Source organism: Phoca vitulina, unplaced genomic scaffold, assembly GCF_004348235.1.
Source record: "Phoca vitulina isolate PV1807 unplaced genomic scaffold, GSC_HSeal_1.0 scaffold72, whole genome shotgun sequence".
Lineage (NCBI taxonomy): Eukaryota > Metazoa > Chordata > Mammalia > Carnivora > Phocidae > Phoca > Phoca vitulina.
Window position 1 is genome coordinate 6,943,699 of NW_022589775.1, and position 143,402 is coordinate 7,087,100.

At 48.0% G+C, this 143,402-nt stretch overlaps 1 protein-coding gene across 1 annotated transcript; it reads left to right on the forward strand.

Moving 5' to 3' along the window:
* The first annotated feature begins 746 nt into the window (after nt 1-746).
* On the forward strand, nt 747-99,432 carry HUNK (hormonally up-regulated Neu-associated kinase). The gene is made up of 11 exons (XM_032393298.1): nt 747-1,007; nt 41,292-41,584; nt 53,373-53,428; nt 58,464-58,599; nt 71,041-71,168; nt 77,754-77,889; nt 82,607-82,769; nt 86,725-86,808; nt 91,819-91,866; nt 95,652-95,832; nt 98,503-99,432. Exons 1-11 carry the CDS (start codon nt 747-749, stop codon nt 99,159-99,161), a joined length of 2,145 nt encoding a protein of 714 aa, XP_032249189.1. The 3' UTR covers nt 99,162-99,432.
* Nucleotides 99,433-143,402: the final 43,970 nt, after the last annotated feature.

Here is a 143,402-nt window from a genome sequence, read left to right on the forward strand (position 1 = left end):
CGGGGTCCCCCTGTCTGGCGCTCAGGTGACTCCGCCGCCCACGCCGCCGCTCCCCTCCCCGGGCCCTCCCCTCTCCCGCGAGGGGCGAGTTCGGCTGTTGCGCGCGGCGAAGGAGGGGCTACGAGGGATTTGAAAGTGCACAGGCTGCGGAGTGGAGCTCGCATCTGTTCCCGCCGCCCGCGACCGGATTGAATTTCTGCGAATTCAAACTGAATGGGGCTTTCTTCTGCTGCCTTCCAGAGGGCGCCTGCAGCCCGCCGCGCGCCGCTCTCGGGCGGGAGCCGTCCCCCGGCGCGCAGCTAGGACGAGCGAGCCGGCCCCGAGCCCGTGCGGGCCAGCCGGCGGCGGCAGGGCGGAAGCTGCGGACGCGCCGGGGCTCCGGGACCCGGCGCCCGGCACCCGACCGCGCCCCCCCTCCCCCCCCGCCACCCCCTGGCTCCCCGCGCCCGCGAGCGGGGCGCGACTGTCATCAGCCGCCGGACGGGACCCGGCCGGGGTCCCCGGGGTGCTGGCAGGGGCCCGGGCGACCCTCTGAAGAAGAACTTCTTGGGGGCGGGTCCCCGGTCCCCGGTCGCCCGCTATTGTCTGCGCTCGGCGCTCGGCGGCGGCCCCGGGGCGCGGGAGACGCAGCCCGGGCGGGGCCGGGCCCAGGGCGGCGGCGGGAGGAGCCCGGACAGCCGGAGGCGGCGGCCGAGGAGCTGCGAGCGCGGGAGCCGAGCGGAGCCGGCGGGCCGCGGTCGAGCGCGATGCCTGCGGCGGCCGGGGACGGGCTGCTGGGCGAGCCGGCGGCGCCCGGGGGCGGCGGCGGCGCCGAGGACGCGGCCAGACCGGCGGCGGCCTGCGAGGGAAGTTTCCTGCCGGCCTGGGTGAGCGGCGTGCCCCGCGAGCGGCTCCGCGACTTCCAGCACCACAAGCGAGTGGGCAACTACCTCATCGGCAGCAGGAAGCTAGGCGAGGGCTCCTTCGCCAAGGTGCGCGAGGGGCTGCACGTGCTGACCGGAGAGAAGGTGAGCCGCCCGGGGCGCGGAGTCCCCGGCCCTCGGGGCGGGAGGAGCGGCGGGGGACCCTGCGGGGAGCACTGCACCGGGAGTCCGGCTGCGTCGTCCCGGCCCTGCACCTCCCCTCCGCCTGCCTTTCCTTGCGGGTTGAAAGAGGGCACGAGTCCAGCGCGCACGCACACCCCCGCGGCTGGCTTACCGGCCTGGCCCGCGGGGAGGTCTGGGGTCGGCTTCCCTAGGGGGGCGGCCGGTTTACCCACGAAGCTAGCCGCAGCCTTTTTGCTCCTCGAAGAGCGCCGCCTGGTGGACACCAGCGCGGGGGATGGTGGAGGTGCTCTGTTCTTGGGGCCCACAGGAGCCCCACATCAGTCGAGGGGCTGGAGCCAGGCCATTGTGTTGCGTGGGCCATTACGTTGAGGGTGGGGGAGCCGGTTAGCCAGCCCTTGGGGAAGCTTAGAATCTGATTCCTCTCCTGGGCTTAGGAGGTGGGGGAAGGCCGAAACCCCGGGGACATTTTCCACCTGTAGGCTGGGGCAGCTAGGGAAGTTTTTCGTGCTCAGATGAGGGTTTTCTGGCCCCTCCTCCACCCACCCATTCCCTCCTACCCCTGCTTTCCGATCTCACCCACCCCTCCATACCCCACCCATTCCCGTCTCCTTCCCTCCATCCCTCCTCCATTCTCTTCAGCCACTGGGTAGGAGCTGCAGTAAGGCCCCTGCTCAGGCCGGTACAGAACTACACGCTGATATCCCCAAGCTTCAGGGTTGGGAGGTGCCTTCATATCTTCCTGGAAGAAGGGAAAGCAAAGGAAGATCCCCAGAGACCGAAGGGGCATTCTCTCCAGACTTGTGAGAAGTTAGATGGTTGTGAACCCTTGCCAGGCATTGCCGAGGGAGATCTAAGTTGTAACTTGGATCTGTGAGAACAAGCTCAAGATAGGATGACTTATTTTGCAGGGGAGTGGCCCAGACACTGGGTCATCCCAAGTGGTGAGGCTGCCTGGCAGCTGCCCAAGTTCGGGGCAAGCTCCTGGTCATCTCAGACTCAAGGCTCCCCCTCCTCCCCTGCCTCCTCCCTCCTCCCCGCCCCCAAGGCTTGGAGTCTCTCAGCACTGGCCAGGGAGTAGCCCCTTTTGGTGGCTCATTCATCAGGGAGGCATCAGCACATCCGGGGAGAGGGGAGCTGTAGGCTTCCTGCCTACCCTTCTGCCCACTGACCTGGGATCCTCTACCCAGCCTGGGAGTTCCTGGGAATGCCATACTGTGGAGCTCTGATTCTAGGGCGAGCTGCCCTGCCGTCTTGTCCCCAGCCTCACCTAACTTTGGTTTCCCTCCTCCTTTCCCTACTGGGTCCTGAGGCCCCTTGCATTTGAGTGCAGGTCTCTATTACCCTTGCCATTTGTCCTCTATTCCTAAGCTGCTCATGCTCCGGTGGGGTATCTTTGTTTTGGGTAGGTGGGTTAAGAGTGAGTAGTTTAAAAAGTGCCTCTTGCTTGCATTTCCATGTAAAAAGGGAGTGTGCAGAATGAACTCACTGAATTGAGTAAGTCTTCAAAGAAGAAGGAAAAACACTCCTAACCTCATTCTAGTCCAAAGAGAGCAAGCACAGCGTACTTTCCTCCTTTGGTTTGCAGTGGGCTGGCCAACTTACACATCCGGCCGGGGTGCACGGCCGAGGCCCCCCTCGCTAACTACAGTGGGCTCACTTCCCCACGCCCGGGTAAATTCCTGTTGGTATGGGTAGTCGAACTTTGTTTTCCTTTGAAATGTATAGGATTCAGTCTGGTTGTGCATGTTCCCACTTGAAACTTAGCAAAAAGAGACGAGACTTTATACTGACGGCACATGGCCAACATTACGAGCGCATTCATCTCGCCTGCCCCGCCGCTCAGCCTCTCCCGGCTTCTCTCCACTTTCCCATGCCCTGTTGTATCTCTGGCTCCTCACCGGTGCAGTTTGGCTTCATAACACAAGGCTGTTGGCCTTGGCTGAACTGGGCGAGGATGCACTCAGAGCTCAGGCCCTCCTCGGGGCTTCTAGAGCTCTGTGCTGGGTCCACAGGACAACCTGGAGTGCAGGGAGTTCTTGCCCAAATGGGGTCCAAATGAGGAGCCTTTTGCACCCCTAGCTGTCCATGTTCTTTCTCTTCCGTCTTATCTTTCTTTCTTTTTTAAAGATTTTATTTATTTTAGAAAGCGAGAGAGAGTGCAAGTGAGCTGGGGGGAGGGGCAGAGGGAGAAGGAGAGAGAGAATCTCAAGCAGACTCCCTGCTCTGCAGAGCTTATGGGAGGCTTGAACCCACGACCCTGAGATCATGACCTGAGTCAGACACTCAACTGACTGAGCCACCCAGGCGCCCCTCCTCTTATCTTTCTTAAATGAATCTCACCTCGCCTCAGCAAGGGGAGGGGACCATTAATTGGCTGTCAGATTGTCATTCTCGACTACTCGATTGGCTCTAGCCATGAGAATCAGTGCTTCAGGGAGTACAAGCATCACGAGAAACCTGGATTTTAGTTCACTTAATTGCCAGCTTTAAGGAAACAATGGGTGTCATTCATAGCTTTTATCTCCCAAATCCGACACCTTTAATGCTTAACCTAGTAGATTAGGGTTCTGGCAGATCACAGAGATTAAAATGTGCGTGTGCGTGAGCGCGCGTGCACCGCATGCATGACTTTGGGAAGGATGACCGAGTTCATGAGCCCCCATCCACACTTGCGTTCTGGATATTGTCTTACTAAACCCAAACAGAGGTGAAGTCAATCTCCTGCTATATGCAGCCCTCTTTTTACAAGGGGAGCTGGTAAGAGGGTTTTCAGGCTGGCAAAGGGGTACTTATGTGAACCTAGCAAGAGGAGACCTTGAGGTGACAGTACCCTGGGGGAAGGGAAGTGAGCTGTCCCTCCCAGTGGGTGATGTGAATGGCCCTGGAGAGCCTCTCCCCCTAATAGTGCCCCCTTTTTTGGGGTGCATACTTTAGATAGAGCACTTCACTTTTATCCTTGTCTTCCTTTTTTAAAGGACATAGATCATAGCGGGAGGGAAATTAAGTCATGGACACTGTAGTAAGAAGTGAATGCATGGCCCTACGCCATCCCCCGAGTGGCAGGATCCGGGGCAGCTTGTGGTGGGGAATCAGTTCATGCAAAAGCTGAAAGGTGGGATGAAGAAAGGGAAGAAGAGGGGGTTTTGGCCTGCCTTACAGTTGCAATCTCAAACTATGCACTGTGTTTTGGGTGATTTGTGCCCAAATCTAGAGTACTGCTGGTTTAAGACACGGTGTGTGTTACATTTCGACTCAGTGCACATTTCCAAAAAGATCTGGACCACATCCTCCACGGCTTGCTGGGAATTGCAGTTGGAGATGACAGAAAACCACTTTTTCCTGACTTTCATCTCAGACTTCAATCCTATCTCATCAAGAAGCTTCCTTCGGTCACTGCTGTCTGCTGGACAGTATTTTCGCCTGCCTGCCCTCTGAAGTTGCTTGTTTGAAAGTCATTTGGATCTAGATGGTCCTGTTGCTGCTTGAAAAGAAAGAATGGATTTGGGTGACACCTACTTTTGTCCTCCTTTAGCTTTGAGTGGATGTCATCTCTGTTAATATGGCTTTAAAAACAAATAATTCCCTTGGTCATGTGAGACTCTTAACGGGTACGTTCTTAGGTCAGAGTGTCTGTGACTACAGGAAACTGATGCTTGGAGGAGGAAAAGGCACCACAGAATCAGATTTTGAAGAGTATTCACTGAGGCTTTGAGACAAAGAGCAAAGTTGCTGAATGGCGATATTGAGTGATGACTTTGAAAGACCCAGAGAGGTTGTGCTTGCTGCCCCTGAAATTGGTCCCTGATACCTATGAAATGCATCGTTTTGGCACATAATTGGTTATTATTACATTTTTTTTTAGAAGACGTGCTAAAAGAAAGTTGGAAAGACTGACAGAGAAAAGCAAGGTACATCTCAGGTAGAGAGCTAGTTTCAAAGGCAAAACTGCAAAAAAGGGGACACGGGTTGATGCCACAAAGGACCCCCTTTTGTGATTAAGTCTTTCTAAGATGCAAAGTTGGGTACATAAATGATTGGTTAAGATGTTTAAATATCTTGTTCTAACCCTTGGTTAAAAAAAAAAACAAACCTGTTTATCACTTTTGTTGGAGCTATTTTGGGGCTAAAAATAAGGGTTGCCTGCTTAGTAAGTTGCCAATAATTATGCTTGGAGCACGACAGCGCCAGATACCTGGAGTGAAGGAGTTACTAAAAATACAATTTACTATGTTTTGCAGAACAGGAAATATGACTAATTTTAGAGATGGCCTTTTGGCAGATCTGTTTTTAGCAAGTATTTCTGAAACAAACAGGTGCTAAATCCTGTATATATATATAAATTTTTTTTTTGAAGTGCTAGAAATTTAGGGGTAATAGCTCCGAGGAACAAGAAGTGACTAGAGAACTGGAAATTCCTATTAATCCGCAGCAGGAATTTCTGGGCAAGAAGGAGGCGTTTGGCAAAAGCACCTCCTCAGCATGGCGTGTGTGACAAGGCAGCGCCTATAATTTTTGCGATTGCATGCTGCAGTTTCGGGCACATTCTTTTTGAACTTCCTGCCCCGTCTCATCTTTTTGAAGTACGTGTGAATGGTGGAAATTGGCACGTAGGGCTCAGTTCTCAGTGTTCATTGATGCACAGGTCCCGTGGACTTCAAAGGGAGCTTAGGAATCGGCACAACAGGGCTGCGCAGGGCCCACGAAGAGCCGTACAACCCTAAATTTTCTCTGCAGGTGTTGAGTCACCATACGGGCTGGGTTCGACGACAGCGTTCTGCTCCAAGGGGGGCATGGCAGTCAGCCATCCTGGTGGGGATCTTCCAGAAGGTGGTGGTGGGGGGGGCGGCAGCTGCATCTGCGCGGAGAGATGGGCAGGCTGGGTGCCTTCGGTGACCAGGTGGTTTGGGCACGAAGTATCGTTTCCCTTGGGACATAACACCCCGTCTCGATTATTCGTGGTAACCCAGTGACCTGCTCTCTTGGCTAATGGAAATGCATAGACAAATGCGCAAGCCTTATTTTTAGCAAACTGGTGAGAGCTCTTTAAAGATGCTCTCAAAAAGATGACCAGTAGGAAGGAGGTGAGCCCTGGGGCCTGAATAGGACCAGAGGAGGCTGATAACCTGTACAGAGGGAGGGAGGGCTACTGCTTCTCCTTGATCACAAGGACCAGCTCGCAGGGGGGTGATGGAGTGTGTTTTGTGGTTTATCCGGGGTCCTCCCTGCATTTTCTTACTGCAGGCTTGCAGTGGCCCTGGGCAGGTGAGAACCCACTTGCTGGGGTTCTTACCTGTAGGGATGATGTAGAGGAACGCCTTAGTAGATTTTCCCCCTGACCTTCACTTCTCTCCTGTTAGAGCTGCGTCACAAATAACCATAAACTGGGTGGCTATTCCCTCCCAGTTCTGAAGGCCAGGAGTCCCAACTCCAGGTGTGAGCAGGGCCATGCTCCCTCTGGAGACTCTAGGGGAGGATCCTTCCTTGTCGCTTCTGGTTTCTGGTGCTTACTGCCAATCCTTGGCATTCCTTGGCTTGAGGCTGCACCGCTTCAGGTTCTGCCTGCATCTTCACGTGGCCTTCATCCTTCTGTGTTTCACCTCTGTCTCCAAATCTGCCTCTCCTCATAAGGACACCAGTCATTGGATTTAGGGTTGACCCTAATCCGGTAGGACCTCATCTTCACTTGATTACATATGCAAAGATGCCATTTCCAATAAGGTGCCACTCACAAGTACTGGGGGTAGGACTCGAACACGTGTTTTGTGGGACACAGTGCCGCTCGCAGCGCCTCCGAAGACTGTTAGGCTTGTGTTGCACGGGGTTTCCTGGGAAGCAGGCCTTGACCCGGAGAAGAACGTGGTCTCGAGGAGTATACTCACACCAGTACTTGGGAGGGGAGGAGTGGGGAGGGGCAAAGCAGCCCCTGCCGCTGAGATGGTCCTACACAGGGGTCCAAGTTGGAGTGAGGGGACCCATCATTGGATGGGGGCTGCCCTGGGAAGGGGGCATGACCTTGGGCACTTGCTGAGGGCCATGAGGGGGGGAGGCGGTGCTTGCAGCTGGAAGCTGGAAGCCAGGAGGCAGCCTCGTGTCCGCAGCTCACTGGCTTTACTGGGGGAGACAGGACCAGGGCCCAGCGGGGAGGGAGTCTTAATCTGAGTCCAGGCTGTTTCCATAAAGAAAGTGGGCAGCTTCCCCGCCCCACCTTGCTGACCCAGTTGTGATCCCTCTCACCCCGAAATGAGGGTGCATCAGCAGGGTCTACACTCCAAACCCTCTCCGTGTCCTGGGAAATATTCTGGCCTCATGTTTCTCTTCGGTTGGAATTCTTGGGGGCTCTGATGTGTGTAGGGGGTACTTTTAGGATACTTTTCTGTGTTGTTTTCTCTGGAGAACTTGGTGTCAGTGGAGTTTGACTAACTTGTTGATCAGTGCGCCTAGTTCAGAGACCGTAGGAGGGACCCTCCGTCCCCTGGGTCATGGGAAAAGTTCTTGAAGCAGTTGTGGGAAACTGGGCTATTGTTGATTAGAGTTAATGATTCGGGACATTCCGGTGGACAAAAGACTACTTGGGTCAGAGCTGTTTCTTAACATCTTTTTTTTTTTTTTAAGATTTTATTTATTTGACAGAGAGGGACACAGCGAGAGAGGGAACACAAGCGGGGGGAGTGGGAGAGGGAGAAGCAGGCTTCCCGCGGAGCAGGGAGCCCGATGCGGGGCTCGATCCCAGGACCCTGGGATCATGACCCGAGCCGAAGGCAGACGTTCAACGACTGAGCCACCCAGGCGCCCCTGTTTCTTAACATCTTACCACCTCACCCTGCTGGCTCTGCCCTCCTTAGCTATGCACTTCCTAATTACTGGCTTCTTTTTGGTTTTTAATCATTTTTGTGTGTTTTAGGGTTCGTTTGGTTAAGTTTTGGTGTAGTTCATACAGACCCAGGTTCTTAAATTCAAAGGTTTCGAGAGGGTATGTAGTAAGAGGTCATTCTGCCCCTCACCCGTGTGCCTCAGCAACTGGTTCCTTTCTCTCCCCAGAGGCACCCCTGTTTCTAGTTTCCTGTGTATCCTTCCGAAGATGCGCTCTGTGCATGCAGGTGTTCATACACATTGGTAAATGTGTAGGTATAGAGAGGTGTACTTTTACACCGTACATGCTGTTGAGTGTCTTGCTTTTTTTGACTTAGTAATAATATATGTTGTGCATCCTTCCTCCAAAACTATATAGGATTGCCTCATTATTTTTTTTTTAAAGATTTTATTTACTTATTTGAGAGAGAGAGAGATAGCAAGAGCGAGCACAAGTGGAGGAGAGGGGCAGGGAGAAGCAGGCTTTCCGCTGAGCAGGGAGCCTGACGTGGGGCTCATGGAGCTCCATCCGAAGACCCTGGGATCATGACCTGAGTGGAAGGCAGATGCTCAACCGACTGAGCCATCCAGGCATGCCTCATTATTTTTAATTACTGCATTTTATTCATCAGATGGAGCTAACATATTTGCTGTATCATTCCTTGTTGGTTAACTCAGAGGATGTTATTTAAAGAATTAAAGATATTTAAAGAAGGGACATTTAGGTTGTATGGAATTTTTTGTCATTCTCAAACTCTGCAGCAGTAAACATCTGTGCCCGTTGGTTATTTTGTAAATGTCTCAGGTATATCTGAGGGATCAATTCCTAGCCTTAGGTGAAAGGGTATGATTGTTTTAACTATCGATAAATATTTTCAAATTGCCTTCCATAGAGGTTATCCCAGTTTCTGCACACGTTAACCTGCTGTGGGGGTATCTTTCCATAGCTTTGCCAATACAAGGCCCTCTGTAAACTTTTTGATCTTTGCTGGTCTTGTAGGTTAAACATGGATATCCAGTTTTATTTATAGCTCCTCTTATTTACAAGTGAGTTGAGTATATTTTCATGTTTAGCAACAGTTTGCACATCAATCCTGTTCATTGCTCCTGTCTGTTCACCATTTTCCCCTGGGCTTCGTGTCTTTTTCTTATTGATTTCTAGGTACATTTTATATATTAAGGAGATCAGTCCTCTTTCAGTGATCTATTTTGCAGCCTTGTCCATCTTCTCCTGCTCCCTGTTTATTCTTTATCTTTGTTTTTTGGTGATTCTTGCCACTGCGGAAGTTATTTCCCTGGATCCCACTAACTAGAGGGGGACCATAGATGAACTTTGTAGGTCCATGAACCCTTACAAATTGTATGTGGATAATTATATTTCTGGGGAGAGAGTCCTTGGCTTTCATTGGATTCTAAAAAGGAGTTTTTTACCCCCAGAATGTTAAGAGCCACTGCTTTGTTGTCCAGCCCTGTCTGCTCTGCATTGTTGGGATGAGGATTTGGGCTGCCTTGGTTTGCTAGCATTTGTGCTGATTGGGCTAAAATTGCAGATTACACTCAGATCAGGCAGGCTGGTTCTACAACCATGACCTTCGACTGGGCATGGTATTCTGACATCTGGCTCCTACTATGCTTGGGTCACGGGCATCGGGCATGATAGAGTGTGGACGGATCTTTGGAAAACCTTGACTCTTGCCCGGACAACTCTGAATCCATGTCCCATAATCTCAGAGGCAATAGATAGAATTTATGGTGGGTGGTTGAGAAGAAAGGGAAAGGGGGAATATCGAGGGAAATGAAAACCTTTAAAGGAGCAATAGTCCGCCACTTGACTTGGACATAAAATGCACTAAGTGTAAGCACCTGTGTAAAAATATGACTTGGGACCCTCGGGATCTTTTGTCTTCCCTCAAAGTGCTTCTCATCACCTCAATTAGTTTGTGGGGCTGTTGTAACAAAGTACCAGCAACTGGGTGGCTTCAACAGAAATGTACTGAGCTGTCATACAGCTCTGGAGACTGGAAATCCAAGATCAAGGTGTCGGCAGGGTTGGTTCTTCCTGAGGGCTGTGAGGGGGAGTCTGCTCTGGGTCTCTGTCCTTGCCTTGCAGATGACTGTCTCCTCCCTGTGACTCTTCTGTCATCTTTCTTGTATGTGTGTCTGTCTCTGTGTCTGTACTTCCCCTTTTTAGAAGGACACTGGCCATATTAGATTAGGGCCCATCCTAACGACCTTACTTTAACTTGATTACTCCTGTAAAGACCGTATCGTATGTCCAAGTAAGGTCACATTCTGAGGTCCTGGGGCTCATAGCACTTGCTATGGTCGGAATGCTTGTATCCCCCTGGGATTCATATGTTGACACCTAAGCCCCAATGGGATCCTGTTTGGGGGGTGGGGCCTTTGAGAGGTGATTAGGCATGAGGGCAGAGCTCCCATGAATGAGACTCGTGGTCTTGTAAAAGAGACCCCAGAAAGCCCTTGACCCCCGCAAGAACACAGCAAGTAGGCACAGCACCAGACACAGCACCAGACCCCACATCTGCCAGCGCCTTGACCTTGGACTTCCAGCCTCCAGAACTGTGAGAAATAAATTTCTGTTGTTTAGAAGCCACCTAGTCGATGGTACTTTGTTAGAGCAGCTTGGATGGATTAGGACAAGACTTAAACATATGAATTTGGGAGGGGGGGATGAAATTCAACCCATAACATCACCTGATCCCATGGTATATATTTATGTGTTGATGTGTTGTCTGTCTCCCCACTGGACTGTAGGCCCCATGAGGCAGGCTCACTGCTCTCCCTGGGGTCTAGAATAGTACGTGGAACAGAGAAGGTGCATCAAAGAAAGCTTTGATGTTCCCAGGACAGGAGGGCAGCCTCAGAGCGACAGTGTCCAAGTTAGCAGGGACTGGTTCTGCGGGCACCGTGTCTCCACTCCTTGCAGCTCGTGGGCCTGTGTGAGTGACGCGTCGAGGGAACAGGTCGTCCAGGTGCCGTTCTTTGGGAAAAATCTCAGCCCCGGAACAGCTGTGCCTTCTGCAGGGATTTGCTAAGGAAGGCATCTGGGTATCAGAGTGAAAGGTGACCAGCCAGAAGCAGACAAATATTTTGCAGTGTCATGGGACTTTTAATGGACCCTCAGCTCTTTGCGGAGAAAATGTACCAACACTGCAACAGATGGGCGAAGTTGCTATTTGCAAACATACATTTTTTTGGATGTTTCCCATGGAGATATATGGAGGTTTGGATCTGTCTCTTTGACTATAATTTTTTAATAAGTTTATCAGTCTCCTAAGCCAAATGGCTGCCAAAACATTTGGCAATCCTGCTTGCTTCTCTCGCCTGTTCTCTGAGCCATTTGATTCTTTCTCGTCTCCCTGTTTGCATTACTTCTGCTGTTTTTATCCCGTAGTGAGTTCTTGTCTTACATCCCATCCCATGGCTTTTTGGTGAGGTGTCTGGCTTTCTTTCTGCCTCTCTTTAGCTACTCTTGTTCCATGACGCTCCTCTCTTGGCCACTTCCTGCCCTGTGCCGGAGCTCTGTGACTAGAACGTGGGAGAACGGACAGCGGTGATGGGCACCCCGGAGCACGGAGCGTGGTGCTGAGGGACAGAGGGCGCACCTGCCCTCAGGGAGTCTTGCTGTTTCTGTGGAGGGATGCTAGGATGAAATTACACTCCCAGCGAATCCTTTGTCTACCTAGAGCAACACGGGGATTTCATGAGCTCCCGAATCACCGAAGCCCAACAGGAAAGAAATGAGTGCCTGCCCTTTGCTTTCCCCACGCGGATGTAATGGGATGTAATACTGATAACAATAATAATCACGAACATTTACGGATCTCATACGGCCTGCTAGGCTGTGCCCTGGGTGCTTTGCTGCAAAATGGAATTTCTTCCTTACAGTGGCCTTTTGTGGTAGGTACTGTTGTGTTACCTTTGCAGAGCCACCAGCCATCCCGTTGTGCCCAGGACTCTCTCAGGCTTAGCAGTGAAAATCCCACGTTTTGGGAAACCCCTCAGATAGTGGCAAAACCAGATTCGCTCAAGAGAACATTTCATCAGAGTGTTTGGAATCCTACTGAGGGTTTTCAAATAAAAGTTTTGGTGAGCAGCTAATTGGGTCATGAATCAGCAAGGAATAAACCAAAGCCCAAAGTCCTGCGCACGGCTGGGGTGCTTGTTGTGATGACAATCTCCATGTGTGGTCCCGGGGAGTGAAGGGGCCTTTCCCACCTCCATCACCCTCCACCATGCCAGGTTCAGTGGTCTGCCGCCTTTTATGAGTTCACTAGAGATGAGGACCTTGAGCCTTGTGTGCACGCGCGTGTGCGTGTGTGTGTATACCATACACACATAAATGTATATATGTATATACATAAACATGTGTATCTATATTAAATAGAAATCATATCATACTATGCTAAACACAAATGCATAACTTTTTGGCAGCAGATTTTGTTTTTAAGATTTTATTTATTTCTGAGAGAGAGAGAGAGTGCGCACGTGTGCATGGGAGGGAGCAGAGGGAGAAACAGATCCCCACTGAGCAGGGAGCCTGATGCCCGACTCCATCCCAGGACCCTGGGATCATGACCTGAGTCGAAGGCAGATGCTTACCCGACTGAGCCACCCAGGCGCCCAGCAGTGAATTTTCTGAAGGAAATGGTGGGGACTGGTAGCTATGTTGAGTAGCTCTGGTTAGCATTAGTCTTAGTTTTTTTCTTTTTTTTTTAAGATTTTACTTATTTGTTAGAGCATGAGGGGGGGGGGTCAGAGGGAGAAGCAGACTCCCCACTGAGCAGGGAGCCTGATGTGGGACTCCATCCTGGGACTCCAGGACCATGACCTGAGCCGAAGGCAGTTGCTTAACCAACTGAGCCCCCCCGGTGCCCTAGTCTTAGTTTTGGTACCTTTCTTTTGTGTTGGAGGGAGAAAAATATGAGGGGAGAGAGAAGTTGGAATCAAAGGGTGGGGCTGCATGTAAGTCCATGTCTTCTGTAACCCACCAAACAATCCCGTAGAGTCTTCTTGTTAAACCGCCCTCCTGCAAGAATGAACACAGATTATTTATTAAAAACAAAGCAAAACACCGAGTGCTTTCACCTTACTTATTATGCAGACTAGCTGGAGCTTGACCAGTTTTTCCAAGCTCCGTTTGGGCTGAGAAGGGGCATGGGAGGCAAATGGAATGAGGAAGTGCCCAGGTGAAGAGAGGCGTCAGAGAAAGCTGGCTGTGGAGTTTGGGATCAGAATATTCTAGCATTTTCTCTGAGCCTTATGTTAGTGACACCAAATGGATAAAGATAAGTGTTATCACTGATGTAATCTGGTTTTCAGTTGGAATTACTGCTGCTCCGATTCAGAAGCCTTGCTTTCTAAGTCTAGTCTTTATTCTGGGGTAAAAATTTAATTAGAGAATGTAGTCTCTGACTCAGTTCTCAGTTGAACATTTATATTTAGTAATACTAATAAAAAAAAAAAACAACTTGTTTTGAAAACAATTCTCCAGGTTTGTAAAGTGTCATTCCCACAGGATGACATTTTATTCTATTAAAAACTAACATTTGTGAGCAGTAGTTGCAATTTCAAGCCCAATTTGGTGTAATGAAACTTGAATTTCCCTCTGGAGGGAATGCCTATATGACTGTTGTGCTCTCACCTAATTCATTACTCTGAGATGCTCTTTTCCTAGATCAAGGATGAGCTTTTCTTTTTTTCCTTCTTTTTTGTCATAGAAGGCCATTAAATTAAAGCACCTGAGAGTGTGTGGAGTAACAGTTTCTTTCCAATAATCAGACTTAGAATAATGTCTTCCAGATTCCAAAGGGGTGTATTTATTTAAAAATAAATACAAATCATATAATATAAACCAGTTTCTTCAGATGACCAACTATAAATATTTTTAAAATAATTTTTAAAAGCATTTTTAGGGGCGCCTCGGTGGCGCAGTTGGTTAAGCATCTGACTCTTGGTTTCGGCTCAGTTATGATCTCAGGGTTGTGAGATGGAGCCTGGAGCTGGGCTTCCATGCTCAGCGCAGAGTCGGCCTGAGATTCTTCCCCCCACCCACCTCTGCCCCTCCCTCAGCTCGCGCGCACGCACACACACACACACTCTCTCTTTCTCTCAGTAAACAAACAAACAAATAAAAACTTTAAAAATAAATAAAACCATTTTTGACCAGGTATTTAAGTGTTTTAAAATTCTTTAAACCAGGCCAGTTACAGGTGCGTTCCAGAATATTTGAGGTTATTAATCAATTAGGTTAAGTCCCAGGCTAGTATTTGTTCATTGCCATGCCTTTTTCCTTGCATAGCTGCTTACATACACTCTCTTCATCATTAACTCAGCCACTTGCCACCACACTTCACTAATCACATTCATTGTCTACTTCCATTTTGTTTTAGATACCTTAAAACAATTGTCCCTTTTTTTGAATAATTAAACATGAGTTTTTATCTGTGGTTCCTTGTGGAAAAAAACCAGAAACACAAAGAGGAAAATAAAAATCACCTGTAATCACACAACCCAGCAATAACCACTGTGAACATTTTTAGGTGTTTGGGCTGGGTTGGTCTGTGTACACATGATTCAGAGATATGTATACACATACATATACACATCGTTGATTTTTCCCCCTTTGAACCCATTTGCTAAAAAATTGAGATCCCAACGTTCTTAATACTTCCCCCCCACCTTAATATATAGAGAACATTTTCCCATGTTGTTAAGTATTCTTTTAAAATTTGATTTTTGGTGATAAATAGCATTCCATTATTTAGAGTTACTGTAATTTTACATATTCGTTCCCAATTGTTGGCCATTGAGATTATTTTTAATATTTCTCTACCTAAATGATATTGCTGTTACTATCCTTGTATGTACATCAGGAAGCCATTCCTTAAGATAAATACTTAGAAGGCTTTTGACATATTGCCAAATTACACTTTGGAAGGATTATGCCAAGTGATACAACGTATGGAAGTGACTTTTAAAAAGTGCATTTTGGTAATTACTAGGGGTAAACATAATTTGTGTACTTGATTGAAAATTTGTATTTCTTCTTCTACTAACTGTTGTTAATGATTTTTCCCCATTTTTTTCCTGTTTGTCTTATTGATTTGTACACACTTTTTACACGTTAAGGATATTAGTTGTTTATTTTTGATACATTGCAAATATTTTCTCCCAATTGGTCATTTGTCTTTTGATTCATTTTGTGTCTCCTTCTTTTTTGAGGGGGGCAGATAAAAATTTTAATTTTATCTAGTCCAACCAATTAGTCTTTTTCCCCCCTAGTTTTCTCTTATTTTTTGTGCTTAAGTAAACTAGAGGGTTTGTTACTAGTTTTGTTTTATAAATTTATTATTGCTAAATAAAGTATGAGTCTTGCCAGTGTTTCACTGTTGTCTGCAGAAAACTCTTTGTGTTGTTGGGTGGGAATTTTTGACTGTATTTTTTTACCCGGTTGCTGTTGAATCTGATGGTATCATGTGCTAAAGCACAGGCTTTAGGGGATGACAGTCTTGGGTTCCTATCACCTTTCTGCTACTTAGTAGCCGTGTGATCTTGGGCAAGGTATTCAAACCCTCCAAACTTCAGTTTCTGTGTCTATAAAATGATAATAACTCATGGGTATCCAATGGGGATTTGATATTTTATATATATATAAAATATATAAAATATTTTTAATACTTATATATTACATCATATATAATATTATATTTGTATTTATATTTTTATGTATAATATATAATATATATAATATATATAAATGCAAAAAATATATAAATTTGATATTTTATATATATAAAATTTATATATACATGCACCTGTGCATAAAAACATATATATACATATGTACATATAGATAATGTACATACATATACGTGTATGTGATATACGTGTATATAATGTACGTATATATAATATACATATATATAGTTTACACATATATATCTTATATATATATATGTGTAAAGCACATATTTATCCTGAAAATATATTCAATATTGTGTTAGTGAACAAGTAGCAGCTGGTTATTCTCTTCTGTTAGACTTTCAGGTTTATATTTAACTCTTAAGGTAGGTGCGAATGAGGCTTTTTCAGATGGTGAGAAATAGATACTCACTGAGTTTATCATGGGTGATGGAGTTTTATTTTAGGCATAAAGGGAAGTGAGGAAGATTAGGGCTGCACCTCTCAGCCCTGCAGTCAACACCTCCCTGAGTACCTCAAGGGGCACTTGGCACCCCAGGGGGCCTAGATGCCTGCATTCCTAGAATCCCACTCCCCTCCTCTCTCCTCTGCCTGGAGCTTCCAGCAGCTTCTGTGGCTCATCGGGAATATTCCTTTGTCCGCCCTCCCCTCTGTCTCACAGCTTCGTACTTTTGGTGGCTTCTCTGCTGACTGATTTTTACTTTCAGCTCTTTCTAAGTATTAATGGCTCCCTTACATTTCCTAGTTTGGTGACAGAGTGCTAGGAAGGTATGATCACTGAGTCCTTACTGGCCTCACCTTCTGGTCACCTTCTCGGCACGGAGCATCCTTTAACAGTAGGAAGTTGTTTTAATGGCGAAAGAAAGAGGAAATCTAGCGATAATTCCCCACCGAGTTACCAGATCGGTATGGTGTGGAAAAATTTATTGGACAACTTAATTCCCCATGTTTTGGTTTGGTAGCCAACTCTTTACTTAACACTCAACAAAACATTTTACTGTCTTTAGGGGTTATGATTTCTTCTACATTTGTGGTTTTGGAGATACGGTGCTACATTTGTTCACTGGCTCTCTGCTAGAAGTCCCTATTATTTCCACTGTGATCTAAGACCTCTTTAGATTCCAGGACTGGGTCGAGGATTTTGTCTTGGACTATTATCGCCAAAATTTCTGTGTTTCCGGCTCTTATAGTGTCCCCCAAACCTCCCCCCACCCAAAGGCTACTTTATTCATGAGTACCTTTTCAGCTACATTTGGCTGCTGATTTTGTCCCAGGATGTGAGAATAGACTACTGATTGTTTCCTGATGCCTTTGGGACAGCAATACTTCTTAAATTAGGGCTAATTTTGGAGTTTAAGTATTAAATGTCAAATTTTGAAGAAAGCATGTCTGAGATCTCTTTGTTGTGGAAGAGAAGGTCATGTAAGGCTTAGGGGAAGGGAGAGGAAAACAGAAACAAGCTGATGACTTCTTGCTTTTCGAAATCATTCCCTCTATACCCGTGGAAAACCCTTCCCATTTTCAAAATGTCCTGTTTTTAAGATTGATTTCCTAATCTAAAGCCATTTGCCAGGTGTACTGTGAAGTCAGAATGGTCACTGCTGGAGAAATTTTCCAGTTGTAACCAGTTTTTTTAAAAAAGTGTTATCTCAGGGCACTCCATGGCTCAGTCAGTTGAGCATGCCGCTGTTGGTTTCGGCTCATGATCTCAGGGTCGTAGGATCAAGCTCCACGTCAGGCTCCACACTTAGCGGGGAATCTGTTTGAAATTCTCTCTCTCCCCTCTGCCCCTCGCCCCACTTGCGTGCGTGCTCTCTCTCTCAAAGAAAGAAATACATCGTTAAAAAAATTAAAAAAGCATTATCTTGGGGCACCTGGGTGGCTCATTCGGTTAAGCAACCAACTCTTGATTTTGGCTCAGGTCATGATCTCAGAGTTGTGAGATGAAGCCCCATGTGGGGCTCTGTGCTGGGCGTGGAGCCTGCTTAAGATTCTCCCTCTCCCTCTGCACCCCCCCCCCCAAGCTCTCTTGCGTGCTCTCTCTCTCTCAGATAAATAAATAAATCTTTTTTTTAAAAAGCATGATCTTTACTTGGCTATTGGAGATGCTTATGGGTCTTCTCGTTCAAACATTTACTGCTCGCCTTCTTTATGCAGAGGGGCTGGTAACCTGTATGGGCTTTTGTATGAATTAGAAAAAGGTATGACTAGGCAGACCATTTGGAAAAAGGCATCCCCTCTGGGTAGACCAGTTGGAAGAAGGGGCTCCCTCTGAGTGGCTACAGCTCCATGATGCATGACTTGGTGAGCAGAGCATTTCAGGAAAAAAAAGTATATATATATATTAAAAAAAATATATATATATATGTATATATATATATATATATATATATACACATATATATACACACATACAACCTTTTCCTCCAGAGCTCACAGGATGGCAAGCCAAGTGAGGCCTGGGTTTCTGTCCCAAACGTCCCCCTCCAATGGATGTTTTTGTGTAAGGCACCAAATGCACTGTGAACAGGCACCAGAATCAGATCTGCCCTCAAAGAAAGCAAGGTCCCAGAGTCAGAATCGAGCTGTGAACCACAAACAGGACTTACGGCGTTACAGTGAGAATTTTTCCTTAAAGAGTGACAGATTAAGTGTCCTAGGGGGTTTTAGAGGATCTCAAGTAAAACTCTGCAGCCTCAGTCCTGGTTCCTGTCTAGAAAAGTCCACTTGGTTGCTTTGCTGGAGAAGAGAAAGATAAGCAATAAATTCAGGTCTGTTTGTGTCACTCACTGCCCAGGAGACACAAGACATACTCCAGCATATGTAACAATTAAGATCTTGGGGGAAATGCCCTTCACTGGAGCCTTAAGACCTGTGACCCCTCTGTCTCCTGAGTTATCATTCAGCCTGATGGAGGGGCCCAGGGCTGAGACTTCCTGTGTGTCAGGAGCTGCAGCAGCTGTTCGGCTAGAGTCTGAGAGCCCCCTCTCTGGGAGTTCAAAGAGAAAAATCCCCCGACAATGTGCTGATCGCTCATCAGTCCCCTCTGCACAATTCCTTCCTTGGAAGGGTAAATAGTGTGACAGTTTAATAAGGGGTCGGTGACCATTACTTGCAAATGGAGAGAATCAAAAGCAAGTGTCTTTGAAAAGAGGTGTTCCCCCCCACCCCACCCCGCCTGGGGAAAGGAATGTGATGGTTTTGGGTTTCTCTGTGTGTAATCTGAGAGGCTCATCCATCTCGGTGTGACAGAGGAAAATTTCAGCAACAGGAAAGTAACTTCTGATGTATCACAAACAGCTGGGTGGGCCATGCCTCAATGGTGCACAGGCAGAAGCAGCCTTTTAAATATTGCTGCTCAGCGTGGCTTCTGCCTCCGGAAGGGCTCGTGAGCTGGTGCGTGGTGTTTTGCAGCATTTGTCAAGCCACCGTTGTCCTGAGCATCCTCACGTGGAGGCTCACGGCTTGCATTCTGTGTAGGCGTTTGTTTAGGCTGAATTGGGTCCCCCCCAAATTCCTGTGTTGGAGTCCTAACCCAGTCGCTCAGAATGTGACTGTATTTGGGGCCTTTAAAGAGGTGATTATGGTAAAATGAGGTCAATCCGACGGGTGTCCGTCTAAGAAGAAGAGATCAGGACACAGACACACACACAGGGAAGACCGTGTGAGGACACAGGGGCAAGACAGCCATCCACAAGCCAAGGAGAGAGACCTCAGGAGAAACCAACCCTGCCGACACCTCGATCTTGGACTTCCAGCCTCCACAACCGTGAGGACATAAGTTCTGTTGTTTAAGCTCCCCAGTCTGTGGCATTTTGTCACGGCGTCCCCAGCAAACCAACACAGTGTTTATATATCCGGATATATGTGTCCTGAGAGCTAGGGCCAGCCTCAGGAATCACGCTGGGCAACTTCACTGTAGTGAATTGCGTTATATCCAGATAGTGTAATACGTGCAAACAACCCCCTCTCTCAGTAGGGAAATTAATATTGCTGATTGAACTCCAGATTTGTTTTTGTTGAGTGATGCTGCGTGCTGATTCCATGTAGGAATAGTTCAATCAGTCAGTCAGTCAATAAACCAACCAGCTAACCAACCCTCTGAAAATATTCAATGCCAATAGTATTTCTATTTTCCTAATATATTTACTTTCTATCGCCTTCAGAAGAATAAAGTGTTTTAAATTTCTCCTGGAATTTCTTTTTTTTTTTTTTGAGAGCGAGAAAGAGCACAGGGGGGAGGGGCAGAGGGAGAGAGACAGACAATGTGGAGGTAGAGCTCACAGGAGCCTCAAATGACCCAGAGGGGCTGAGGAAGACGGAGGACACAAGTCGGTGCTAAGACTGGATAGGAGCAGCAGGGAAGGACGGAGAGGGCAATTAGGAGGCACCGTGCTCAGTGGCTCCGAACGGAGCATGGAGCCTGCTCAGACGCTTGGGATTCTCTCTCTCTCTCTCTCTCTCTCTCTGTGTCTCAAACAAACCAAATTTATTTGGTTCTGGAGGCTGGAAGTCTAAATCAAGCTGTAAGAGGTTCGGTTCCGTCTGAAGGCTGTGAGGGAGAATCTGTTCTAGGTCTTTCTCCTAGCCTCTGGTAGTCTCAGGTATCCCTTGGCTTGTAGATGGCATTTTCCCTGCATCTTCCCTCTGTGTGTGTGACTGTCCCTGTGTCCAAATGTCCCCTTTTTATAAGGACACAGTCATATTGGGTTAGGGCTCTCTCTCCTGACCTCCTCTTAACTTCAGCATCTGCACAGGCCCTAGTTCCAAATAAGGTCACATATCCATAAGTGCTGGGGGTTAGGACTTCAGCATGTTTTGGGGAGACAATTCGACCCCTAACATCCTGCTAGGATTTTTCTCCTTATCCTGTCTTAGTCATTCACTAGCCCCGAATGGCCCTTGGACTCTCCAAGCAAAGAGCAAGAGACAGGCAAAGTCAGTGAAGGAGGCGGAGCGCTTGGGACCCAAACCCCCGGGCATTGGTGTTCCCTGGGCTTTGGGTGGAGACGGCTGCCTGCACCTTCCATGGGGCTTCATCGCCTCTGCTCCCCATCTTCCAGCTTTCTGGGACACTGAGCTTACTAGGGGTGCTTGGGGCTCATCCCAGAGCGACAGTTCACTTGGGGAGAGAAACGTGGGAGGCCGGGTGGAATAGAGAGGTGTTGTAGAAATGCAGATGGTTATGCTGATGTTCCGTCGAGGAAACACCGGACCCTGGACACAGACTTGAGCCCTGAGCCCTCCAGGGGGGCTGGCTTCCATGGGAAGGGAAAGAGGTGAGCAACACAGGACCTCACTGTTTACCCACCTGGCCGTGGTAACACCGGGCACCCTCATTTTATGTTTTGTGGTTATTGTCTTTCAGGGTGTTATTAGGGCAAAGGTAGGTGTGTTGAATATGCGTCTTGTGAGCTCTCTTTTCTTCAGGACTCTCAAGGCCTGTCTTGGTCGCCCCCACGGAGAAGTCCAGCATTGAACTTTGCTGGGCGGTAGGATAGAGGCTTCCGGAAAGTGTGAAGAGAGGCTGATTGTCAGAGTAGCTTGGTGTGCAGCAGTGAATTTGGGAAGGCTGAGAGCGAGGGGGGTGTCTGCCCGTCTTGAAAGAGGTGGGTTTGAAAGCGAACCCTCAGTATCCACGCGGTGTTCAATCAGTATGCCTTGTTAGTTTGTCAGGAGCCTTGTGAGGAATACCATTTGTGAGCGGACTCTCTTTTATGGCTTAATGTTACACACATTTAGAATGTATGTTATAGTGGAGACAGTTTTAATGATCGTAAATTGCTCTGAAGTTATCACCCCCCCGCCCCCCGCTGCTCTCTGTAGGTATGTGAGCCTAGGGGGAGAAGCTTTTTTCCCCCGCACTTGATGCTATGGGGAAGTGATTTGAAGGCTGACAGCAATTTCCTGGTGAACGAACCTTGCTTAGATCTTCTGTTCTTACACTCTGTGTTACTTTCCGGGGCTGTAACAAAGCGCCACAAACCAGATGGCTTAGAACAATGGAAATTCCTGGTCTCACAGCTCTGGAGGCTAGAGGTCTGAATGGGCTACACTCAGGCTCCTTCCATCTTCCCAAGGCCTTCTGGTGTCTCTTCTTATAAGGACACTGGCCATACTGGATTAGGGACCCTTCCTACTCCTTTCTGATCTCACCTTGCTGCAACTATGACACTGGCAATGAGCCTGTTTCCAAATCAGGTCCCGTCTGGAGGGACGGAGACTTAGGACGTTCACGTATCTTTTTGCAGGGACCTAATTCGACCCCTAGTACGTTGCAGACCTAATTCATTGTCTGCCACCACTGAGCACCCTCTCCATCCTGCCCTGCTGCGCCTGTCCAGCCTTAGCACCGACTTGTGTCCTCCGTCTTCCTCAGCCCCTCTCGGGTCCTCTGCGGCTGTGAGCTTTACCTCCACGTTGCTGTTTGATTTCACCTCCTGCCGACCCGTCCCTTGGCCATTTTCAGACTGAGTCCTTGTTAATCCCCCGCATCTCCAGTGGCTTGCGGCCATAATCCATCTTAACCACTTCGAAATGAACTCTAATCATGCTACAGCCCTGCTTAAAAAAAAGGAAAAAAGAAAAAAAAGCCCTAGACTGCTTGGTTCCCTTCTTACAACAAAGTGAATTCCCCCTTCCAGCGCCTGTGTTCAGGGCTGTCTGCTCAGTCCTCGGACGGTATTCTTGTTTCTGGCCCACCCCCCTTCGTGTTGGTCCAGGTAAGGCGGGTTCTCTGTCCTCTGAGTGTCCTCCTCGGGGTCCCGCCGGCCCCCTCCTGGCCGCCCGTCCTTCGAGCCCCGCCAAAATGCCCCCTTCTAACACGGGGCCGGCCCTGGCTCTGCCCAGCCTGAAGCATTTTCTCCCGCCTTCTGTCTCACCACACGTCACCTCTGACGTTTGCTGTGACGTTGGGGACATTAAGCAAGCGGGCGTTTGCTTCCTCGCCAGTTTGATTATTTAGGTAGAACCAGGTTCAAGGCATGAAAAAGCAAACGTTCTCATTGGAGCCTGTCCTGATGTTTCACACAGGGTGGCCCTTGGGCAGCTCAGTAGAACAGAGGTCTTCCTGTGGAAGTTCTGGCTCCATTTCTAAGGCTTTGTCACAGTCCAAAGGTTTCCTCTGGACAACATCCCTCTGCCGAGCCCTGTGTGACACCTAAGTTAATCAGTATTCTGGAAATACGCCTTTATCCAAAGTCAGCCACCAGTTTATTGTGGTTTATGTTGAACTTCCTGATGGATTAGATGCAGAGTGGCTGGAAAGAATTTCCCAGGTGTCAGAAGGTCGAGGTAACCTCAGAGTCCTGTGTTTGTTTTCCTGGGGCTGCCTAACAGAGGACCACAGCCCAGGTAGCTTAGAGCAACAGAAATGTCTTCTCGAACAGCCCTGGAGGCCAGAAGTCTGAGCACACCTTGAGCTGTGGACTATGGGGGCGCACTCTCTCCGAAGGCTCTAGGAAGGATCTGTTTTCCAGGCCTTTCTCCCAGCTTCCGGTAGTTCCTTGGCTTGTGACAGCATCACTGTAACCTTCATCTTCTCCTTGCCTGTGTGTCTCTACATCTCCATTTCCCCCTTTTAAGGACACCAGTCATATTGGATTGCCCCCCTCCCCCACCCAATGTCCTCCTCTTACCTGATTCCATCTGCAACAACTCTATTTCCAAAGAAGGTCACATTCTGAGGTACTGGGGGTTAGGACTTCATCATGGAATTTTGGGAGGGGGGATGGGACACAATTCAACCCATAAGTACTGAGTGTCAGCTCTCTTGTAGAGCCTGGCGCCTGTCTGACTTGGGTGAGGCGCTGAAGCTTGCCAGGTCAGGGGGGTTGTTTCTTCAGAGAAGATGGAGATGAGAAGGGGTCGACTGTTCTGTCCACACTGTTTCCCTCCTGTCCCCGGGAAAACCATCCTGGGTGTGCTGTTGATGGGGTCCCAGCTGTTCTGCCCCGTGGGGGCATCAGGCTGCTGGCAAGAGTGACCGGCCTGGCCTGGGGAGACAGGCAGGGGTCAGGCCTGCTCGCCTGGTCAGGAGGGATTGTTAGGACCTCCCGGGTAGAGCTTTTGAGATCTCAGAGATAAGGACCTACAATCAGTCACGTCTGTGTTTAACTAACGTTTAAATTTGTAACTCACTCTTCTCAGTTTACACTCTTCCACCTGGGCTGTTTCTTCCTCTGTTCACCAAGGTCTGATAATCGGTGTGATTGAACTACGTCCTTGATGCCAAGCAGGTCTCACGAGGCAGTGGAAGGATGTAGAGATTTGGGAATTATGCTTTTATAGTGCTCAATGTAGATAGTACGATCAGTTTTTGTTTTTCTTGGTGACGCAGAATTTCCTGATGGAGCTGTTTACATTAATCAGCCCGCTGGGTTAGCCCAGCTTGGGCCCCAACCCCGATCACCTGGTCCCCTTTACACAGCAAGAAGCAGCTTCGCTGTGGGTTGGGAGTCAAATCCAGGCTGTACCATGGCCCGGCTGGGCGACCTATGGGCAGATTTCTTAATCTGTGTAAACCAAGAGCTTTTCCTCCTGTAAAAAGGGAAAACAAGAGGATCTTCTTCATAAGATTGTGGGAATTTCAAGGGACAATGTATGTAATATGTCTTGCAGAGTCTTGCTTGTCAAGTGCTTACTAAATGGGAGTAGTCCCAAGTTGAGATTTATATGGCTTGGTGACTGTGGCCCATACTTGTGCCTTTTTATTTGTTTTCACACTATGCAGTTGACAGAGAAATGGCAATTGTCCAAATAGCTCATTAATTTTATGCTTATAGGTAACTAAACTATGTAATTTAGATCGCTAAATGGATCCCCAGTCGGCTTGATTATTTATGTAGCTTAAGTTATTCAGACAGTTGTCTACCTTGATTGTTTGATTGATCTGGATCATGGAGACCCGTGCCTAATTACAACATGAATTTTTAATACTATTCCTACTATTAGTTAATCTTTTCTTTATGTAATGAGAAAAATGTGTTCAGTATAATGAGATTATCACTATTGATCTACTTTAAAAAGCTATGGTAGCAATCAAAGTGTCTAGCTTTTTGTTTGCTTGTTTTGTTTTTTTGATGGAGGGGAAGAGGTGAGCTTTGCAACCAGTCTATCTTGTCTCCTATAAAAGACACTATTAAAATCTTTCCAGCCTGATTTTGACATAACAAAGCTCGATTAATTTTGACGGAAGAAGTAGATAACTGGCCCTTGACCCAAATTCGCAGCAGGGACCCAGTAGCATAGGAAATCACAAACTGATAATAATACCCCCAATCCCAGGAACCTGTCCGTGAAAAATTGAAAAAGGTACCTCAGAATTTAAAATGTATTTTCAGAGTTAGCAATCACATACTTTTAAGTGGGAAACATCCTTTTGAAGTCAGTGATTGTCTGCTCTCTTGAAATGATTTTTTTTTTTACTTGACTATATAAATATTCATGTTGCTATATGTGTATATTTAATATTGTTTCATTAGTTACTTTTTTTTTGCTATTGGAATAGGAGAAAAATGTTTGGGAGGTACTGGAAATAGTGTTAAATTGAAAATAATTTTAATTCTTGGCCGAACAGATGAACTTATTCTTGCCAAAAAAAACCCCAAAAACCTTTTATAGCAGGCAGTTGACTAAATGATGAATAAAATGTCTCTATTTTACAAGAATTCTGAACATCGATGTCCTGGATAGAATCAGAATGATTGTCCCAGTCCGGGAATTGCCATGCTGTGTCACCCCAGCAAGTCCCAAAGCCTCTATTAAATACAGTTAACCCCCTCTCGTTAATGGAAACAAAATGGAACTCCAATCCTTTCTTAAATGGTCACATTTTCAGAGGGATTGGCTAAGAAAAATGCACTTTCACAATGCATGGGGTTTTAGAGAAACTAAGAGAAAGGTTTTAAGTAAACTTTTTTTTTAAATTTAATTTTATTATGTTATGTTAATCACCATACATTACATCATTAGTTTTTGATGTAGTGTTCCATGATTCGTTGTTTGCGTATAACACCCAGTGCTCCATGCAGTACGTGCCCTCTTTAATACCCATCACCAGGCTAACCCATCCCCCCACCCTCCTCCCCTCTAGAACCCTCAGTTTGTTTCTCAGAGTCCATAGTCTCTCATGGTTCGTCTCCCCCTCCGATTCCCCCCACCCTTCATTTTTCCCTGCCAATACCTTCTTCTTCTTTTTTTTTTTACATATACTGTATTATTTGTTCCAGAGGTGCAGGTCTGTGATTCATCAGTCTTACACAATTCACAGCGCTCACCATAGCACATACCCTCCCCAATGTCCATCACCCAGCCACCCCATCCCTCCCAGCCCCACCACTTTCTAAAACACACTCGCATTTAAGGAAACTCAACAATAGCAACAGAAAGTACAGCCCCTTTGGGGATGGGTGTGACTTTCTCAGCAGATACTTGTAGTCACTACAAGAGGCTTGAAGACCTCTTTAAGGAGGATGGAGCCAAAAGCCAGTTCTGTTTCTTCCTAGAACCATCTCGAGTCCCCCCCATTCCCGAAAGCTAAGCACTTAATCACGGCTCTCTAGTCGAGTATTCAAGTTGTGACTATTCACTACAAAGGACTGTTTTGTTTTGTTTTTTATGGTCAAAGATTGAAATTCTGGCAGATTTTTTACAGGGATCTGCTTCAGGAAATCTTTTTGGCTTTACTTTTGTTGCCACTTTCTGTCTCTGCTTACTTTTTTTTTTTTTTTTTTGCTAAACCTTAAATGGACAAATGGTGAAGAGTATAAAGCATATTTATCTGACGTTTCCTAAACTTCATGTATCCCTAAAAGCAGCCAAAAAAGAAAAGAGAAGAAAAGGAAAAAAATCCACCCTGACAAATGCAAATAAAAAGATGGCGGCCTCCTTTTCCAAAGATGAACAGGAGGTAGATGTCCAAAGTTAAGACCTAAAGGATGTGCTTATTTGTAGAAAAGTTAATGACCCAGAGTAGTAAGTATTTTGAAACTCATAAGCAGGGAAAACAGGTGACAGAGATAAAAAGAAACTCAGAGCGCTATGATGATTCGAACTGAGTTTCCTTAGATCACATTGCCTCCCACTGGGAAGTGTTGGCAAGTCACCTTTGGATTCGTTGCTTCTTTTCTTAATACTACAGTTTGTGAGAAGTTTTGGTGGGGGTTACGGGCTGAGTTGTCCCGCCGCAGAATTCATATGTTGAAGTCCTAACCCCCAGTAGCGCAGAATGTGACTATATTTGGATTTGGATCTTTAAAGAGGTAATTACTTTTAAACGAGGTCATTAGGGTGGGCCCTAATCCAAGTCTGACTGGTGTCCTTCTAAGAGGAAATTAGGACACACACAGGCACAGAGGGAAGCCCATGGGAAGATGGAGGTAGAAGGCAGCCATCTATAAGCTGAGGAGCAAGGCCTCAGAGGAGACCAACCCTGCTGCCACTTTAATCTCAGACTTCTAGCCTCCAGGACTGTGAGAAAATAAATTTCTGTTGTTTAAGCAGTTATGCTGTGGCAGCCTTTGCAAACGAATACACTGGGAGAGATTTATTATAATGATGGAAAGAACAATCTGTATTTATTTATTTATTTATTTTTATTTTTATTTTTTATTTTTTTTATTTTTATTTTTTTTATTATTTTTTATTTTTTTATCCTTTTTTTTTAAACAATCTGTATTTAAAGAAAGAAAAAAGAATCAAGCGCTCGGGGGTTCGGGTTTCACCCAGGCCTTCTCCCTGCAGCCCCCACCCTGTGCACACATGCGTGCAAACACGCACACACCTCCCGCCGAGGTCCCTGTTATCTTCATGTGAATTCCTTGCCCTTCCTAAGAGCCATTATCTGGTGTCAGTGGAAGCAGAACATTCGATATTCCCAGTGAGCGGAAGGGAGGCCAGGAGGATTTATGGTGTCGTTGCAGGAACACAAATTCTGCTTTTATAGACTGACACCGTAAATGTCCATGTATAAATCAGAGCAGAGTGGAAAAAAGACCTGGCTTTCTCCTTCTGATGAACACAGGCACTGGGGCTGGCCCTGACGCTGAGCGTGTGATTGAAGTGGGGCGAAGGAAGCCATGTGCGCACGCGGCGTGGGGAAACCATCTGCAGACGTGTATCGAGGACCTCATGTGAGAGGGTCACCAGCAGTCCCGGGGGCAGGAGACGGGAGGGCTGATAAGGATTCCTGTGCTCAGTTAATGCACAACTGTTATTTCCATGAGATAGCCCCCTCTCTCCGAGCAGTCCTGACTTTTGTTTTCTCCCCCATTAGCGCTATCTGCAGGGATCAATCATATCCTGTCCCACTGTGTTGTCACTGTGTTTGCTCAGTTGTAACTACAGCTAATGAATGGTTACTGTGTACCAAGCACTTTGCGCGATGTACTTTGGCCGCCATTATTACCCCCTCAGATGAATAATCTGAGGCTTATTGGGGTTAGGTTTTTTTGTCCAGGATTTCTTAGTTCTGGGACTCCTCCCTTGGTTTTGTTCCAAAAGGTGTGCGGTAATAGAGAGGGAGACAAACCATGAGAGACTCTTTAACTGTAGGAAACAAGCTGAGGGTTGCTGGAGGGGAGGTGGGTGGGGGAACGGGGTAACTGGGTGATGGGCATTAAGGAGGGCACATGATGTGATGAGCACCGGGTCTTGTACGCAACTGATAAATTCTTGAACTCTACATCTGAAACTAATGATGCACTTACTGTATGTTGGCTAGTTGAATTTAAATTAAAAAAATGTGTGATTTCATCTTCACTACAAATTTGTGTGATGGGTTATCTGTGCAGCTTGTAGATGAGACAGGGGAGCATTTCTTTACACATTCATTCATTCAGACTTTTCTGTTGAGTGCTCAGTCTCAGGAAGGTAGTGCGCTGTGTCCGGGGCTCAGAGGGTAAGGGACTTGGCCAGAGCCATTGAGCCTGGACAGCGCTCTCCCCACACCCTGGCCACTCGCCGCATGTGGCCGTTGAACCCTGGAAATGTACCTGATCCAAATTGACACGTGCTCTAAGTGTAAAAAATACATGTCAGACGTCGCAAAGTATGAAAAAAAATGTAACATATCTCATTAACAGTCACTCACAATAATAGCCAAGATCAGTGTGTTCTCTGCATTGAAGAGTCTTTTGGTTTGTCTCTTTTTTTTCTTTGTTCATTTGTTTGTTTCTTAAATTCCACATATGAGTAAGATCATATTTGTCTTTTTGCTGACTTACTTCACTTAACATTATACCCTCTACATCCATCCATGTCTTTGCAAATGGCAAGATTTCATTCTTTTTTTATGGCTGAATAATATTCCATTGTGTATACACACACACACACACCCCACATCTTCTTTATCCATTCATCTGTCGAGGGACGCTTAGGTTGCCTCCATAATTTGGCTATTGTAAATAATACTATAACAAACATAGAGGTGCATATATCCTTTTGAATTAGGGTTTTTGCATTCTTTGGGTCAGCACTCAGTAGTGGAATTACTGGGTCATAGGGTAGTTCTATTTTTAACTTTTTGAGGAACCTCCATACTGTTTTCCAGAGTGGCTGTACCAGCTTGCATTCCTACCAGCAGTGCACAAAGGTTCCTTTTTCTCCACATCCTCACCAACACCTGTTGTTTCTTGCATTTTTGATTTTAGCCATTCTGACAGGCATGTCGTGATAGCTCACTGTGGTTTTGATTTGCAGTTCCCTGATGATCAGTGATGTTGAGCATCTTTTCATGTATCTGCTGGCCATCTCGATGTCTTCTTTGGAGAAATGTCTGTTCATGTCTTCTGCCCAAATTTTAATTGGATTATATTTGGGGTTTTTTTGGGCATTGAGTTGTATCAGTTCTTTATATATTTGGGATACTAACCCTTTATCGGGTATGTCATTTGCAAATATGTTCTCTCATGCAGTAGGTTGTCTTTTAGTTTTGTTAATTTTTTCCTTTGCTGTGCAGAAGATTGTATTTTATGCAGTCCTAAGAGTTTACTTTTGCTTTTGTTTCCCTTGCCTCAGGAGACCTATCTAGAAAAATGTTGCTATGGCCGATGTAAGAGAAATTACTGCTTCTGCTCTCTTCTGGGCTCTTATGGTTTTAGGTCTCACATTTAGGTCCTTAATCCATTTTGAGTTTATTTTTGTGTATGGTGTAGAAAAGTGGTCCTGTTTCATTCTTTGCATGTACCTGTCCAGTTCTCCCAGCACCATTTGTTGAAGAGACTGACAGAGCTTCAGTTTGGCAAGATGAAAAGTGTTCTGGAGATGGAGATGGTGATGGCCGCACAACAGATATGAACATACTTAATAATGGTTTATTTTATGGTAGGTGTCCTACCCAAAGAAATAATAAAAAAGAACAACCAAGACCCTAAGGACCACATGTCTCACTGTGACTATTATGTGAAAATATTTGAATAGAAACAGCTGGGTCAATGAAAGTTGATAGGATGGAAGCTAGTCAGAATAAAATGTTCCAAAAAAAAAAGCAGAGGGGGAGGTCAGGGGGCTGGTGCCAGATCAAGAAGGATTTTTAAATTTCTCATTAAGGAATCAAGTTTATTTTAAAGGATGATCATAACCATCCTTAGAAGGACAACTCTAATGTCTCAGTGTGGAGAAGGGCGGGGGGAGACCTGAAGGAGTGCAGGGAAGCCCTTAGAAGGCTGGCCAGAGCAATAGACATGGCAAGGAAGGAACCTTCTGGAGACTTGGTGACTGGTTGCCAGGAAGGGAGAGGGCAAAGAGTCAACTGCTCTGGCAACAGGTGGGGATGATGATGGCCTCCAGGACAGGAGCACAGAGAACAGGGACAATTATGATTTTTGGTGAGGCTGGCTAGGGAGGGTTGGGGTGCAGGCCGTCCACATGGGCAGTGGGGAAGCTCCTCTTCTCAGCAAGTTGATAGTGATGGATGGCCAGGGGTAGTCATGCCTAACCAACCCATTTTGTTTTGGATTCATCCATCTATTGGCTTTCAGATGATGTCATTTGAGGCTTGCTCTCCATTGTCACCAAGTGATATTCTGGGTAATTGAAAATGGGGCCAAACTGGAAGAAAAATGGAGCAGGAAGGGGTTGCTGGGGGATTGGAGTTGGAGACAACTGGGTATTCAGTTTTTTTAACCTAGGTATTTATGGATTCAATATATTTGGCACTTCGGGAGCCAAGCATGGTGGGGAGTACCAAGATTAATTCTATGCGGTGTAAAAAAACCTCATCATCTGTTGCCAAACTGGGCCTTCTGACTCTTTTCCAAAGCCAAAGAGAAATGATTTTAGCACTACCTGTTTTAATTCGAACTTCATCTCCCCTTAAGATTCCCGAGTTGTGGAGAACTCTGGGCCCCGGAATTTGGGGTTAGTTTTTATCCTGCGGATAATAAATACATTTTGACGACCAGGGGCGTGCATATTCTGTCTACGCAGACGGGCTCTGGATAAGAATTCCAGTTTGCATAGCTACTGCCCTTGGTATGCGGCCCCGCCGGTGCACCTTGCCTTCTGAAAATTCTCCAGTTTGCATTTTTCCTTGCTTGCAGGAAGCAGTTTCTGGTTTCCCACCAGCAGGATGTTTCTAGGGTGTCAGGACGTGATTTGCTTTCCGAGCTGGAGCTGGAGCCTGGGCACAGAGAATCCCCAGCCACCGAGGTTTCAGAACGCCACGGGGTGGGCTTACCTTGCGAGCCGGCTTTTTTCCCCCCCTTCCACCGGAGTTGAGCTCTTTGCCTTTACCCAGCGCTGGGTTCTGTTATCGTTGCCAAATCATGTCCTAATGAGCTCTGTTGTTTAAATTGGGGAAGGAGACTTTTCCCCCTCATTTACAAGAAGACAGATTTTAGTGCACAGCAGCGGGAGGGTGGCCGTGGGGAGCCAGGGGTCAGAAGCCGTCACGCTCCGCTGCACAAATAGCAGCAATTAATGGACCCCTATAAAAGACAGTGATGTGTGTTTGCTGTCTAGCATCGTCTCTCTGTGAATCGGAGCAACCTTGAAATTAATTATAAAGCCAGCAAAGGATATTTTCTGCTTTCTGTGAAATAAGTATCCTGCACACAGGCGCACGTTCCACTCAGGTGCATTTACACATAGCGTTTCTTGGGAAGGCGTGAAACCAGTTTATTTTCAGAATTCCCCACTGGGTCATGCTAATCGCCACAGTTTTCAGCCCTTGTACATCAGCTCAGGCTTGGGCTGGAGCCCGGAGCCTCAGAGCCCTCAGCCCCTTGTCATTTTCTTCCTGGCTTTAGGGACGGTCCCTCCAGCTCACCCCTTGCCCGATTCATTTCGTCCAGCATTGTTCTCCAGACTTTATTGTTAGAACGCGGTGTACAGAGTAAGCCATTCTAGTATTCCTGATAACTTTCCTAAAGGTTCTGCGTTAGGCTGCTGGAGCTGCCATCACACGGTGCCACAACCAGGTGGCTTAAACCACAGACATTTATCTTCTTAACAGCTCTGGAGGCTGGAAGTCCAAGATCAAGGTGTCGGCAGGTTTGGTTTCTCCCGAGGCCTCTCTCGTTGGCTTGCAGACGGCTGCCTTCTTTTCTCTGTGCTCATGAACCCCTGGTGTCTCTTCCTCTCCGTATAAGGAGACCTGTCCCATTGGATAAGGGAACCCCCCTGTTGTCTTGTTTACTTGTAATTACCTCTTTAAAGGCCCTGTCTCCATATAGTCACATGAGAGGTTAGGTCTTCAACATATGAATTGGACGGAGAGACGCGCAATTCAGTCTATAACAGATTCTGATGTAGTTAATAGAATCTTTTACTTCCAGCAACACTTGTACTCATTCATTCATTCCTTCAAGAAATACCGGAGTGTTGTCTGTGTGCCAGAGACTCTTCTGGATGCTGAGAGCATGGGAAGGTGCCTTGGCTTCTGGAGTATCCGAGCATCAGGCAGATTCCATACTCAATCAATGAGCTGTGTACGATTTAAGAAGTGACCAGTGCCAAGGTGGGGGAGAACAGGCTACAGTAATTATATTAAGTGCTGGGTGGTTATAGCTATAAGCAGGTGACTCAGAGAAGCCTCTCTGAGAGGCGATATCTCAGCAAAGTCTTGGAGGTGAGTGAGTAAGTGTTCGGCCCCAGCCCCCAGGTGGGATATACCTGTCTCATCCGAGGAACAGTAAGGAGGCAGTGGGTGAGCTGAGGGAACGGGAGGGGGACCAGAGGGCGATGGAGTCAGAGAGCGAGCTGGCTGCGTGTTGGGGAGCTGTGGGCATCATCAGCACTTTGGCTCTTCCTCTGGGAGAAATGGGGGTTGGTCCTTGCTTTTGGAGAGCTTTCCTGTCCCCCCTCCCTCCCCGATTAGTTGCTCTCGAGAAGGTGACAGATGGGTCAGACAAGTTTGGGAGGGAGAAGGGCTCTCTAGCAGATGCACAGTCCAGAGTTAGATGTGGCAGTGAGAGGGACTTAGGGTGGCACCAGGGGGTGGCCTTTGAAGAGTGACGGATCTTCTGTGCTGGAATGCCAGGGTGCCAGACACACGCTGGTCATGGCGCCTCTCTCCCTGGTGACTTCTCCCATACTCAGCCGGATGCTTAGGAAGCACGAAACGGCTTTATGTGGGAGGATGGCGGGACGGTTCCAGTACATGTGTGGTGAGCAGGGGACATCAGCCCACTGCCTTTAGCTTGGCAGTGACCCCCAATTTCTTTCTCTTACTCATCCAGAGAGGGCCACCAGGGATACCCTTTGTGCAGTGTCCTCTGATCTGCTTCCGCTAGCATTCAGTCTAAGTTGTGTGGCTTCTGTCCAGGCTGAAGTGGCATCCACAGGGCACACAGGTGGTGGCTGTAGGCATCCGTCCTCCCTCCTTTTCTCCCGCTTTCCTTAACTTGCATGTACCTTGGCTCTCGTACATGTTTATTGAGCTCCTCTGTTCCTGACACTGTGCCAGGCACTGGGCATGCAAGGGCAAGCCACCGTTTGGAGTGACAGTGGGGCTAATGCCAAGAAGGGGGTTTTAGAAGAGTGTTCTAGGAAAAGGATGAGGCTTGAAAAAAGCTGAGAGGGGTCCAGTGGGGCCGATCCCAGAGTCTGGAAGGGGGTGTGGAGGTGGGCGAATGTAGTGCCATGAAGGAGGGTCAGCCTGTTATAGCCCAGTAGAAACGCAGGATAGAGTGAGGGATGCCGAGTGCCACGGTGGGGGCACAGGGCATGGGCGCAACTGGAGTTGGCGGGTCTGGGAAGCCTCTCACGGAAGGTGACATTTCTCAAAGAGGGAGCGTCTGTGTCTCTGCATCGTAATCCCGCACAAGCTGAAACACGTCCGTAGGTGGCACCACATTTTATCATTTTAATGGTCGAAGGGAAGGATTTTGGTCTACCTGTCTTATAGCAGAGGATGGGGAGGGCTTGAGTGGTTAGACCTACCCAAGGCAGGAGTAGAGGTGACCAGGAAGCCAACTGGTGGGTCCATCCGTCCTCCCTTCTTTCCTTTCTTCTCGCCCTCCCTCCCTTTCTCTCCCCCAGTAGCTCCCCAAGAGCCAAGCACTGAGCTAGAAGCTGGGAACCCAAAAGAGAGGAGGCCAGACACCGGAGGTTTCAGTGAAGGTGTCCCAAACTGTTAAGCGTGTGTGGTGGGCGTGAGAGCTGGGGAAGCGTCGGTGACATGAGGTAGTCTGGGGTGGAGAAGTGAGCTGTCGTCGGAGGTCAGAAGGGAGTGGGGTCTGGCCAGGGAATTCCAGGCCCGGGTGGGGGGCAGGACTGGGGAGGCAGCCCCGAGGGGATGGTGGAGACAGAGCTCAGAAAAGAGGTATGAGCACTGCTCTGACCGCCTTACCAGGGGGTCTGAGGGCCCCAGACCTGCTTGTGAGGACGATGGGGAGCAGTGGAGATGGGAGCCTGGGGGCGGGGCTTCCTGGCTCTGTGTCCACTCCTCTTGCACAAAACCTGCAGCTCCCAGCAGTGAACACTTCTTGAGGGCTTCCATGAATGCTCCTGGTGCTGAGCACCCTTCCTGGGTGGCCTCGTTTATTTCTCCCCTATGAGGTATGCACTATTATCCTTCCCTGTATTTTTTTTTTTTTTTAAGCGAAGGCTTAGAAAGGTCCGGGCTACCAAGTGGCAGAGACAGGCTCGGGAGTCAAGGCTCTGGGGCCTTGGAGCCCGAAGGCCCAGCTGCCATGCTGTGCCACCCCATCACCTGCTGGAGTGTGGAAAGCAAGTGAGATCAGGAAAGAAACAGGTCCGGCCCCAGCCCTTGGTGAAGGCACACGAGCCCTTGGCTCTTACTCAGGTTTTCATTCTTCTGCAGGATAAGGGAATCCCATAGAATTGTATGATGCTTGGATGATCTTGTGGTCTGCTTGGGCGGCCATAACCACAGACTACAGACTGGGGGTGTAAGCAACAGATACTTATTTTCTTACAGCTCTGGAGGCTGGACATCCAAGATCAAGGTGTAGGGTTGGTTTCTGGTGAGGCCTCCTTCCTTGTTTGTAGATGGCTGTCCTCTTGCTGTGTCCTCATGTGGCCTTTCCTCTATGCTTGAGCAGAGAGAGAGAGAGAGAGAGATCTGTGGTATCTCTTCCTCCTCTTATATGGAGACCAAGTCTTATCAGATTAGGGCCTCACCCTTATCATCTCCTTTAATCTTAAATACCTTCTAAAGGCTCTTTTCTCCAAATACAGTCACCTTGGGGGTTCGGCTTCAACATACAAATTTTGCGGCAGGAGGACACACTTCAGTCCATAACAGATGGTAAACTTGAACCACAACAGAGGATCCGAGTTCTCCCCATGAGAGAGCCTGAAGATCCATGTCTCTTCCATAGTGTACACTTGGCGTGTGGAACAGTGTCAGGTGTATTTTAGGTGCTTAATAGATGTTTGCTGAAGAAGAAAAGAGTCATTTGAGTTTAACATACATTATTCATTAAGAAACCAAAGCATTCTGGGGGCTCCTGGGTGGCTCAGTCCGTTAAGCGCCCAACTCTTGATTTCAACTCAGGTCATGATCTCAGAGTCCTGGGATGGAGCCCCGAATCAGGCTCTGCGCTCAGCAGGGAGTCTGCTTGAGGATTCTTCCTCTCCCTCTGCCCCTCCCCTGCTCATGTGTGTGCGCGCGTGCACTCTCTCTCTCAAATAAATAAATCTTAAAAAAACAAAAAACCAAAGCATTCTGGAAGAAAGCTCCTTTTTTCACTAATTTCCATGTAGTAAGAAAATTCAGTTGGTCATGGCCTCTTACTCCCTGTGCCTTCTGATTATTTAAAACATGGTATGAAAGAGCTTAGATTAAAGAAAGACTCTAAACTTTCCAAAACCACAGCACACAATGTAGAAGGGGTAAAACATGCGTGTATGTTTTTGTGATATTAAGGAGTAGGTCTTTAGTCAGCATTCTTTTTCTTAGTCGTATGGAAGATCCATTTTGCATCTGTCTTTTCATTTTAGAGATTGGACACATCCACAATTCTTGATGTGTTTGAGAGTAATGAATTTTAAAGGCAGTGGAGGTGATCGAGGATGAAGGGATGAATTTTAAATCCTGTTAACTCTGATCCTATGTAGACAGTCTCAACTAAGTCAATATTTAAAGAAGATGAGAGACTAGGCTGATATTAAACCATTGCCTTGGGATTCAAAAGCAACTCAATTCCAGAGAGTTCGGGATGCCGAAATGCGGTCCAGGTTTCTTTTTTAATCTGCCGGGGGAAGGAAACGCACATTTTTTTTTTTTTCTTAGCTGAACTAAGCTGGAGTGCTTTTTCACCCTCTCTATAGGTTGCTTCAGTGAAAGTAACAGTGGTAATGATAGTAAGAGCATCAATTTAAGGAGCACTTACTATGGGCCTGACATCGTACTAAGTGCTTTATGCACATTATCTTAGGTATGAGTGTGTGCCATGACGGGGTCAGATGATTTTGTGCATCCCTCCTTCTGAAATACAATTCAGTGTTGGAATTTTTCCTCCTAATACAGGCCATCAAGCACGATTTCTTTTCTGCTACTCATCTTTCTCCTGTCAAATTGGGATCCAAGCACTTGAGCTCCTCCCCCTTTCCTGTGTTGCTCCTCCCCTTCCATGCGGAGCAGACTCGCCCACCTTTTCCTTTTCATCCTCAGGATCTTCTTACCTGCAGATACCCCTTCTCTCCTGCATCTTCCCCCCCCAACATTTATTTATTTATTTTAGAGAGAGAGAGAGTGCACAAGCGGGAGGGGTAGAGGGAGAGGGAGAGAGAATCTCAAGCAGACACCACGGTGATTAGAGCCTGAGTCGGGGTGGATCTCACAGCCCTGAGATCAGGACCTGAGCCAAAGCCAAGAGTGGGACATTTAACCCACCATGCCACCCAGGTGCCCATCTCCTGTATCTTTACGTAGCTACCATCCAGTTATCTTAGATACACTCATTATTTTGGTCTTGGGGGGATTTCCTTTCCTTTCTTAGGAGCTTAGCTATTTAAATTTGCTGATCTTACCCATCACTGGTAGGCATTTTTTTTTTTTGGTGGGAGCGGGGGGGAGGGGTGGTGGAGGACGGTAGGAGTTGCCAGGTTGTGAGTAATGCAATTTCTTACTTAATGAGAGAAGTTGGTGAATAATCCATTTCAACTGTGGTCCACTGGAGCCGTGTTATTCTCTCTGTGTTCATTTTCCACCACCCCCGCAAGACTTGGCAACTCCTCTTGGGAACATGGGGGCAGTCTTTGAAAACGGATCCCTTTGTAAGATTTCGGGAGACTTTGCAACTTGAGTCTGTTGAAGAGCTGCAGTCGTTGGATTCACCTTCCACAGCAAGATTGTTTCTCTTGATGTGCCGAGGATGACATCCAGGCTTCCGTACCCCCTTGACACCCCCCCACCACCCACCCCTCCCCAAACACACGCTTTCAGTTGGGTCCTTGGCCTTGGTCCTCAGCTTGAGTCTGCACCCATTTAATTTTTACTTGGTACAACTCTCCTGACCCAAGCAGTTTCTCTTTTCGGCAAGAGACCCATCAGCATGCCGAGATTCCACCTCGTAGAATCAGTGTTGGATCTACTCTGCCTGCAAATCTCTGATTACTGTCAAATTAAATTAGATGCCTCCCTTTGCTGATCATTGACTGCCTTTCCCTTAATTTCCCGCTCAGTGTTTCCCATTTCAGTTGTTAGAGATGACGCTGATGTAATCAAGAACGGCATTCCATTTTCAGTATTATCAAGGCAGAGGTGATAAGTGTCCGGGGTGAAGTAAAAAGCCTGGGGCTGGGGTCGTGCGTGGAAATGGAGGGGGGGGTTAATGGGGTGACTTGGGGGGCTCAGGGCCTTCACTTGGGGGGTTCTCAGAACCAGCAGAACGTGGGAACCCAGGTACCCAATGACAGGGGGGCACATCTGGTGTGCTAGTGTCCTGGGGCTACGTGACAGAGCCCCACACACTTGGTGGCTTAAAGCAACAGGAATGTATTCTCTCGCAGTTCTGGAGGCCAGAAGTCCAAAGTCAATGTCATTGGCCCAAACTCAAGGTGTTGCCAGGGCCGTGCTCCCTCCGATGGTTCTGGTAGCTGCGGGACGCCCTGGCTTGTGGGCTGCCGCCGCCGTCTCTCTCCTCCTTCCCACAGCCTGCTCCTCTGGGTATTTGTGCGAAATCTCCCCCCCGGCCTCTATTTCAAAAAGACACTTGAGCTGACATTTAGGGCCCACCGGAGGGTCCCGGTTAATCTCATCTCAAAATCCTTCGCTTTTTCCGAATAAGGCCCCATTCACACGTTCCAGGGAGTAGGACTGAAAGTCCTTGGGTGGCCGTTATATAACCTACGACAGACAATTGAAGAGCTAAATAAATTATCCTAATAATTATTGTGTGCTCTGTTGAAAAAGGCAGATCGTATTACTGCTGGGCTTTCAGACTATTGTTTGTTCATAGGACTTTTAAGAACTTCATTGCCAGAGGGTGTAATTTTTAAAACATTGCAACACAGACTCAAGCAGAGACAGAATCTAATTGTACTTTTCAGCATCGCTCTTTCTCTCCACCCTCATGAGACAATGGATATGTACATAGGGATATGCGCACGCACACATATGGGTATGCACATGCACACCCATATGTGTGTACATGTGGGTGTGGATGTCTGTGGATGTCTGTGCATGTGTATGTGTGTGTATATATTTGTGTATATATTTTTTTGGCGGGGGGAGGGTCACAAATGAGTACAGTTTTTAAAGCTTTTAGTCTAGCATTTCCTGACCTTGTTGGGGCCAAACTACAGCCAGAGTTGGGGACAGCCTCAGCCTCAGCCTGACTTGGGCTACAGCAGACCCCCAGCTTGCCTGTCCATTGGCCGATTGTCCCCTCTTAGTCATATTTTTGGATTAAGGACCTGAAAATCCCCCATTAAAATGGGTGAAGGGGTTCAAAAGGCACAAACTTCCAGTTATCAGATAAATAAGTCCTAGGGTTATAACATACAGCATGATGACTATAGTTAACAATACCGTCTTGTATATTTAAAAGTTGCTGAGGCAGAACATCTTAAAAGTTCCTATCACACACACACACACACGCAAGTTATAACTATGTGTAGTGATGGATGTTAACTAAATTTATTGTGGTAATCCATTTGGAGGATCTACACCATCTCAGATCAGTATGCCATCTACCTAAAACTACTGTACTGTTATATGTCAATTTAAAAATTTTAAAAAAATAAGTGAGACTCTGCTCTCCAGAAGAGATAATAAATTAAGCTATTCACAGCTATTTTTGCATCAATGGTTAAAAATAAAAAGGTTCAATGATTCGCTCGGGTGGTAACCTGTTGGTCCCTTACTGTTTATGCAGAGCTGCGCGTGATGAAGAGGAGAGTGGTCCCTGCTTCAAGGGCTGAGTGCTCAGTGGGACTGCAGCTGATGGCTGTGGTGGGCCCTAGGGAAAAGGAGAGAAAGCACCCTCTGGGAGGGAGGTGGGACTTGAGTTAGCGGCTTCAGGACTGGGGTGTTCGGATGGGTTGGGGGTGGTGGCATGAGCACAAGCTTGGAGGGTAACCCAGTGTGTATTCGGGAGAGAGAGGAGACTGGCTCCCAGGGCAGCTGGGGTTGGCCTGGTTGGAGGAGCTTGAGTGCTGGGCCAGGGAGTGTGGACCTTGCATTGTAGGCAGCGGTGAGGCCCAAAGAGCTTTAAGCGAGAAATCAGAGTTCCAGACCCAGTGATTTCGAGGCAGAGCATAGAGTGACTTCAAGGGCAGCCAAGACAAGCACCAGGGAAGAGGGGTAGGGCATCGATGTCATAGTCCAGGCTAGTGGTGGCCAGACTTAATTATTATTATTATTATTATTAAGGATTTTATTTATTTATTTGAAAGAGAGTGAGAGAGAGAGAGAGCATGAGCGGGGGTGGGGATAGAGGGAGAAGGAGACTCCTCCCTAAGCAGGGAGCCCGACGCGGGGCTCGATCCCAGGACCCTGAGATCATGACCTGAGCCAAAGGCAGACGCTTAACTGACTGAACCACCCAGGCGCCCCCAAGACTGAATTGATTTTTTAATCACAAACCTATGTCAGGAAAAAATGTGTGAACTCCTCACTGCAAATATTGTCTGTCAGTCATCTACCAATCATTTATTTTTTGATTTATATCATAACTCTGTACTAATATATTGAGTATATTATGAAAGTTATAAAATATAATCACACAAAAAGGAAATAAATAGAGGTGGAAGAACCACTCTTTGGGCCCCACACCCTGTGGCTCAGTAGCCTTCCACGGATACGTCCCTTGGGTTGTTCGAGTCCCAGGGATGGTGCATCTGGGTGCTGGAGGCATAGTCCTAAATAAACCAGATCGGTGGCATGGGAACAGAGAGGAAGGAAAGGTGAGGAGGCATCAGCAGAAGGAATCGACATGATGTCAGCGGCTGCTCCGATAGCAAGAGGAGCGAAGTCGTAAAGGGCAAAAACAGTGGTGTGTTTTAGGGCCTGGTGAGCAGGGAGGTGAATGCCACCAAAGGGAAGGGGTGCAGATCTGGCTGGAAAAGACAAAATCCCCCTCCTCCCTCTTTCCCTGCCTTTATGCAAAGCTGGAGGGTCTGTGCATGTGACATGTTGATTGTGAGGGCAGTGACCCAGGAGGGGTGTTCTGTGCGTAGCTGGGATATAGCCCTGGAGCAGCAACCACCAGGATCCTGATGTAGGGCCAAGAGCTAACTTGCACCATAACTCACCAAGGGGAAGAGGAGAACGCTGGAGGCCAGAGGGCCTGGTGCAGGGCAGAGAAAGGGCGGGAGAAAGGAGAGGGCATGGCATCCCCCAGGTCCCCAGCCACACCCTAGAACTGAAGATGGGGACAGATTTAGCTCTTTCAGAAATGGAGGCCCTGGGGATCCCAGCCCCTGGATGGATGATGGCTCAGCCTGAGAGGGAGCCAGGAGAGGCCCTTGGCTGGAGTAGAACTTGGCATTTCAGGCTGTGGAAAACCAAGTTCAACACTGACTCTTCACTGTGCCTTCCAGATGACCATTCAAGTTTGCCTAATTTTACTCTCTTCCTTAATAATTGGATCTGGTTCCTGATGTTACACTTTTCCTTTTTCCCCCTGATGCTTATTTTATAAGGGTTTTCTCCTGGTACAGAGAAGTAGCTGTGTACTTTCCTAGGGTTCTTGTGAATGATGAGGGAATAACCTTTGCTCGTGATGTCTGACAACAGCCACGTTCTCGGTGTTTCCTCAGGTGGCCATAAAAGTAATTGACAAGAAGAGAGCCAAAAAGGACACTTATGTCACCAAGAACCTTCGGCGAGAGGGGCAGATTCAGCAGATGATCCGCCACCCCAACATCACCCAGCTCCTTGATATCTTAGAGACGGAGAATAGCTATTACCTGGTCATGGAGCTATGTCCCGGGGGCAACCTGATGCACAAGATCTATGAGAAGAAGCGGCTGGAGGAGTCTGAAGCCCGCAGATACATCAGGCAGCTCATCTCTGCCGTGGAGCACCTGCACCGGGCTGGGGTGGTCCACAGGTAAGGGCCCTGCCCTGCTGCTGATCACTGACTCTGTGCTGAATGGCCGGACAGTGCTTCCGTGTGCTCCACGCAAGGCTGAATGGTTGCAGCGTGCTTTACAGTTCTGCATGTGTCATGGAATTATTTTGTGAGCTGGGTTAATGCCATCGTGGGGTTAAGAGAGTGACATCAGAAGCCAGAGTGCCTGGGTTTGCATCCTGGCTCTACCCTTTCATAGTTGTGTGACCCTGGGCAAATTACTTAGCCACTCTGAACCTCAATCTCTTCTTCTGTAAAATGAGAATAATAACGATCCTTGTCTTGTGGTTGGTGTAAGGGTTAATAGATAGAATGCTATGAGTGAATATATGAAAAGTGCTTGGAACTGGGCTTGGTACATAATAAGGGCCATGTTAAGTGTTGGCTGCTCTTCTTATTTGCAAAGTATAATGAGACCAGTTGCTCAGGAGCCTGAAAGAAGAATCAATGTTAAGATGGCATGAGATTGTTTTCCAGCTAGTGCTAGGGATGGTGTTTTCACTGTATTTGCCTTATATGTGGTGGTTGCTCAATAGCTGTTTTATTCACCTGAATTGAATCACCATTTAAATTGCGAACTTGCTCTTGCAAGGGAGGGGTGGTTCCCATAAGCCAGACCCACCTTGCGAATGCTTATGAAAATCAAACTTTTTCTTGACCAGTCTGTACCCTCCTGAGGAGGAGCTCCACAAGAAGGGAATGGGAATAGCATTTTTAGCAATGTTGTCATTTTTAGTTCTGTATTAAAAGAAAATGGAAAAAAAAGAGAAAAATATTTAAAAAGTGGCCCTCTTTTCCTCCCAAGGAAATGTGGACTTCACCAATAAATGCATAGTTCTTCCTTCTTGAAATTATGATTAATAATCACTCTAGGTTGTTGAGAAAAATTAGGGGTCATGTTTCATTGATTATCATTTTAAAAAGCAAGATCAAGTCATGAAATGTGTTATGTGCATGTGGGTGGGTATATATATGTGTATACACACACATGCACACGTATGTTTGCACATACAAATGTGACACATGCACACATATGTTTGACATTTTTTTGTATTGAGGTACAATTCACATACCATGAAATTCATTTTGAAGTGTACAATTCGGCCGTTTTAACATATTGACAGAGTTGTGCAACTCTTACCACTATCTAATTTTGGAATATTTTCATCACTCCAAAAAACAGCCCTGTACCCATCAGCAGTCATTCTCCATTCCCCCCTCCTCCCAGTGCCTGGTAGCTGCTAATCTGCTTTCTGTCTGCGGATTTGCCTGTTCTAGACATTTCGTATAAAAGGAAACAAACAGTATGCGGTCTTTAGGATTGACTTCTTTTTACGTAGCATCATGTTTTCAAGATTCATCCCTAGTGTGCCATCTATCAGCACGTCACTCCTTTTTATGGCTGAGTACTAGTCCGTTGCAGGGAGAGACCACATTTCGTTTACCCATTCATCAGTTTATGGACATTTGGGCTGTTTACAACCTTTTGGCTGCTGTGAACGACGCTGCTATGAACCTTCGTATACAGGTTTTAGCATGAACATGTGTTTTCACTTCTTTTGTAGAATTCTACCTTTAGGAGCGGAACTGCTAGGTCGTATGGCAACTCTGTGTTTGACCTTTGGACCAGACACGTATTTTTAAAAATTCAGCTTCTCATGGTGCGTGTTACGTGTTTGAAAGCCACTCAGGTTGTGATCAGTGAAGAAAGCAGCTCTAGGCCTTTCATTAACAGAACTTATACTCATGGGATTGGATGCTCTGCCCCCTTGTGCATAAGCCTAGGGCCACTGTCGAGGTGGGTCCCTGGCTCAGTCCCTGCAGGTGGATCGTTTCCTCACTGAGGTGAGAGAATCTCTTCGTGTAGTCATGAAATCTCGGTTCATTAGAACTCTTTGAGTTTATATCAGCAAGGAAGGGAACATTCAGAAATTTGAGGTGAATAGCACTATTTTTGGCTCTTTCCCACAATACCCTTGTGAAGCCTGTTGTGTCACGGCTCTGGCACGATTAGGAGAACGACAGTGGTGAGTGTGCCCGGTTCTATCTTTGTTTATGGCCATGACAAAGGTAGAAACCTCAGGAATGAATCAGCTGGGACAATGGACTCTGCTGGTCCCAGCGGACCCTGGACGAGCAGGGGAAAACCAGCGAGGGCTGTGCGTGGCTCCCCGGCCTCTCCCGCAGGAAACTCTCAACAAGCCTTTTAAAGTAATTTTAACAAATTCCAATCGCTCTCAGCGCAATTACTGTCAGAATGTCAAAAGAATGAATTTAATAATGTTTTGATAGCAAAGACGGTGTGCTTTTCTTCCTCTGATCTCTGGCGTTCTACTTCTTCCTCTCTCCTTGGAAAGAGATTCGTCAGCCCGAAATGGCAGAGGCTCAGAACTTTTAAAATTAGAGAAGATGGGAAACCTGGAGGAGTTCTTCGTGTTTCTGTCTAGCAATCATGTTAATGAGTGCCAGTGCGCGGGACGTCGGGGGTTAGGTGGGGGAGACGTCACATGAGGATGTTTGTTCGGAAGAGACTCATGGGTGACTTTAGCTGAATGACTTGTCTTTTTCCCAGATTTTATAGCGCCAATTTTTAGCATACTTGACCCAGCTTACCGCGGGAATACTCTTCAGTGTAGCCCCTCTCTATGGTGGAAATTTCTCTCCTATATGCTGCAGAGATGGAATGGACTTTCATAATTATTTTGAAGTTAGATTTTGCAAATGAGTAAGAGAGTATAGTATTTCAGGGGAGGCCCGGAGTCACTCGTTGGGAAGATTTCTGAGCAAATAGATTGGATCATCCAAAAGGATTTAGGGTGAGTTTTGGTGGCTGTGTATATACAGTGATTTAAAGGGCTTTCAGTTATGTGTGTCGGAGGATGCTCTAAATGCGAAGTTCCTGATTAGGCTCATACTATATCCTTGTGTCCTATCAGCTTAATGCCTGGCAAAGCCTTCATTTCCTGTGACACAAAATCTAAATATTTAATTATGTACTCAGAACTACTGAAATATCATTTAAAGGAAGCAAATCTTGAAAACTCATGTAAATATTGTAAGTGGAAAGAGAAAAAAGGAAACCAAAGCTCTGTCTAGCAGATTCCCTGAGCTGGCAGAGAAATTCGTCTTAAACTGGACCTGCCAGGACCTTTGTGTCTTTGGCTCTAATAGGGCCGTGGCTTTTACAAAAGTAGAGTATGGTCTCGTTTCTTCATTACCCTGTGTTAGGATTGCCTGAGGTACTCCACATTTAAGATACGAGGTTTTTGTTTTTTTTGTTTTTTTCTTTTTTCTCTCAAACGTGCTCACCCAGCGCGATGCCAAAACCTGATGATTTGCCTATTGTCGATGGAACGTTGACTCTTAACATCGATTGGTGAAAAGTGTGATTATACCGAGAGGCTAATTTGAGATTCATCTGTTCATTCAAAATAACAAAGTCCAATCAAACCGTACAGACAAAACATCACAGGATAACACAATACCGCCCTCCCTAAGCAGGAAGAGACAAGCCTTGGGGCCCTGCGGGACCAGGACGGAGAGACACATGATCAAAGGGAGTGCGAGCCTGTATTTGGACGAACGTCCACGCCACCGCTCCCAAGGCCATGACCTTACTCATTCATCAATATTGGGAAAGGGCCTTCTGTGCTCAAGAGGAATGCAGTGGACGAGAAGGAGCGCTTCTTTGTTCTCTTGGGCCTGACAAGAAGCACTGGTAGGGTCTTAAGTTCTTTTAACTCTTAGGTTTTCTTGGAGAGGGGAGGGAGGAGAAGGCGGATGAGAAGGGGTAACTTCTGCTCACATCCAGGAACTGTTTGGGATCCCAGGGCCTTCTGCTGAGAGAGAGCACCTATCTGGAGGCGCCCGTGATATATATCAAAGGTTTTGTGTTTCAGCTGGGTTTAGAAAATACGATTGGAAATATGAGATTTCACAAAGCTCTAACGCAGCAGCTTTGTGGAGTGGGGTATCCAGCGGTCAGCGGTGTTGATTCTGAAGCCAGACCGCCCGCATCCACGTGCTGGTTCTGCCACTTAAAAGCTGCATCAGGCAAATCACTCAGGCTTTCGTGCCTCCCCACACAATAGGGATAATGGATTATCCACTTCACGTGGTTGTTGTGAAGATTGAATGAGTCGATTTGTGTGAAGTGTCAAAACTGAGACAGTAAGTACTGAGCACGTGTTTACTCTCATTAGTTCTGAGCCCATCTCATTCATTCCGTGCCTGGGAAACCGAAGCTCGCGTTTTGTGTGCTCAAGGCCTCACGGATATCCTGGGCTTATACTCATCCCGCTCATCCTTCAGGTCCTCGCTCTAAGCTCACCTCCTCCAGGCGGCTCTCCAGGCTAGGCCCCCCTGGTCATAGACTCACACTGCATTTCTGCTTTGCTTTCCGAGCACTTTTCGAATGAGAACTGACTTTGTTTGATATCTGTTTTCTGCACAGGCCACGAGCGAGCTCAGCATCGAGCCCGGTAGGCACACAGCAAGACTTTGTTGAATGCATGAAGGGGAAGTTGAATGAGCACAGCTAGTGTTAGGGTTGGCCCTTGGATGGAAGCGTTCTGGTAGCCAGCTCCGTGTTCGTTCTGGAATATTCCATTCTGTCCCTGGAATTTCGGGGGAGTTTCTTCATTGACTTAGTACCAATTTGTTTATTTTTCAGGTCACAATCTGTAGAGTGGCATCTTTTTAGTGACTGAACAGTTCTTTCATTTTATAAACAGTTCATTTCTGGAGCACTGTAGGAGCTCAATAAAAGGTTTCATTTGGAATATATGAATCAGGTACATGCTTAACAAATTATTCTCCTGTTTTTTCAAAATGCCCATATTGTAAGTAAATCAGTGATTAAAAAATCATTTGCTTTTCATACAGTGCTTTTAGAGATAAACCTAACCCAAAAAAACCCTCTTGTTTCCTGCAAGATGCTGATGGCCTTGGGGAGTTATGTGCTTTTCTTGGATGCTTTATTCTTAGCTTATTGCTAAAATCCATCTCCACAGGCCCAAATTTCTCCTCCAGGCCTAATCCTGTCTGAGTTTGCTCTGGACACCCTCTGGGCTCCTGCTTCCTGATCTTTCATTTGAGGGCTGATGGCCCCCAGTGCTGTTTGCTTATCACCTGATTAATGACCCGTTCAAGCCTTTTCTGGGCTCTGCAATGCACTTGTCTTAGCACCTTTATTATCCTCGGCTCCAGCCTCTCACCTCGTCTCTGCTAGCGGTTAGTTAGCTTCGTGGTTAGCCTCCGAGCGGCCACCAAATGCTTGGGCACATTTTCCCACTTCCTCCTGCTCAGGGCCTGCCAGGCGGCTACTCTTGGGATGCCGTTTTTCGCACCAGAATCAGGCTCGACGTTTAAATGACTTGCCCAGGGCCACAGGCTGGTCAGTTAGAGAGCCTGTCTGTCCTTGTCCCCAGCTGCTGGGTCTTGCCCTGAGACTGTGCTCAGTGCCTCTGCCCCGGGTCTTCCTGGCTCCTCCGCGGCTCACACCGCCTGCTTTCCGCGGCCTTGAACCCCGGCTGCGCCTTGCGCTCAGTTCTTCACTCTAATCTTCCGTCTCCACCCGAGGGGCATGCACTCTGGGGTCCCTTCGTCTAGGCCTGAGGTTTGTTAGGGGCCCGACCTTTCCTTCGCTCCCATCCCAGTGTTCACATGCACACTCACACACACACACCCACATACACATGTGTGCACGCACACACACGTGCACATGTGCAGCCCACCCCACCCATATACACACATGCACGCACACGCATGCAAGCACACACTCTCGCATACATGCATGCACACACAGGCACGCACGCACGCACATGCACACTCGCGCTCTACGCTTCCCCAGTACTGCTCCCGGATGCAGTTGTTTTGAAGGCGCCCAGCAGCTGCTTCCCCTCCCCTCACCCCCTGAGCACCGGGCCCCGTATATTTGTTATGGCAGCGGGGTCCTCCCTGACACACACCCCTCTGTCTGGGAGGGCTGTGACTGGAGTTCTTGGTGGCTAGCCTCCAAACCTTAGAGATTCCATCATTCAAGAAACGCAAGGAGAGTGTGGGTGAATGAGTAGGTGCGGGGGGGCGGAGGGGTGTGCTTGGTAGCCTGTGGGTGAGCCTTTAATTGTTAGTCCTGTTGGAGCTTGTTCTTTTGAAATAAACTAGAACAAAGGGCTGGTGCTTAGGGCTTTCCCCCTTGGGTCCTCTCAGTCTCTGGAGAAACACCCACCAACCTCGCCCAGTCTCCCCCTTCCCGAAGCACAATACACCCAGGTACCCAAGGTCAGGTCTGCAGAGCGCTGTGAAGAGAGACCCTTGGGCATTTCTCCCAGAACTGCCCAGTTTCCAGAGAAGACTCTGCGCCTGAACCCTGGGAGGCCTTTTCTGGGCTGGCTCCCTCCTTTGTTCCCAAGACACATGGTAATTTCCTTTAGTAAATTCCCAAGACACATGCACCCCCCCCCACCCGCCCCAGCATTGGCCAGGTAACCCGATCCTCTGGTGCCCCCTTATATTAGGGCACGCCCTGTCCCCTTTCTTGCTTGTCCTGACTCCTCTTTGAAGCTCCTTTGGCCAAGGAAAAAGCTGTTTCCCCCCATCCAGGGGCCTTTTTCTTCCCTTCCCTTTTTTTCCTGTGTTACAAGTTTACTCTGAACTTCCAGTCTGCCTGCCACAAGGAGAAACTCCTCACACTGCAGGACCGTGGGAAGAGCCTCCTACTTCTCTCTCCCCTCTATAAAGTGATTAATCTGATCCAGGAGCATTACTGTGAAATTGAGTATTGCCTCCATCAAGTGCGAACCAGTCAGCTGTCCAGAACCTCCCTTCCCCTATGTCAAATCTGACACTTAACAGAGCCAAATATTTTGTTCTTGGTGGTGAAACTAGTGTAAGTACAGTGCTTTTCGCATGGACCACGGGGAGGTTTTCTGGATAACAGAGGCCTACCAGTATTTTCTTGATACGCTCACACTAAAACCTTGTGAATAGATTCATCCCTCTTTTATTATTCAAAGAGGTGTCTCTCAGTTCTGTGGTCTCTTGGGAATATTTTGTGGCCTCTTTGGTCATTGTCGATTAGCTGGGCAGAGGCTCTGAGTGGCCCACTGTGCTGAATGGGACTCATAATTAATTTCAGGGGTAAGGATGCTCCCTCGGCAGTGAACATCCTGGGTGAGGCCACTTGATTGTAGCCATAACATTCCTAGGACTGATCTCCTAGGAAGGGGAAAAAATCCCAAAAGCTACTTTTAAAGAATTAATAAACTTTATTTTTTACAGCCGTTTTAGGGGTTACAGAAAAATGTGCTGAAACTGTCCAGTTCCCACATGCCTTCCCATCCCCCCTTCCACATTGTTTTCCCTGTTAATATCTTGTTAATAGCGCAGGACATTTGTTAGGATTGATGAACCGATACTGATACATCATTAGTAACTAAGGTCCACAGTTTACATTAGGGCTCGCTCCAGTGGTGTATAGTTCTGTGGGTTTTGACAAATGCATGATGTCAGTATCATAAAGAATAATTTCACCACCTATATAAAAAAAATATGCTCCACCTATTCAACCTCCTCCTCCTCCCTCAGGCTGTCAGGGATCTTGTTACTGTCTCCAGAGTTTTGTCTTTTCCAGAGCATCTATGGTTGGAATTACACAGTGTGTAGCCTTTTCAGACCGGCTTCTTTCACTTAGAAACATGCATTTGGGGCACCTGGGTGGCTCAGTCGGTTAAGCGTCTGCTTTTGGCTCAGGTCATGATCCCAGGGTCCTGGGATCGAGTCCCGCATTGGGCTCCCTGCTCAGCGGGGAGCCTGCTTCTCCCTCTGCCCTTGCTCCTCCCTCCCTGCTCATGCTCTCTCTCTCTGTCAAATAAATAAATAAAATCTTTAAAAAAAAAAAGAAAAGAAACATGCATTTGGCTTCCTCCTTGGCTTTTCATGACTTGATAGCTCATTTCTTCTCATTGCTGAAGAACATTCCATTGTCTGGGTGGACCACCGTTTGTTTACCCATTCACCTACTGGACAGGTTGGTTGCTTCCAAGTTTTGGCAATTATGAATAAAGCTGCTAGGAACATTTATGTCCACACATTTTTGACTCTTTTGAGCAAATACCTAGGCAAAAAGGACTTCTAAAAATATGATTTTAAAGCCTTTCTTCCTAACGAGTCAGAAGGAAAATGTTGTCCCCCTCCTTCCAGATATCTTTCGAAAGACAAGGCAGGAGGTGGAACTAGATGAAGCCAAAAGCAGTCGAATGTTCCTTTAATTTGGGTGGATTAGGTTCACTCATCTCCTGGACAGAGACTAATGGAGCTCACCTTTAACTAGTCATGGAATCTTTAGGCAGTTAGATTGGTTATTGCTGAAATCTTTTAGACACATTGACAGAAGGGTCATACAGGGGCAAACAACCGGTGAACAGGTTTGTTCTGAGCATTTGCCTCGGGGGCTAGAGTAGGTTACTATGGGATGCGGTGGGTGAAAATGAAAACCGATTTCATTTTTTTCATTTTGCCTAATAATTACATTTTATACTTCCTCCCCTGGTTTTATGACATTTTCCCGATTTCCCAAAAGTGGGCATTTTTTTTTCTTTTGCATTTTTTCTTATTTTTAGTCTCCCATTTATATCATTCTTCTAATCATTGTGGTTGTTCTCTAGGCTTTTATGGTCCCAGAATTATCCAGCTTAGCTTTATAATTCTTGGCAATTGCTTTCTTATACCTCACTTCTTTAAATTGTTTTTCTCCATAGTGTATGTTCTGAACCAAATTTCTCCTTCAGTGCCTTAGTGTGGCTTCCATTCTTTCCAGGGAAGGAGGTTTAATTTCGCTAGAAACAAACTGTGGCCTTCCTTTAGATTTAAATAGCATTGCTGCTTTATAATCAGTTTTCACAGGGTAACAGTTTGGGCTATTGCTGGCCCACTGTTTTGTGTGCGCATGCAGGTTTTTTGGAATTACCGTATATGCTTGAATATAAGGTCAGATTAGAGCATGTCCTGGTTCTCCTCCGAAAAGAGGAAGTGTCTCACCTGGACTCACTTATGACTCAGGGAGCTCGAGAAACCTCCCAAGGAAATGGATAGAAGGGGAGGCCGGGACGTTTTACATGGCTTTAATAATAACTTCTAGCGATATGACCTCACCATTATGAGGGCTTGGGAGACAACTCTAAAAACAATTCACTGAGTGGTTAATTTATATAGAGATTTTAAATGGGCGCTTATTAGTTACATGGCTTGTGATAAGATTACCAGCAAGAGATTTAAAAAGTGTTTTGTGACAAACATCCAGTCAACTTTAAGATCATGCTATTCTGGTAATACGGCACGAAGACTGTCAGCCTCGTCCTGGCTGTGACAAATTTCAGTGACACTGTTTCATGAACTGTGAAGGTGTGGGAATAATATTTCTAAAGTTAATGTTATGGCATATGCTCTTAAACATGATAGTGCAGCTTTGTAGATAGTCGTTTGATCATTCCATTGCATTTTAAAAATTTATATACTTTTGTTTTCCAAAAAGCCTTTACTGAGGGACAGAGTCTTCCCATTGGAAAAATGAGGGGAAGATTATTGTATATTTGGGGTCATCCTGCATTTGGACATACATGATACCCTTTAAAGGCTGACGTAGTTTTTGTTTTGTTTTTTTAAAGATTTTTATTTATTTATTTGACAGAGAGAGACAGCGAGAGAGAGAACACAAGCAGGGGGAGTGGGAGAGGGAGAAGCAGGCTTCCCGCAGAGCGGGGAGCCCGATGCGGGGCTCGATCCCAGGACCCTGGGATCATGACCTGAGCCGAAGGCAGACGCTTAACGACTGAGCCACCCAGGCGCCCCAAGGCTGACATAGTTTATAATAATAGTCTGTGTATTGTTTCAGCTGGATCCAAGTGAAAGGATCCAGTTCTTCCTCCCACCTCCCAGTTGGTGGGTGCATGTGGATTGGGGGATATCCATATTCCCTAGCTGCAAGTTTCAACTCAGACCTCCTTGCTCATCCAAGTGTCCAGCCCTAACACTACCAGCCGCCTTCCAATTTTGAAAGATATTGGACGCTTTTTAAAAGAGCTCACCTTTTTCTGCACTTGACTTCTTCCTATCTTGAAATGCTTCCCAATGCTTCCCTTCCTTGTTCCTGGGACAGCAGTGTCCCCGACTTCCCTCCTCTCCCCCACATTCTCTCCCTGGGCAATCTCATGTCCTTTCCAGACTCAGCTTCCCCTCCCCGCCATACTGAAGTTGAAAATTGGTAGTTTGCAGGCCATGTCTTGCCAGCAAGGTTGGCCCATGCAGCGGTGGTTATTACTGTTTTGAAATGTGAATTTGTTGCCAGCGTTTAAAAATTGGGATAAAATCCAGATTTCTAGTTCCTCTTGGAGAAGAGGATGAGCTGGTACGGCTGGGACCGAGCTGTGAGCATCTGTCCCCGTGAAATGGGACACTGCTCTCCATTTACTAAAAGCCCTAGCAACTGCTCCCTTTTGTCTCACACTTTGATGTAGTGTTGTTTGCTTATCATGATTTCACTATTCTGTTCTCTTCAGTAGAGATATGAGGAAAAAGGATTTCTTTTGCCTGTGCCTCTGTTCAAAAGTGGGAAAAATAAAAAAAACTGGACCAAAAATGCTGTGTGTTTCAAAACCGTGGAAGGGAACATGGTGTGTGTGTGTGTTTGTAAGAGAAGAACGTTCTTATAGATCTAATACTCAAGGTGTGTCTGAGTTGACAGCTTAAAGATGCTTATTCTGTAATCATCAACTTAGATGGTTTTGATGACCAAATGTATACTTTTGCCCACGTTTTTTTCTTCTGAAATCCAGAACGATCTCTTTGGTAATGTAGATTCATTTGTATTTACTGAGTACCTGGGATGTGCAAAGGTCCTGGGGGTGCAGTGGTAAGCAGGGCCGCCATGTTCCCTGCTGCCATCTTTCCTGCCGGCTAGGAGCTTACAGTCGGCTCGCACAGATCCTACAGGCACCCCACATTCAGCATGAACCTGAGTGCAATTCTCCCTTCCACTCTTCAAGTCCCCTCAGTGTCAATGATCAGAGTCACCCACAGATTGATTAACAATCTTCATTCCATCTGCAAACTTAATTCCTTTTGAGTATGTAACATTAACATTCACTCGGTTGTAATACCAGGCATTAGGAGCCAACATCTTTGGAGTCCGTTTTTCTTCCCACCATGATATCTGCTTGCTTAAATGGATGATCACCTGCCAATTTGTGGATGACACTCGGGCTCCATGCATGGAGTTTGAAGGACTGATAAATTATGTTAGCTTTCATTTTTTTTTTTTTTTTTTTTTTTTTTTTTTTTTTTGGCTGCTTCCTCGAGTCTGTTCCTTCCCCCGGCTGGTGTTGCTCACCAGCTCACAAACACGTGGCCACATTTGTATTTCCCTACCTGTTTGGGCAGCGCCTGTCTTGAATGATTCTTCCATTCTCTCCCAACCCCGTTTATTTAAATTCCAAGTTTCAGCTTTGATCCCACTCCTTCCGGAAACTTCTCAGGATGTGTTCTGCCCTCAGTGCTCTCTGTTTTTCTGAAATCCTTTGGCTTTTTCAGTCTGCAGCAATTAATTGTATCATATTTATAAATATTTACTTATCGATTGTGGAGTTTTGGCAGGAAGCTTTTGGGCTGGTTCAAAGTAGCTCTCAAACAGTTCGTTTGCCTTCAGAAGCGAAATGTCATTCCACGATTTCAAATGCCTATCTGAAATGTTCTGTGGTTTTGTTTATTTCAGGGACTTGAAGATAGAAAATTTGCTACTAGATGAAGACAATAACATCAAGCTGATTGGTATGACTTTTTTTTTTTTTAAGCAAGATTATCCTTTAAGTGTTGTGTTGTCAATTCTCAGTTATTTATTGCTGGATTATTGACTTTGAAAATTATTCATGGTCTATTTCTAATCCCAGACAATACTCTAGGCCACCTCCTTTTACTTCCAATATTTAATAATGGTTTTGAAAATGAAAATTAATTTTAATAATAAACATAATTAGGAAGGTAGAAATACTGTAAAGTGACCATAAAATTAATTTCGCAGCTACAAATAAGTATTGGTTGGTTACGTGTTCTGTGGATTATTCAAACTTCAGCTTTGCATAAACTCAAGTGGATCCTAATTTTTATAGGGGTTATTTTTATTTTGGTTAACCATAAAACTTCTTAAAAATAGTGGAAAATAGTTTAGTTCAGAAGTCCTACTCTTAGCTTAGCCATGGCTTAATTCCCTTTCCGTGAATATCAGAGCGCTGAAGTCAAAGGGAACCCAGCTAACCTTCCGTTTTTATTATAATCTTTATCGAAGCCCCATTGTATAATTGTGCAGAGAGAAATCCCCACAGAGGGATAATTTAGAAGGAAGGTAATCAGAAGGAAGTTCCAGGATAGAGTGAGTCATAATTGGTTCATAATTCAGGGTCCATAAGCGAGTTCACTCCATGACTCATTTTCTAGAAGAATTCCTTTTTGTTTGCCTGTATGATTGCTCTTGGCAAAAGTCTCATGGCATCATTTTTACACCCAGATGTGAGCATCATCATTGGTTCCTCTCTTTTCTTTCTTTTTCCCACCTCAGGTGGAAGTAATTTTTTCCATCTCAATGGCTTGAAAAAGGCTTTATATTAGGAGAAAGGAGAAGGATCAATAGAACGTTGTGAATTTAACTCTCCTACCCGAGAAGGAAATTTTGTTTGGCAACTACTAAAAACCATCTCTAGACTCTCTGAAACATGTCATTCAAATAACCAGTTAGATTCTCTGGCTCCCAAAACCGGACTCCTTGGCTGGCTGATTAAGCACCGCCGACAGGTGTTAATGAACGAACGTACCGATCCTTAGAAAACTAACAAGAGGAAACCATTTTTTTTTTTTTAATTTCCCTCAAAAGATTTTAAAGATCAGATGCTTTAAAATGGACAATTCAAAGAATATTCTTTTTATCCTGTCATTTCACTGTCGTGTTTCGGTTGTCCCGAGGGCCAAATACAGAGGCATAAAACAAGACAGACGTTGAAATGCCTGTAGGATGTCTTACTGGTCCTGGTTTCCGGGATCTGTGTCATTAGACAAAGGCCCGTCCTGGTGGGGGGCGAGGAATGGAGGAAAGAAGATTGTTGAGATTCTCTGGCAGGCTGACCTGTAACTTGTCTTCAGAAAACGTGGAGGTGACAGAGACAGGGTTGCCCTAATGGCAACAGATTGTAAGAAAACAGGCCACATGAAGGCCGGTTGTCCATTATAGTAAAAGTTCAAATAATTCAATTATTTGACTTAATTCCCCTGTGCACCATCCAGACTGAGGCTGAAGCAGGTCACCAGGGCGTGGGTTCCGTCTCCTAACCTGGTGCTGCTCCTGTTGCCCCTTTCCTTCCCTCTTGCCTCCCTTCCTCTTGGGCCTTGCTCTCTCCTTCTTCCCAAGCTATAGCCCTAGACGATCATGTATGACACTAGAAATGTACTGTGGAATGAACAGTGTTGAAAAGCACAGCTCTTTGTATTGGTTAGAAGTGTGCTCAGAAGATTCTGGAAGAACCAATCTCTGTAAACAGTGGATTCGTTTCTAAGTAGCTCACAGATTGGCCACCTGACAATCCGTCTTAGAGAGGACCTGTGCCAATAAGAGGAAGACATGCTCTCCATACGTGAGAGCCCACAGTTCCCCTTGAGGAGAGCGGGATGGTGGCTCTTTGGATTCACATGCCTCAGAGTCTCCTCCGCTCAACATGGCGGCCACTGGATCGGCACCCAAACCCGGGACACCAAGTGGGTTCTGTCAGAAATGAGGTATCAGAGACCACAGTTTCCAAGACTGCTGGCAAGGAGGCTCTGATCATTGGATTTCCCGTTATTTGAACTTTTTATGTGGCTCCCAGTTCCCTCATGACCAGCATAAACCAAAAGGCCTACCTCACACCTGAAATCCAAAGAGACATTATAGTACCAGAGAGGACAACTGGGAATTGCCTTGTGTTTACCAATATCCGATTTTCCCCATTTTTTCCAGTGGGTCAATCACGAAGCTAGTGGTGGGCGCTGGACGGAGGGAAGACCCAGGGTCTTGTGCGTTTTCTTGCCCCTGGGTCGGGCCATTTGGATCCAATGTTTCTATGACTGTCTTTTTGCAACTTGAAAACTCTTTGAACCTTTTCTTCAAAGGAATTACCTAGTTATTTTTCAAAGATGGATTATAGCTATTTCCATTTCCTCCTATAATAGTTTTCCTTCTTTGGAATAATTTGATTTAAGTAAATTTACTTAAGCCTGGTCCGCCATGTTTCAAATAAACTAGAGCTAACTGGGAATAAGATCTGATTTAATCAAGATTTTTTTTCCCCCTTTCAGAAAAAGCGGTCTGATGTTTGATCGTTTAGAACAGTTTTGTACTTCAGTTTCCCACAGCAGCGTTCCCTGGGGCATTTTGTGAGATTCATTTTGCGGCTCTCTGAGGATAGTGGGCTTCTCTATTTACCAGATCTAATTGGGGCAGACCTGGGTAACACCCCGGGAAGCGGACTTCTCTCTAATTTCACCGTTCTAATTATAGGCACGTGTGTAACATTTTAATAATTACCCTTATGGGTGTGAAAAGGACCGGTTATTTCTCTACAATATATTTTAAATGAAACCCTTCTGGTGAGGTCAACATTAAGTCATTTAAAATGCAGATCTTCTCTCCTTCCTCACCAGATCAGCTGCTAATTTAACTTCTTGAAACTGTGCTTGAGACAAGGCAAGGCACTGTGTTCTCCAGCTTGCCTGGAAGCAGGGAGGGGCAGGGTGGGGGGGTGGTGGTGGCAGGATAGAGGGTGGGGGGGTGACCTGGTCTCTTATCTCGCCCTGCCCTCTTGGTGTCCAGCAGTTCTTAACAGACCCCAGTCCAGGAGTGGAGGGAGCGACCTGAAGGAGGCAGTCCTTTGCTGTGAATGGCACCCCGCTGAGATTAGACACAGAGTCTTTATTTAATGTCAGAAATCTAGAGAGAACTTTACGGGACTCCTAGGAGATCGGGCCTCTAAAGTGACTGCGAAACTTCCCTTTAAATGTTGCCCCCCAAACAATGTAATCTTTATTCCATGGTGCTCTTTATGCATTTGTTGTTTTATTAAAATTCCTTTAGGATGATTTGCAGACCCAACATACTTAAGCAACCATCCAATTTCAAGCACGCTATGATTTTTCCTCTTACAAAAATATTCGCCCTCCCCCTTTTTTCCTGTGTCAGCGATCTACAGGGGTCTGAGAGGTTGAGAACAGGGGCCCTCAGATCCTTTGGCACAGAGATCTGCTCTCTGTAGGGGCCTTCTTGGGCAGGTTATGTGGGACCCACTGGTGTGGACTGGGGGGGAGGGGCGTAGGGGGGAGGAAACAGGGGCTGGGTGGGGGGGAAGAGTAGGGAGCAAAAGGAAGTTACGAGAAAAAAAACATGGAATCATAAAAAAACAAAAGCAAAGGAAGAGTCACATGTGTGCACATGCAGCATCCCCTGGTGGTTTGCCAATCCCTCGGGTAGGTTCTGGTTCTCCATCTCCAAGCCCAGAGCCTTGAAGAGTTTTTGGAGCTCTGTCTTGGGGAGGGGGCTCTGTTTGGGAAAGCTCCTTCACGACACAGTCTCAGCCAGCGACTGTGGGGAGAATTTCTAGTGGTGCATCTTGACCCGTGGTGTGAGTCACTTGATGGACTTAGAGTCAACTTCACGCCCTGTCCTGTGTTTCTCTGTTCCCGAGCTTTCCTGAGCGCTTATAGCGGTCAGGCGCTTGCAAGTGGAGGCACATTAGTCCAGGAGAAAACACAGTAATGAAAGCAGGTCTAAATCCTACCGGTTGAGAAAGGACAAGGGTTTTGTTCAAGACATGGAGCCAGCCTCTGCCCACTGGGCCCTGTGGGCAGAGTCTCCTGTTTGGGGGACGAGAACCGTAATACTCACGTTGAAGTTCAAAGGAGAAGCGATGATCTGAATTCTGGGGATCAGCAAAGATTGAGGAAAGATATCAGATGGGGACAGAACGCTGACAACTCTGATTACCTGTCAGTTGCAGTATCCTGAGGATCAAAAAAGTAAACAGGAAAGAAAAGGTGTACTGGACCCAGCGAGCTTTGGATGCATCGGGCTCTTCTTTGCTTTTCCCATTTGCCTTCGTCATCCAAGAACAAGGCAACGCTAGGAGGTCGCTTAGTCCAGTTCTCATTGCTGTCTTCCTGACGTTAGAGTTCCAGCCAACATTCAGCATTGTCTAAATGGTCAGGGGTATAGTTTTCCCTCTTCCAATCCCCACACTTCGCTACATGCACCGGGAGCATTTTTAAAAGACTTGCATGAAATTAAAACACTGAGCCGGAAAATGTCAAGTCTACATGGGGGGATCGCATGTCACCTGGGGTGACGCTGACCCTAGCCAGAGGAAACGGATCTTCCATCAGTGTTTCCCCACGTGACCTCTTGGAAGCCAGATTGCTGACTCCGAGGCCTCTGCTCGTTCTCTCTTCCTGCCTTTAGTCCTAGAAAGCGAAGCCTCTCTTTTTCCTGGATGACTCATTTGTAAGGTTTGATGAAAATATGTTTTGGTTCAACATACTTTTAGCTCTAGCTGGATTTTACAGTGAGGCCTGATATAAAATGTTTCCAGGCTCGAGACCCCATATCCAGAGGTTATGGTCTGCAGCTGCTTGGTGCTCCTTTGGGATGCTAAATGATGTGTCAGCCCGAGAGAATGTTTCCTTTCCTGCTGCCCTCTGGTTGTTAGTTTTTTGGGGTTTTTTGTTTTTTTTTTCCTTCTTCTGTTTCACAGTTTTCTAATTTGGAGCTGGTTTTGTCTTCCCCTGTTTGCAGACTTTGGTTTGAGCAACTGCGCGGGGATCCTGGGCCACTCCGACCCGTTCAGCACACAGTGTGGCAGCCCAGCCTACGCCGCACCTGAACTTCTCGCCAGGAAGAAATATGGCCCCAAAATCGATGTCTGGTCCATGTGAGTGATGGAGCTTATAAAAGGGAACTGGCGTGTCCGCTCTCCCTTTCTTATGAAATAACCTTTGAGTATTCGATGACAAGGGTGTTGTATTACCGGCTCTGGGATAGATATCCGGCGATTCTTTGGAGCCTGGCTTTCCATTTCTGTTCCTTCTGGTCGGTTCTCCACAGACCACCAGAGAGGCTTTTGCCAAAATTCCTTCCGTTGCTGGGGAGACAAGAAAACAAAGTCCTGAGCTCACGGAACTCACATTCTGGTTTCACGAGTCACTCCTGTGGTTCCCCTGCTTAAAATTGTCCTGCAGCTTTCCTTTGGTTCCAGAAGAAAGCCGCATGTGTCTCCTACCCCACCCTCCGCTCTCGATTCCTCAGGCACGTTGGCCTCTGTTTCATCTTTCCCACCTCTGGGCTTTGCACCTGCTCTTTCCTGGGTCTGGAATGCCATTTCCTGGCTCTTCAGGTGGCCTGTCCACTCCCACATTCCAGTTTTAATCCAGTGCCCCCCCTGCAGAATGCATCGCTGAGTTCCCTGTCAGAAAGGCCCCCACGATTCTGTCTCCTCACCCTTGCAAATCCCTCGCTAGCACCCATGGCGGCCTGACATTTTATGGCTTGTGAATCCATTTAGTGTGTGTCTCCCTAGTCGGGAAGGATGCTGCGGGAGGATGGGGACCTTATGGGTCTGCTTCGCCAGTGTCCCGCACAGGGTGGGCCACCAGGGGCAAACCCAGTCACCACTGAAGGGATGAGTTGGGGGTCGCTGCAGTGTTCCTGAGTCCGGATCCCCACGGTCCCCACGCTGAGTGAGCCCCTCAGCATCAGGTGTGAATGGGACGGGGAGCCGTGCAGGGTCCTGGATTCTGGGGTAGGGACCGAGTTCCTCACTGAGGGGAAGTGGGCTGCAGACAGAGAGTGGGCTCCTGATTAAGATGGAATTTGGCGATGAGGACAGCTCATTTGAGCCCAGAATGTGTTGATTCGGTACATTTCTGGAATTGCCCTGCTTCTCTCCCTTCTTGCTACACATCCCTCGTCCAGACTGGAGAAAAGCTAACATTTGCCGCATGCTTGGTGTATGGCATGCACCATGGCACTTAATTTTCACGGTAACCCAGTGAAACTGTTACTCTCTGGTATCCCCATTTTATGGGAGAAGAAACCCATCACAAGAGACATTAAGAAAATTTCTTAAGGTCACGGGGCTACTAAGTGGTGGAGCTGGGGTTTGAACCAGGCAAACTCCAGGGTCTCAAGATAAAGGACTGAATCCTGAGCCTGGCCGCATTGCCTCGTGGGAAGCCATTCTCCACATCCGTTCTCTAGTGGGCTCCATGTTGTTTCCTATCCCTTGCATGTTCTGTTCCCTCACCCAGGGATTCTTGTCCCTGCTCCTGTACACCTTCTCTTTCCCTCTTCTTTTCTGGGATTCCACTTCCCCTGGGCAGCCCTCTCTGCCTCCTATAGGCTGACTGGGAGCCTCTGGTGTTCCTGCGCCCCGCTCCGCGGGCTCTCACCCCATAGTCACGGCTCCCCTGCCCGAAGCCCTGCTCTGCAGGCCGATGGGGCAGGACAGCGGGCGCAGAGCCGGGGCTAGAGAAAGGAGGGAGGGGAGGGAGGGACAGAAGCTACAGGGTCAGGGGCTACCGTTGGCAGAGGAAGCAAACAGAGCCAGGGAACCCCGAGGGAGGGTCTAGAAGGGAAGGGAGCTCAGGAGGTTCCAGTGGGAGGTGAGGGGAACTGGAGCCCAGCATGAGATGCTGAGGATAAGAGAATTCCTGGGACGTGGGCGCAGCTGGTCACAGGTTAGTGGGGAGTCAGCTTCCGTTCCTGGGGAGGGCTGAGTGCTCTGCGTTAATTATCCCCTTTGATCCACAGGACAGCCAGTGAGGCTCTCTCGTGCCCATTTTACAGAGTAAGTGGTGGAGATGCACTTTGCACTCACGGCTCTTCAGCCAGAAGCCTGAGCTCCCGGTGACTTTCCCGACCCCTCAAGAGGAGGTGTGGTTAGGGCTACAGCTGGAGTGCTTATGGCCCCTGGGGGAGGGTGCTGGGGGGCCCCCAGAGTGGGTGGGAGTGGTAGCAGGAAGCCCCGGCAGAGGAAGCCTTCTCCTCGAGGTTCCCTGGGTCGTTTGGCCAGCATTGTTGATTCACAGGCTCTTTATTCTGGGCCCAGAGGGCCTCAGAATCCTTCTTAACACAGCCATCAGAAAGCACTGCCAATGGATCAGAGTCGATACTTGAGGTGAAATCCATTCTTGGTCCCTTTCAATGCTTAAGAATTCTCACACATGTCTGGTGCATGTAAATACTTACTGAGGGATGAATATAAATGTTAGAGTCTATAATCACCTTCTCTCCTTAACAGTTAGGGAACTCACTTATGCTAAATGGAGAGCTATACAAGGGACCATTTGTGCACCAAAAAAAAAAATAATAATAATAAAAAATAAATAAATAAAAAGGCTATGGAGCATAGAGAGCCTGAAAAGCCAAGAGGTTCAGAAGCGTGATTTAGCTGGTGGGGTGGGAGGCGTAATGACCATGGGGAAGAGAAGCCGGCAGCTGGAGAGCAGGCCCTGCTCTCCCGGGGACCGAAGGATAAGTGTCATCACGAGTTGTCATGGTGACAAGGCTCAGCCTAGGAAGGGGGACCTTTCCACTCCATGGCTGGCAACGCAGGCAGCTCCTCACCGTCTAGAAGTGTTGGTAGAAGGGAGGAGCCTTGTGGATTGTCAGAGCCGCAGGGGAGGTCCTGGGCACGTTTCACCTGCGTGGAACCTCTCTCTCGACCCCTTGTGCTGACTGTAGGGTGGGAAGAAATCATTTCTCCTGTCTGGGGAAATCCAAGGGGAAATGGGAAGCACCAGCTGCAAAAGGCAGCACCGCCTGAGGGTCAGGTGTAAGCTCACACTTTGTCCCTGGCCCTCCTGTCAAGTCCCTGGACTTGGGAAAGAAATCCACAGTTAGGGACCCCAGGTGCTCTATTTCTCAGTTTTGGGGACCCCATGATTCTCTCGTCAGGCTCTCGTCAGGCCTCACTCTTAGTCCTGGTGCCAGAGAGTAATGTATGGGAAAGTCTTTGACAAACAGTAACACACCATACACACCTTGGTCTTTTCAGTTGATTGTGGCATCGCTCTGGAGGCTGATGGGGGATCTCTAGGTAGACCAGAAACTCCGTGTGCTAGTGCCCCGTGGTGGGGAGTTGTGGTAGAGATTCTCACCCTGTTTAGCCATGAAGCACCCTGTTTTATTCTAATAAATGAAGCTTCCCTGGAGCAAGATTGGTTAGCTGACCCTGGAACATTCTCTAGGGGATGAGGCCACAGGACCCATGCCTAATTCACAGGGATGGCATCAATTAGGCCCCTTTTAAAAGCTGCTATTGATAAAGCTTAAAAAGCAAAAAGAGGCCACGTGAGGAACAGATAGCTTACCAGCAATTTGTTCATTCGGCAGATATGTGCTGAGCCAGGCGCTGTGCCGAATTCTGAGTGCACAGCAGGGAGTAAAATAGCCAAGCAGCCTTGGTCGGTCCTTGCTCCCGCCAAGATCATTACTAATGCTCACGTACCTCGGACTGAGTGACAGGCAGTGTTCCAGGGGCTTTGCAAGTATTAACTCATCTTGTCTGCCTAACAACCCTTCAAGGGAGTGCTCTGTGATCCCACTTTACAGATAAGGAAACTGAGGCCCGAAGAATCTTGGGCCCTCACCCAAGTGGCACTGATAGGGGGTATAGAGCCAGGATGTGACCAAGCTGGCTTGATCTAGAGTTTGTCTTAAATCGTCACTCTTTACTGCTTCTACTTCTACTGTGTTGTGCTTCCTCTCCTGGGGTTTCCATTCTAGTGGGGCAGACGGTTTTTAAACAAGCTGTAAGCTGGGTGTGGGAACGGCTATGGAGGAAATGGGTGGGATGCAGTGAACGAGGATGGGGGTGGCCTCCAGAGGAGGAAATCTCAAAGCCAAATCCTTAGGATGAGTAGAACTGAACTCTGGGGAGAGGGAGGTGTCAGGAGGGAAGGCCTGAGACACAGGGAACAGGATGTGGCAAGGCCGGGGTGGGGGTGGGGTGGGGTGGGGAGGTGTGGGAAGGGGTTTGGGTTTCACCCTAAAGGTTATAAGAAGCCACTGGAAAATTATAAGCAGGTGGGTAACAACATGTTATGGATTGAATTGGGTTCTCCTCCCGAATGATATGCCGGAGTCCTAACCTCCAGTGTCTCAGGATGTGATGTTATTTGGAGAGAAGGTCTTTACAGGGGTAACCCAGTGCAAATGAGGCCATAAAATCCAGTATGACAGATGTCTTTATAAAGGGGGGAAATTGGGACACAGAGAGACACAGGGAGAACGCCGTGTGGGGCTGAAGGCAGAGCTCATGGTGCTGCATCTCCGAGGTAAGGAACACGAGATTGCCAGAAACCACCAGCAGCTCTGGGAGCAGCATGGAACAGGTCCTCCCTCCCAGCCCTCAGGAAGAACCAACCCTGCCGACTCTCTCGGCTTGGACTTCGAGCCTCCAGAACTGTGAGAAAATCAATTTCTGTTGTTTAAGCTCTGGAATCTCGGGAAAGGCCAGAAGTAAACTGATGAGTAAAAACTCTCCACTCCAGATCCCAAGAGCCATTCTCCTTCCCAGGAAGTATGAAGTGTGAAGTGATTCCTGTCTTGAATCAAGTTCACTAACAGACGAATAAAGTAGACTAACGGAATTCTTGGTCATCGCTTACCCAACGGAGCGTAAGCCTCCATCAGCCACCCAGTCACCATGGTTCGATGTAAATCCAAATTCTCAAGCATTGCTGCTCCCTGTAGGTAAGAAGTTACTGGCTGTATGAAAACCAGAAACAAAGAAAGCCACAAAATACGCAGAATTTCCTTCACGCAATGGTGGAAGAGTCCCCCGGGAGTAAGAGACGGCGAGCCCTCGTGCACAAACGCTTTTCGAGAAGCGTCTGCATCATGTTTACTAACCTTTCAGTGGGCAAAGCAGCCTGCATGGCCAACCTGGAATCAAGGGGAGAGAAAGAAATTTCCACCCTGTGATGGGGGGAGTGGTAAGGAATGTGTGGGCTTTGGGTTTTTGTTTTGTTTTGTCTTGCAATCGAACACACTTACCTACTGCTATGGACTGAATTGAAGCCCCGCAAAATCCATACGTTGAAGCCCTAATTCCCCAGCGTGACATAATTGGAAGTGGCGCCTTTGTGAGGTCATGAGGGTGGAGTGCCCATAATGGGATAAGGGTTCTTCTAAGGAGAGAGATTCCGGAGAGCTTGCTTGCTCTCCGACAGTGAGGACAAAGCCCGAAGGTGACTGCAAACCAGGAAGAGAGCTCACCACAGCCCGGCCATGTTGGCACCCTGCTCTCAGACTCGGGCTGCAGAACCGTGAGAAAACGTCTGTTGGCTGAGCCACCCCATCTGTGGTATTCTGTCATGGTGGCCTGAGCCGACTAAGACACCTACTTACCTACGCGTGTTACCTGTAAATAATTCCGACGTGTCGGGAGGCACAGCTGCAGAGCCGGGTCATTTCAAGAAGCCATCAGAGGAGAGCTTAATCTGCTTCTGAGGCATAAAGTGGAGTTTGCCAGGTGGAGGAGAGGAGAGGAAGATTTCCAGGCAGAGGGAACAGCATATGCAGAGTCTTGAACGTATGAAAACCTGATTACTATCATTTTCGATCCTGGAGAAAATGAAAAACTTCAGAACCTTCTTTAAGAGATTAATTTTCCAGCGCTTTGGGGTGTTGTGTCTGAGATACTGGTCAGGTTTCTGTTTGGTGCCCACGACTTTGCTGGCAGAATTGGAAATGGAAAACCCAAAGAGAATTTAATTTAAAAGGCCGTTTAAGGAAGAAAGCGAAAATGGAACCAATTTTCTTTCAGGGTCAGACATTGGTATTATAAAACATCCCTTTTTATCGTTCTGAAACCACAGAATGAAGAATTCACTTCTCAAATCAAAAGGAAACTTCTGCCTCCGGAGGTTTGGACCTTGAGGGATGGATGGGGCCTTTCTCCAAGACTTCTGGGACTGACTTGGGAAGAAAACCAGCTTGTCACTCGCGGAAACCTTTGGAAGGAGAGCTCTTTCCACGAATGGGGCCCCCAGGGCCCTCCTCCTCTAGTGAATCAGGCATTAACAATGTCAGTAGGAAATGGTGTATGCTGTCTTGGGGCTTTTCCACTATTTTCAGTGGTCTTCATTTTCATATACGAATATCTTTCAAATCATTCGCGTCTTACCTTTAATCGAGATGACTGGAATATGTCCATCTCCAGTGAACTTTGAGATATCAGACATGAAACCAAAAGTGTTCATTCCGTAGTAGTGAACCGTTTTTATGGTTAACTGACTTTTCCTCAGAGTGGAATATATGCTGATTAAAAAAAAACAAACAAACACTAATGCAGATGTACTTTTTACAGAATAAAAATTAACTTTATTTTCAGAATATTACTGTGCTCTTTTGAGAACTTTGGTGAATCTCTAAGAGTAAGGAAAACAGAAATTGAGAGTCCTATCCCCAAAACATTGGAAATGCTATATCGTTTCAACCAAAGCTGCTCTTTGCTCTCCTGGGAGTACCTGGGGTGGGTGAAGCATTTATGTGAAGACCTGGTGCCTGGTGGAGGGTCGTGTACAACACACCCAGACCACCATCCCAGTCTCACTGAATCTCTTTTCACTTAGTGGGAAAAAATCTCTCCCCAGTGCTGTCCCTTCGGGTAGACAGGTTGGCTGAGGCGAGCCATCTTGTTTGCAGCCCTGCTCAGGCATTTAGACCTTAGACTCTGTTTTGTAAAAATACTACCAGATACCACCAGCTACTGCAGTGGTCAAATGGGGAAGAATAGCATTTTCTCTCCATTTATACCCCCTCAAAATGGCAGGAGAAGGAGGTGGAAACAGGAGACCTATGATTTCTTTTGGGTAGCTTAGGGCTTTTGACTTTTAACAGAGAGATTTCCTTTAGCTTCTGAGGTTTTTCAGTTATAAAATCTCAGACTTTTTTTTTTTTTTTTTGTAGCTAGCCTGTGCATTTAAAAATAGAAGAGGGGAAGGAGGAAGGGAAAAGGAAGAAAAAGTCTTAAAATCCACAAGAAGGTAATTTCGTGTGGAACACAGTCCATTTTAAGGAGTGGTCATGAAGTTTGAGATTTTCCAAATGGACAGATCTGTTCCCACTCTACTTTCGAGACTTTATTTATTTTTTAAGATTTTATGTATTTATTTGATACAGAGATAGAGAGAGAGAAAGAGAGAGAGGGCGAGCACAAGCAGGGAGAACAGCAGGCAGAGGGAGAGGGAAAAGCAGACTCCCTGCTGAGCAAGGAGCCCGACTTGGGACTCGATCCCAGGACCCTGGGTTCATGACCTGAGCCGAAGGCAGATGCTCAATAACTGATTGGGCCACCCAGGCGCCCCTCCTTTCAAGACTTTAAATCAGAAGTTGTATTGAAAGTTGGTGCTGAAAGATGGAAAGATGTTGCTTTTAGGCAGAGAGTTATTTTTAATTTTTTGGAGGCAGTTCCTTTCTTGAAGAATCATACAGAAGCCAGGTGTGTCAGCTGGAGGTTCTCTCAGCTTCACTCTGTTATAAACTGGGCAGTTCCCGAGGATGCTGCTCACCGGCTCTTTGGGAACAGTAGCCAGACACCCCCAGGGACCAGCCCAGCTCTGTCCCTTACTTTGTCCCTGTGTCCTGCTAAAGGTGCTGCCTGACTTCTCCAGGACGGTCTGGCCCTCTGTTTTTCCTCTCTTGGATGATGGGTGACACTCCAGCTTTTCCTCCTGGGAGTATCTCATTATCTGACAAAACATGACGACCGTCATTGGGCTTCCTGACGTAATCCCAAAGATTCCAAATTTATATTTCATGGGGCCCCATCCCCTCATCTTCCTGCTTTTCTTCATTGTCACCTTATCTTTCCCTTTTGACGCCAGCATATTCCACGCTGGCCAGTACCTTTGGGTTTTCTATCATCCAGTAATTGACCGAGCCTTCTTTCTTTCTGTTTGGAAAAACCCCCATCGTGTTTGTTTGTTGTGTCCTTCATTCCAGTCTCTCATCCCTTTTTTTCTCGATTTGTAATTCGGGGCGCCTGGGTGGCTCAGTTGGTTAAGCGTCTGACTCTTGGTTTCGGTTCAGGTCATGATCTCAAGGTCATGGGATTGAGCCCCATGTCAGGCTCTGCACTCAGGGTGGAGTCTGCTTGAGATTCTCTCTCCCTCCCCCTCTGCCCCTCCCCGCTCGTGCTCTCTAATAAATAAATTTAAAAATCTTAAACAAAAAAACTATTTGTGATTCCTGGGGGCCCCATGTCTGCCATGGAGATGTTAGAAAGTCCCTGGACCATATTTCAAAAGACACATCAGGAAATTCTGAACATATCTTGAGACTCCTACTAATTCTATGGGATTACAGAGGTTTATAAACTGCATTCCACATTTTTCCCTTGGTATTCTCACATACTTCTGAAATGTCAGAGGGATGAGATTTCTCTTTATCCTGATATTAAACATGTATGAAAAGCCTGGGGAGAGGAATGAAGACACTCGATCTGGTTTCTTCATAAAATCTCCTGGAACGGGATGACTCTTCACATAGATTTCCATTATTATTTGATAACAGGATACAGTTGTTGTATAATAATTGTAGCTTTGTATCTGTGGTTTTTTAAAGTTTAGTGATGAAGCAGCTGACATTTCTCAGGCACTGAGTCTGTACCGACCCAGGATCTAGTACTTTCTGCGGCTTAGTTCATTTGACCCTCATATAACGAGAGGTAGGTACTGTTGTTACCCATGTTTTGTAGAGAGATCCTGGATGAGACAGCAGGGTCCTCTTTAACGACTTGCGACTGTTTTTGCTGACGATAAACCTCTCCAAGCGAAATGAAATTCTGGAGTCAGTTTGGTAAAATAATCGGTTTTTATAAAAACCACTTGCTCCATCCTGGTTGGAGTACTCTGCACAGGATCACCAGCACTGTCTTTAAAACAAGCATCGGTTACGTTGATCTGTGGTCCCAGACAGATAACGGAGAAAGGCAGTGATCAGAATGTCATCTTTTGAGGCCAGCTGGTGGCGAGGAGATGTCTCAAAGACGCCTTGAAGAAAGAAACTTCCATAAAGGTTTCAGAGTTGGTCCTCCGGCCTCATATTACAGATTACATCCTTCAGTTGGATTTCCTGCCATGACTGTAATGTCCTACCCCTACAGCATGTGGCACGATTTTATGCATCCCACCAGTGACAGGAAGCTCTGTGTCCCCTGAAGACAAAGGCAAATAGAAAAGGTCATAGGACACTATTCTTCAAACTGAAGTATTATATACTCTTCTTGAAAAGGAAGAACATTCTTGGTAACCCCTGGTGTTGACTTTAGTTATTTTTATTTAAATTTTGCTTAATGTACATGAATGTAAAATTAAACTCCTTTTATGTATGGCCCTGTACAAATTAAAACCCAAAACTAATTTATAAGTTAAATATAACCAAGACTGAAAGAATCCCCAAATATTCAGATTAGCAGCATTAGTTGGGTGCCATGGCTTCTGCTTCATGAGAATGGAATTGCTCTAAGGGGTCTGGGCATACTTCTCCTTCCTAGGCACAGGTGCTCTGAGCTGGTCGGCCCATTGCCATGTGATCACTCAATTCTCCCCCCCATTTTCACCCTTCCAGTGGCTTTCAAACCTGACCTTGCATCTGAAGCACCTGGAGGGCTTGTGAAAACCCAGATTGTGGAGCCCTACCCCCAAAGATTCTGATTCCGTGATTTTGGGGCGGGGCCCAAGAATTTGCAGATCCAGCATTTCCAGGTGATGCTGCACACTTTGGGAACCACCCCAAAGTCCATTTCTGTTCCTTTCTTATTAGCCTGTGACAATAAGAGTGCTATATTTTGGCAAAGGTTGTGTGTTGGTAAACACAAATGCAAAAGCAAGCACCGAAATCCAGTGTGTACTTGGTTATATGGTGGCTGTCCAATGGCCCTGGTTGCGGCTTGTAGGATGTTTTAGTATATCGGCAAAAGAAACTCAAAAATAGAACTGCTGAACCCCTGAAGACGTGTCCTATGTACTTCAGTTTGAGAAACAGTGTATGGTTGGGTATTATAAAACATTTACCTGTGGGAGGAGGGAAATGATACTGTGTAAGAACGAGGCTCTTCAGCTGTAGGTGTGAATGTTACGACCAAGACAAAGGTGCCCAGAAGCGAGCAGGGACAGAGAAGACTGGTCTTGTTCCACAACCAAAGGGGAGAAGAGAGAGACCATGGCCTAGTATGGGGATGCCTTCCTCGTGCCTAGAGTTGCCCTAAATGGAATGAGCTGCATTGGGGAGGTTGGTAACCATTGTCTTGAAGGTGGTTCAGGAGCCCCTAAGAACTTTGTGGATGTTCTGGGAGGGTTTCCTATTACAAACACCATGTGTCCAAGACCCCTTTGAATGCAGAAATTCTACAACTGGGAGGGTGGGGGGTTGCTTCTTAGTTTTCTCTCTTGTTGGTCTCCAAGAACCCTCCCAGCCAGGATGTTTAGCTTTGGCTCAAACATATCCACAATGCAGCATCGCATGGTAGGTTCCCAAACGCGTTACCAGCCCTAGTGCTCCATCTCTCCGCCCCTCCCAGCTTCTTCAGTTCTGTCACTGTTCCCACCATTCGTCCTGCTTTCCAGGTTTGTGGACAACTTGGCACAGCTCCTTCCGATGTCTATTACTTACTAGCCTGTCTCTCTCTGGCCTGCCATCCCTCTCACTCAGCCTCCAATAGCAGCGTGCTGATTTACTGCCCCAAGCTCCTGCTCCCTGTTCTGAGTCCCTTAAAGCCACTTAATACCAGATGACCGCTCCCCAAATATTTTGGCCGCAGAACTTGTATTCACCCAACATCTGTTCTTGTCCTGGGGAATGCGTTCTACCAAACACACAGGGAAATGCTCCTGTAAATGGCTCTGCATATGCCTGGTTCATTCTCCTCTCCGTATCTCGTCTGCCCAGCTTATCATCCCCATCCCAAAGACGTAGTAGAACCTTGCACTTAGATACTCGCCCCTCCCCCCCAGAGGCCACCTGTCTTCAAGTACTTACTACAGACTTTTTTCTCCCTTAATTGAACGCCTCTGTGGTTGGAAGCAGCCAAGTTCATTTCTTAAACCCCCTGCATTTGCCGCTACTTGAAAAGATTGTGCTTAGTCGTCTGTTGACTCGTTGACTGTCTGTCCCCACAGTCCAAGATGGCAGGGCTTTGTCTGGTTCACCCCTGCCCAGCACCTATACCACTGCCCGGGGTGGGGAGCCAGCCAGCAAGTGTCTGTGGCCTGAATGTTTAGGTATCTGTCTCCATAACTCCGCTGTGAGTTACAGAGGAGGCACCGGATCTTAGAGTTATGTCTGCAATTTGAGAATGATTTCTGGCTGGAGTCCGTGGGCTCTGTACCTGTCGTGATCCGGGACACTGTAATTCACAGGCGCCTCAGTGGAACTGGGCCCCAAGGGTCTTAATTTCAATCAGTCTCACTGGATTTGTTTTGACTGGAAATCCTATTGCCTGTTTTTAAAACATATTCCCTCGGGCACATTTGAACACTTGAGACCTCTTGGCAGACAGGCGTTTCATCCCCATCAGGAAATCTCATCAAGATGATATTAGGTTTGCGCATCAGGAAAATAAAAGTCCTCCAAGAAGATGTTGCAGTTCGCTAGGTTGGCTTTGGGTATAAGCAGTTAAGCCCATTCAGAAGGTATTCCGACCACATCTGAGCTACGGGGCCAGGGCTGGGGGTGCAGAATCTCACAATGAACAATAATATAAAAAATAAGGGTGGGAAGGAGACACCTCCCCCAACCGCCCCCTGGGGAATTCTCTAGTTATAGGCACAAACAGAATTCAAGGGAAAAGCAACAGGCCAGTTTTGGGGATGTGACTTCGAAGGACTGACAGGTAATCAGACCTGCCAGCCAGGCTGTGGCTTGCCTCCCTGTGCAGGGTCTTGCCCTTTATTTTTTTGTCTAGCTTCCTCCAGGTTCCACCTTATAAGCCATCCTTGGAAGACCACATAATGGCAAGACTACTTTTACTCAAGGCTCCTAGCATGCTCCTGGTATTTTTCACAGAATTTGGTCTGGACTTCCTTCCAGAAGGAAGGACATGGTTTCCCTTCTTTAGGGGGTAGCTCTTGAAGTTCCTTAGACTCCTTTGATCTCCACAGTCCATTGTCCAAGTCTTCACAGGCAAGCTTTTACCCATGCCTTTCACTTTTGCTCCTTCACTATGGTGCTGAGTTTTCTAGAAAGAAGGCCTCTTGAGGTCAGCATGAAAGTGCCAGGGCTGAAGCTTCGCCAAGCCCATGCCCTATTTGTCTTCCTCTCCCGGGGGCCCCATTCTGGGCTCATGCTTTGGTGTGTCTCTTTTCAGAGGTGTGAACATGTATGCCATGTTGACTGGGACCCTGCCTTTCACGGTGGAGCCTTTTAGCCTGAGGGCTTTGTACCAGAAGATGGTGGACAAGGAAATGAACCCCCTCCCCACCCAGCTCTCCACAGGTAAGGTGCCCGCTGCTCTGGATTCTGGGTTCCAGGACTTGTATGCCTACCAGGTTTGGTCCATCCATGAAGCAGTATTCGCTTTGCAGAAATGGTATTAGGCCTTGTCCTAGGATTAAACTATGACTCAGGTGTGGTTGAGTTTCCCATGGCTAAGCAACCATTCATCTCACCTTGGTCCTTTTCTTTTTCATTATAACTCTGAACCCCTAACTTCCTCCTTCTGCACAAAACACACGCATTGAAAGGATCTTGGAAAAATAATTGCAGTCTTGATTGTTTTAAAGCTCACCATATTATAATGTTGACTTTGAAAAAAAGCATTTATAATCACATTTCTATTGTGCTTTCCTCAGTCAATTCACTGTAAAGGAATATTACTTTTATTCAAGTTTGGTCTGTGATTTGTTTTGCTATTTGAGGTTTGAGCCTGTCAAAAGCTTTTAAATATATGTAGTTTCAGTTACTTGATTAGACTGAATCATCAGGTGTGTTTGGCAAGTATTCTCAAACTTCAGGTGGTTCACGTTTCAGTAAACAGGTCACACTAAGATTTGGTTTCAGACCCAGTAAATTAGCACAATTTGTTCTTTTGTTTGGGTCACAATTCACTTCAAGTTCCTGGCTTCGGGTTGGCCCTGGCAATTATTTAATTGGCTCCTTAGAATAAACTCAGCTTCAGCTCCACTGAGATAAGGCATGCAACCAAAAAAAAAAAAAGGTAATTATTTAATTTCAACTTACAATACATGGTTTAAAATACAGCATTTTTATTTTACTACTGTTATGTATTTTTTCTCTTGAGTTTATAAAGCATCCATGAAGCTTGCCAAATGGAATTCAAGCTGAAATGCATTCTTGTATGTCATGATCTAATTTGGTCTGTACTTTGCTAGGGAGGGTAGAATCTCTCGTACCCTCATGCCTAAAAAAGGCAGACAGGGCTCCCTTTGAGTACCACTGAGACACTGAGGAGCGGGAGAAATGCTTCTCATTATTTTAGTCATGGCAGGCCAGGCTATGCTACGGTAACAAATAGCCCCCAAATCTCAGTGGCTTAAGACAACAAAGACTTATTTCTCATTCATGCCACAGATCTGTGGAGAACTGGATCAAGGGTTGGAGGATTCTGCCCCTTCTAGTCAGTCAGAGTCCCAGACTGATGGAGCAGCTACCATTTCAAACATACCTGGTCCATGTGGAGGGAAAGAAAAGTCTAGAACATCTCTCACTTAGCAATTAAGTCTCCCACCAATGTTCTATTCATAACTCCTAACTTTCTAAAGCGTGTCACATGGCTTCACCCAACTAAAGGGGAATGGGGAAATACAACCCTGCTGTGTGTCTAAAAGGCAGAAAACCAGTAACATCTATTGAACGGCATGAGTGTGAGCCACAGGTTGTGGGAGGAAGAACAGGTGGTTCAGCCCGTGGTAGTCCCCAGGGTGGGTTGCACATCAGGGTAAGGGCAGGGAGATTAGCAGCCCAAGAAGTCAGTCTCATTACTTCAGAACTGACATTGTTTTGAGGCACCTGGGTGGTGCGGTCGGGTAAGCTTCCAGCTCTTAGTTTTGGCTCAGGTCATGATCTCAGGGTCCTGGGATCGAGCTTCGCATCGGGCTCTGTGTGTGCTCAGTGTGGAGTCTGTTTGGGATTCTCTGTCCCTCTCCCTCTGTCCCTCCCACTTGTGCTCTCTCTCTCTCTCTCAAATAAATAAATAAATCTTTAAAAAGAAAAGAACCAACATTGTTTTAACCCCAGTAATATTACCCAGACTTAGCAGGCTGGGCTCTACGTGTTTTCTGATTGTGAAAATTAAATATACCTTAAAGAAGTAAAAGCTCCACTCCGAAGATGTTTAAAAAAATAGTCCAGAAGAAATTCCAAAGAAGATATATAAGAAATGTTCTGAGCGATTTTAGCGTCACTGGGGTTGGCTCCTGCTTTGAGCAGACAGCTTTGACTTTGGCCTTAAGCTGTGTGTGTGCTTTTTAAAGATCTTCACATTCCTAAGGGACTTTGTTGTCTTGACTTGTCAAGCATGAACAAGCAAGAATTGCATTTCTTTCTTCTTCTTTTTTAAGGTTTTATTTATTTAAGGGCGCCTGGGTGACTCAGTCGGTTAAGTGTCCGCCTTCGGCTCAGGTCATGATCCCAGGGTTCTGGGATCGAGCCCTGCATTGGGCTCCCTGCTCGGTGGGGATTCTGCTTCTCTGCCTCTCTCTCTCCTTCTCTTTCTGCCCCTCCGCACCACTTGTGCTCTCAAGAGAGAGGAGAAGGACAAGCAGACTCCCTGCTGGGTGTGGAGCCCCACACGGTGCTCAATTTCATGACCCCAAGGTCATAACCCAAACCTAAACCAAAAGTCAGTTGCTCAACTGACTGAGCCACCCAGGCACCCCAAGAATTGCATTTCTATATTTGATTTTCCAATTCAGGAATCTGGACTCCTCCCCTAACCTTTTTTTTTTTTTTTTAAACTATTGGGATATATAAGTATTTCTCCTATTTCTCCTCAACGAGGGCTTCCTGCCAGGTATCAAGCGTGGTGTTTGTACAGAATAGATTCTCGGGGAATCTAGGTTGCTGACTTGGGTTGTCCAAGTGTGTGGCTCTGGAAGGCAGCCCACAGACTGTCCCACCTGCTCAGGGACAGGATTTGACCCGATGCACTGGGGCCCTGAGCTGCCATCTGGCTACTAGAGGGGTACAGGTCATCTTATCTTGTTTACACAGTGAATGACCTCGGTTTCAGAGGTGAGCCCCTGGCCTTCTGATGGCCTGTTTCATTAAGCCTCTCACCAACACATCTTCATTTTTTTACAAGATTTTATTTATTTATTTATCTGAGAGAAAGAGAGAGAGAGTGCGCACACAAGCAGGGAGAGGGGCAGAAGGAGAGGGAGAAGCAGACTGCCCGCTGAGCAGGGAGCCCGATGTGGGGCTCGATCCCATGACCTGAGCCAAAGGCAGACGCTTCACTGGCTGAGCCACCCAGGCGCCCCTCACCAACACATCTTTAATTTCATGATTCTATCACTCATATTTGCAATGATCTCTATACATCTATAGTATAATAGTACTCTTTTTTTAGATTAAGTTGGGAGAATTTTTGCTGAGTTGAAAAAAAAGGACAGTGTTACTGCCCTTGTGAGGCCTTTGTGCATGCTTTTGAAGAATTGCCCCTCATCTCTACCACGTGGTTTGAAAACTTAAGCTTCTGGGCCCTTTCCAATTCTCGCTTCTAGACAGTCTCTTTTTGCTTGTTGGCACTTGCGAATCGCAGAGTTGGGAATGCCTTTCATGGCTTACACATTTTTCAGACAGCTTATCTTTACATCTCTACTTCTCAGCGATGTGCTTTCATATTCCAAACAGTCACTTCCGAGCCAGGAGGGTTTTGTACCATGAAGTCATGGAAGTGAAGCTGAAGGCGCAAGGGGAGAGCCAGTGCCAACGGGGATCTGTGAGAAGGTTCAACTGTCAAATAATTGTCATTGCTGCTTTTGCCTCAGAGGTGATAAGGAAGGAGACTGGGGTGCGGATAGGACTCCCATTTGCATCTGCTGGGCTACACGTCCGATTGGCTTTGTCTGTGTCCCGTAGCCTTTTCCCTAGGCACGGTGTCAGGGTGCTCACACAAACCAGTCCAGACCATGGAAAGCAGACTCCGCATGGAGGGAAGTGGGTTTCGCACCGGAGAAGTGCATGCCACTTGTGATGTGGAGCGAGGAGGGGGAGCTCTCTGTGCGGGTCATCCCTACCCTGGGGCCTGAACGGAGACCTCAGTTACTAGCTTAGAAGGGTAGAGAACAATGAGAGGCTGGGCCCACCATGGCTTTCCAGGACAATGGAGAATTTTAATCCCTTTTGCTCATGAAACCTAGGGATTTTCAGGATCCTAAGACAAACTTCAAAGAACTCTCCCGATATTTTCAAAGTCCTTTGTGGATAGGAATGCCATGTTGGTGATGTCCAAAGAAATAAAATTCATCAGTAGAGATTAGAACTAAAATTGCTTGTGCTCATCAGCAACTTGTGAAGATGCCGAGTGCGTGGTTCTGAAAATAGAACAGAAATGCACATCCAGTCTGTTCTTAGCTCTTTGGGTTAATCATACTCTGAAAAAGCCTGGCAGTAGCCTGGGTTGTACAGGTCCTTTGAGGGTAAGCGACAGAGATGTCTCAGAAACATCATGAACTCACAGCCTCCACATTTCAACGGAGGAAGCCCACATCTTTTTTATTTGACCAATAGATGGCCCTGATTAGGCATCCAGATGACTCTTGCAATGTAGGGGAGTCGAGAGAAGGGAGATAGGGGTTCCAGAAAGAGGAACTTCTTCTTCGTCTTTTTTTTTTTTTTTTTGAGATCTCTTTGCTTTTCAGACCATTGAAGAATATTTTAGGAAAGTTTTATTTGGAGACCCAGCTGTAAAACTTAGAGTATTAAATGTACCTCATGAGTAAGCTGGCGTCTGCACGTATATTTTTACCCACTCCATTCTTAATGAGAAATGACTTTCTGGTGACCACAGCAACTGGATGGGAACCCACTGGGGGAGTTACCCGGTGGCATGAGCAAGTAAAAATTGTTTCTTTTGGGTGGATTCTGCCATCACCATCAGCCCCTCTTTTGATGGCTTGATTTCTACCCTGCAGAAAATGGATTGACAGAAAACACCTACCATTCTGTAAGAACAGTATTAGAATGACAACTAAAAGCTTGTGAGAAAGTGACTTTTCTTCAAGAGGTTAGATTATGTTAGAAAATTGAAAGATAACTTTGGAGAGAAGGATAGAAAAGTTTGGGAACTGGGGCTCCTGGGTGGCTCAGTCGGTTGAGTGTCCAACTCTTGGTTTTGGCTCAGGTCTTGACCTCATGGGTCGTGGGATCAAGCCCCACATCGGGCTCCATGCTCAGCAGGAGTCTGCTTGGATATTCTCTCTCCCTCTGCCCCTTCTCCAGCACACGCTCTCTCTCTCTCTCAAATAAATAAATAAAATCTTAAAAAAAAAAAAGAAAAGTTTGGGAACCAAGCAAATTAGGACTCTGTTCTGGAGTCTATTACTTGGTCTACTGGAAATTGGATATCATGGACAAAGCTACATAAAAGGATATTTTTTATAGTGCCAAGATGATATGACCATGCTCTGTAAGAGAAGGAGCATAGAATAAAAAGAAAGTCATAATCCCACAACTCAAGCAAGACAGACCATCTTCATTTCGAAGTAATCCCTGGCATTCTTTGTCCACATGTGTTCATGCGTATTCTCCTGCTAGCAATTTTGGAGCCTGTGACCTTCCTGTGCATTATACACATGTTTCCCCATGTCATGCAGTTGTCTTACATTGTTATAATCTTCAAGGATGCAAATATCTACTTAGAGATGAACCAGCTTCCTATCCTTAGTGCCTGGATGGACAGCAGGTGCTTTGTTAAATATTCGTGTAACGAAAGGAGACCCAGGGCATTTGAAAATCATTTTTGCCTGGGATGGAAAGGAAAGGGGGCTGGAGGGATTTTATAGTTTGTCAGTTGCTTCTCATATTCTTTCCTTACATACCATGCTCAGCATAACTGATGTGACCACAGCAAACTTCAGTCAGCTGCAAAATAAGGACAAACTTGATTGGCGTACATTCTGCCCAAGCAGCCCCTTCATTTTGAGGGAAAGCACAAAAGGAAAGGGCCTATCAAGTAGACATGGGTTTATAGTGTGGTGCTTACTGGAACTTTGTATACAAAGTAGGCATTTAAAACTTGGGTGGCTGTTACAGAGTTGACTTACACTTTCACTGAAGCTGGCTCTCTGATTGGCTTGGCTGCATGGGCGTGGGCTCTGGCTGGTCTGGGTACTGTGCTGTCCGTTCAGGGTCTGGGGACTAAGTGGACGGCCATGCAAAATGGCTTTAAAAGGAAGAACAAGGGGTGCCTGGATGGTTCAGTCAGTTAAATGTCTGACTCTTGATTTCAGCTCAGGTCGTGATCTCAGGGTTGTGAGATGGAGGCCCATGTTGGGCTCCGTGCTGGGCATGGAGCCTATTTAGGATTCTCTCTCTCCCTGTCCCTCTGCCCCTCCCCTCCCCCTCCCCAATTCTTTAAAAAAAAAAAAAAAGACCAGAAAGAAAGCAGGACCTCCCTTGGTCTCTTGAGACTCTGTGTGTCACATGGTGAGAGGCAAGTTAGAGGGTATAATTCAGAGTGCCTTTACCCTCTGGTTCCTTTCTGAGTACTTCCTCAAAAAACCACCTTGAGAACAAGCATTTTCTCTTTAGTTTCTTTTATCCCTTCAAGCATGGAAAGAGAACAGCTCTTGGGCTCACCTTTAGAGATGGGCCGCAAGATCAGACCACAGGTTGTCCTGGGAAGTGCAGGGCATGGGGAGACCCGAATTGGGTCTTGCTTAACCGTGTACCCTTGGACAGATATCTTAAACTCTTTGGACTTGAGGCACCCGGAGATCCAGGGAATAGACCAGTGCTGGCCATGACTCAGGAGCAGGGGTGGACCACCTGCCTTGAGTCTCGGTGGCATCTGCGTTCAGCCTGTAACATGGGTATGTTTGCCTAATGTCTTCCCAGGTGCCATCAACTTCCTGCGCTCTCTCCTGGAACCAGATCCTGTGAAGAGGCCCAATATTCAGCAAGCACTGGCGAATCGCTGGCTTAATGAGAATTACACGGGCAAAGTGCCATGTAATGTCACCTATCCCAACAGGTAAGTACACACAGAGGGACCCCTTCTCAGGCCAGATGGGGCTGCCTCCTGAGCCCTGAATACTTCTGGACAGGAAGCAGTACATGATTCAAGGAAAAGCTGCGTTTTCTCTTGGCTGCCCATCCCCCACTCTGTGCCCACACATCCAGGGACAGGCCCACCTCAGTGCACAAGAGGAAGGGTAGAGGGGGACATCCCATGTGGTTGTGCAGACTGTGCCCTGCACGGGGTACCCAGCAGAGGGTGGGTGGAGGCTGGAATCCACACCACATTCCCCTTGTCATTCTTGCTCCGGGGGCTTACATCTTCACAGAGTGGCACCTCTTTCTAATTCACACAAAGGGACCGTTCAGACTAGCTGTGGCCTGAGTGTGTGTGTGTGTGTGTGTGTGTGTGTGTTTGAGTGTGTCTGTGACGGTATCTGGTTGTATTTGAGTGTGTGTGAGATCCATTCCTGGGCTCTCCCGCCAGCCTCAGGCAGAATCAGTGGGATTGGCCCTCTCCCCATTCAAACCACCCCTCGGGCCCCTCTTCTGCTGCTTCTTTGCTCCGATGTTTAGTTTAGCCCCGAGTCCCCTGCTCAGAATGGTGGGGGCAAGAAGAAAAGGCGGTAGAAGGAGACAGTTGCTTCAGGCCGTGTTTCCCGGTGGACTTCCTGTGAAGGCTTCACCTTAGTAGCTTCCAAGAGGAGAATGCTTCATGCAAGGCTCGCAGGCGGGGATCCACAGCGTGGAAACCCTGAGGGGCACCTCGTGTTGGCCCACACGTCGCCACTGCTGCTGCACTGACTACAGATTTGAAAACAAGTACAAGAAAACATTTCCTTGTACTTTCTTCCTACTCATTTGACATATTGTTAACTGCCCTGAGTGAAGGCATGAGGCCCCTCACCTTGGTTCCTTTACAGCAAACATGAAGACCACATGGGTCAAATACCTTCCAGTTCTGGGACCCACACTCTAGGGCCTGGGCCTGCTCACTGTAGTCTGAAGCCCAGATGAGAACAAGGACCACTGATGAGGGGGACAGATATTTTTCAGAATGTCCAGGAGGGTCTGGAAACATCCACCAAGCTGTAGGAAAGCTGTCACACTGAGTTCTCCAAATAGGATGGGAAGGCAGGGCTCTGTCTTGGGGAGAAAGTTCTAGAAGAACTTTAAGAGGCCATGGGTGGAGTTTGCATCCATGCTACTGAGCCAAATTTACACTCACTCTGAGTATGGATGAGGTAGTTTCACTCCGTTGCCATCTAGAATTCTAGCATTTGACTCTTGAGAGGTAATTTAAACCAAGTCTAGGTTACTTAGGTTACCAGGGGAACCTGGAAATAGACTGCTGGTTTCCACCACTGGCTCCACTTGGCCCGTGTCTGAAACAGACACCAGAAATATTACCTCAACGTGAGATGGAAAGCAAAGCCGGGGAGCCATGGCTCACTACCAATGCTCACGAAGGACGGCAGCGCACAGGTATGCTTTCCGCTAGAGGAGGGCGTGCTGGTGGCAGCCACGTGAGTCATTAAGCTAATGTAATCACTGCCTAAATGAGCATAATCAATCCACCGAACGTGGCAGCTGTTGGAAGGAAGTGGAGCTGGCATTAGAAATACAGTCTCCCCCTCCTTGTTGGCCGCATCCTCATTCACAAAGAATCCTACCGTGGCGCCTCATTCTATAGCTTTTCCACAGGTGGTAGTCAGGCATTTGTAGATTAAACCAAATTCAAGGATCCTGTACTGGATTTTGCCAGATTAGCAATTTTTTTTTGTCTTTGGACTTGGTCAGAAGCATAAAGGCTGCACATGAACTAGCCGGGTTGTAAAAATGGTTAAGATCATGTCTGTTGAAGAAAACAGCCACTTACTATCTTCTGTTTATACAAGGCCCACTGCTCATTTTGTACCAGAGGCAAATCAATGTTCGTTTTAAAGCACCAAAACCAGAAATCTGAACTCTTGCGGGAGGTAGGTTTTTTACAGTCTTGATTTTGAAAAATGTGTAAGGCAAAAAAAAAAAGAAAAATAAATAATCAGTGCTTTTGATAGTTATTTTTCTGGTTTGACCAGAGCACAGATAAATGGAGTCAGAGCATGTGATCAGGAAAAGGAATATGGACTGTATTATAAAGTATATTTTATAGCTTCCCAACAAACCTAGCCTCAGATTTCATTATTTTAGATGTTGTTAAAAATGTTTTACTTTGGGGAAAGAGCGAAAATACAGGGCTTATGTTTTGTATCACTCTTCTGTAAAGCCTTCTGGTAAGTCATTTGGGCTTCCAAGTTGATCTCCAAAAGGCAAGAGGAAAATAACTTTAAAAGTCAACTTTTTATAATAAATATTCGTGCCAGTCAGTCAACAGTTTGCTGTGCACGGGCCAGCCTCCCTGTGTGCTAGAAGCAGATATTTTTAGGGAGGTAACCTTGGCTGCCTTCCTCCATCGCCCTGCTCGAGCCTGGACAGTCTCCCACCATCCAGTTAGCTCTGGAGGTGGGCGGGAGGGAAAGGAGGTCATTGGCAACAGGGTGAAATAAGGCCAAAGTGGTATAATAGGTTATTTAATGCAGATTTACTCAGAATTATACCTGGGGTTCTGGAACGTTTTACTAGTGTCCAAACATGGGGAGATAGTCAAAATTAAGTAACCGATATTGCAGACTTCCAAATATACACGTTGCTTACTGAAAATGTTTAGTACTCTCAGTCACCAGAGTCGACAGTGTCTTTTGGCAGAGCTCTTGTGTTTCTGAGGACAATGGCTATAGAAGGGCCGAGATGGGGTGCCTGCCCCTGCTTACTGCCCCCTTCTCACCTCCACCCCCCAGCCCCACCCTGGTGGCACCCCTCTTCCGCAGCTCTCTCTCTTGGGGCCCTGCTGCGGGTAGCAGGGGGGCGGGCTGCCGAGGGTGGCGGCCGGTTGATTGGCCAGGGGCGGCTCACGCAGCCGTGATCTGATTGGCCAGGGGTGAGGCCATGAGGCCGTGGTCTGATTGGCTAAGGACAAGGCACAGGGCCATGGTCTGATTGGCCAGGGGCAGGGCCACGCCCACACAGTCATTACTGGGTAGTTTCCAAAATTGAGCCTTCTGCTTTAGTAAGTGCTTTGGCAAACTTCAAGTAATTGTATTCTTTTTTAACAAACATTATTTTTACCGCTAGTCATTCCAAACCGCCCCCCATCCGTTATCTAGAATTTGATTTTGTGGCCAACAAGGAGGGGGAGGCGGATTTTGAGGTTCCTTGGGTGCATTTTCTTTGGATGGCACTTCCCCGTATCTAACGAGGGAGGGCTGCTATAGGTTATACCGATGGGTGGTGGAAGATGGTCCGCAAACCTAGGTCTGCCCTTGCTGCCCTTTTCAGCTGGCCTGTAAATTTGGCAAGTCAGTTTCCTCTTCTGTATCATTACGGATTTGTCCTGTGTGGTTTCTCAGGGTATTATGGTCCGAGGTCCCATAAAAAATGTCCTCGGACCCTTGGTGGAGGGTTGGTGGGCTACAGAGCTCTCTGGCCGGGTGTGCTTGCCTTCTGCTCAGAGTGCCCTATTTATATCTCTCTTAAGGGATTTAGAATGTTCTATTTGATGATGTACCCCCGCTATCATCACACACACACTCTATGCTCCTCAGCCTACTTTGTTGTTCTCCTTAGCCCTTCCTCATGTCTGTTTATTTGAGAGCTGCTGAGTGTAGAGGTTTAGCATCTAGACTCTGAGCCAGGCTGCCAGGGTTTGAATTCTGGGGCTCCTCCTTCCTGCCTATGGGATCCCAAGGCAAGTCATTTCCCAGGTGTGGGCCTCAGTTTCTTCCATCTGTAACATGGGGATACTAATAGTACCTACTCATAAGATTTTCATGAAGGCTAAATGAATTTATTTCGTTTGTTCCCCACTGCAATGTCGACTCCACAAAACAGGGACTTGTTGAAGGAATGAATAAACGAATGAGTGGATGAGTGGATAAATGAATAGCAGGCATTCATTCCTAACCAAGGAGTTTATCTTCATAAGAAGCTTTAATCTGCCCTCTGAGAGCACCCTACTTTATGGCCGAGCCCCCAGTTCCCTCTTTGTGAATGCGGGATCTCACACTGTTCCTTCAACACAGTCTGGGTTGGCTCCTGAATGTGCTCCTTTCCCAGCCCAACTTACATCCAACTCAAGTGTGGGCTCTACCCATGTCCAATAAACACATTTTTAGAAAAGAGTGCCAGATTGTAAAGCAATTCAGGGATAATTGGGGGAAATTTGAATATAGTCTAGATATTAGAGAATACTAAGAAATTATTACAAATTATTAAATCATTGAGTATGTGAATGGTATTGTGATTCTGTAGGAGATGTCCTTGGATCTTAAAGGTGCACACTGGGGTGTGTAAGAATGAAAGGTCAGGATGCCTGTGATTTAAAATACTTGAGCACTAAATAAATAAATAAATGAAGAAAATAGAGCAAAGTGTTAACAGTGGTGTATTCTGGTGTTGGGTACACAAAGGGTATTTATACTCTTCTCACTAGTTTTCTGTCTGTGTGACATTGTTCATAATAAAAAAGTCAAGTGAATGAATGAATGGATGGATGGACACGATTGTTCATAGGGGCCCTGATTGGTGGGGGGTGGTGGATGCTTTGTGCCGCCATGTTTGTGAGCATCACTGAGGAGGCCCTGGAGCCCCTCAGTGGAGGTGGAGAGGTGACCGGTGCTCTCTCTGCTGGACAGGATTTCCCTGGAGGACCTGAGCCCAAGTGTGGTGCTTCACATGACGGAGAAGCTGGGCTACAAGAACAGTGACGTGATCAACACTGTGCTCTCCAACCGCGCCTGCCACATCCTCGCCATCTACTTCCTTTTAAACAAGAAACTCGAGCGCTATTTGTCAGGGGTGAGTGGGGCCCTAGTGGCAGTTTTCTCTGCTCCCCGTGGAAAAAGGAGCTCTTAAACCTAGAGTGTTTCTCAGTTGCTGACACTTGATCTGAGCTGTTAATTTAAACTAAATGGGAGGCTGAGTTTCTGAATGTGGGATAAAATAGTAGCAAAACCTGCTTCTCAGGTAGCTAGTGCTTTTTACCTGAGGTGTTTTTCAAATATCCTCCCACAGAGGTAAGCCCTGAATCTCTGTGAGAGATTCAAGCCACTTTCCCCTTCAGTTTCTCTCTTGCGTTTTCTGTCTGCCTCTGAGCTCCTTGGGTTCCCATGTTAAAGGCATCGGGGACTTCTGTGGTCATAAAAGTTGGGGAGCAGTGCCTCTCAGGCATTCATCTCTAAAGCATGATTTATGAGGAAGCCATTCTTTATATTTACTTCTCTGGAAAGTAAAATGAAATTGAGCTTTACTAGCTTGGCCCTGGTGCCTTCAGTCTGGGCGTCAGAGAGTAGGTAGGTGTCCTGTGCAACAGGTGAGGGACCCTCATGCCTTGGTCACCTTTGTCCTTCTGCCACAAGCAGTTCATCTATGCCTGGGGAAGGAATGTACATGCTTCGGTATCTAGTTTTGACTAAATCATCTCTCTCTGCTTAATAATTCTGCATGGAAAACTTGATCGAAGGCAGTATGGTTCTGCATACCACTCCTGTTTCTCCTACTCGGAACAGTGGAGGCTGACCGGTTCTGATAGGAAGTCAGCCTGTTAGAGAGATTCAGAATTGTCAGGAAGCCCATTGGAAATTTGATTGCAAATCCACTGTCATGAAGAGCGACCCTCACCCTGTGTACGTGGCACCTTGGGATCTGATGGTATGGGGCTGTCACGGTTAGGAAGACATTTAGAAAACAGAACATGAAGAGCTTCTAGAGCTTTTTCAGTGCGCTATTTTTTTTTTTTCAGGGCAATTTAAAGTCATGTGATAGCCAACCCAGTGTTTCGAAAAATTCCACTAGACAATAGGCTTAGAAACCTTTTGTGAAGTTTCTCTATTAGTGCTAAAAATGAAAATCTACCTACAGTTGGGGAAATGATATTCTCCCTGCCATGGCAGAAAGGACCACACAATAATGCCCAGAAGGCAAGATGGTCAGAGTGTGTCTCTTTAGCAAATAGATTTGGGAGATGTCTAGAAAATGTTGCTGAATAGACCAAGAAGCTCATTGGGAGGTTTGTTAAACAGTTGGACGAGAGTGCAGATGTTTCTAAGCTGACTCAGCTTAGGGAATTTGTTCGATTTTGCTCCAATGGGAAATTATCCACAGAAGTACTTTTTGGGTGAACCACCAAAGGAAAGATGTACACGAGGAGAAGCATTATCAACAGTAAAAGGCTTTTAAAAATAAGAACAGTGTTTTATGGGGGGGGGGGGAGCATGCCCTGTGTCCTCAGTGATGGGATGACGCTTCTGATGGGGAAAATACGCAGCTTTGAGACTGGACGTTAGAGATGGTGTCACAGTTGCAGGAAAGCTACCGTAGGAGAGAAGTTGAGGCCAGAAAGACAGGACCCTTGACAGAGTACTTTTTTTAAAGATTTATTTATTTATTTGGGAGCGAGAAAGCACGTGCGTGCGCGTGTACAAGTGCTGGGGGGGAGGGGCAAAGGGAGAGAGTCTTAAGCAGATTCCATGCTGAGCTCAGAGCCTGATGCAGGGCTTGACCTCATGACCCTGAGATCAGGACCTGAACCAAAACCAAGAATTGAAGGCTTAAGCGACTGCGTCACCTAGGTGCTGTGACACAGTGTATTTTTTATATCATTTTATTATGTGATAAGGGGTAAGAAAATCTCTTGTACCATGCCCAGGTTCTCTGTTCTCCCATGATGATGAGCTTAAAAGATACTGGACTTGAAGCTGCTTCCCATTTCCTTTTTGTGAGACCACATGCCCCATGTTTCTTTCTTATCTTATCCTTTTAAATTCTATTTGATACATATTTTATCATGTATGTGATCTGTTAGTATAGTGGTACATGCTTATAGTTGTAAATAAATATGCATACATTATAGGTGCCTTCCTATACCTTTTTCACTTATATGGGTTCAAGGTCACACCCTTTGGGGACCACTGTGGTAGAAGATAGTAGTTGAGAATTTAAATAGCTGTCAAGTAAGAGGAGGAAAAGAGGATCAACACACTGATTTTTTTTTCAAATGATGACTGTTGTTCAAAAATTAGTTTTTAGAAAGTGTCTCCATGAAGCTGACTATCAAATTCACAATTCCATATTTAAAGGGTGAAATTGCTACTTTCCTAAATAAGCTAGCCAATTCAAACATTCTTTTGGCAGAACTTCTTTGGATGCCAATCGATGAGATGGAGGGACTTTTGGGGTTTTTTTGTTTTGTTGTTTTTTTAAGATTTTATTTTTAAGTAATCTCTATACCCAACGTGGGGCTTGAACTCACAACCCAGAGATCAATAGTCACACACTCTACTGACTGAGCCAGCGAGGCACCCCAAGGGACTTCATTTATTTATTTATTTTTTTATGATTCATTTATTTATTTTTAGACAGAGCGAGTGAGTGAGCACGCACATGAGCAGGGGGAGGGGCAGAGGGAGAAGGAGAGAGAGAATCTCAAGCAGACTCCACACTGAGTGCATAGTCCGACGTGGGGCTTGATCTCACAACCCTGAGATCACCACCTGAGCCAAAACCAAGAGCCTGAAGCTCAACCGACTGAGCCACCCAGGCGCCCCGGGACTTTAGTTTGTAAAATATTTCCTTTCCTCTGTCTGCCCCCACATGTACAGATATAAACTTTGGTTACTCACACTCTTCCTAAACAATCACTAAAGCTCTTAGGCTGCGTCTTGATTTGTCTTTGTTTCTTGCCATCTGCTTGTTTCTGCTGCTGCACTCTGCTCGGCGTTGGGGTGGCACGCAAGCGTTGCAAAGCCGAGCCAGTCTTTGGGTACCGAGAATGTTCCCTGGAAACTCAGCTAATGTGGTTCTCGCTGCAGAAGGTTTTTATTGTATTGTGTCTGTTTTGCACTTAACCCTTCAATCATAGGCATACCTGGTCTGAGAACCAGCGTCTAGGCGAGGGGCTGCTTTTAACTAGAGTGAATTAATCCCCACAGACAGCTGGTCTGCTCCATAATTTTCACACACGGCTAATTTAATTGCATGGTATGCACTGTCCCAGCTATTAATCTCATCAACCAATTACCAACAGCCCAAGTATAATTTTAAAACCGAAACTAGTGAACTAAAAAGTAAAATACATACCTTAATTATTCCTTAATTATTTGTCATTTCTCCTTTTCTCTCTTGGTTGTCATTTCTTCTTCCTAAAACCAAGAAGCGTGGACTTTATGTCGGAGCCCTTATGTAAGGCCATTCCGTGAATATTTGTTGGTTGGCAAACTAATTAGTCATTTAATTCACCCGTCTCCAGACAAGATTGCACGTCAGTCATGCACCTAGATCATCTTAGATACAGTTTGCCATCATCTTTAAGCTGTATGATGAATTGCTGTGACTCACTGGGGGGTGGGGCAGATGAGGCTTCTTGTTTTTCAATAAGCCAATAAGCAAGGTCCATATCCTGTTTAATAGGTCAGTAAAATAAGTTATTCTTTCTAGCTCACGTATTTGGTTTCTGCTTTCACATCTTAGAGTAGCCTTCATTGCACCGATGAAAAATCTGAGACCAGCAAGGAGAGGTGATGTGCCCAGGGTCAACAATAGGAGGTTGCCTGACTCTGGGTCTGGGGCTCCCCCACTTACGGCATCCCACCTGCAGGCCATCCTCGGATGAGGCTTTGCATCGCAATTAACTGGCTTGCCAACCACTTTTGACACTTTCTCCGCCAAGTGCTGCTTTAAAAATGAATGACTACGTAATGGACATTTCTGTTTCCTGTGAGTTACGCCATGCTTCCCCCCCCTTCTCCTCTGATAGAAATCTGACATCCAGGACAGCATTTGCTACAAGACCCAGCTCTACCAGATAGAAAAGTGCAGGCCCACCAAGGAGCCCTACGAGGTGAGTGACCCCCAAAGCAAAACCCAGGATCGCTTAGGAAGAGTGGATTCCCATTTGGAGAGCAGAATGGACCAGAAACCAATGATGGTGGGACACAGAAGCAGCAAAAGACAAATACTTACTGGCTTAACTGAGCCCCGAAAGATGGTTTCCAGTCGAGCCACGATCACTCAGTCGTCGGACTGTGTGGTTCTCAGCTGTGGCCACACATTAGACTCACCCGGGAGCATTTAAATATCTGGGTGCACAGATGCACCTCAGACCAATTCCACTGAATCTCATGGGGCAGGAATTGGGGGCGGGGGGTGGTTGGGGGCGGCTCAGTATTTTTTAAAGCTCCCTGGCTGATGCCATTGAGTGGCCAAGGTTGGAAACCATCGTGAAGTCTTCAAAAGGCAAAAATGAGATGCTCAAAAATATACATGAGTGTAACGCTTGGCATCAGAAGGAGAAAGTAAAATGAGGGACAGGAAAAAGTGCTGGATGAAAGCAAGCTTTTCCGGGCACCTGTCCTTGCAACTTGATGCTGCCTAGTACATACGTAAGAGAAAATACCAAGATTCTTTGATTTCAGAGTAAAAACTAGTATCGTATGGCAAGTTGTACCAATTTCAGACCCCACATGCGTGCTTGGGAAGAGACTGCCTGGGAAGCCGGACCCGGGGCCCAGGGTGAGGCCCGCACCCCCCCCCCCACCCGCCCACCCACCCCGGACGCCTCACTCGGCACTTTGTCAGATGCGGCTTCTCTGCCTTCTCGCTGATTTTCCTGGGAATCTGCTTGATTTCCCCTCCCGAGCCTCCGGAATGTTTTCGTTTGAGGAGAGATCAAAAGGGGAGCCCTCCTTCCCCCATGCCCTGCTTGAGGCCGACGGGCCTGCCCGCTTCCCTCCTCCCTTTTCGGACTCCGTTTTCATCCTGATTATTGCACGAGCCGGGCCTGTCACCAGAGAAGGAAGTTCTCCCAGGTTTTTCTTGAGCGAAGGCTGCAGCGAGGGTGGGTGGTGACTGAGCATCATGCCAGGCTCCTTGGCAGCGACAGAGAGCACGTGGGGCACGGCCCAGGCCCGTCCAGTGACACAGGTGACACAGAGTTGTCACGTGTAAATGTGACAGGAGCGCAGGGAAGGCCACCCCGAGCGTCAAGGCAGGGCAGAATGGCACGGCTGTCCCGTCTAGGCCCAGCCTAGGGGACGGTGAGATTGAAGGAGGTGGGCATGAGGAGGCACGGTGGCAAGGATGACAGGGGTGGCCAGGGAGCGTGCAGGAGACGCTGCTGGGAATGGCACCAGGGAGACCGCGGGAGAGGCCGAGTGTAAAATGGTCAGTGGTGTCGGCTGCGTAGTTAGTTAGACCCTGGGGGCTCTTACAGAGACCAGCTCGTGGAAGTGGCGAAGGCAGAAAGATTGCATGGGTTTCAGAAGGGGAAGAAGGGAAGTGGAGACAGTGAGCGTAGACCTCTCTGTTGGTGGCATTGGCAGTGAAGGGAAGGGGGGGCCGGGTCCCCCCCCCCCCCCCCGCCCCGCCCCGCTTGAAGGATGCGGGATTGGGAGGAGTGAGGGCAGAGGAAGTTGGGAGGAACTCCAGGGATGGCTGGGGGTGGTGACCCCAGGCTGGAGCCCTCCTTCCTCTGAGACAGGCTGCAGCACCAGCATGATTAGGATGCACATCAGCTTTTGGCGGGGGGGCGGGTGTGCGCTGGGGCTGAGCAGCAAGCCCGCTTTCGGGCTGAGGGCAGGAGGGCGGAGGTGGTGTAGGAGCCAGACTCCCCTGAGCTCCAGACCCCTCCAGCCAATTGCTTACTAAACCTCCTCCTGCATGAGCGAAGGTGTCCCCAAACCAGCGTGCCTGGAACCGCCCCACCCCCAGTGTCTCTGCAGATGGCAGCCCCACCCTCAGTACAGGGCAGAAACCCAGCAGTTACTTTTCCTCAGCCTCAGATCCTGTCAGCAGGATCTGCCAGCTTGACTCCTAAACCTCTCAAACCCCACCACCCCCTCTGTCTCTGCCCTCCCACCCCCCAGACACCACCGCCTCTGGCCTGGATGTTGGCCACAGCCCTAACTGGTCGCCCCCCCTTCCCCATGAACCCCTGGCTCTCCCTTTTTTGCACACCAGCCAGAGCCGAGCCATCCACACTCAGGTGGGATCACGTTACTTCCCTGCTCCAAGCCTTCGAAGGCTTCCTTAACCTGGAAGGCAAAGTCGGTGACATGGCCGCCATGTCGCGGATTAGACTGGCGTCTGCTTGCCTCTCCAGCCTTGTCCCCCAGACCCACACACACAGCCCGTCTTCTTGCTGTGGGCTCAGACCCACGGGGCCTTTCAGACTTCTGTGCTCTCTTGGCTCCTAGCGCTGTGTATACCCTGTTCCCTCTTCCAGAATGTTCCCCTCACCTCTGTTTGCTGACTGGTATCTTCTATCTTCAGATTCTAACCCCCACCATTCTCTGACCTCTGCCATTGGGTCCCATCTCTCCACAGGCTGTCACACCCCATTCTGCGTCCTGGAGCTCGTCCCATTTGCACGTTCTGTTTGCTCAGGGAGTGTTTGACTCACGTCTCTCTCCCACTCTGGACCGTGAGTTCCTTAAGAGCAGGGAGTGTGTCCCCTTTGCTCCTCACAGTATCCCTAGAGTCCCACACAGTGCTCTGGCATGCAGTAGGCACTCAGCAAATATTCGCTAAATGAACAAATTAAAGAATCAGGTGGATCTTGCCCCAGGTCGCAGGTAGAATTGGGACCACGAGAGAAGAAGGTGGAATGATCCAGGCGGGACACCTAGCTTGACTGCAGTGGGGGACACACCTGCAGCCTAGCATCCAAGTCTCATCGTCATTACCAGGTGCCCAAGCCCTAAGGCAGGGAGGGACATCTGGTCACTTGCTCAGAGGGTCGTCACCTCAGCTGGGGTGCAGAGGATGCAGAATTCACCGTGAGGCTCTCTTGCCTCTTGGCCTGCATTTGACTCTTGAGGGGCTCAAGTAACAATGCACCCAGTGCCCCATGTGCGTGCCCGCGGTGGCCTCTGAGCCACCTTGCTGACGTCCGTGTCCTTGGTTGCCCTCGAACCTGACCCCTGTGATTGTTTGTTTGAAAGCGTCTGTCATGGGAAAGGGGCCTTTTTTTTTCCCCCACCCAGATTATTTTTCTCGGATGATTATCTCATTTGGCCTGAAAACACATGGCGAGTGTTTTAAACATTTGTTGAAATATTTAACGGTTAGGGTTTAAATAGGAACGCTAATGGGAAAAGAGCATTTCAATTTTCTATGATCCGTTTGTTTTCTCCAAAGGCAGCGATACTTGTACTAATTAAATTACAGGCCGTTACTAGATTATCTAACCCGCCTCTGTTGGAGCCCAGAGAGTGGAATGGGGCCAGTTAGAAAACGTGTTCAGAGTAGCTGAAAGGGCCCAGGGTTTCTAGGTGAAGCCGCCTCCTCAGAGCCTCCGTGCGCCTCCTTCCAGTCGCCATGCGCTGGTCCAGGAGAAGTGCAGGCTGGCTGGGGTGGGGGCTGGGGGGCTCCGGGCCTGTGTCCCGGCCCCGGGAGCGCGCGTGGCCTCTTTGTTCCTCTCAGTTCCAGTTCTTTTTCTCCTAGGAGACCAAAAGCTGAATTAAGTTGAAAAAATGCCCCCCTTGGGATTACAGGGCTGTTCTTGTACGACTTCTTTCCTCCTCTTCCTTTAAAAGGTGGCAAATATGTCTGTAAAAGTGGGACACATGTTTCATCTGAGAACGCCTCGAGCATGTGCCCCAGGGACTCCTCTTCCTAAAAAAAAAAGAGGCCCTCAAGGACGGGGGAGGTCGAGGAGGGGCAGTCGTCATTTTGAAACTGGCTTCTGAGAGCCGCATGGAGCCAGAGGTCATGTTTGTTAAAATCCGCTAAGGTGCAGAGCAATGTCAGCTCGGCCTCGGAGGGCTTCTCAGCAGCGCAGTCCCGGGGCAGCGTGGGAAGGACGCTGTGCGGGGGGTGGTGGCAGAGGGACCGGATCTGCGTGCGGGGGCTGCCGTAACAGAGGGTCACACACAGGGCACCGAACAGCAGGGATTCGCTGTCCCTCAGTTCCGGAGGCCAGAAGTCCGAGCTCAAGGCTGGTTCCCTTCGAGGGCAGTGAGGAGAGAACCTGTCCCGTGCCTCTTAGCTACTGGGGGTTACCGGGATCTTGGGGGTTCCTCGGCTTTGGGGTTCCTTGGCTTATAGCACCACTGATCTCTGCCTGCAGCACTTCTCTGCAGGTGCGTCTCTATGTCCAGTTTCCCCCCTTTTATGAGAATCTCAGTCCCACTGCATTGGGGCTGGATGACTTCCGTAAAGGTGATTCCCCAGCAGGCCCCCTCCTCAAAGGTGAAGGCAAGTGCGCTCTCAGACGCCCCTTTCCCCCAAGCATCAAAGGGGACATGATCCGCCAACCGTCCTGACTCTGTCTTCCAAGAGGGTCACCTTCTGAGGTCCTGGGGGTGAGGACTCCAACATAGGAACTTGGGGGAATGCAATTCAACCCATCACAGGGGCAGTAAGTTTAAAGGGAAAATATTAAAATGTTTGCTTTGGTGTCTTGTTTCAAATCTATGCAACTTGTAAAAATAAAGTCTGGAATCAGATCAGACAATCGGTGCTGTTGGAAATCGGAATGGTGGTTACCTTTGGGGGCTGGGAGAGGACACCGGTGGGGGTACCAGTTGGGTTCTGTATCTCGATCTGGGTGCTGCTTCTGTGCATGTTTTTGCTCTTGGGGAAAATGCATTGGTTGAACCGCTTCCTTGCCAGGAGAGCACTCCTCCATTAGGTGTCTTAGACTTAATAAAAACTTACCTAGAAAATCTCTTCAGTGCATGAAATAGAATATCTGCTGCCTAGTTGCACGATGGTTTAGGAGTTTGGCTTCTTGTCTCTAAACATGGAAACGAATAATTCTCAGCCAGAGCTGCAAGTGGCAGGGCATAGAGTTTAGGGGATAAACGGCAGGTACAGCTTCTTAAATTGTTGAAAATGTTGCTTTTCATAGGCCTCCCTGGACACCTGGACAAGAGACCTTGACTTCCATGCTGTGCAGGTAAGAACTTGGGGGTTATGATGGATTAGTTCAAGTTCTCCAGGAAGAACCAACAGAGAGAGAGAGAGAGAGAGAGAGAGAGTGTGTGTGTGTGTGTGTGTGTGTGTGTGAGATGCCTGGATACCCAGGGAAAAGTGGATGTTTCAGCTCAGTCTCAAGGCCTTCTGGAAGCAGAATTCCTTCTTCCTCAGGACACTTCAGTCTTTTTCCTCTTACTGCCTTCAACTGATTGCATGAGGCCCACCCACATTGTGGAGGGTTCTCTGCTTTACTCAAAGCCTACTGATTTAATCGCATCTAAAAAATACCTTCACAACATCTAGACTGCTGTTTGACCAAACACTGGGTACTATGGCCTAGCCAAGTCGACACTTGAAATTAACCATCACATATGACCCTGAAGGTTGGTGGGTCTTTGCTCAGGGCTCTCTGGATTCTACGTACCCCCATCCCGCTCTGGAATTGAAATGCAGAATCCGATTGTGAGTGGGTTTATTAGAATCCCCTCAGATCAGACTGGTGCTTTCTATGTTTAGTTGACCATTTTTTATTGTCTTGCTGTAACTGTACACTTGGTTATGCATTCATGTTTCTACCTATATGAGAAGTGGGCTGTGCAACAGTCCAGAGCTTCTGTGGCCTAATTTATGAACCAAGCCCTCTTTTTCTCAGCTCTGTTGTCTTTTTCCTGCGGCAAAATCAGATCTCTGTGGCTTTCCCAAAGCAACCAGCAAGCAACACCCAGGCCCCTGGGCCATCCCAGTGGAAGGTCACCCTGTTATACCCATAGGAGCAAAGCTGGGGAGGAAGGCAGAGGGGGCCCGCTCTTTGGAACACAGGAGGCTAGAGTCACAGGGATGAGTCTCAAGGGACCAGCCCTGGGGCTCAGATCTCAGAGGCCAAGGACCTGCTTTTCCTCCTCCCACTGCCTGTTGGGCCTACAAACCGATCCTTTCAGAAGCCCGGTGCACCATCACTCACTAGCTTCTTCCTCTCTCCTCTCAAACAATCATGACACTGGGAGAGTCTTGGGTAGACAGTCCTTTATGAGGCCACATTTTCAAAGTGTCCAGTTTTGTCAATGTCCACGCACTTGTGCAGTGGGTGGAATGTGGTTTATAGGAAACCGGAAGCTGTTTTGTGTGGGGCTTGCTTCTGGGGCCTCACGGGGTCCCCTCTCTCATCTGCCTTGGGGAGTTCGGTTGGGGGGGTGCGGGTGTGGGGAGCATGTGAGAATCAGAAGAAAGCCAAAGAGAGGCAGCAGCATCGCTGGGAGGGGAGTGGGTGTGGGCATGTTGAAGGGGGAACTTAATGAGTCCCTCTGAAGATCTGTTTCTTTTACATAAAGCACTTTTGCATCCTGTTCCCTAGATCTCTTGTGGAGAAAATAGGGCATGCAAATGAAAAGGTATAATTGGATGATCGGTTGCATTTGGTCACCTGTGCTTGGAGGGCGCTGAGATTGGCTGGTGGTACACAAAACGCGTTTCTCGTGTGGGCTGTTGACCCATCCACAGGGACTGATCCAGCAGTTTATCCCCGGCAGGGATCTGTTGGGTGGTGAATTCTTGGTATCCCCCTAAGAAACTGGTCACTGTGAAATCACCCATTCTTTTGGGCTGGAGAAGGGCGTCCTGGGGGCTTTTGGAGAAAACACCAGGGTGCAGGATCCTGGGATTAAGTTCAACAGAGTGGCCCGAGCAGGTGTCCTCATTCCATTTGCCCCATCCTTCGCCCCCCACCCCCCCATAGGGGCTTTCTGTTTGGTGCCAAATATCCCTTTGTCAGTTACCGAAGAGATTTCTTGAGCCAACCTTGGGCTCTTTCTGCAGAAAATTCATGCGTAGTACACCTCTCAGTGCTAATGGACTCTAGGGTTAGGTGGTGGTGCTGGCCCCCAGAAACTTTGCATCTTGACCCTTTGGCTTTTGAGAAGCCAGAGAGAGTTGGGGAGGAGCCAAGATGAAGCCATGAAGCCAGGCAGCCCTCTAAAGAGTAGGGATCCCAGAGCAGGCCAAAGGAAGCTGTACTCATTGTTCTGGAACACAGTCCTGAAAAGGAGGGAACTGCAATCTTGTCTTTCCTTCCAATACTGTTTTACGGTGTTTCATAGAAGTGCATTTGATTGCCTTTTTGCCGTTTAGAGTGTAAACAGTGGACCTGGTGATTTTTCTCATAAAAACAGAGGTAGAAAGAACAGCATGAGAGGAGGAAATTTTGCCAGACTTTTCAGGACAAGCCTGTCATGTGCCCTTTGATGCTTGGGGGCACAGGGGAGTGTGAAAGCTCGCTCCCCTTTGCATTAGAGAAGGGGGCTGTTGGTGTTTCATTGAAACATGGAGAGGGAAGCAGTGGAGGATCGTGGCCTTGACTGAGATGGGCTGGAGCAGGTGGCCGCCCCTTTCCCCTCGGTAACATCATCATGACCTGGAGCACAAGTGTCCTCCGTGGCATCCCCAGTGCCGATCTGGAGCCCGGGGACCACAGCCTGGTCCCCGTCCCTCGCCAGCCCCTGTGTCCTCTGGGTCCGCCTTTCGCCTGGCCCTGCCCCAGGCTTCCAGAGGGTGTCGGCAAGGGTGGAGAACACCCACTTTCCGGGCTTCGCCTCTCCTTTCTTCCTGCCTCAGCCCTCCACTGGGGACAGCCACAGCGTCCCCCAGGGGCTGTGGCCCCCACGGTGACCCTGAGGCTCTGCGTGGCACCCCCACTTCCAGTTCCTTCCCTCCCATTTTCTCCCGCCCGCCAACTGGGCGGCGAAACGAACCCCACTCTGGAAAGGCTTTGAAAATCCCCCTTGGAAAAGGCCCTACAAGCACAAGGAGGGGCTTCCTTAAGAAGCTTTTCAACAACATCCATGAAAAATGGATGAGCTCTCTTGAATTGCTAATGCTCTTAACATTGAAGGCAAAAATGTGAAACTGTCTTTTTTTTCCCCCTCACTGGCAGTGAGGTCAGGGACTCTGTTAAACAGTAAACATCAAACACTCTTTGGGGCCAGAGAAGGAGCTTCGGAGCCATATCACCCTTCCCAGAAGCTTGAACTCGATTTTAATTCAGTTTGGTTTTCACTGGCTTTTTTTTTTTTCTTTAACATTTCAATAACTATTTATTAAGCCTTCTCTATGTGCCTGGCTTTATGCCAGAGGCTGTGGGGTGGAAGATACAGAAAATAGTAAGATTCACTCCTGTCAGAGGGATTATAATAGAGTTCAGGAAAGGCAAGACTTAGAGCAAAAATGGCTAAACAGTGCTGGTGTTAAGCGCACAGGCGAGGGCCTGCGTGACCGAGGGTGGGCAAGGCTCAGAAACGGCCAGGATGGCTCAGGGCTCCCACCTCCTTGGCTTGGCTGAACACACATGAGTAGACAAGGAGATGGAAGTGGTTGCATTTCATTTGCAAAACCACTGCCATGGGCAGAATCTGGGGGTCCTGCTTTAGAGAAGACTACAGATTTCCAGAAGTCCTCATGTGCTTTGCCTTAGCTCCTCCAGCGTGTTCTGGAACAACTGATCTCCTCGGGGTGACCTTGCCCTTGCTGGAACACCTCGAAACAGTGCCGTGCAGGGAGCTGGGGGTGACGGGAGCCGGCCTGTGGCCCAGGGAGGGGAAGAGGGGGGCTCCCTGGAGTGTCTGCGGGACGCTCTTCTGTTGTTCAACGTGCAGTTGAGAACAGAGTTTTGAGAGGCTGGGCTTTCTCAAATCTCCTTGGATAACTCTTCAAAGGGGAGTCACATTGTGTATTTGTGTGTGTGAGTGAGTACATGTGTTTACTTCTGACTTGAAGGATGAAAAGCCCAAAGAACAAGAAAAAAGAGGAGATTTTCTTCATCGGCCGTTTTCCAAGAAGTTGGACAGGAACGTGCCCTCGCACAAACAGCCCTCTGCCTCTCTCATCTCGCAGATTCAGAACACTAAAGCTCTGCTGAAGGACCGGAAGGCCCCCAAGTCCGGCTTCCCTGACAAAGGTGGGTCAGCTCAGGCTACCGGTTAGGCCCCTTGTGTTGAGATGCGTGGTCACTGCGTCCCCCTCATGGGTGGCTGTGTGGGCCCCTGGGACACACACGAATCTTGTGCCGTGGGAGAGTGCTGAGCACACCCAAGGGAACCCGAACACAGTCAAGGTCCAGACCACGTGGTATTGGCCACCTGTGCCGGCAGGCTTTGAGACAGCAGGGGCGGGGTGCACTGTCTTGTGGGAGCAGAGACGGGGTACATGGTATTGTGGGAGGGAGCAGAGATCAGGGTACAAAATATTTCAGGAGTGGCGATTGGGATGCAGGAATAGAGACGGGGGTTGTGGAACAAGGCACTGAAGCATGGCCGATAGAGTCTGGGCTCTGGGCTGGGGGTGGGAGGCTCAGACCCCGCTCTGTTGGCTTGTTGTGAGCTAAGTTCCTGACCCTCAGAGGATCCAAAGTTGTTCCCTTACTCGCGCAAAGAAACCCACCTGTCAGAGCTACTGTGTGGATTAAATGAGGAATATACGTGGGCTTGTCCGCCCTTTCAGAGTCCAGCACATCAGGTAACTGATAAATACGAGGCTCCATCCTCCGGGACAGTGGTGAGCGGTGTGGAAAGCAGGCAGGCGAAGCAGGAAAGTGTTGGGGAGATTCAAACAGTGGAGCTCTTCCCCGAAGAGAAACCTGGTTCTCAGCCAGAGAGGAAAATTCCATTTGATTCACTTTTATTCTTGATCTTTCCCGAAAGGCGGCGTCTCACAGGAGGAGCTCTGCTTGTCCCCCACACCCCCCCTTAGTGCTTCTGCCTCCTGGCTTTGTCGGCAGCAGTGAATTTGGGCCCCTGACGGTGCCGTCCCATGGATGTCTCCGAGAAAGTCTAGGTCAGGGCTGATACTTTGGATAACTTTGCTACCCTCGAGGTGGATTCCATGCCTGGTAGTTTTTCTGGGCCCGCTATCATTTGTTTCTTTGCGTTTTTTCCTTCACCCTGGCGTCTGAGAGCATGTTAGGTCAGACTTACCTAGTCGCTAGCACTGAGCATTCACTGTGTGGCAGACCCTGTTTCAGCTCTTAGCTCACCCCACCCCCACTTCTAGAGCAGAGGACGTAGGCGCAGGGAACCCTACAAAGTCAGAGAGCTGGTGAGTTGACAGAGTCTAGATTTCCAGTTGGGCCGCCTGGCTCTAGAGCTTTCTCTCCTGACTCGTGTAGCCTCCTGCCTCCTGATAAGGATGGATGAAGAGGAGCCAGCCAGGGTGCTCACAGGGTGGGGGGCTGGTGAGGAGGCCCTTTCTGCGGGGGGTGATGCAGTGTGCGGGCCAGGGACTCTGGGCTCGGAAGCTTCCTCGCAGGCTCTCCATCTCCGGGGAAGTGAAGGACGCAGGACTGGGCAGAGGGGGACGTTGGGCCACCAGTTGGGAGCACACGGCCATGGTGGGGAGGGGTGGGGAGGGGAGGGGAGGGGAGGCTCTCGTGCCAGCTGGAACATCAGACACGTCAGCCCTTTGGTGAAATTTTGCGTCTCTCTGCCGGTGAACCTCAGGCATCTGTGGTGGCCCGAGGAGGAGATTATTCCGGGATCTGTGGATTTATTTATGTGAGGCCAAGCGGATGCCCTGCGCCCTGGGCTGCTCGTGAATCACTCTGCTTGTTCCTGCAGCTGAGGCTCGACGGGGGCCTAAAACGTGGGCCGGTAGAAAAGGGAAGCGAAGACAGGGCTTGTTCTGCAGGAACTTGGCTTTATTTCCCTCCGCTGCAGGCTGGTGGGGGTTTCCCTTTCTTTCCTGGCGCCGCCTGCAAACCTGCATTCCAGGCGGTGCCAACCTGCCGTGGAAACCGTGGGGACGGGCTCATGGCCTCCCGTGTAGAGATGAGGAGCGTGTCACCCCCGTCAGAGTCGGGTGAGGCTCCGGTCAGTTGGGCATCGTGAGGGCGGAAATTCGGACACTTGAGACAACACGGATGAGCCTTGAGGACGTTCTGCTCAGTGAGACAAGCCGGTCCCAGAAGGACAGATACCAGAGATTCCACTCATGTGAGGCCCCCGGCGTAGTCAGAGTCACAGACAGAAAGGAGGATGGTGGGTTCCAGGGGCCGGGAACGGGGGTTACTGTTGAGTGGGGAGAGTTTTAGATTTCCAGCATGAAGAGTTTTGTTTCCCAGCACCACGATGTATTTGACACTACGGAACTGTGACACCGAAAAACGGTGAAGATGAGAACTTCATGTTATTTATTTACTTATTTATTTTAACCACAATTAAAAAAAAAAGAGTCACGAGGGAAACACTCCTTCCAGTGTCGCTTGTCTGAGGACCAAATTCACGGGTCCCGCTGGGCTGGGTGCGTGTGCTTCTGGTTCTGCTGATTCAAAGACTCGTTGGCAGGGTCCGGAATGTTAAGCAGCCAGAAGGAGAGCAGATGTCAAGGTGGTGCTGTGGGCAAACCGGAACGCGGGAGGCCTCCTGTCACCAGCCTGCTGTCCCCTCCATCCTAGGAAGAGCATCTGGTTCCCTGTGGGGAGCGCCGGACGCTGGGGCCCTTTGCTTCTTGGTTCCTTCTGGTGACCCCGGGGAAGGGTCGTCTCGGTCAAGAGGCCGAAGCAGGCAGGGGAGCGCCGTTCACATCCCCGTTCACGCGACTGTCCTCATGATGTCCTTTGCTTTCTTGGGTGCAGATTCCTTCGGCTGCCGCAATATTTTCCGCAAAACCTCAGACTCCAGTTGTGTGGCTTCTTCTTCCATGGAGTTCATCCCTGTCCCACCCCCCCGGACCCCCAGGATTGTCAAGAGACCGGAGCCTCCTCAGCAGGGCCCTGGGGGCCCCGGCATCCCCCCCAAGGAAGACCCCCTGGTGCTGGATATGGTACGCTCCTTTGCGTCCGTGGATCGCGAGGACCACCCCGAACTGCTGTCCCCGTCTCATCACTATAGGGCTCTAGGCTCCCCCGGGGGCTTGGCCCGCGGGAATCCCGGCGAGCGGACGCTCTCCCCGGCCCTGCTGCCCGGAAGCCTGTCCCCTCTGCAAACTCCTTTGCATCCCACTCTGGTCTCCTTTGCTCACGAAGAAAAGAACAGCCCCCCAAAGGAAGAGGGCGTGTGTTCCCCATCTCCGGCTCCCGGTAATGGCACCACGCAGCCCTTGGGGAGCCCAAACTGCGTGAAAAGCCGGGGCAGGTTCCCCATGATGGGCATCGGACAGATGTTGCGGAAACGCCAACAGAACCTGCAGCCCTCCGCAGACAGGCCCCTGGAGGCCAGCCTGCCCCCGCTGCAGCCCGTGGCCCCCGGGAGCCTCTCCTTCGACGTGCCGGACGGGCTCAAGGGCCAGTGCTGACCTGGGCCAGGGGCAGGGTTCTGGGTATTTCTGAGGAAAGTAACGGAACGGAGCTCCCCACGTGCATCGGGGTGTGGAGATTGGAAGGCCTCGTGGGCACCCCATTGAGGGCCTCTCCTCTCCCCCTGCCGGGCCGTGTCCCAGCTCTGAGCGGCTCACACCCACAGACCCAAAGCCTGCCGGGCTTGCGCAGGGACCCCGGAGGTGCTGGAATTTTCCAGGAGGGGTGGCTAGAGGGGCAGCGTCCTCCTGTCCTCCTCCCGCCCGCCCCTCCCCCACCTGCCCACCTCCCTCTGCTGGGCCGCTGGGGGGCATCGGCCTCTGGGCTGCTCACATCCCAGCCTGTTGCGGGATCTTTGCTCACTTTGTGCTCTGTGGCTGCCTCTCAGGACTGTGACTTCTCCCCATGTGACTGGCGGTGTCCCAGGGCGGTTCCCCTTCCTCTCGTAGAGGTGAATCCCTGCCGGCCCGAGGAGCCCATGACCCAACTGCCAGGCCCGGGGCACCGTCAGCAGGACACCCCCTCCCTCTGTGTGGGAAGGGACAGCGGGGCAAGGACAGAGCCAAAGCGCGGGCACCCCAATGAAAGGAAAAGGCCAAAGGGGACACACATTTCCCGTCTTCTGTTTTGGTTGAACCTTGCTAAGCATCGGCTTATCTTTTCCAAAGATGATTTTTTCCTTAGGGGATGTCAGATAGAAGTAACAGAATTTAAAAAAACCTGGGTGGGGAGATGAGAAGCGATCCTGCCAAACTCGTGTTTTCACGAGAGGATACGCATGGAGGGCACCGGCATTCTCCCGAGTGATGTTTCCAGTGGCCGCTGGCCCTCCCGTGGCCTGCAGGAGGGCATGATCGTGGCGGGCCCTGCATTCTTCCCGCCGTACCAGCACAGCCTGAACCTTCTGGAAGGCATGGGACATACTTACAGTTGATGATTGAGAAAGAGAGAAGATGTTCAGGTTGAACGTGGATGCATCTGGAAGGCATCGCTCATTACCTCTGCTCAGTGCAGTTTTCGAGCTGCCAAGAAACCAAGTGTGGTTTCGGTGGGACGAGTTTGCTGTAAGCTCTGAGCAGCCTCACGCGGCGGGGATCACGTTCAGAATGCAGTTCCACGTCTTCTCTGAGGAAAGCAGCATTCCTCAAACGTGCTTTGAGTCCACGTTCTGTGTTCACACCTTTTGCCAAGGTTCGAACCAAAGATGTGTCTCCGGTTCTGTGTCCGTGCCATCCTATGTGGTTTTGTGGATCTCCATGTTGTCTGACCGTGTCTCCCAGGAGCCTGCTGGGGCCGTCTCCACGTGGGGCCTGGGCCCTGGCACTTGGCGGGGGCCGCTTCGTCATGAGCAAAATTGGAAAAAAAAAAGAAGAGTCAGCATGGGGTTGGATAGCGGTTAGTCAGGAGACGGGTCACACAGTGGCTTGGGGTCTTCAGCTCTTGGCTCATGCAGGCATGAGCAGAACCCACAGCTGTGGTCACCCCAAGGCTAGTCCATGGAGATGACCCGGAGATGACCCATTAGCTATTTTGAGTCTGAAACAGGCCGTGGGCTGGTTCTTCTGTCTTTTCTCATTTAGCTGTCGTGACCTCCGTCTGCTCTACACGTTTCTGACTGAGCCAGGAAAGAGCGGATATTTGGCTGACCCTGGAAGCCACTGAGATATGCCCAGTCTCGGCTGACCTTGACAAGACCCTGGAACCGCTGCCTCCCCCTTTGCTGGGATCCTCCCAGCTCAAGGGCTTGTTAGGAAGGAGTCAGGCGCCTGGCCGTTGGTGTTGTTCCTCTGTACGGCTCCAGACCCGGTTCCAGAACTTTCCATTGAAAATGGAGCTTTTTAAGCAGAGAGAAGAAAAGCATCTGAAAAAGACCTCTCTCCGTTTGACGTGAAGTGTCTGGTTTTTGATCGGTGAGGGAACCTTTTTTGAAAGTGTGACGCTCTGCAGGTTTGCAGGCTCTGTCCCTGTGCCTTGTGAACTTCTTTCCCTCTGTGTCTCGTTCTTGTACTTTCCTTGAGAACGTGAGTGTTTTTCTGTATCGCTGTTAGCTCACTGGGACATGCGTTCTGTTCCTCGACCCAGCCGCAGATGGTCATACAACTAACTGACCATGTCACCGTTGGTCACTTGAACTGTGAACTCAGGTTTATTCCAGAACCCAGTGAGAGGTGAGGGGGGAGTGAGGAAGGGGGGGGCCAACTGTATTTTTTGTATGTGAGCACCTGAAAAATCTATGAAACCGAGTGAAAGAAGAAATGTTAAATTCTTTATTATTTTATTATATTTATATGGGAAACTTGACTGTCCCTTTGGTAAGTACAAAGTGTGTTGTCTGTGCAAGCCAAGACTGTCTCTCGTTAGTCTGTGCCCATGACCTCAGTCAGCCTGACGGACATGACCAGCCTATCACGTGTGAAGTCCAGGAGGAAGAGTCAACTGTGATTGTACGATCTGGTCGTAAGTAAGGACTGTATTTATGTCACCATTATTAAATATATGTACTTTTATAATGACTGTGAAATACACTTTTCCCTCACTCTGACTGCTTCATTTATTTGCATTTGGTAAATCTTAACACAGTATGTTGCAGTAGTCGGCTGTCTTCTACGTGAAGTCCGTGGCCCCGCCACTGACCGGATACAAGTGGGAATCGAGCTGTAGGGTATTTGGGGGCATCTTCTGCTCCTGTATCACCACTTCATTTTGCTCGTAGCAGGTGTATGATCTACAGAATTCTTATCTGACCGACGTACAGCAGACAGCGGTTCAAGACAAATCAGCATTTTTTTTTCTTTTTTAGGGGGTTCAGGATCTCCCTTGGAGATTCTGAAAATGGCACATGAAGAATGACATCTGTGAACAGTACCTCCAGCTTTTGTCCTTGCTTTAGGGATGGGGGAAGAAGGCTGGTGAAGTGGAATGGGAGGGTTGGATTGTCCCAGTTCTGACTTCACTCATCACTGTCCACCTTGCTTAAAGCCTTGTGTCCCCCTGGATGGTGTGGCTCAGAGGATGGCATGGTGGGAGTGCACCTTCCGCCACACGAAGCTCCCTGAAGCTTGATGGGCTTGGGGAGCCACAATGAGTATCTGGTTTTGGTGATGCTCTTTCCTTCTAGGAGTCAGAACATTTTAGAACAGAAAGGAACCTGAGGTTATGTGCTTCAACCCCAACGTTTTTGAAGAAGAGAAAACTGGGGCCCTGAATGGTTTAAGGACTCCCCAGCATCCCTAAGTGAGCTGGTCCCAGAGCAGGTCTGGGAGGCAGGGCTCCTCCCTCAACAAACACACACAAGTCAGAGTGTGGCTGTCGTGGGGAGAGTGGAGAGTCCACATCAGATCAAGCTGTCGTTACAACGGGTATCTTTGAGGTTCTTCTGTAGACCCGGTCTTTGCAATTTCAGGTCACTATCAGAATCATGCAGCTTCTTAAGATTCTGCACATTGCGCTCTTTCCACCATCCAACCACCGGAGAAAGACTTTTTCTTTCTCAACAGATCTTCCAAGTGAGTAGCAACCCCTGGACCTCTTTGTTATCTGCATTAGCTCTTAAAAGGCTGTTGGGTTTTACTAGATGAAATCAATAAAACATTTTCTAAATAGCCATGTCATGAAACGAAGTCAGAAAGAGTACAAGACTGATATTTTTAGGGGGGTCTGGAAGCCTCTCGGTTATTATATTTGTTTTCTTTGTAGGACCCTCTGTGAGCTCCAGGCACAGTGAGAGTAATTCAGGGCAGTACTGGGAGCTGGTTCAATTTCATGTCATCACTTCTCAATGAAAGGAGCATATTTCCTGAGTAGTAAATGAGTGTATTATCTGTGGCAGCTTTTTCGTCAAGGGAGCTTTTCAGACATCTGGTTCCAAAGACAAATGGGGTATATATTTGAACTTCTTTTCTGCAGACCTGTTTTCGTGACACACAGTTATCTCTGAGATCTGATGGTTGTGGCACCAATGGACTGGGGTGGGGGAAGGGTGGGGAGTAGTTCAACCTTCGCAATCCCCTTCCACGGGGATATCTACGTCTGAGCTGGTGTGTGGATATGGAGGCATTTGGGGCAACTGGCCCTGGCAGCCTAGAGTAGCTTGGTGTGGAGCAAACCCAGCGGTCAGCTAGAGCTTAGTGGTGTAAAACCAAACAATGGCACATTTGCAGGGAAGACAATGCCGGGACACGGCATTATTCTCAGAAATGGGTCCGACTTCAGGGCCTGAGCTAGTTACACAACATAGTCCCTGCTCCGGAGATGACCCATTAGCTATTTTGAAAGGAAGGCCTTTGGCTGGTGTTATAAACCCTCAGGAAGAACAAAAATGTATTCTTTAGAGGCCTCATGACCGGAGCCCGCTGAAAAGGGCAGGATGTGAGCCTGTGTCACGAACACGGCTTCTCACCCAAAGTTGGGCCGTGAATTCGTGGCAGGTCTGCGAGGAGAATGCCTTCCATGACCCCTTCGTCAGTGTTCACTTCTTCTCTGGCAACCCAGTGTGTTAGATAGATGCGGTTTTGTGCTGATAACAAACCCCAAATCTCTGTGACTTGCCCAGTAAAGGTTTATTTCTCACACAAATTCGTATGCAGTTTGGCGGACGCCAGAGCCGCCGTCTTCCATGTGGTGACTCAGGGATCCAGGCTGCTTCCCGCCCATGGCTCATCCACGGTTCCGTGGCTGGGGCAGCAGAGGAAGCATGAGCCGGAGGGCCTTCCTCTGCCCTTGAGTGTTCTCTGAGGGCTGGAACTAGTGCTGCAGCCTTCCTGTGAGCGAGAGGCTGAGAAATGTGGGGGCACATGTGGATACTTGGGGTACAGTTACTGTTTCTGTCACAGGGAAGGTAAAGATGCTTGCCGCTTAAAGGGCCCCTCAAACTGGACTGGCCTTTCCCATAGTTACACAATTATGGCACCTCTTAGTATGTGCAGATTATTTGTTTTAAATAAAGGGATAAGCATTGTAATTATTAATATTTCATTTAATTTAAGGGGGGTGTTAGGGGCTGAATTGTACCCCCCCGCCAAATTCATATATTAAAGCCTTAACTCCCAGGACTTCAGTATGTGGTTGTCTTTGGAGATAGGGCCTTTAAAGAGCTAAAATAAGGCCACCGTTAGGATGAGACTTAGTCCAGTCTGACTGGTGTCCTTACGAGAAGAAGAAACCTGGACACGTGCAGGGACACCAGACAGAGGAAAGACCATGAGAGACCCAGGGAGAAGGCAACCATCCACAAGCCAAGGAGCGAGTCCTCAGGAGAAACCAAACCCGCTGACACCTTGATCCTGGACTTCCAGCTTTTAGAACTAAAGAGAAATAACTTTCTGTTAAGCTGCCCAGTCCGTGGCCCTTTGTCATGGCAGCCCTAGAGAACCAACATAGCGGGGAGGCCAGATAGGAATATTTACATGCTCCACAAATCTGACAAATTTTCTCTCATTTGCTGCATCCCGTTTACATTTTCTTACAACTAAATCACTCCCAGAATGTCCTTTTATTTTATTTTTTTGCAGTGAAATCCCACCTTTCCAAGTGTCCCCTGTGTACCAGGCCCTGTGCCAGTTAGTTTCAAGTATATTTCTTTCTTGAATCCAGAGAGGCACAAACTTTTTCTGTAAAGGGCCAGATAGTAAATATTTTATGCTTAGCTGCCAACCCTGCGACCGTTGTATATTCTTCTTTGGGCTTGCAGTTTTGTGTTTGTTTTTTTTTACGACCCTTGAAACGTGAAAACAGTTCTTACCTGTTGGGCGCGTAAAAACAGGCCACCGCAGACTTGGGCCCTTAGACCTCCTGCTGTTACCTTCCCAAGAACCCTGTAAATGGCCGTGTTGTCTCTGACACGGAAGTTTAAGTAGTTTGCCCGGTTCACACAATCAGGATTTCAGTCACACGCTGAAGGCGTTCATTTTAGGAACGAGCCCCCTGTAAAAAAAGAGAAAGAGCTCCTTTTGTGCTATCTGGGCTCCTAGGTGCTCAGAAGGAGTCATCATTCATAGTAACGAACCGGCGAAGGGCCTGGGGCAAAGGGAATTGGGAGGTGGGGAGCGACTCTGGCCTTGCTCTTTGCCGTCCCTCCCTGTTATTGCTTTGAGTGGATTTCCAGTGTTGGTTGCTATCTGCAGGCCTGACGGTGCTTCGGGAGAGCTGTCCCTGTCACGAGCCTGCCCCTGCCATGGAGTCCCCACCCTCACATTCATCCCTGCCTTCATCTTCGCGGAATGGAGCCTGGCTCCGGGGTGCAAATCATTTTCCATTCAAGCCATGTCCCCTTTCTCTCTGTGAATGGCCTCTCAAAAATGGGTTCTTACGGCTTATAAAGAAAGAGCTTGCTGAAAGTCTTAGGGAACAAGTCTAAATCTAGAGCAGACGTGAAGCCGGATGATGCCTCATAGACGAATCATCGCCGTTACTCACACCTGAATGATGCCGTGTCACCGCAGGTTGGACACGTGTCCCCTTTCCTGAGAGATGAGTCGTGTCATGTGAATCAGCTCCAAAGAGCCCATTCAGAGTCCTTCCCACCCATGACCACTTCAATTGCATGAACCATTCTCACTTTCAGAACATTCGGGCCCAAGCCACAGAATCACAGGGACGTGGGGGGTCACCCAGCCCTAGGCTCAGTCCCCTGGAATTTGGGGCAGTCCTCGAAGAGCACCAAGAAATGTGGGTTCTTAGAATAAGCACAAAGCAACCTCATGGAGCAGAGTTTTTATAACCCTCTGCTATTTAAATTTTTAAATTTTTTTTTTAACTTAAACCTAACGTCTCATGTATTCAGATGCAAAATCAGTGTGAGTCTTGTGAGTCCATCCCTCCTTGTCCTCTCTGCTTTGGGTGGTTCTGGGAATAATTTTGAAAGGTAGAAGTCAGAGCCAACCTCCTTCATTTACATTGATTTACATGATGTATTTGACACCAAAATGGAGAAATGATGCATTGAAGAACTCCCAATTTGTCAGTGGCAATGTCTGCCTCCGTGATCAGTTTTCTTCCCACTGTCCCTGGCAAAGAGCCCAGAGTTAAAGGAAGGCTGGGGATGCTTAGGGATGTCGTGAAGTTGGGTCTGCTTGCTCCCCTTTCAGATTTTTGGTCCACAGAGTGGATGATCATAATAGAAAGAAGGAAATTAATTTGTGAAGAGTGTATAAAGGGAGTGGATATATATAAGAGCTCTCTCCACTTTCCCAAGCCTAATCTGTCTTGCCTTCCTTTGAGTACTCCTAGGTATACATGTTGTAGCACTGACTGTAATAATTGTTAACACATTGCTCTGTCCTCCAGGGCTCTAGGACACTCCCTCACTCATCTTTATGTCTGTACCCAGTGATCTAAACACATGGGTGAATGGATTAATGGATGAATAGGTGGGTGGATGGGTGGGTAGGTAATGGATGGATGGGATCGTAGATGTGTAGTGGTGGGTGGGTGGATGGTTGGATGGAGGGGAGGGTGGGTGGATGGGGAGATGAAAGGATGAGTGGGTGGATGATAGATGGATAGTGGTAGATGGATGGTTGGTTGGATGGATGGTAAATAGATGGGTGTGTGGATGGTAGATAGTAGATGGATGGATGGGTGGGGGGTAGGTAGTAGATGGATAGGTGGGTGGGTGGGAAGATGAATGGTTGAGTAGGTGGATGATGGATGGTGGTAGATGGATGGGTGGTTGGATAGATAGTAAATAGATGGGTGGGTGGATGGCAGATAGTAGATGGATGGGTGGGTGGGTGGGGAGATGAATGGATGAGTGGGTGGATGATGGATGGTGGTAGATGGATGGGTGGTTGGATAGATAGTAAATAGATGGGGGGGTGGATGGCAGATAGTGGATGGATGGGTGGGTGGGTGGGGAGATGAATAAATGAGTGGAGTGGATGATGGATGGTGGTAGATGGATACGTGGTTGGATGGATAGTAAATAGATGGGTGGGTTGATGGTAGATGATGGATGGGTAGGTAGCGAATGGATGCATGGTGGATGGTAGATGGATAGTGGTGAATGGGTGGGAGGTTGGATGGATGGGTGGTGGATAGAATGATGAATGAATGGGATTGAGAGTAAATGCCAAGAGGAGTTAAATGACTTAGTGGATGGCTGCAGGGCACTTAAGAGAAAGGGAAGCACTCCCCTAATTCAGGGTATAAGCCCTCAAATACTTTCTAAACATAAAAATGAAGGGCCTGGAAAATAAATAGGGCATGAACTTTGGGTACCAACATCCTTCACACATGGCGGCCAGCGCACAGCCTCCTCCTACCCTGAGTCCATTCGCCACCCTGGACACAAGTAATCACGGACCTTGGTTGTGTGGCGAAGCCCTTGTCCTCATCTGTCAAATGCATGTGCAGCCATTTGACTGTTTTCCTTTGGTGACCTTAGAGAGATTTGGCAAGAATGCGAGGCAACTATGTGAGAATGGGAGCCCATTCCCTGGCCCAGCTCTTCTACTCATACAGTTGTTTACTGGGCCAGGACACTGAGGCCCAGACTCCTCTCTGTATCCTAATGCTGACTTTAACTACTGGCATCCTCACTCATGTCTTGTCGTTCCAAGCTTCCAGCCTCATTGTGCGCAAACCATCTAAACGCTACATGCAGATAATGCATTTTTTATCAGGCAGGTATATGGCTGACCGAATGGCATTCACACACCTCTGTCTCACTCCAGCTGACCTTCTCCACTCTTGTGGGCTGAGCTGTGTTCTCCCAAAGTCCATATATTGAGGCCCGAACCCCCAGGACTGCAGGATCTGAATGTATTCAGAGACAGGACTTTTGAAAACGTGATCAAGTTAAAAACGAGGCTGCTGGGAGGGTGGGCCCTAACCTAATTCGATGGTGTCCTTATAAGAAGGGGAGATTTGATGACACAGAGAGACTCTAGGGATGCAAGAACGCAGAGGAAAGACCATGTGAGGACAGCGAGAAGGCTGCCATCTGCCAGCCCAAGAAAGAGTCCCAAAATTTGATCTTCAGCCTCCAGAACGGTGAGAAAATAAGTTTCTGTGGTTTAAACCACCAAGGCTGTGATATTTTATTGTGGCCTTCCATAGCAAACTAACACACCCACAAATCGCAGGTGTGGAAATAACGAGGACCATCCAATGAGAACAAACAAAGGCAATTAATCAGAGCTGGCTGTCGCAAAAGGGTCAGAACCATCACTTGCATTCGACAGAGACTCAGCAGTGGGCAGAGGAGCAGGAAAGCTTTACAGTGGAATAAAGGGAAGGTTTCAGGTGTGCCCTGCTGGGTGGCTATTGTCATGGGGAAGCCGGAAGCAGGCTAACTAGAAGGGGGGCGTCCTACATAATTGGTTTGGGGAGCATATTTGGCTCTTTCTGGTTGGTTCTGAGTTGGAAGGAGGGGCAAAACTGGGGAAGTCGGGAGTCACTGACCAAGTCCTAACCGTGTGGGCTGATTGTGGCAGAGGCTGTGGCTTGGCTTCAGAGGCTGGTTACCGCAGAGGTGGTGGGTCAGAGTTGCAGCCATTGTCCATTTGTACATCTGTATCGCACAGGGTGATAGGATGTCTTCTCACCCCGTTGATCTGGCTTAGTTTCTTAGGACTGCTGCAAAAAATCACCACGAACTTGGTGCCTTCAAACAACAGAAATTAATTCCCTCACGGTTCTGGAGAAGGGAAGGTTGAAATCAAGGTGTAGCAGCGCCATACTCTGAAGGTTCTAGGGGGAGGATCCTTCCTTGCCTCTTCCAGCTTCTGCTGGTTCTAGGCAGTGCCTGGCATTCTTCGGCTCCAGTGTCCAATTCTCCTTCGATATCTGCTCCATCTTCACGTGGCCTTCTTCCCTGTGTCTCCACATGGCCTGCTTATATTAAGATACTAGTCACTGAATTTAGAGCCATCTTAAATTAATTACATCTACAGAACTCCACATCAGGTCATATTCTGAGGTTCCAGGTGGATGTGAATTTTGGAGGAGATTCTATTCAACACTCTACTGGTTAAGGGCCCTACTCTCTGTCACCAGGGCTGGAAGCCTGGCAAATCTAGACTTGACATGAGGCCTTGGGCACAACAGGGGAGTCGACTCTGCAAAGTCTTGTGATGTCCAGAATTGAGGATGTTAGGAAGTGACATTTTGGGTGGAAACTTTGGGATGCTAAGAGGCGGAGAGGAGAGGAATCCATATCTGACCACATGAAGTGATTGGCATGCCCATCAAGAAGGCAGACACTGAAGCAGGTAGATGTTCTAGTCCCCTCCTGACATAGACTTTCACAGAGGGACAGCTGGGGTGGGGGGGGGGGGGGAACAGGGCGCTCAATTTGGGAATGCTATGCCCAGGGGTTTATGGAATCTTGACGTGACCTGTGATTCCCCACAAAATCCAGATCAACTCTATCAACTCATCAACTCTATCTTTAGAACAGAATATTCTCTGGAGTTTTAGGCATGTTTATCAAGCTCCACACTAACCCATTGTATTCAAAACACATAATCTCATGCCCCAGACCAGCTTCTCCTATGCTCCTGCTCATAGGAAAGGGCATCTCAGATGCCCCAACCTGAGCATCATCCTGGACCACACTCTCCCCTCACCTCCCACATCTGGTCCATTCACAAAGTACCTGTTAGTTCCATCCTCCAAAGATGAAGGGCTAGCCAGGGCCATCAGTACAAACTCCACATGGGAGGCATGAGACCCACTCTTCTTCCACTCTTGCCATTTAGCACGGTGCAATGGAAGACACATCAAATCCAGAACCATCTGCAAAACAGGAATTTGGAGGTAATAGGGTAAATGAGATTAATTAATATATACAAGACACCTCATATGCTCTGGTACAAAGTACATGCAATGGAAGCATTAACTGTTGTGTGCGGGTTATGCATACAAAAAAATCTGGTCACCTCTTTTGTGAGCATGAACAATATCACCGATGGTAAAGAAACAAATGAGTACTTTCTTCACTTTTGCTTTTGAAATGGGTGTGTCTTCTAAGTCTTAAGGATGTCGAAGTTTTCTCGCACAAACATTGAGGCCTTGCTTCTGGATCGTAATAGAAACACCATATTCAGTGATCGGTTACTATTTTTCTCAAAAATGTGTGCTTTTTAAATTTTTTCAACACCCCCCACCCCGAAAAATCAGAGCAAATGCCAAGGCTTTTTAGTTTTAAGTTCATCATTCAGAATCCTTGGCAAGTTTTCACAGAAGTTCCCCTGGTGGTCAAGTCCTCTTCCAAGTGAACGTGACACGTCAACCAGCATGGCTCACGGTTAACTGTCCCACATGCCGACCTTTCAGCATTTCCACTGCTCTTGTGAGTGACAAAGCCACTCCTTGGTGCCCCATCACGGAACCGGCTCCTGCCTTCCTTAAACCTTCCGGGACAACCAAAAACCTCTCTTCTTTGCCATCTTTCTTGGCTTCTTCTCCAAATGCTTCTTTTGAATCCATCAAATGTCCAGCTTGCCCATCGTTTTACTTTATACAAACTTTGAGATCCTTTGCTCTTAAAACTGCAACCATTTTCACTCGGGCATGAAGCAACACGCACGTCTTCTTCAACCCTCTGGCCCAGACCTGTCTGCCAGGTGTGGGGGGTCCTGCCGCCGCCAGGCATAGACGGGTTGGAGCGAATTCCTTTTAAGATTAGTCATTGACTTCCCTCAGCCTCACGGGCCCCCTCTTTGGGCACGCAGAAATCCACTTCAGTGGACAGACAGATATATTCATGGTGCAGAGTTAAAATGTTTATCCTGTCCGTCATGATGAATTTTACCTGTCAACTTGACTAGCCATGGAGCGCTAGTCAGATTACGTGTTATATCTGCCTGTGTCTGTGAGCACCTTCTCAGATGAGATTAGCATTACCCTATTGGAGGACACAGTACGTAGATTGCCCTCCCCAGTGTAGACTGGCATCACCCGATTCCTTGAGGGTCCAAATAGAACAAAACGCAGACAAAGGAGAAATTCTCCCCTCTTTTCCCACTTCACTGATTGATCTGGGACATCTCATCTCATCCTCTGTGGCCTTTGACCTGGGAGTTACACCAGATGCTTCCCTGGTTCTCATGTCTTTGAACTTGGACTAAAATATAACACCAGTTTTCCCCGGCCTTCAGCTTACAGCGGGCAGATTGTGGGGCCTTTCAGGCTCCTTTACCACATGAGCCAATTCCTCATAATAAATCTGTCTCTTTCATAGACATAGATATTGCATATATACACACATCTAGGGGTAATATGTATATACATTCGATTGCTTCTGTTTCTCTAGAGAACCCCAGCTAACATACTGACCTCAGAAGGGCCACGTGCCATTTGGCTAGGAGGCACCCCCCAGATTCCCCACAAAGCTTTATTCCATAGAGCCCCATAAACGACAGTAAGCCGCCAGGACTACCCTGTCTTGACCCAACACAATTCCAACTTGAATCTGTTTTCTCTTCTCCCCTTCTCATCCCAAAGTATCCACGCTCATTAAAGATGTCCTCATGGGGCGCCTGGGTGGCTCGGGCGGGTAAGCGACTGACTCTTGATTTTGGCTCAGGTCGTGATCTCAGGGTCGTGAGATGGAGCCCCAGGGCAGAGCCAGCTTAAGAGTCTCTCTTCCCTCCCCCTCCCCCCCCCCGCCCCTTCCCCCTCCTTCAAAAGATGTCCTCACATTTGCTGCCTCTGTCTCTTTACATTGTTCCATTCACCTTGCTGGACCACTGCATTCTGGCATCTTCTCCAACTGCCTCACTGAAATTGTTCTCCAGCAGCATTAGGACTTTTCTCATTGTCAAATATATTAGACGTTGTGGGTTTTCTTTTTTGTCCCCCACGTCCCCAGGACCTGAAACCGAGAGCCGCAAATCAGTCACCCTGAGCTGCGGGAGCCCGTTCGCCACAGCCAGACTGACGGCCGCCAACCGTGCCTTATAGTGGACATTTTTCCCCTATTTCCCTGGACTATCTCTGTTACCGACTGAATTCTGCCCCCCTTCCCCTATTCATATGCTAAAACCCTAACCCCCAGTGTGACTATATTTGGAGAGAGGGCCTTTAAGGAGGTAATTCAGGCTGAACGAGGTCATAAGGGTGGTCCCTAATGGGATAGAACTTGGGGCCCTATAAGAAGAAGGGGACACACCGGGGATGCTCACACACTGAGAAAAGGCCACGTGAAGATACAGCAAGACGACAGGCATCTACCAGGAGACACCGACCCTGCTGACACCTCGATTGGGAACTTCCAGTCTCCGGAACTGGGAGAAAAGAAACGTTTGTTGTTTAAACCCATCCTGTGGTGTTTTGTTATAGCAGCCCCAGCTAAGACCCTTTCCTTCCAGAAACTCTTTCCTACCCCCATTCCATGACTCTCGTCTTCTCTATCTGATTTCTCCTGCTCTGTCTCCCTCTGGATTTCTTCTCCCCTCACCTGCTTTCTAAACGATGGTGTCCCCCTCTCCCGTCCCCAGCCATGCCGCTCCTCCTCATTGTCTCAGCTTTTATCTGCCAGCCAGAGTGTCACCATCTGCAGCTCCCTGAACTTCAGATGTGGCTGTCCGTCCATTTATGGCAGGACGTCTGTCAGATACTCCGTGGGCACCTCCAAGTCAACACTTGCAAAGCCAGACTTACCAGTGTCCCCCTCTCAATCTGCTCTCATTCCTCTGTTCTGCTGTCTTTGGCCCCCAGGCCAGAATCCTGGCTGTCGGGCCTGATCCCTGTGCTTCAGCTCCCACGTTCAACCAACTTCAGGATCTTGCTTTTTCCATCCTTCACTGAGGCCACTTCCCTTCAGTCACTCATATCCTGACCCTGATCATCTCTGATCAAACCCCTTGCAGCAAGCATCTGGCTAACTGGTCCCCCGGAATCCACCCTGCCTCCACCTGGCCCCTGCTCTTCCTAATAGCAAACCCTGACCACGTGACTCCCCTGCTCAGGGCCCTTCCCTGGCTTCCTGATGGCCATGGGTGAAAATCCCCACTCCTTAGCAAGAATGCAGGGCTCTGTGCAGTCTGGCCCCTGCCCATCCCCCAACTCACTTCTCACTGTTTCTTGCCTACAACTTTGTGCTTTGGCCGTGCTCAACTGCTCAGATTTTCTGCTGCGCGTTTGCCATCTTCTCTGCCGGGCCCCCTTTCCTGCCTGTTTTGTAAGACGAGCCAGGTATGGTCGTACCAGGAGAAATCATTATCTGCAACCTCCGAGACTGGGTTAGCTGCTTATGGTTGCTGTCACAAATCACCGCACACTTCATGGCCTAACAACACAAATGTATCCTCCACGTCCGTGGAGACCAGAAGTCTGAAATGGATCTGATGGGGCTAAAATCAAGGTGTTGTCAGGGCTGGTCTTTTCTGGAGGCTCTGAAGGGCAGATCTGTCTCCCGGCCTCTTCGGCTTCTAGAGGCTGCCTAAATTTCTGGGCCTGTGGCCCCCTCAAAACACATCACACCCATCTTTGCTTCCTTCATCATATACTTCTTTTTTCTGACTCGGACCCTCGTCCCTCCCTTTTATAAGGCCCTTTGCAATTAGATGGGGTCCATCCGGATAATCCAGGATAATCTCCCCCATAGCAAGACCCTTTTAATCATATCTGTGATCAAAAGTTCCTTTTGCCATAAAAAACATTTATAGGTTCTGGGGATTAGGATGTGACTGTCTTTCACAGGGACATTTTTTTTTTTTTAAAGATTTTATTTATTTGACTGAGAGATAGAGACAGCACAAGTAGGCAGAGTGGCAGGCAGAGGGAGAGGGAGAAGCAGACTCCTCGCTGAGCAGGGAGCCCGATATGGGACTTGATCCCGGGGCCCTGGGATCATGACCTGAGCCGAAGGCAGATGCTTAATGACTGAGCCACGCAGGCGCCCCTTGCAGGGACATTTTTCAGTCAACCACAATGATCCTCTCTGATTCTCCCATAACTGGTTATATATCTCCTGATTACTTATTATCTTAGTTGATGGTTGTCTATTTCTGCATCTGTCTCCCCCCTCCTACCTCCAACTGCATACTCTTCAAGCATAGGAACCCTATCTTTCTCGTCTTGTATTCCCAGTACCAACTGTGCCTGGAACATAGGAGGTGCTCAGCAAACATTTGTTGAGTGATCAAATAAATAGAGACATTATTGTGGTTTTCAGATCTAACTTTTGGCTGGACTTGATGTGTGCTGAGATCACCCAAGAATGTAGCTAGTTCAGAGAAGAAAGGACCCAGCAAGTTGTAGGCTCCTTTGAACCCCTGCCCCCCTTACTAAGCCTAGGGGAGCCACTTTCAGGGAGCTGCAGGTCAGGGGTGCACAGGCAGGGAGGCCCTGCAGAATTGGGGTGGGGAAAGCTCTCCGAGGGTCCTTCCTCTCCACACAGAGGAGGTTTGAGGTTTGAAGAGGTTAGTATTGCTGGGTTTTCATGTTGCCAAACCACACAGAGTTGGAGCTGGTGACTCCTTTTGAACTCACCAACCATCCTCCCCACTGTGGCGTGTGGGCTGTTGCATTTCCTTCATTCTGGGCTAAGCCACAAGCTGTGGGATTGGAGTGACCATGCACTCCTCGCGGGGTGGGAAACGCATCCCGATCTGGGGCTGTATCCATTCGCTTTGTCGACCCGGGACATGCAAGGTTGTGTAACCGGCTGTTGGAACCCGTTGTCCTTCTGCCCTTCGGGCTCCCAGGGTTGGCTGGCGTCTTGGGCGCCAAAGGTCATTAGGTCCTGAGTCCCTGTTCCGGGGGTAATGAGGCAGAACTGAGAGAGGGGGTCTTCTGGATGGGCTAGGAGCCAGTTTGTCAGGCAGCCTACCAGACTTGAAAGTAACAGGGCCAAAGATGACAAGCTCGTACCTTTCAGGTACAAACGGGAAAACAGCCGCGTCTGAGAGGGGTGGGTCTGGAAAGAGGGGCTCGAACCAGCAACGACTGAATCCAGAGGCAGAGCCTCCCCCCCGCCCCCGCCGTCAGTGGCCCGAGACCGGGCTTGTGGGGAAGGCAGCAGGCTTGGAAGTGCGGTGAAGGCCAGTGTTTGTGAGACCTGCCATAAGGAAAGCACAGGCAGGAGGCTTAAACATCAGAAACATATGGTCTCACAGTTCTGGAGCCTCCAAGTCCAAGATCAAGGCTTTGGTGGGTTGGGGTCCTTCCGAGGGCTGCGAAGGAGACTCTGTTCCAGGCCTCTCTCTAGTCTCTGGGAGCCTCGCTTGTTCCTTGGCTTGGAGGCGGCTGTCTCCCCCCCCCCCCCCCCCCCCGCCCCGTCTACACGTTTTCCTCCCTCCATGCGTGTCGGCCTCTGCATCCCTGCTTCTTGTACGGACACCAGTTATACCGATTTAGGGCCGCCCTAATGACTGCCTCTTAACTTCGTTATCTCTACAGACACCCTGTCTCCAAATAAGGTCACATTCTAGGTACTGGGGGTTAGGATTCCAACGTATCTTTTTTTTGGGGGGTGGAGAGGGACACACAATTTAACCTATAACAGCCTGTCAGCTAGGAGGTGAGAAGTTTTGCTCAAATTTTCCCGAGAAAACTTTTCTCTGCCCTTTGTGTGGTGGGTGGGCTGCAATGGAGGAGGGGGTGGGAAAGGACAGGGACGGAGGGGCCTGATGAAAGACACTGGGGTCCCTATGTCCCTATGTCATGATGGAGCTTCATAGAAAAGTTTCCTGATTGCCACTGACAAGACTACTAGCCTGCCTTTCCCATTCAGAATATAGCATCTGGCCTTTAGCCTCGGCTGTGGCTGATGCCTGTTTTCTGTATTTAGCAGCTGGTCTGTCTTATTTTCATCTCACTGCTGATTGGAGGGATGGTGGCCGTAATTCCTTCAACAAAAATTTACTTGCTACTATAAATATAGATTTACAAATCTATAAATATTTGTTTATAAATAAATTTTGCAAGGGACTGGAGATCTTAAAATAAGACTGTTTCAGCCCTGGACGTCAAAAGAGACATTTCTGTGTTTAACTAGAAAAGTATCAGAGAACTTTTTAAAAATAGGGTTTCTTCTCCCCTCTAATTGTAATAATACCGTTGCATTTTAGCAAGTCTAGAAAATTTTAAAAAGGGGAAAAAATGGTTCCCCCAAATCCCATGACCTAAAAACAACATTTGGTATGTACTCAGAATTTTTTCCTGTGCATTTATAAACACATCTTTACCCTTTAAATGGTTAATTTTTTTTTAAACTTTTTATTTTGAAATAGTTTTGGGCTCATAGTAGTTGCAAAAGTAGCATAGAGAGTTCCTGCGTCCCCTTCACCCAGTTTCCCCAGAGATATTATCTTTTTCATTTTTTAAAAGTGTGGAAAAATATACATCACATAAAATTTACTATTTCGACTGTTTTTCAGTGCGCAGTTCAGTGGCGTAAGTACCTTCACATCACTGTGCACCCGTCACCACCGTCCACCTCCAGGACTTTTTTTCATTTTGCAAAACTAAAGCTCTGTCCTCATTACACACTAACTCCCTACTTCCCCTCCATTAACCCACCAGTCTACCTTCCGTCTCTGAATCGGACTCCTCTAAGTACCTCCTGGAAGTGGAATCACGCAGTATTTCTCCTTTTGTGACTGGCTTATTTCACTTAACGTGATGCCCTAAAGGTTCTTCCCTATCATAGCAGGTGTCAGAATTCCCTTCCTTTTTGAGGCTGACTCATAGTCCTTCAGATGAATACACCCCATTTGCTTCACGCATTCATTTGTCGATGCATACACGGGTTACTTCTTTCTCTTGGCTATTGTGAATGAAGCTACGATGAACATGGGTGTACCATGAAATGGGTTCAAGACCCTACTGTCACTTTTTCTAGATACACACCCAGAAGTGGAATTGCTGGATCATATGATAACTTTATGCTTATTTTTTTGAGGAATCGCCCTACTGTTCTCCAGGCTGGCTGCACCATTTTACGTTCCTGCCAGCAAAGCACAGGGCTTCTGAGTTTCTCCGCATCGTCGCCGACAGTTGGCTGGGTTTGTTTTCGTTTTGAGGATAGCCATCCTAAGGACAGTGCCCAGGGATAAGATCTTATGCCACCACAGTACCATTATCAAGAATAGAGGAGTCTTTAAGCCTTTTTTTCTTTTTAAGTGCATATGCGGTCTTGGCTGCCACCGGTTTTATTTACTTAACAAAATGCAAATACAGAACAAAAGCAATTGTTTGAGCAAGGAAAACGTCTCCCTAAATGTCGTTTTCTTTGGCAGCTTCCTAGTCTGCCCGAGGGCCACAGCCTCCCTGCCCTGCGAGGACTCACCCGGAGCAGGGAGGAGGGCTAGAGCAGCCTGGTGGTGCTCCCTGCTCCCAGGCTGCGAGGCAGGCGGGTCACTGGGTGGGTCCCTTGTGTCCCGGGTGACGCCCTGAGCCTGAGGACCCGCAGTGTCCGGGATGCCGAGTGGGAGAACAGACACTCCCCGGTGTGCGCTTGGCTCCTTTTCAGCTTTTCGGCGCAGGAAACCACCAGCCTTGGAAATACCACGGTAGGAGGTCTGCAGGGAACTCTTGATTTCTAACACGTGTTCTTGAGGCTCAGAAAAGAAAACAGCAGTTTGGGATTAGCTTCGGTTTGCACGAGGAGGTTCGAGCTGACAATGGCTGATGGCAGCGACAGGCCAGGCTCTCAGGAAGCCGGGGTGGCTGGACCTCGGGATCTCAGTGGCTGTCCTTGCTGTGCCCACTCACTAAAACACCCCTCGGCTGCCCAGGGTCCTTACACCCATGCCCCTGAATCCATGATCACAGATCTCCCCCCCCCCCCCCCCCGCCCCACTACCACCACGACAACCACCACCACCACCACCGGCCGCCCTCCCCCAGCTCAGTTCCCTGTAGCTGCCATAAAAAAGTACCACAGACTGAGAGGCTGAGAACAACCCGCATTTGTTCTCCTAAGTTCCAGGGGCCAGAAGTCTAAAATCAGGGTGCCCCAAACCAAAGTTCTCTAGTCTTGGGCAAATCACTTCATCTCCCCATGCCTCACTTTGTTCATCTGTAAAATGGGATGATGGGAACCCCTCACTCTGGGGGACACTCTCGGCACTCTTTCCAGCACTCCAGGGATCCCTTTAATCCGGCCTGTGCATGCATCCCCCAGCTTCTGTGTGCTTTGTTTCTACCCGCTTGTCCCTGTGACCTTCAGCGGCCCCCTGCTGGATCTGCAAGGGCCTGGTGCGGAAGTGCCCTGGAGTTCATGTCCCCGGGGCAGCCCGGGGTTGCCTGGTGCTCCTTGGGGATGATGTTAGCAGTGCTGGCCTTCCCATGGTGGGAGGGGGCTGGCTGTCTATATACGTGCAGCTTTCCAGGAAGGGTAACCTTGAAGTCGGGTGATGACCATGTCCTGGTTGGCCCTGGAGTTCCCCAGTTACTGCTCTGAAAATCTGTTGCGGTCGTCTGTTCGGCCTGCCATGACAAAATACCACAGACTGGGTGGCTTGTACAAGATACTTTCTTGTGGCTCTGGAGGCTGGAAGTCCAAGATCAAGGTGCTGTCAGGGGTGTTTCTGGTGAGACCTCTCGCGCTGGCTTGTAGATAGCCGACCTCCAGCTGTGTCCTCATCTGGCCTCTACTCTGTGCAAGCGCAGAGAGAGAAAGATCTCTGGAGTCTCTTCCTCTAACGGCACTTAATTCTTCTTATATTGGGCCTCACTCTTATGATCTCATTTAACTTTATTCACCTGGGCGTAGGCCTCCAGATACAGTCACACTGGGGGGGCTGGGGCTCCAACAGAAGAATTTGGGGAAGCCAATTCAGTCCATAACATGCCCCGTGATGGCTGGTTACAGAGACATTAGCAAAATGCACAAGCCTACAAGAGCTTTCCTGGGCAAGAATCCTGCCTCGGGCCTCCAGCTGATGCCTCTGTGCTTACGTGCATCATGTGGGACGCTTGTCTGGCCTGCTTGCAGGGAGGACGGGGCTTTCCAGGCCCCCCTCCCCACCGTGCTCTCCCCCGCAGGCTGCTCCCTCCCTCTGGCTGCTGACTGCAGCCGCACGGAGCCTGAGCCAGGAGCGTGAACGGCAGGGGTGTCCCGGGCATTGGCCCCCATCCACGTGACTGGTGGGGAGGCTCCCGGAGGAGCTCACGCTGGCCACGGGCAGGCAACCTGGACGAAGCCGCCCCTCAGACATCCTGCTCTGCTGCTGGAACAGCCGTGCTGCTCTGGAACCCAGCCTGTTCCCGGCCACGTGGTGCCAAGCGGCTCCTGGGGGGTACAAACGAGAACTAAAACAAAACAACGACCAAGAATTCCAAAGCCTGTGTCCCTGGTCCTCCCTGCGGCCCACTTGTGAGTTGCAAAGCTGGAGGCAAAACGTACCACTCCTGCAAGTTGGAATGGTGAATAAAAGAAGCCCCCAATAGGACGTTTCGCCAGTATTTCTGTTTTGAGCCATCCTGCTATTTGATTTAAATATTTTGGTGAACTTTCCCAAGGGTCATGACAGTGGTGGTCAGTGAAATCCTACTAGATCGTCCTGTGCTAATCCTGGAAAGTGGTTCCAGAATCCTTTAATGATCACAACACAAGCATTTCCCCCCTCTTCATATCGTTGGGAATGTGGCAGAACTTTCCAAGAGATTGGCCAGATTCCCTGCGGAAGGGGGCCCTCACATCCTGCGTCCCTGACATTTGGTAGAGCTGTCCCTTTGGGAGGTAGGATGTGGACAGACCAGAGCCTAAGGGAAATGCCTCATGGCAGTTCGACAGTACTAGAAGATTCAGCTTTGCTTCTTAACAGATAACCTCTTTCCTAGCAGATAGGAGACAGAGGGAAGAGAAGAGGAAATTCCTTCTGGCATATGGAATAAAAATCTGTCCTTCAACAAGTGAAGGGTGGAAGAAACATGCGGACATTCCATCTTGTATATTTCTGTTCATAGATGATGTTAGGCAGTTTCAGCTTTATTTCAGAGGGGAGCCAGCCAGAATGCTCTTTAGTTGAACCTCCAAACCTCAATTTTCTCTGGACAGGGAAAGAAGAGGAGCTGCTAACAAAGAAGGTAAGTGGGTCTCAATAGCTTATTAGTTCTACCGCCCAGGCTCCAGCGGACAAGTGAAGAAGCAGGACGGGGTTGGGGGTGGGGCGAGGGCCCAAGGGGGAAAGAAAGAGAAGGCTCTGGACATCATGCAGATGGGACCATTTCCTCTTGCAAAACTCAGTGCTGGTTGTCGGATCTGGTTTCTCCAAATGAAATCTCCACATGAACAATGGCAAAGAAAATAAGACTGTCATCTCACAAGAGTGCCTTGAGTTACGATTTCAATAAATCCTGGATACCATGCTTTTATTAAATCCCCAAATACCTGCAACTATTGTTGATATAATAATATTTTTTCACTATCATGGGGGGAAAAAAAAACCCACCTCTAAAATCAGAATCATTTACATCTTGAGGCATACCCAGGGAGTTATTAAAGGTCTCCAGACTTGCAAAGAGTTGAGACCATCTTCCTCAGTTGTTTCAAACTCTCCGAAGGAATTGTATTGTTTTAGATTCCTGTTTCTGAAGTTACTAGTGCTGTTGAGCATCTTACATTTTTTACTCATTTACATTTCTCCCAGAGCCTTTGGCCACGTCTATTTCCCTAACTCTCTCCTAGAACAAATTTTAGAATAATTGGAGATTATTTTTTTTTAATTTTATTATGTTATGTTAGTCACCATACAAAACATCATTGGTTCTTGATGTGGTGATCCACGATCCATTGTTTTCATATAACACCCAGTGCTCCATGCAATACGTGCCCTCCTTAATACCCATCACTGGGCTAACCCATTCCCCCACCCCCCTCCCCTCTAAAACCCTGTTTGTTTCTCAGAGTCCATGGTCTCTCATGGTTCATCTCTCCCTCCAATTTCCCTCCCTTCATTTTTCCCTTCCTTCTCCTAATGTCCTCCATGCTATTCCTTATGTTCCACAAATAAGTGAAACCATATGATAATTGACTTTCTCTGCTTGACTTATTTCACTTAGCATAATCTCCTCCAGTCCCATCCATGTTGATGTAAAAGTTGGGTATTCATCCTTTCTGATGGCTGAGTAATATTCCATTGTATATATGGACCACATCTTCTTTATCCATTCATCTGTTGAAGGGCGTCTCGGCTCTTTCCACAGTTTGGCTATTGTGGACATTGCTGCTATGAACCCTGGGGTGCATATGGCCCTTCTTTTCGCTACATCTGTGTCTTTGGGGTAAATACCCAGGAGTGCAATTGCTGGGTCATAAGGTAGCTCTATTTGTAATTTTTTTGAGGAACCTCCACACTGTTTTCCAAAGTGGCTGTACCAACTTGCATTCCCACCAACAGTGTAAGAGGGTTCCCCTTTCTCCACAACCTCTCCAACATTTGTTGTTTCTTGCCCTGTCCATTTTTGCCATTCTAACTGGTGTAAGGTGGTATCTCAATGTGGTTTTGATTTGAATTTCCCTGATGCCTAATGATGATGAACATTTTTTCATGTGTCTGTTAGCCATTTGTATGTCTTCTTCAGAGAAGTGTCTTTTCATATCTTCTGCCCATTTTTTGACTTATTATTTGTTTTTGGGGTGTTGAGTTTGAGAAGCTCTTTATAGATCTTGGATACCAGCCCTTTATCTGTAGTGTCATTTGCAAATATCTCATAGATATATATAGAACATTCCACCCTAAAACAACAGAATACTCATTCTTCTCAAGCGCACATGGAACTTTCTCCAGAATAGACCACATACTGGGTCACAAATCAGGTCTCAACTGATACCAAAAGATTGAGATTATTTCCTGCATATTCTCAGACCACAATGCTTTAAAACTGGAACTCAATCACAAGAAAACATTTGGCAGAAATTCAAACACTGGGAAGCTAAAGACCACTCTGCTCAAGAATGTTTGGGTCAACCAGGAAATCAAAGAAGAACTTAAACAATTCATGGAAATCAATGAGAACGAAAACACATCGGTCCAAAACCTATGGGATACTGCAAAGGCGGTCCTAAGGGGGAAATACATAGCCATCCAAACCTCACTCAAAAAAATAGAAAAATCCCGAATTCACCAACTAACTCTACACCTTAAAGAACTAGAGAAAAAGCAACAAACGGTGCCTAAGCCACACATTAGGAGAGAAATAATTAAAATTAGAGCAGAGATTAATGAATTAGAAACCAGAAACACAGTAGATCAGATCAACAAAACTAGAAGTTGGTTCTTGAAAGAATTAATAAGATCGATAAACCACTGGCCAGACTTATCCAAAAAAAAAAGAGAAAGGACCCAAATTAATAAAATTATGAATGAAAGGGGAAAGATCACGACTAATACCAAGGAAATAGAAACAATTATTAGAAATTATTATCAACAACTATATGCCAATAAACTGAGCAATCTGGATGAAATGGAGGCCTTCCTGGAAACCTATAAGCTGCCAAGACTGAAACAGGAAGAAACTGACAACCCGAATAGGCCAATAACCAGTAATGAGATTGAAGCAGTGATCAAAAACCTCCCAAAAAACAAGAGTCCAGGGCCTGATAGATTCCCTGAGGAATTCTACCAAACATTCAAAGAAGAAATAATACCTATTCTACTGAAGCTGTTTCAAAAAATAGAAACAGAAGGAAAACTTCCAAACTCATTCTATGAGGCCAGCATTACCTTAATCCCCTAACCAGGCAAAGACCCCATCAAAAAGAATTTCAGACCGATATCCGTGATGAATATGGATTCCAAAATCCTCAACAAAATCCTAGCTAATAAGATCCAACAATACATTAAAAGGATCATCCACCACGACCAAGTGGGATTTATCCCCGGGATGCAAGCGTCGTTCAACATTTGCAAATCAATCAGTGTGATAGAACACGTTAATAAGAGGAGGGAGAAGAACCATATGGTCCTCTCAATTGATGCAGAAAAGGCATTTGACCAAATACAACATCCTTTCCTGATTAAAACTCTTCAGAGTATAGGGATAGAGGGAACATTCCTCAAGTTCATAAAATCCATCTATGAAAAACCCACAGCGAATATCATCCTCATTGGGGAAAAGCTGAGAGCCTTTCCCTTAAGATCAGGAACACGTCAAGGATGCCCACTCTCGCCACTGTTGTTCAACATAGTACTAGAAGTCCTAGCAACAGCAATCAGACAACAAAAAGAAATAAAAGGTATTCAAATTGGCAAAGAAGAAGTCAAACTCTCTCTTTTCGCAGATGACATGATACTCTATGTGGAAAACCCAAAGACTCCACCCCCAAATTATTGGGGATTATTAAGGAAAAGATGTGTGGTGGTGGATGGCGTGGGGAGGAGTGGAAGGGGGAGAGGAGAGGAGGAAGGTTCTCTAATCCAATCCCTGGCCCTAGCAACCAATCCCCTCCCTTTCCCCAGGGCTAGATTCCCTCTACTTCATTCCCACTGTGTCCCTCAAGGCCAAGTGCAGTCTCTTTAGGGGAGCTCTCTCTTCTCCTAAGATCATTTATTCTCCCAAGGCTCTTCTTCTCAATCATTTCACCTGGACAGAGAGGAACTTTAGTCCTGGATCCTGAACCCCTCTCCAGTGGAACTCCTCTGAGGACAAGTCGTAGATGTTCAGGGTGACCCTGTCTCATTTAAAAAGTAAAATACTCATATTTTAATTGGTATGAAGCAAAATAAATACCCAAATCCTGGCTTCGTGATTTTTCCCTCCCACGTGGGAATCATTAAGGCAGAAAGTTGCCTGATTCACTATTCACACGACTATCCAGGCTCGTCCCCTGGGCTGTGAGGGGTCAGAGGCCACCACCAGATCCTTGGGAGCACTGCCCACACCTTCCTCTTTCCTTCCTTAAAACTTAGTGAAATGATGGGTCCATCCCTGAGCTCTGGGCCGAATTTTCTCTTGTAATCGTTTGTAACACTTAATCCCCACTGTCATGTAGGGAAATTACCTTGGTCTTGTGGACACTGCCCTGAAAAGAGTTCCAGTCCCTGAAGAGAGAATGCACAGCTCAAGTTAAGATGCTTGCCTCTCATGGTTTGTTGGTTTATTAAATCAACTTAAAACATGCAGCAAGAAGCAGGGGGAAAGGGACAGGGCCGTTACCACAGTTCGGATGGTGTGCAGGTGAGGTGGAAAGGCCATCCACCCGAATCCTGGTTACATAACGTGTACATGTCCTGTCTCTCTGCGGCCTGCTTCAACCTTCCGCCATGATGGTTTGGTGTCAAGGTTGAAGAGGGGTTCAGCAGGAGGAAGGTGCCTGCAGTCCATGTATGCTTGTTCTACTGGAGAGATGCAGGGGCTATTATGGCTGGCCATAGCTATAATTTGCCAGCTGGCTTGCTGAATAGCTATGGGTTTTATCTGCATTTCTTGGACAGAACACAAGATATTCAGACTGGGACATATTAAGTGTCACAGATGGGTAGCCGATATAGGGATGACAAAACTATCAGCTTAGAGATGGCATGACCCATACCTATTGACTTGTTTTTTCCAAGACCAAGTAGCACTCTTGCTATCCTCCTCCTCCCCCTCCCCCTCTTCCTTCTCCTCCTTCTTCTAAATCACATAACATCTCTTACAAGTTACTAACTTCTTATTATACTTAACATTTCTTATGAATTCTGCTTATGTCTCACAAGCTATTTGCTTCCTCATTCTCTGTCTTTCACCTTATTAATTTCATCCCATCCATTTGTTTTCCTGTCCTCTATAACAGAGTATAATATCCTCAGATAATATTACAAAATTCGTGTTATATCAGTTCATGACCTATACCTTGGATGACAAATTCCCAAGATTACAAAAAAAAGACCGTAAATCAGATTTGTCTTATACTTAAGGCATCTCTAGGCATCATCTACAAGGAAGTTTTTAGATGGGTACCCAAAACTCCAGTTCTCACCAGCTCCCACCTGCATCACCCGAGGGACTTATTTAGATTAGGGTGTGGAGGTGGCATCTGATCCAGAAAAGACAAATGGGCTAAGAATTGAGTCTGTCCAGACTGATGAGGCCCAGTGAAGAGATGTGGTTGGGATGAGTGATGTGGTTCCTTTGAGGGGAGAGAGAAATCTCATCTTCTGTGTGCTGAAGTATTCAACTTTGCCCAAGAGAGATCTGGTCTTTGTCCTCAGCTTCTGGGAAGGGATCTCTAAGCCCTTGGGAAGTCTTGCCTGGCAGCAGAGTGGTTGTTTGCCTGGAGGTGTTGAAGTTTGAGCTGCAACAACAACATGATTTAGGGCGGGGGCTTCAGGTCACTCGATATCAGCTGACTTCCAGAGGGGCTGGATACTGAGGTCAACCATGTAGGTGGTCAACCAGGGTGAAGTGAGGGAGCTCTGATAAAGACTCCAAGGCTTGGAGAGTTTTCCTGGTTGGCAGTGTTCTCTGCAGATCATCACACCTCTGCTGGGAGAGTGAAGCTGTCCTGACTCCACCAGGAGAGGGCAGTTGTAAGCTCTGCGTTTGGAACATTCCTGAACTTCACCCTATGCTCCTCTTCTCGTGGCTGGTTTTAATCTGTACCCTCTCCCTGCAATAAACTGTGACCATAAGTATAAAGCTTTCAGTGAGTTCTGTGAGTCCTTCTAGCAAATTACTGAACCTCAAGGTGGGGACTGTGACCCCCCACCCCGCCCCAAACTTTGCATTGCCATTGAAACCCAAGATATTGCATAACTCAAAGTGTTTATTTGCCAGGCCGAGGGAGAGACAGGATGCCTGTGGGTCACCATGGCTTGTGTTTCCAGGATCCCATAAGATATAGTCTGGAAACTTGTTCCCATGATTCAGAAGATTTATAGATGCTCTATATAAGAGCCTCTTATTTTTCTGATTTGGAATTTCCTGACAGAGTTTGGTGTGTGTGTGTATCATTGTGTGTGTGTGCGCGCACGCATGCACACGAGTGCACAGGAGAGGGATTCCGCACTCCAACGCTGTAGGAACACAGTGATCATAAAGCTGCACACATGGGTTAGTAGCACTCGCTGCGTCTACGGATAGCATATTCAAACTGTAGGAGATCTGAGACATGGAGAAAATCTTGAAAGGATTTCAAGGGGGAGGTGGGGAACCCCTTACCTAGAGAGGACAAAGGATAAAGATCACATTGGATTTATGTTCAGAAACCAGGCAAGCAAGAAGATAGTGGAGTGAAATATTTACAGTGTTGAAAGAAAAAAAAAAAACCATCAACCAAGAATTCTATACTCTGCCAAACTATTCTTTGAAAGCCAAGGGGAAACAAAGACTTTCTCAGACAAACAAAAATGGAGGGAACTTGTCATCGCTAGACCTGCCTTGCAAGAATTGTTAAAAGAATTCCTTCGGAGGGAAGGAAAATGATAGGGGTTAGGAACCCAGATTTGCATGAAAAAGGGAGAGCATGAGAGAAGGGATAAATGAAGGTAAAATAAAATATTTTATTTTTCTTATTCTTGATTGAGCTAGCAGAGAACAGTTTGTTCCAAATCATAGCGACAGTGTATTGTGAGATTATTGCTTATGGCTAAGTGATGTGACCACAGCAATGTGAAGAGATAGGAAGGAGGCAAGGGGGAATGCCCTGCTGAGAGGACTTTGTACTGCCTATCAGGTGGTAGAATGTTGTTGGAAGGTGGAAACCTGGATCACTGGTATGTATGCAACATCCAAGTATGTTGCAAACTCAAAGACAACTACTAAAAAACATTCTTTTAAGGCAGCTAAGAGAGGAGACAAAATGGAATCACATAAAACGTTCAGCTAAAACCAGAGAAGGTAAAAAAGAGTGAAAGACAAAAAAAGAAACAAAAGACAATGAACCGAAAACAGTAACAGACCCGACAGATACTAGCCCAAATGTGTCACCGATCACTTTAAACATCAATGGTACAAGAATTCAAAGACAGAGACTGTCGGGGTGGATCAGAACACCAACACCCAGCTATGTGCTATCTACAACAGGCCAACTTGAAACACACAATTAGATGACAAGTGAAGGGATGGAGAAAGACATGTCACGCTAACACTAATGGAAAGAAAGCGAGAGTGGCTATGTTGATATCGAGGCCGACTTCAGAATGAGGAAAATCACCAGTGGTTTCCAGCGGCTCCAGAGCAGAGACGGAGGTGGGTAGGTGGGCACAGGGGACTTTTAGGACCGTGACATGATTCCGTACGATACCGTAATGGTGGATACATGACACTCTGCATTTGTCACAACTCTCAGGACTGCACAGCACAAGGAGTGAACCCTCGTGTCAGCTCTGGCCTTTAATTGGTAATAATGTATCAATATTGCTTCACCAGTTGTACGAATGCACCACATTAATGCAAGACATTAATAGTAGGGGACCCTTCACGGGGAAGGCAAAGGAGTGTACGTGAACTCTCTGTACTTTCTGCTCAAATTTCTTTAAACCTAAAACTGCTCTTTAAAAAAACAGTCTCAGGGCGCCTGGGTGGCTCGGTCGGTGAAGCGTCTGACTCTTGGTTTCGCCTCAGGTCGTGATCTCAGGGTCGTGGATTGAGCCCTTCGAGCTCCTTGCTCAGTGGGGAGTCAGTTTGAGATTCTCTCCCTCTGCCCCTCCCCCCCGGCTCGTGCTCTAAATCTCTCTCTAAAAATAAATACATCTTTTAAAAAAATAAATATTTTAAAAAATAAAAAAAATCTTTAGAAAAATTAAAAAGAAAAAAGCAACAACTCTCGCTGTGGGCACTTGGCCCCCTCTTCTCCCTACACCAGCAGCCTGGTTAGAGCCTCTGTTCTCTCCATCCATGGAGCCTCCGCACCTTGGCCCTGGCAGCCCTTGGGAGCCCCAGACTGCCTTTGGCTGACAGTTACCTTGTTTCCCTCTTGGGTAAAGGGACTGGGGACAAGTTGTTCATGACAGAGTCCCAACGGATATCACAGAGGCTCTGAGCCTGGGTCTGCCAGGGGGTTGCTAGAAGAGCAAGATGTGGTTTAATGAAATAAGTGGTGGCAATTGAGGTGGATGGAAGACCGACCTCCTCCGCAGAGGCCTGCTTCTGAAGATAATGTGGAGACGCTCCTTGGGGTGACCTTGGGAAGATGGAGAGCCACACGAGGGAAGGAGCTTGGGTTGCTGTGTCCCTTCTGGGGCAGAGTCACCGCCTTCCAGGAACCCCGGGATTGCACAAGAACATGCTGGCTTCACAGAAAACCCACGAAATTGTTAGATGCAAGCAGATTCCATTGATTTCTCCTGAGTTGTTAGGATGGGAATTCTGGTCTCTTAGTTAAGGGTCTCTTGGGGACACCTTTCAGTCCTGGGTCCCTGCCTGCCCACAGAGATCATCTGCAAGGAGAGAAGGAGCCTCAGACGAGGAAGATCCTGGGACCTTTGTGGATAGCGCCACGAGATCCTAAAGCAGAAGGAAACTTTAAACCCGGAGAAGGAGCCTTGTCCAGGGACAGGGCTCCACCATTCTGCCCTGACTTCTCTTGCGCACAGAAAGGGACATGGCCTGGCCCTGCCTTGACCCCCTAGGTTTGCTGTAGGGCCAGGTGGGCCTAGAATGGCCCAGCTTCAGGCTGGGATCAGGCCTTCCCACCTCCCTCAGGGCTTGTGTGATTGAGACAACTTTCTACTTCACGGCAAAGTCAGGGAGAACTGTTTTCTGGAACCTGGCTGGCCGCCCCTCCCCCAGCCCAACTGCTCTGCCCCGGTTGCCGGGCACCGTTGACCTCATGGGTGGAACTCTCCACAGGGTTCTGAGTGGTCAGTTGTGGCGACAGGACTCTGGCGCTCGGAGACAGAGCTGTGGAGCCCGACGCAGCCATGGAGGGCCCCCCCTCGGCCGCCGGATCCACTTGCCAGCTGATGTTGGAGCACCTGTTGGGGGCGCTGCTGATTTCTGGAAGCTGGGGACACAGCCTGAGTCTCCCCGTGTTGCCCTGGGCGGTGCTCGTATGGACTGTGCTGCTGGTTCTCCTCGTGAAGAGACGACTCACTCGAAGAAGCGCGAAGGCGCTGGGCCACAGGGGCTCTGCCCGCCACGAAGTGTGTGGAGCCCGCCGTGAGGAGAGTGGCCCAAGCACACAAGCCGAGGCCGCCCTCAGGCCGCCCGCGGTGGTGGCCAGTCCTCCCTCGTTACAAGCCCTGTGCTCGATGGCAATGAACACGGACCCGAGCAGGCTGGTGCTTAGGGACACTGTCAACTCTCTGAGGAAGGCACTGAAGAGCCAGCCTCCCGACCTGCCCCAGGTCCCTGGGGAAAAACCCATCCTCAGAACATCGGAGAAGGATGGAGAACAGCTTCTGAGGAAAAGAACGAAGGATCGGAGTGAAAACACTCCTTTTCCAGAAGGACCCGAACCGCTCAACCAAGAAGTTTCGAGAGGGAGGCAGAAAGGGCAGGAGAAGGAGGGGGAAGAAAGGCTGGAGCCGTCGAAGGCATGCATGGAGCCGGTCCCGAAAGATCAAGCCAGCCAGTCCCCGTCCAGGGCCGGACCCGGGCTGCAGGCCATCCCCCCGCCTGACCTCCCTGCAGAGCACGCCGGTGCCGGGACCCGGGGAGTCCAGCCAAAGAGGGGAGCAGGAAGTGGCGATCAGCCCGCCCATCGGGCAGCAGTGGATCTGAAGGGCGTCCCTGAGGATGCTGGCTGCCCTGGGTCCCCTCCAAGTCCCGAAGGGGAACAGCAACACAGAACCAGACGACTGTGGGCAGAAAGGCGAGAGATGGCGGAGCTGACACGACAAATCCGCAGCCTGCAAACCCAGGAAGCCTCTTTGCAGAAGGAAACTTCACAGCTGACGCTGAAACTTCAGGACCCCCCGGATGAACAGGACCCATACATCCTGCAACTTCACCGAAAAGTGTTTCAAGCGGAAGCTCAGTGCTTGGAAATGAAGGACAAATTGGCCAGCGTGTACAGAGAAATGAACTTCACGTGCCAGATTCGCAACCTCTACAAGAAGATGGCCCAAGACCTGGGCAAGGAGCTGGAGAGAACCACCTCCTACTATCGCAAGCTGGTCCTCTTCCATCAGGGCAGAGCCACAAAGAGCTGGGTGGGAGCTGCGCCCAGAGAGAGGGAGTTCCAGGAGCTAAGGGAAGAGAATGATCGCTTGAGGCGGATGCTAGCCGGTGTGGAGTCCAGCTGCCGGCCTGTCCTGAGGGACCCTCTTGGTCCTGCTGCTCCGCCCACAGCCCACGCAGGCTGGGAAGTGTCAGGGGGTCCCCGGGGTCATCAGGCCCCCAGGGGGGATGGAAGGCCCACCGTGAGGGCCCCGGGACCCGGAGTCGCCTGCAAGGGTGACCGGGCTCAGGGCAGCTGGGCTCTGAGCCGCCACAGCCCGGCTCAGCATCTGCGCGGAGCTCCGTGAAGAACGTCTGATGGCTCTCTCTCTAGTGAAATGCCTCCTATTTCGGAACTGACGCCACAGTGACTCTCCGCAGTATAGCGGTGTAACCCCGTCGCGGACTGTGTAACTAGAGCTTCGTCCACATTGTCACGAAGACATAGCTTCCCCGCCGGACGCTTTAGAACTCTCTGCTGTAGGTATGGTGTTCGGATTGAAATTAATGCCACTGGGACTGAAGACATCCTCTATCGTGGACATGGATAGAGACTTTCAAACAAGACCATTCCTGTGCTCTAGGACTAGGGTTACAGTTCCGCCGAAATAACTCAGTATTTATGTGAATAAAATGTGATTGCCTTAAAAAGAGAGAGAGAGAAAAACTTCAACAAAACATCCCACTCAAACTGTATAAAATAGTTAGTGTAGTCCTAAATTAAATTTTAGTCCTAACTCATATTTTAGTCCTAAATTCAAATTTTAGTCGGAAATCCAAATTTTAGTTCTAAATTCATATTTTAGTCCTGAATTCATATTTTAGTCCAAAATTCATTTCATTAGTTTAGTCTTAAATTTATAGATCGGAAAACTTAGGAATTTGCAACCATTTCTTCCTTGTTCTGCCATTTTTTTTTCTTCTTAATCTTTGTTGTTCTGTTTAAAATACTGTTTGTTGTTTAACATTTATGAATTTTATGCAGTCGAAATACAAAGTTTTCTCCCGATGACAAGCATACACTCCCATGCACGTGGACGCGTGCACACGCACACACCCCAGGATGCAGAATCTAGACTACTGTAGTTGTTTTGTGAGTACCAGAAAATGTAAAAATAGAATTGAGAATTTAAAAAATTGCTTGTAGATAAATAAATTACTGAAAAGAAACAACGTGTGTGTGCAATGTGTAAAGAGAGGACAGGCTCCTTGATCTTGTGCACAGAGGACAGAGTGCCTGATGGACCAGGGAAGATCCCAGGCAGGAGCGCTTCTCCCACACGGTGCGGAGAAGCCCCTGCCACTGTCACCGGGAGGTCCTCTTCATGAGAAGAGAATTCCAGAAGGCTGCGTGGCAGCTGTGCTGACCGAGGGAAAGCTCGAGGCGCTGAGAAGTGATCGCCACGGGCACCTGCTGGCCAACATCAAGTCCACCGGCCGGCCTTTCCCAAGGGGCCCTCTTGCTCCCACTGTTCCACCGGCAGCCCAAGGAGGCCCGGAAGCGTCAGGGGGTGCCTGGGGTCCTCGGGCCCCCCAGGAAGGAGGAAGATCACACCGTGAGGGCTCCGGGATCCAGGGTCGCCTGCAGGTGAGGCTCAGCTCACACCAGCGGGGTCTCGAACATTCACGACCATCCGAACGTGTTCTGTGTCTCCACATCACCCGATCCTCTAGAATTAGATGATATAATTCTTGTATTTTGACGTAAGTAAGAGGGCCACCATGACTGGAACCACCACTGAAATCCGGCCTGGATGCAGTTACAGCAATAAAGACTGTTTCTGTTTGGCAGGAGCATTTCTGTGTGTCATTTTGAAACACATGAGCGTGTGGGAAAAGTCTGTAGGAGTAATCTAACGTTTACCCGAATAAATTTTGACTCATTTTTAAAAAACACTAAAAAAAACATAAACAACAGCACCCCATTCCAACTTCATAATATTTGTATTAGATTATCCCTAAATTCACATATTAGTTTAGGAAAGTTGACGTTTTGCAACCAATTTTTAGATTTTGGTATTTTTTTTAAACTTTCTTGTTTTAAGATCTTGTATGTTGTTTAGATGTTTCTAGATTTTATCCAGTTAAAAATTTTTCCCTTGAGCGCACACACACACATACACAAATGACAAAGCAGACTCAAGGCGCTCTTCCTGCAAGGCGTCAGGAACAGAGAATAGTATAAAATAAAGCTGCAACATTTTTTTTTAAATTCAAAGACAGAAAAATCCCGCTGACACAGAAGATATCTAACTTATATAGACAGAAAAGGAGAGGTGGCTGAAATATCGGACAAGATTCCAACAAGAAACCTCTCACCCCACATGCTGCAGAGGGAGAGTGAGCTGAAGGCTGGGTCTGGAGCTGCGGGCAGGGGTGCGGGGGGAGGAGCGAGTCTGGGGAGACCCCCAGCCACTAGCCACGCACCCGGGAAGCTGCTCCCAGCCCTGGGCCTGGAGGCCGGAGGGGGACGCGGTGTCATCTGGGCCGGGGGGGGGGGGGGTTGTCATCCCGGAGTCAAAGCTGGGAGGGAACCCGAAGCCGTCCCCCACCCACTCCCCTCCTGCGCCCCCATTTACCGCCCAAGGAGCCGCACCACAGCCGGGCCCGCGGAGTCCGTGGCCGGGGGCACAGAGCAGGCCAGAGAAGGGCCCGACGTGGACTCGAAGCCCAGCCCACGGGAGTCTGTTCAGCGGACAGAGCCGGCCGAGTGGGGCCTGGGGGCGCCCCGAGCTCACATGCTAGCCAGGGGGCAGGTCGGGTAAGAAAAAGGAAGCGGGGGGGGGGGGGGGGGGGGGGGGGGGGGGGGGGGGGGGGGGGGGGGGCGGGGGGGGGGGGGGGGGGGGGGGGGGGGGGGGGGGGGGGGGGGGGGGAGGGAGAGGACGGGGATGAGGAGAGCTCAAGGCCAGCTTTGACGGCTCTCCGGTCGGGAGGGACCTCCTGGCCGTGGCCTCAGCCCGGCCTGACCCACGACAGAAGCTGCGGGCCAGGGGCTCTGGGGCCGAGGCCCCTCTCCTCCCCCGCGGCTGGCCCTGGAGCCCCAGCCCGGGACCGGGAGGCCGCGCTCCGGCGGCGGCGGGCAGGGCAGCCAGAGGGGAAGGGAAAGCTCAGGGCTCCCCTCTTGCCTTTTTGCCGCGTGCCATCACTCCCACGTCGGGGCTGTTCCGTGGCCGGACCAGCGTCCTCGCTGCTGACCCCGCCCAGCCCGGTGGGCAAGAGTCTGACTCCCGCTACCACCCCGTGCAGGCTGTGTGCCCCTGGCCAGGTCACCTAACCTCTCTGTGCCTCCGCTTCTCGAATGTAGAGTACGACTGCTCGTCAGTAGTCCCTGCGGTGCACAGGTGGCGGGAGGTCACGCCGCGACACTGGGTTCGTGCTTAGCACAGTGCCTGTGCCGAGCAGATCCCATGTGCCTGTTTGCCAGCAGCCGGGATTTTCCTCCGGACCCAGTGGAGCTCCCGGGTGGTGAGAGGAGCCATCCAAGGTGAGGCAGGTGAGTGGGGATCCAGCCGGCTGGCGGGGGTGCACGAGGGGCAGCCAGCCTGGTGAGGGCTGGTGGAGCAGAGTGTGATGGTGGTGCACGGGCTGGGTGCTCAGGGAGCTGGGGCAGGTCTGCAAGGGGTAATGGCAGCCACAGGGAAGCTGGTGTGGGCCCCCAGGTCCCCATGATTCCCCAGCCGTGGGACCTGGGCTTCTCCATTTGCCCTCCCTCAGGCCCTCAAGACTGGGGCAGGGCTGAGCCAGCAGGTTTGACAGACTTCAGGGGGCAGAGCTGGGCTGGGCATCAGGTCGGTCACGTGTAGAGGCAGACCCCACCAGCTCAGGTGAGACTGTGAAGGAAGCCAGATCTCTAGTGACCTCCAAGGGGGGGCATGGTCAGGGAGAATGAACACACTCATTGGTGGGGTGGACACTTGGCATTCCTGGGAAACTGGGCGTCCTATTTTCTGGGCTCTCAAATACCCTTTTTCCCTTGTCCCTATATGTGCCTGGGACTTCCCTCCTGTCCCTTGGGTGGCCTGTAACAATTAAGCATCGAAGCCTGACCTTTCCCTACTGGACTGATTTAAAAATAGCACTTTCTTCTCTTCTTTCCGCTCAACTGGCCCCGTTCCTGAATACTCATCAGGGCAGTGGGCACGGGAGGAGGATAAACCTATGGATCCATACTACACTGTGAGTGGCTAGCGACCCTCGAACCCTGAACATTTGTGTTTTTTAAAATGCTGCCTGGTAGCCAAATGAATGTGGAATTTGAAAAGGTTTCAAGCAGTGTTTTTTTCTGATTCCAATAGCTCTTGCTCATCTTCTCTCCCCATCTTCCCCTCTACCTCTTTCCCACCCCCCTCCTACCCCTGCTGTCTCCCTGTGGGAGCTGTTTCTACTACCCAAAGTTAGGCAGCAAGAGGAATAAGGGGAAGAAAAAGGTGTCATTAGAATTTCTTTTTAAAAATTGTATTGCCCTGGCGCCTGGGCATCTGCTTTCCGCTTGGGTCATGGTCTCAGGGTCCTGGGATCGAGCCCCACGTCTGGTTCCCTGCTCAGTGGGGAGCCTGCTTCTCTGTCTCCTTCTCCCCTTGCTTGTGCTTGCTTTCTCACTCTCTATCTCCCTCTCTCTCTGTCAAATAAATAAATTGTATTGCCCTTTAATTTGTACCTCCTCAGCAATTAATATTGTTTTCAGAACTTTGAGGGCCTTTTTGAAGGGGGGGCGGATGTCTGAGCTTTTCTGGTCTTCCCTCAAGGTTTTTAGAAGAAAATTTTCATTGATATCTAACATCCATACATGACAGTTTAAATCACACACATGAGCATCATAAACATACAATTCAATGAATCATCATAAATGAACACACTAGTGTAACTACAACCCATGTCAAGAAATGGAAATTTATCAGGATCTGAGGCTTCCTCCTGATTGCTGGGTCCTTTCTTCTACCCTGAATTCTAACCTTGTAGGTTACTGCTTAAACATAATAGATTTGTCTTATTTTGAGGCTGGCTTCTGTCCCTTATACTGTGTTTCTGCTTGTAACTGTGATACATTCATTCATTGTTACTTAGTGTTCCGTTGTGTGAGTGTATCCCGCTTCCTGTATGCATTCTCTTGCTAATGGATGTTTGGGCTATCGCACTTTTGAGCTATTACTAATAATGCAGCTTCAAGAACTCTTGTTCTTTGGATAAACGTATGGACAGATACATCTTTAGGAGATGCTGCCAGGGTTTTCCAAAGTGCTGTTATACCTTCTACCAGCAGGGTATCGAGAGTTCCAGCATCTCCCAAATGGTGTTGTCAAGCTTCTTCGTTTTAGTTTTTCTGATGGGTGTGTATGGGTTTTCTTATGGCTTGAATTTGCATTTCTGTGATGACTAATGAGACTGAGCACCTTTTTATTTTCACTGAGTTTATTTTTTGGTATAATTAAAATCTTCTGGCTGTGCACTCAGCAAGGCCTGAGCCATGGCAGATCCATGATTTAAGGAAATTTAAGATCTAAATTCATTTCCAAAAATGTTCCAAGCATCTGTATTATTTGCCATATCAAATTATCACAAGCTTTTATCTATCATCTATCTATCTATCATCTATCTATCTATCTATCATCTATCTATCATCTATCTAATCTATCATCTATCTAATCTATCATCTATCTGTCTAATCTATCATCTATCTATCTATCATCTATCTAGCTATCTATCTATCATCTATCTATCTATCATCTATCTATCTATCTATCTATCATCTATCTATTTATCTATCATCTATCTAATCTATCATCTATCTATCTAATCTATCATCTATCTATCATCTATCTATCTATCTATCTATCTATCATCTATCATCTAAACTGCTCATTAGGAGAGCGTCTTTTATGAGATGCCTGTTCAAAATTCTTAACCATTATTTTCCTTTGGGCTGTCTTTTTGCTGTTATTTAATTAGACGATTTTTTTATATAGTCTGGATATACATCTTTTGTCAGGTGGGTAAATGCAGATGTCTTATCCTTTCTGTGGCTCCCTGTTCCACTCTTTTTTTTTTTTTTTAAGATTTTTTTCATTCATTTGAGAGAGAGAGAAAGAGTGAGAACGCACAAGCAGCGGGGAGAGGCAGAGGGAGAAGCAGACTCCATGCTGAGCAGGGAGCCCGATGCGGGGCTCGATCCCAGGACCCTGAGATCATGACCTGAGCTGAAGGCAGATGCTTAACCCACTGAGACATCCAGGCACCTGCCCCCTGCTGCTGCCCCTGCCCCGCTCCACTCTTTTAATAGTGTCTTTTGATGAATACAAGTTCTTGATTTTGGTGAAATCCAGTAAATCAATATTTTCCACCATGGTAATTATTTTATATGTCTTTAAGAAATCTTGGCTTATGCCTATGTCATTAAGACCTTCCTCTGTTGTATTTCCAGAATCGTTATGCTTTTGTTGTTCCCATAAAGCTACAGTTGATCTGGAATTGATTTCTATGTATGATGTGAGGTGGCTGGCAAGAGACATATTTTTCCTTATAGTCAACTGGCTTAGAGCCATTTACCAAAGATCCCCTCCTTCCCCTGCTCTACAGCACGCATCTTTCATTGTGTAACGAAAGCAAAGGTGTTCATGCACATGCAGCTCTGTTCCTGGATGTCCTGTTCTGTTCCATGGGTCTGTTCATCTCATCTTTTTGCCAATAACACAATACCTTCATGACTGCCGCTCTATAATAAATCTTGATTTCCAGGTACGGTCAGTGCTTCAGCTCTGTTGTCTATCAGGAGATAGAGTTGGCTCTTCTTGAACTTTTGAACTTCCAGACACATTTTAGAGTCAGCTGCTCACTTTTCACAAATTATCTACCTAGATTTTGATGGTGGTTCCATCTACTATGCATTGCGATTGTATCAGTCCATTTCGGAAAGAACTGGTATCTTTACATTATTGAACCTTCCAATCCATAAACAAAACATATACCTTCATGTATTTAAATCTTCTTTAATTTTTCTTAACATTTAAAATTTGGGGGGTAAAAGTCTTGCATATCTTTTGTTACATTTATTCCTACATATTTAAAAGATTTGACCCTGTTATAAAAGGGATAGAGTAAATATTTTCTAATCATGTATGACTGGTATACAGACATACTATTGATTATTGTTTTTTTCATATTGATCTTGTATTCAATAAACTCTAAATTCATTCCCAAAATATTCTTATCAGTTAGCATCTGTGTTCGTTTTCTGTGCTGCCATAGTAAATGACCACAAACAAGGCAGCTTAAAATAACACAGATTTATTCTCTCCTAGTTTCGGAGGCCAGAAGTCCCAAACCAAGATGCCAGCAGGCCATGCTCCCTCCGAAGGCTCTGGGAAAGATCCTTCCTTGCCTCTTCCAGCCTCTGATAGCCCCAGGTGCCCTTGGGCTCATGGTAACATAATTCCAACCTCTGCCTCCATTTCCAAGTGGCCATTTTTCTGTGAATCAAATAGTCCTTTCCTTTCTCTTATCTTACAATTGGATTTAAGGCCCACCCTAAGTCCAGGATGACCTCATCTCAACCTCCTCCTCTTGTTTACATTTGCAAAGACCCTATTTCTAAATAAGGTCTCAGCCACCCGTACTGAGGGTTGGGATGGGGACCTATCTTTCTGGGAGATACAATTCAGCCCATTACAGCCTCCAAGCAGATACATATATTTAATCTCTCCTTCGCCCAAGGGAAGTTCTGCACCTAGCTCTTTTTCACTTTGGGATGTATCTTGAAGACTGTTCCATATGAGCCCTTTCAAGGGTGCCCTCACTCTCTCAAAGACTGCAAAGCGCTCTGCTGGGGAAATGGCACCATTTAGGGGACCCATCCTCTACTGCCGGGCATTCGGAGAGACTAGAGCTTTAGAGCCCATTCCGTCTCATCCTAGCAAGTGACCCTTCTTGGGCAGGTGGTTGCAGTCCCTGGCCTCAGGCTCCTCCTCTCTAAGACACACAGTTGGAGAGATGGTCACGGCCCACCTTCCAGCTGTCAGGCGTCAAGGTCTATGACTTCCCAGTCCCTTCTCCTGTGTGCTCTCAAGTGGGGGGTCTGGGGGAGAGGAGAGGGTGGCCCTACATTCCCGGCTTCCTGCCCAGGCACAGAGTGCTGGTGGTTTGTGCATGTGGGAGGAGAAGTGTCCTGACTCAGGTAGAGGAAGCTTTCTGAATGAAGTCCAGATGGCTGAGCGCTCAGGCCCCATCCGCCATGTCCAAACCAGGGGCTTGGGCTGTTGGGTGGAGTAAGGTCGCCAGCGCTAGATGGCTTTTGCTTGCAGCAGTGCTTCCTCTTAGAAGCACCAGCAGGACTGTCCCAGCCTTCAGAAGGCCCGTGCCATTTTTCAATGTCTTGCTTTTGTTTCGTAATCCTCTTGGTGACCTCCATGACTTATTAAGGTTTGCGTTTCCAAAACAGAAAACAGGTGCTTGGTGTCTTCAGTCCCATGAATGTTTTTCTAAAACTCCTCCCAAAACACTTGTCTCCAACAGCACCTGGCGGCTGCGAGCAGGGGGGCGCTGGTGGCTCCGAGGTGCTCGGAAGCCCTGTTGCCAAAATCATGTGTCATAATATTAGTCTTCAGCATGAATTAATTATAGTACTTTTTCTCAGCTCACAGCAGCTAGCAAATTCCCTGGGACATGCAAGGATCCAGGTTGCGGGACCCGGGTGCATCTTGTGTATTGCCTTCCCTCTTACCTGGATGGCATGGCCTCTGGTGAGAGGCTGCTGTCTTTATTCCTGTCGGTCACCTCAGTCTGGGTTTGTGCAGGGGCCTGTCACCGCGCTGTAGGCCAGTCTGCCCTCACCCACGGCACTAGTGAACCCCAGAGCTTTAACAGGGGACCTGCCAGCATAGGATGGGGCAACGCCTGTCCAAGATGTCTTCTCCCACTTAGCCTTCTCACCTGGCAACAGTTCCTGTGTATTTGCAAGAGCAAAGTTTTCAGATACCAAAACCAACAGCTGAGGCTTGGGGGTCTTCATGGCAGAGTGGAGGTAGAGGACTTGGGGGTTAGGTGAGACTGCTCTTCTAGCTTGCCTGTACCGTGCAAGTTCTTGGTCTCGGGCTCTACCTTCACAGACACCGAGCCTCAGTTTACCCATTTGTGTATTCAACCAGGCGCTGGGGTGGCAGAGAGGAATCGGGCACAACCCAAGCTCTCAAGGAGCTTACGCTCTAAGATAAAAGACAAGTATGAAAACAAGGGCTTAAAGGGACCTTAGGGGCTTTGATGGAAGTAAGTAGGGGTGACCATGAGGACCAGTGGAGGAAAAACTCGCATGTCCCCATGGGGGAGAGAGGCACAAGACAGGCTGCACTGCGTGTTGAAAGGTGAGTGGGCATTTGCCCAGTGGGCAGGAGGGAAGGGGGTTCCTGGTGGGAACAGAGATAAGAAACGCATGCCAAACTTGGGAAACCAAAAGTGGCTTAGCGTGGCTAGAGCCTCGGGAGCACAAGGTGCTGTGGGGAGGGAGGAGAGCTGAGTCAGGGAGAACCTGACTCTTATATACACTTCCAGGGAGTTTATGCTGTCCTCCCAGATCACTGGTTCTCAACCAGGGGCAATTCTGCAGTATCTGAACACATTTCTAATTGTCACCACCAGGGAGATAGGGAGGCTACTGGCATTTAATAGGTAGAAGCCAGGGATGCTGCTGAACATCCTAAATGTACGGGACAACTCCCCCTGCAACAGAGAATCATCCAGTCTCAAGTATCAATAGTCCGAGGTTGAGAAATCCTACTCCTGTGGTTATTGGAGCTGTTGGAGGGTTTTAAGCTGGAGAGTGGTGCCCACAGCTTCTTTCTTAGGAAAATCACTGCAGGACCACCGTGGCAGGCAGATCTAAGTGGAAGAATACTGGAGGAAGGAAGATTGTTTTGGGCAAGAGATACGATGTCCTAAAGCTAGAAGTTGACAAACTATGACCCATGGTCCAAATGTGGTTTGCTATCTGTTTTTGTAAGGTCCAAAAGATACGTATGGATTCTACATTTTTAAGTGGTTGAAAAAATATATATTGTGATAATATCATAAAATATATATTATGTAAAATTCAAACTTCAGCATCCATAAATAGCTCATGGAAATAGAGCCACATTTATTTATGTATATATTATGTAGCCTTTGCGCTACAGCGATGGAGTTGACTGTTTGTGACACAGATCACATGGCCCACAAAGCCTAAAATGTTTACTGTTTGCCCGTTTGTAGAAAAGGCTTGTCAACTCCTGACTTAAACCAAGACAGAAAGGTGGAGGTGGTGGAAAGATATGGGCCCAGGAGTGATGAGAAGGCGTGGAGCTAATGGGCTTGGCCACCAGTTGAATATGGGGTGAGGAAAAGAGATCATTTTCTAGCTTGGGACTTTGGGTAAGAGAGAAAAAGCATCCAGGAGAAGACAATGAAGTAACTGTGAGACATCATGGTTGGACACACAGGACTGGGGCTTATGAAAGACATAGGGGCTGGCAATGAAGGTTCACAAGTCTTCAGTCTGTGGAGCATCGACGAAGCCAGCAGGTGAAATGGCCTAGGACAATGGCCTTCCCTTTGTATGGGTCACAGCATTCTTGGGGAATCTACTAAAAGCTTTGGCCCCCTTGCCAGAAAAAGAATACACTCAAAAATCTTCATATGGGTTCCAGTTCTAGAACCATGGACGTCATGAGGTCCTGGACTCAAGATTAAGAAGGTCAAGCATAAGGTCAAGAAGGTCAAGATTAAGAGCTTCAGGCATAGCCTTGTGAGGGCACATCAACATTCAAGGTGTGGGCAGAGAAAAAGGAGCCTGCTAAGGAGGCTCGTCAGAGCAATGGGAAGAGAACCTAGATCTTTAAGAACTAAGCCAAAGGAGGAGAATGTCCCAAGAAGAATAGACTGAAGGATCAAAGGGTTCTGTGCTCATAGAGAATTTTGGGTACATGGTTGAAGAGCATCTCCCGGGGGTTTGGCGGTGGTGGTCACGGGTGGGGCGTGCCTGGACCTCTGAGAAGAAAGTAGAGGTTGGGGGGAGGGCTAGAGCGTGAGTGGGAGGTGAGGAAGAGCAGATGGTGAATGCAAGCCTTCCTGCAGGGGGCCCGGGTGAGAAAAGAGGAAAGTCACAGCAGCGGACAGTTCGTGGGTGGTGCGGCTGTCTAAATCCCAGATGGACTTCAGTTGTACATTTTGGCCATGAACCAGCAGACAAGGAGTGGCTGAAAATGCCCAAGAGAGCAGAGAAAACTGAGAAGTAAGATCCTGGTCCTGTGGGAGGAGGTTCGGGTGCAGGTATGGGTGGGCAGGGGGTCGGGAGAACTCGCTGCTGACCCTCCAGGTTCCCACACTCCCCTCCACCCACCAGGAAACACCCCAGCCAGCCACCATGGCCAGAGTGACATCGGCTGATGGTGTGTAGCCCCCTTGGGTCCTTCCTGCCCATCCGTGATAAATGCTGATTGATTTCTGGTTGGAAAAGTTTTTGGAACTTGTGTCCAAAACACCTAGCCTATTTTGATTCTCACCAAAGAAATCTGGAACCTGAACAATATCTGAGCTCAAATTTATTGGTGCCATTAGCTGCTTTTAAGGGAATAAGTAAATGTTGATATTTTAATGACAGTTATCTTATTGAGTGGCCTATATAAATGCAGTCATTTAAAGATATTTGAACTGATCAAATATCTATATACCTTCACTATATCAAATGAGAGGTGTAAATTAGTGGTAAAATATATAACAAACCATCCTTTTTTAAAGGTTATTTATTTATTTATTTTGAGAGAGAGAGAGAGCGAGCAAGCAGGGGGAGGGGCAGAGGCAGAGGAAAAGAGAGAGAGAGAGTCTCAAGCAGACTCCGAGCTAAGTGCAGAGCCTGACACGAGGCTCGATCTCACCACCCTGAGATCATGACCTGAACTGAAATCAAGAGTCGAACGCTTAACAGACTGAGCCACCCAGGTGCCCCGAACCATCCCTTCACAGGTATTGCTGAGTTTAAGAATTCCTATCTAGGGAAATATAAATTATATTAGTAATCCTTTGGTATACATTTCCAGAGAATTTGTTACAGGATTCCTATAAGTGCTGAGTGTGGGAGACTGTTCCTTTGCTGGCCCCCCAATTGATCCTCGTGTTCCCCCCTTTGAGTCTGGGCTGGCCCTGGGCCTGCTTTAATAATTTGGGTGTGGAAGAAGCCACACTGTGCTAGTTAGGGATAGGTTCTTAAAAAGACCCATCAGCATCTGCTTTGGTACTCTGGGGAAACCAGCAGCCGTGTAAACAGTCCAGCTGCCCTAAGATGAGCATGTCAGGAGGAAACGCAAGCTAACCATGTGAAGAAGCCACATGCGGGAGAATTGGGGACTCCCCGCCCCCAATAACAAGAGCTGAGGCCTCAAACACATGACCCAGGTTGAATCATTTCAGCCAGCCTTAGCCGACACCATGTGGAGCAGAGACAAGCTCTCCCCACCAAACTCGATCCAAAATTCAACACCTTGAGCAAAGAATACACTGGTGGTTGTTTTAAGCCACGAAATTTGGGGTATATTATTTTGCAGCAATAGATAACAGAGACACAGTGCCTTTAAAATCTACAGAATGGGAGAAAGTCATGCACTTTAAGCATTGGCAAAGGATCAGTCAACAGAGCCTGATCAGCTGATCGGCCTTGAGTGGGGAGGAGAGGGATAAAGTTAGATCCTTCACTTCAGCCCAGATGAAAATTAAGTCCAAATAATATTTGTACAACACTCTGCAAGAAGTTGTAAGGCGTGTCGGTATGATTGTATATTCATCAGCGTTTAGTCTACTTTGTCAGCGTGTAGGCATAAATAATGTATGTTCCCTGTACAAAAATCCTGAAGTCCAGCTAAGCAAAGAAAATGAAAATTATCCCCAATCCCATCACACAGAGATAACCACTGCTGGCATTTTGGGGTATATTCTCTCAGGGTTTTTTTTTTTTAGGCACGCTAATCCTCATAAAAAGTGGGCTCACACTGTGCAACTGCTGGTGATTGTGCTTTACTCTCCACTAGATTGTGAGCGTCTTGCGTGTCTATCAATAATGTATTAACATTAGGGCCTCGGGGCGCCTGGGTGGCTCAGTCGTTAAGTGACTGCCTTCGGCTCGGGTCATGATCCCAGGGTCCTAGGATCGAGCCCCGCATCAGGCTCCCTGCTCAGCGGGAAGCCTGCTTCTCTCTCTCCCACTCCCCCTGCTTGTGTTCCCTCTCTCGCTGTGTCTCTCTCTGTCA

Coding starts and splice junctions, on each gene's coding strand:
- HUNK (XM_032393298.1), top strand. CDS start 747: ATGCCTGCGGCGGCCGGGGACGGGCTGCTGGGCGAGCCGGCGGCGCCC. Junction 58,600..71,040: donor AAAATCGATGTCTGGTCCAT/GTGAGTGATGGA, acceptor GTCTCTTTTCAG/AGGTGTGAACATGTATGCCA. Junction 95,833..98,502: donor GTCCGGCTTCCCTGACAAAG/GTGGGTCAGCTC, acceptor TCTTGGGTGCAG/ATTCCTTCGGCTGCCGCAAT.